The sequence below is a fragment of the Apostichopus japonicus genome, chromosome 5, assembly GCF_037975245.1.
Source record: "Apostichopus japonicus isolate 1M-3 chromosome 5, ASM3797524v1, whole genome shotgun sequence".
In the NCBI taxonomy this organism is placed as follows: domain Eukaryota; kingdom Metazoa; phylum Echinodermata; class Holothuroidea; order Aspidochirotida; family Stichopodidae; genus Apostichopus; species Apostichopus japonicus.
Genome location: NC_092565.1, coordinates 9005630 through 9121667, shown reverse-complemented (window position 1 = coordinate 9121667; position 116038 = coordinate 9005630). Strand labels below are relative to the sequence as shown.

Below are 116038 nucleotides of genomic sequence, written 5' to 3'. Positions count from 1 at the left end.
GCAACTATATATTCTGATAGTACTTGACATTTCCATTATACATGTGAAGGAACCATGTCAATGAAATGTTTCCCTTTGGAGCCTTCATCAGCAACACAAATAATGGTTTTAACTTATGTTTGATCTTTGATCTCTGACCTTTGGTTTTGAGGATCACAAGGGTTCACCCTTGGGTACCTTCCCACCGAGTTTGAGGAATATTGGCCCATCCGTTTAGGAGGAGTTTTTAACACAAAAATTGGACACATACACACCCACCTACACAAACACGTTTTAGCCCTTCCCTCAGTCATGGACTTCCGGTCACCCTGGGGTATCCCACCATGGGTGACCCCTAGAGTAACTTGGAAAAATAACCATTACCTTGGCAACTGTTGCTATTGCAACTGACATAGCTGTTTATGGCTCAACTGGCAAAGGAACTACAATATCTCAACCTCCCTATATCGGAGAGATGAGATAATAAACTCTGTTGTAACATTAAAATAACAATGACATTATAATTGTATGTTCAATGTGTGATTTGTGTATAGACACCAGGTCAAAGCAAACCCAGCTGTTATACACTTTCATATCACATCAGGTGTAATCAGGACTTAAGAATTAGAAGGCTGGTTTTGTAATCAACAACGGATCGCCAAGTATTTCACATTAATGTATGCATATATACATTCCACTGATGTAGCACTGTAAGGTGCCAACATGCAAGTAAAAACGTTGGCTGACATGTCAGTTCATCTTCTTAAGGTGAACCCCGTAGAGAAGAAAATAGGAAAGATGAGGCAAAGAGGGTGAGTAGATGGGTGAGGGGGGATAAGGGGGTAGAGATATTTCACACAATAGTCCATAGATATATGAACAGTCGATATCACTCATTGGGATAACCGATTAGAAATACATGAAATATGTAATTTACATTCGTATGATACTATCAATTTCAACTCATTTAATACTATTTCAAGCGAAGTATCTGATTGTATGGAATACATTCACAAAGAAAATGCAAGCAGTTGCCGGTGACAACTTGATGAAAAGCAAGGGCGGGGGGGGGGGGTATAGGAAGTGATTTCGTGTTTTGGATAGTCTGTATTTTTAAAATATTTCACTGTAAAAAAATCGATGTTATTTTGTGCATTTGGGCCTAAGGTCTTTCACCTCTCTGAATAAATATGACACAGTTTGTAAATTTTGCTTTTCATTTATAGTTTAAAGCAATCGCTGTATTCTTGTCTCTCGACTATACGTTACATTATGCCTTTTAAGTATTAACTACATGGTTAACTACAGTTTACTCACATATACTTTGCCAAATAAACCCACTTTTAAGATTCGGTAGATCGATAGATGATACTCAGTGAATGCCACAAGAATTATTCGACCGAGCAATGGAATATATTTGAAATAAAAGTATTCGAAAGCAGATCTCAACTTATGAATTACGTAACGAATATATCTTATCTGGTGTATAGACTCACAAAATTTATAATGGAAGTTGCTGCTATTTAAACTTGTATTGCCTCAATTAAAACAAAGCTTTCAATTCATTTCGTTCTTGTTGTATTTGATGGAGATTACTAAGCCAGATCAGGCGTTAATTTTTAAACTGAAATGCCAAACTTACTTTGTGTTGTCGGCCTGATTTGTGCAATGTGCGGCGGATCCTGACGGCTACAACTGCAAATTGCAACGGCAATATGACATGTGATGTATAAAGCCGGTGTGACAATGTAGACTCTCTCCCTGGGTATATAATCTGGAAATTGAGATTTATAAAATTATTCCATACAAAACAGTAATCGATTCCAATGTAATGAGCATATCTCAATTCCTGCCCCTCCACACGCCCCCTCCCCCCTTTCAAAAAAAAAAAATATGGCGAAAACCAAGGAAGCCGACAGTGGTTTTACTTGCTTGCCATGTTGTCTATGAGAGCAATTAAATGGAAGTGACCTTCCATAGATAACAAGTTCTGGTAGCTTACTCATTTAAGTAGATCCTATACACAGTAAACTATTCGACCCAAACTTACTTTTGAGTTATTATATGTTTATGAGATTTTTAGACCGTGATCACTGGTGAACTCAAATGACATTTGACCTGAATTTTCAGAGCAATTTCTATCTTGTACTTTGGGACCACGTATCTCCCGAACGGAAGCAGATATGGACCTGGGAGTTGCAGATTTGGGCTCCTGAGCATCGATTACTCCCTATTACGTCTTTTGGGCTAAATCGATTTTGGGTCAATTTTTGGCAATTTTTATTTGCGCCAAAAATAGGTTTTTTGTCTGAAAAGTTAAAAAAGTACTTCTTTTTGGTACCCAATTCCAAAATAAACTTCAGATTCGTAATCAGCGTGTCGCGAACTACCAGAAAAGATACACATTTATCGATTTTGCGACAACAAATTTTTGCACCTCAAACTTGAAAAAGTAAGACCGAAAAACTTTTACGACGAACAAAGGATTAAAATCTTTTGTTGCCCCTAAAAGTTTTTCCGTTTTCTATTGTTCCTCTGAAAAGTTGCAAACTGAGCGAAATAAAAGGGCGCTCGACGCATCTTGCCAGTGATACGTGATTTCAAAGCAGTCAAATCAAACATTTGTTTGTCATCTTGAGTTTTATCTGGACATTTATGAATAAACGGGTCAAATTTTGGCATAAATTTTGGAAAAAACTGCTTACGGTTTTTAAAGGTGACAAAAACTTTTTGTCGCAAAGGCGATCAATGTGTATCTTTTCTGGTAGTTCGCGACACGCTGATTACGATTCTGAAGTTTATTTTGTAATTGGGTGCTGTGTGTGGGCGTGCAGGGGGGCCAAAAAACCTGATTTATGAACAAAAATAGAAATCATATAGACAAAAGCCTTTCCCGGTCAGATAATTACACGAAATTGGTGTATAACAAAGACAAGGGTGTCTTCTACTCCACGTCTAATTTTAATGTCGATGGGTGTTTCAGAGAGGACAAGAGAGGAGGCTGAAAAGAAATGGTTTTCCAATTTGTACACTTATAAAGAACACGTATTTCTATCTTGTACTTTGGGACCACGTATCTCCCGAACGGAAGCAGATATGGACCTGGGAGTTGCAGATTTGGGCTCCTGAGCATCGATTACTCCCTATTACGTCTTTTGGGCTAAATCGATTTTGGGTCAATTTTTGGCAATTTTTATTTGCGCCAAAAATAGGTTTTTTGTCTGAAAAGTTAAAAAAGTACTTCTTTTTGGTACCCAATTCCAAAATAAACTTCAGATTCGTAATCAGCGTGTCGCGAACTACCAGAAAAGATACACATTTATCGATTTTGCGACAACAAATTTTTGCACCTCAAACTTGAAAAAGTAAGACCGAAAAACTTTTACGACGAACAAAGGATTAAAATCTTTTGTTGCCCCTAAAAGTTTTTCCGTTTTCTATTGTTCCTCTGAAAAGTTGCAAACTGAGCGAAATAAAAGGGCGCTCGACGCATCTTGCCAGTGATACGTGATTTCAAAGCAGTCAAATCAAACATTTGTTTGTCATCTTGAGTTTTATCTGGACATTTATGAATAAACGGGTCAAATTTTGGCATAAATTTTGGAAAAAACTGCTTACGGTTTTTAAAGGTGACAAAAACTTTTTGTCGCAAAGGCGATCAATGTGTATCTTTTCTGGTAGTTCGCGACACGCTGATTACGATTCTGAAGTTTATTTTGTAATTGGGTGCTGTGTGTGGGCGTGCAGGGGGGCCAAAAAACCTGATTTATGAACAAAAATAGAAATCATATAGACAAAAGCCTTTCCCGGTCAGATAATTACACGAAATTGGTGTATAACAAAGACAAGGGTGTCTTCTACTCCACGTCTAATTTTAATGTCGATGGGTGTTTCAGAGAGGACAAGAGAGGAGGCTGAAAAGAAATGGTTTTCCAATTTGTACACTTATAAAGAACACGTATTTCTATCTTGTACTTTGGGACCACGTATCTCCCGAACGGAAGCAGATATGGACCTGGGAGTTGCAGATTTGGGCTCCTGAGCATCGATTACTCCCTATTACGTCTTTTGGGCTAAATCGATTTTGGGTCAATTTTTGGCAATTTTTATTTGCGCCAAAAATAGGTTTTTTGTCTGAAAAGTTAAAAAAGTACTTCTTTTTGGTACCCAATTCCAAAATAAACTTCAGATTCGTAATCAGCGTGTCGCGAACTACCAGAAAAGATACACATTTATCGATTTTGCGACAACAAATTTTTGCACCTCAAACTTGAAAAAGTAAGACCGAAAAACTTTTACGACGAACAAAGGATTAAAATCTTTTGTTGCCCCTAAAAGTTTTTCCGTTTTCTATTGTTCCTCTGAAAAGTTGCAAACTGAGCGAAATAAAAGGGCGCTCGACGCATCTTGCCAGTGATACGTGATTTCAAAGCAGTCAAATCAAACATTTGTTTGTCATCTTGAGTTTTATCTGGACATTTATGAATAAACGGGTCAAATTTTGGCATAAATTTTGGAAAAAACTGCTTACGGTTTTTAAAGGTGACAAAAACTTTTTGTCGCAAAGGCGATCAATGTGTATCTTTTCTGGTAGTTCGCGACACGCTGATTACGATTCTGAAGTTTATTTTGGAATTGGGTGCTGTGTGTGGGCGTGCAGGGGGGCCAAAAAACCTGATTTATGAACAAAAATAGAAATCATATAGACAAAAGCCTTTCCCGGTCAGATAATTACACGAAATTGGTGTATAACAAAGACAAGGGTGTCTTCTACTCCACGTCTAATTTTAATGTCGATGGGTGTTTCAGAGAGGACAAGAGAGGAGGCTGAAAAGAAATGGTTTTCCAATTTGTACACTTATAAAGAACACGTATTTCTATCTTGTACTTTGGGACCACGTATCTCCCGAACGGAAGCAGATATGGACCTGGGAGTTGCAGATTTGGGCTCCTGAGCATCGATTACTCCCTATTACGTCTTTTGGGCTAAATCGATTTTGGGTCAATTTTTGGCAATTTTTATTTGCGCCAAAAATAGGTTTTTTGTCTGAAAAGTTAAAAAAGTACTTCTTTTTGGTACCCAATTCCAAAATAAACTTCAGATTCGTAATCAGCGTGTCGCGAACTACCAGAAAAGATACACATTTATCGATTTTGCGACAACAAATTTTTGCACCTCAAACTTGAAAAAGTAAGACCGAAAAACTTTTACGACGAACAAAGGATTAAAATCTTTTGTTGCCCCTAAAAGTTTTTCCGTTTTCTATTGTTCCTCTGAAAAGTTGCAAACTGAGCGAAATAAAAGGGCGCTCGACGCATCTTGCCAGTGATACGTGATTTCAAAGCAGTCAAATCAAACATTTGTTTGTCATCTTGAGTTTTATCTGGACATTTATGAATAAACGGGTCAAATTTTGGCATAAATTTTGGAAAAAACTGCTTACGGTTTTTAAAGGTGACAAAAACTTTTTGTCGCAAAGGCGATCAATGTGTATCTTTTCTGGTAGTTCGCGACACGCTGATTACGATTCTGAAGTTTATTTTGTAATTGGGTGCTGTGTGTGGGCGTGCAGGGGGGCCAAAAAACCTGATTTATGAACAAAAATAGAAATCATATAGACAAAAGCCTTTCCCGGTCAGATAATTACACGAAATTGGTGTATAACAAAGACAAGGGTGTCTTCTACTCCACGTCTAATTTTAATGTCGATGGGTGTTTCAGAGAGGACAAGAGAGGAGGCTGAAAAGAAATGGTTTTCCAATTTGTACACTTATAAAGAACACGTATTTCTATCTTGTACTTTGGGACCACGTATCTCCCGAACGGAAGCAGATATGGACCTGGGAGTTGCAGATTTGGGCTCCTGAGCATCGATTACTCCCTATTACGTCTTTTGGGCTAAATCGATTTTGGGTCAATTTTTGGCAATTTTTATTTGCGCCAAAAATAGGTTTTTTGTCTGAAAAGTTAAAAAAGTACTTCTTTTTGGTACCCAATTCCAAAATAAACTTCAGATTCGTAATCAGCGTGTCGCGAACTACCAGAAAAGATACACATTTATCGATTTTGCGACAACAAATTTTTGCACCTCAAACTTGAAAAAGTAAGACCGAAAAACTTTTACGACGAACAAAGGATTAAAATCTTTTGTTGCCCCTAAAAGTTTTTCCGTTTTCTATTGTTCCTCTGAAAAGTTGCAAACTGAGCGAAATAAAAGGGCGCTCGACGCATCTTGCCAGTGATACGTGATTTCAAAGCAGTCAAATCAAACATTTGTTTGTCATCTTGAGTTTTATCTGGACATTTATGAATAAACGGGTCAAATTTTGGCATAAATTTTGGAAAAAACTGCTTACGGTTTTTAAAGGTGACAAAAACTTTTTGTCGCAAAGGCGATCAATGTGTATCTTTTCTGGTAGTTCGCGACACGCTGATTACGATTCTGAAGTTTATTTTGGAATTGGGTGCTGTGTGTGGGCGTGCAGGGGGGCCAAAAAACCTGATTTATGAACAAAAATAGAAATCATATAGACAAAAGCCTTTCCCGGTCAGATAATTACACGAAATTGGTGTATAACAAAGACAAGGGTGTCTTCTACTCCACGTCTAATTTTAATGTCGATGGGTGTTTCAGAGAGGACAAGAGAGGAGGCTGAAAAGAAATGGTTTTCCAATTTGTACACTTATAAAGAACACGTATTTCTATCTTGTACTTTGGGACCACGTATCTCCCGAACGGAAGCAGATATGGACCTGGGAGTTGCAGATTTGGGCTCCTGAGCATCGATTACTCCCTATTACGTCTTTTGGGCTAAATCGATTTTGGGTCAATTTTTGGCAATTTTTATTTGCGCCAAAAATAGGTTTTTTGTCTGAAAAGTTAAAAAAGTACTTCTTTTTGGTACCCAATTCCAAAATAAACTTCAGATTCGTAATCAGCGTGTCGCGAACTACCAGAAAAGATACACATTTATCGATTTTGCGACAACAAATTTTTGCACCTCAAACTTGAAAAAGTAAGACCGAAAAACTTTTACGACGAACAAAGGATTAAAATCTTTTGTTGCCCCTAAAAGTTTTTCCGTTTTCTATTGTTCCTCTGAAAAGTTGCAAACTGAGCGAAATAAAAGGGCGCTCGACGCATCTTGCCAGTGATACGTGATTTCAAAGCAGTCAAATCAAACATTTGTTTGTCATCTTGAGTTTTATCTGGACATTTATGAATAAACGGGTCAAATTTTGGCATAAATTTTGGAAAAAACTGCTTACGGTTTTTAAAGGTGACAAAAACTTTTTGTCGCAAAGGCGATCAATGTGTATCTTTTCTGGTAGTTCGCGACACGCTGATTACGATTCTGAAGTTTATTTTGGAATTGGGTGCTGTGTGTGGGCGTGCAGGGGGGCCAAAAAACCTGATTTATGAACAAAAATAGAAATCATATAGACAAAAGCCTTTCCCGGTCAGATAATTACACGAAATTGGTGTATAACAAAGACAAGGGTGTCTTCTACTCCACGTCTAATTTTAATGTCGATGGGTGTTTCAGAGAGGACAAGAGAGGAGGCTGAAAAGAAATGGTTTTCCAATTTGTACACTTATAAAGAACACGTATTTCTATCTTGTACTTTGGGACCACGTATCTCCCGAACGGAAGCAGATATGGACCTGGGAGTTGCAGATTTGGGCTCCTGAGCATCGATTACTCCCTATTACGTCTTTTGGGCTAAATCGATTTTGGGTCAATTTTTGGCAATTTTTATTTGCGCCAAAAATAGGTTTTTTGTCTGAAAAGTTAAAAAAGTACTTCTTTTTGGTACCCAATTCCAAAATAAACTTCAGATTCGTAATCAGCGTGTCGCGAACTACCAGAAAAGATACACATTTATCGATTTTGCGACAACAAATTTTTGCACCTCAAACTTGAAAAAGTAAGACCGAAAAACTTTTACGACGAACAAAGGATTAAAATCTTTTGTTGCCCCTAAAAGTTTTTCCGTTTTCTATTGTTCCTCTGAAAAGTTGCAAACTGAGCGAAATAAAAGGGCGCTCGACGCATCTTGCCAGTGATACGTGATTTCAAAGCAGTCAAATCAAACATTTGTTTGTCATCTTGAGTTTTATCTGGACATTTATGAATAAACGGGTCAAATTTTGGCATAAATTTTGGAAAAAACTGCTTACGGTTTTTAAAGGTGACAAAAACTTTTTGTCGCAAAGGCGATCAATGTGTATCTTTTCTGGTAGTTCGCGACACGCTGATTACGATTCTGAAGTTTATTTTGTAATTGGGTGCTGTGTGTGGGCGTGCAGGGGGGCCAAAAAACCTGATTTATGAACAAAAATAGAAATCATATAGACAAAAGCCTTTCCCGGTCAGATAATTACACGAAATTGGTGTATAACAAAGACAAGGGTGTCTTCTACTCCACGTCTAATTTTAATGTCGATGGGTGTTTCAGAGAGGACAAGAGAGGAGGCTGAAAAGAAATGGTTTTCCAATTTGTACACTTATAAAGAACACGTATTTCTATCTTGTACTTTGGGACCACGTATCTCCCGAACGGAAGCAGATATGGACCTGGGAGTTGCAGATTTGGGCTCCTGAGCATCGATTACTCCCTATTACGTCTTTTGGGCTAAATCGATTTTGGGTCAATTTTTGGCAATTTTTATTTGCGCCAAAAATAGGTTTTTTGTCTGAAAAGTTAAAAAAGTACTTCTTTTTGGTACCCAATTCCAAAATAAACTTCAGATTCGTAATCAGCGTGTCGCGAACTACCAGAAAAGATACACATTTATCGATTTTGCGACAACAAATTTTTGCACCTCAAACTTGAAAAAGTAAGACCGAAAAACTTTTACGACGAACAAAGGATTAAAATCTTTTGTTGCCCCTAAAAGTTTTTCCGTTTTCTATTGTTCCTCTGAAAAGTTGCAAACTGAGCGAAATAAAAGGGCGCTCGACGCATCTTGCCAGTGATACGTGATTTCAAAGCAGTCAAATCAAACATTTGTTTGTCATCTTGAGTTTTATCTGGACATTTATGAATAAACGGGTCAAATTTTGGCATAAATTTTGGAAAAAACTGCTTACGGTTTTTAAAGGTGACAAAAACTTTTTGTCGCAAAGGCGATCAATGTGTATCTTTTCTGGTAGTTCGCGACACGCTGATTACGATTCTGAAGTTTATTTTGGAATTGGGTGCTGTGTGTGGGCGTGCAGGGGGGCCAAAAAACCTGATTTATGAACAAAAATAGAAATCATATAGACAAAAGCCTTTCCCGGTCAGATAATTACACGAAATTGGTGTATAACAAAGACAAGGGTGTCTTCTACTCCACGTCTAATTTTAATGTCGATGGGTGTTTCAGAGAGGACAAGAGAGGAGGCTGAAAAGAAATGGTTTTCCAATTTGTACACTTATAAAGAACACGTATTTCTATCTTGTACTTTGGGACCACGTATCTCCCGAACGGAAGCAGATATGGACCTGGGAGTTGCAGATTTGGGCTCCTGAGCATCGATTACTCCCTATTACGTCTTTTGGGCTAAATCGATTTTGGGTCAATTTTTGGCAATTTTTATTTGCGCCAAAAATAGGTTTTTTGTCTGAAAAGTTAAAAAAGTACTTCTTTTTGGTACCCAATTCCAAAATAAACTTCAGATTCGTAATCAGCGTGTCGCGAACTACCAGAAAAGATACACATTTATCGATTTTGCGACAACAAATTTTTGCACCTCAAACTTGAAAAAGTAAGACCGAAAAACTTTTACGACGAACAAAGGATTAAAATCTTTTGTTGCCCCTAAAAGTTTTTCCGTTTTCTATTGTTCCTCTGAAAAGTTGCAAACTGAGCGAAATAAAAGGGCGCTCGACGCATCTTGCCAGTGATACGTGATTTCAAAGCAGTCAAATCAAACATTTGTTTGTCATCTTGAGTTTTATCTGGACATTTATGAATAAACGGGTCAAATTTTGGCATAAATTTTGGAAAAAACTGCTTACGGTTTTTAAAGGTGACAAAAACTTTTTGTCGCAAAGGCGATCAATGTGTATCTTTTCTGGTAGTTCGCGACACGCTGATTACGATTCTGAAGTTTATTTTGTAATTGGGTGCTGTGTGTGGGCGTGCAGGGGGGCCAAAAAACCTGATTTATGAACAAAAATAGAAATCATATAGACAAAAGCCTTTCCCGGTCAGATAATTACACGAAATTGGTGTATAACAAAGACAAGGGTGTCTTCTACTCCACGTCTAATTTTAATGTCGATGGGTGTTTCAGAGAGGACAAGAGAGGAGGCTGAAAAGAAATGGTTTTCCAATTTGTACACTTATAAAGAACACGTATTTCTATCTTGTACTTTGGGACCACGTATCTCCCGAACGGAAGCAGATATGGACCTGGGAGTTGCAGATTTGGGCTCCTGAGCATCGATTACTCCCTATTACGTCTTTTGGGCTAAATCGATTTTGGGTCAATTTTTGGCAATTTTTATTTGCGCCAAAAATAGGTTTTTTGTCTGAAAAGTTAAAAAAGTACTTCTTTTTGGTACCCAATTCCAAAATAAACTTCAGATTCGTAATCAGCGTGTCGCGAACTACCAGAAAAGATACACATTTATCGATTTTGCGACAACAAATTTTTGCACCTCAAACTTGAAAAAGTAAGACCGAAAAACTTTTACGACGAACAAAGGATTAAAATCTTTTGTTGCCCCTAAAAGTTTTTCCGTTTTCTATTGTTCCTCTGAAAAGTTGCAAACTGAGCGAAATAAAAGGGCGCTCGACGCATCTTGCCAGTGATACGTGATTTCAAAGCAGTCAAATCAAACATTTGTTTGTCATCTTGAGTTTTATCTGGACATTTATGAATAAACGGGTCAAATTTTGGCATAAATTTTGGAAAAAACTGCTTACGGTTTTTAAAGGTGACAAAAACTTTTTGTCGCAAAGGCGATCAATGTGTATCTTTTCTGGTAGTTCGCGACACGCTGATTACGATTCTGAAGTTTATTTTGGAATTGGGTGCTGTGTGTGGGCGTGCAGGGGGGCCAAAAAACCTGATTTATGAACAAAAATAGAAATCATATAGACAAAAGCCTTTCCCGGTCAGATAATTACACGAAATTGGTGTATAACAAAGACAAGGGTGTCTTCTACTCCACGTCTAATTTTAATGTCGATGGGTGTTTCAGAGAGGACAAGAGAGGAGGCTGAAAAGAAATGGTTTTCCAATTTGTACACTTATAAAGAACACGTATTTCTATCTTGTACTTTGGGACCACGTATCTCCCGAACGGAAGCAGATATGGACCTGGGAGTTGCAGATTTGGGCTCCTGAGCATCGATTACTCCCTATTACGTCTTTTGGGCTAAATCGATTTTGGGTCAATTTTTGGCAATTTTTATTTGCGCCAAAAATAGGTTTTTTGTCTGAAAAGTTAAAAAAGTACTTCTTTTTGGTACCCAATTCCAAAATAAACTTCAGATTCGTAATCAGCGTGTCGCGAACTACCAGAAAAGATACACATTTATCGATTTTGCGACAACAAATTTTTGCACCTCAAACTTGAAAAAGTAAGACCGAAAAACTTTTACGACGAACAAAGGATTAAAATCTTTTGTTGCCCCTAAAAGTTTTTCCGTTTTCTATTGTTCCTCTGAAAAGTTGCAAACTGAGCGAAATAAAAGGGCGCTCGACGCATCTTGCCAGTGATACGTGATTTCAAAGCAGTCAAATCAAACATTTGTTTGTCATCTTGAGTTTTATCTGGACATTTATGAATAAACGGGTCAAATTTTGGCATAAATTTTGGAAAAAACTGCTTACGGTTTTTAAAGGTGACAAAAACTTTTTGTCGCAAAGGCGATCAATGTGTATCTTTTCTGGTAGTTCGCGACACGCTGATTACGATTCTGAAGTTTATTTTGTAATTGGGTGCTGTGTGTGGGCGTGCAGGGGGGCCAAAAAACCTGATTTATGAACAAAAATAGAAATCATATAGACAAAAGCCTTTCCCGGTCAGATAATTACACGAAATTGGTGTATAACAAAGACAAGGGTGTCTTCTACTCCACGTCTAATTTTAATGTCGATGGGTGTTTCAGAGAGGACAAGAGAGGAGGCTGAAAAGAAATGGTTTTCCAATTTGTACACTTATAAAGAACACGTATTTCTATCTTGTACTTTGGGACCACGTATCTCCCGAACGGAAGCAGATATGGACCTGGGAGTTGCAGATTTGGGCTCCTGAGCATCGATTACTCCCTATTACGTCTTTTGGGCTAAATCGATTTTGGGTCAATTTTTGGCAATTTTTATTTGCGCCAAAAATAGGTTTTTTGTCTGAAAAGTTAAAAAAGTACTTCTTTTTGGTACCCAATTCCAAAATAAACTTCAGATTCGTAATCAGCGTGTCGCGAACTACCAGAAAAGATACACATTTATCGATTTTGCGACAACAAATTTTTGCACCTCAAACTTGAAAAAGTAAGACCGAAAAACTTTTACGACGAACAAAGGATTAAAATCTTTTGTTGCCCCTAAAAGTTTTTCCGTTTTCTATTGTTCCTCTGAAAAGTTGCAAACTGAGCGAAATAAAAGGGCGCTCGACGCATCTTGCCAGTGATACGTGATTTCAAAGCAGTCAAATCAAACATTTGTTTGTCATCTTGAGTTTTATCTGGACATTTATGAATAAACGGGTCAAATTTTGGCATAAATTTTGGAAAAAACTGCTTACGGTTTTTAAAGGTGACAAAAACTTTTTGTCGCAAAGGCGATCAATGTGTATCTTTTCTGGTAGTTCGCGACACGCTGATTACGATTCTGAAGTTTATTTTGGAATTGGGTGCTGTGTGTGGGCGTGCAGGGGGGCCAAAAAACCTGATTTATGAACAAAAATAGAAATCATATAGACAAAAGCCTTTCCCGGTCAGATAATTACACGAAATTGGTGTATAACAAAGACAAGGGTGTCTTCTACTCCACGTCTAATTTTAATGTCGATGGGTGTTTCAGAGAGGACAAGAGAGGAGGCTGAAAAGAAATGGTTTTCCAATTTGTACACTTATAAAGAACACGTATTTCTATCTTGTACTTTGGGACCACGTATCTCCCGAACGGAAGCAGATATGGACCTGGGAGTTGCAGATTTGGGCTCCTGAGCATCGATTACTCCCTATTACGTCTTTTGGGCTAAATCGATTTTGGGTCAATTTTTATTTGCGCCAAAAATAGGTTTTTTGTCTGAAAAGTTAAAAAAGTACTTCTTTTTGGTACCCAATTCCAAAATAAACTTCAGATTCGTAATCAGCGTGTCGCGAACTACCAGAAAAGATACACATTTATCGATTTTGCGACAACAAATTTTTGCACCTCAAACTTGAAAAAGTAAGACCGAAAAACTTTTACGACGAACAAAGGATTAAAATCTTTTGTTGCCCCTAAAAGTTTTTCCGTTTTCTATTGTTCCTCTGAAAAGTTGCAAACTGAGCGAAATAAAAGGGCGCTCGACGCATCTTGCCAGTGATACGTGATTTCAAAGCAGTCAAATCAAACATTTGTTTGTCATCTTGAGTTTTATCTGGACATTTATGAATAAACGGGTCAAATTTTGGCATAAATTTTGGAAAAAACTGCTTACGGTTTTTAAAGGTGACAAAAACTTTTTGTCGCAAAGGCGATCAATGTGTATCTTTTCTGGTAGTTCGCGACACGCTGATTACGATTCTGAAGTTTATTTTGTAATTGGGTGCTGTGTGTGGGTGTGCAGGGGGGCCAAAAAACCTGATTTATGAACAAAAATAGAAATCATATAGACAAAAGCCTTTCCCGGTCAGATAATTACACGAAATTGGTGTATAACAAAGACAAGGGTGTCTTCTACTCCACGTCTAATTTTAATGTCGATGGGTGTTTCAGAGAGGACAAGAGAGGAGGCTGAAAAGAAATGGTTTTCCAATTTGTACACTTATAAAGAACACGTATTTCTATCTTGTACTTTGGGACCACGTATCTCCCGAACGGAAGCAGATATGGACCTGGGAGTTGCAGATTTGGGCTCCTGAGCATCGATTACTCCCTATTACGTCTTTTGGGCTAAATCGATTTTGGGTCAATTTTTGGCAATTTTTATTTGCGCCAAAAATAGGTTTTTTGTCTGAAAAGTTAAAAAAGTACTTCTTTTTGGTACCCAATTCCAAAATAAACTTCAGATTCGTAATCAGCGTGTCGCGAACTACCAGAAAAGATACACATTTATCGATTTTGCGACAACAAATTTTTGCACCTCAAACTTGAAAAAGTAAGACCGAAAAACTTTTACGACGAACAAAGGATTAAAATCTTTTGTTGCCCTAAAAGTTTTTCCGTTTTCTATTGTTCCTCTGAAAAGTTGCAAACTGAGCGAAATAAAAGGGCGCTCGACGCATCTTGCCAGTGATACGTGATTTCAAAGCAGTCAAATCAAACATTTGTTTGTCATCTTGAGTTTTATCTGGACATTTATGAATAAACGGGTCAAATTTTGGCATAAATTTTGGAAAAAACTGCTTACGGTTTTTAAAGGTGACAAAAACTTTTTGTCGCAAAGGCGATCAATGTGTATCTTTTCTGGTAGTTCGCGACACGCTGATTACGATTCTGAAGTTTATTTTGGAATTGGGTGCTGTGTGTGGGCGTGCAGGGGGGCCAAAAAACCTGATTTATGAACAAAAATAGAAATCATATAGACAAAAGCCTTTCCCGGTCAGATAATTACACGAAATTGGTGTATAACAAAGACAAGGGTGTCTTCTACTCCACGTCTAATTTTAATGTCGATGGGTGTTTCAGAGAGGACAAGAGAGGAGGCTGAAAAGAAATGGTTTTCCAATTTGTACACTTATAAAGAACACGTATTTCTATCTTGTACTTTGGGACCACGTATCTCCCGAACGGAAGCAGATATGGACCTGGGAGTTGCAGATTTGGGCTCCTGAGCATCGATTACTCCCTATTACGTCTTTTGGGCTAAATCGATTTTGGGTCAATTTTTGGCAATTTTTATTTGCGCCAAAAATAGGTTTTTTGTCTGAAAAGTTAAAAAAGTACTTCTTTTTGGTACCCAATTCCAAAATAAACTTCAGATTCGTAATCAGCGTGTCGCGAACTACCAGAAAAGATACACATTTATCGATTTTGCGACAACAAATTTTTGCACCTCAAACTTGAAAAAGTAAGACCGAAAAACTTTTACGACGAACAAAGGATTAAAATCTTTTGTTGCCCCTAAAAGTTTTTCCGTTTTCTATTGTTCCTCTGAAAAGTTGCAAACTGAGCGAAATAAAAGGGCGCTCGACGCATCTTGCCAGTGATACGTGATTTCAAAGCAGTCAAATCAAACATTTGTTTGTCATCTTGAGTTTTATCTGGACATTTATGAATAAACGGGTCAAATTTTGGCATAAATTTTGGAAAAAACTGCTTACGGTTTTTAAAGGTGACAAAAACTTTTTGTCGCAAAGGCGATCAATGTGTATCTTTTCTGGTAGTTCGCGACACGCTGATTACGATTCTGAAGTTTATTTTGTAATTGGGTGCTGTGTGTGGGCGTGCAGGGGGGCCAAAAAACCTGATTTATGAACAAAAATAGAAATCATATAGACAAAAGCCTTTCCCGGTCAGATAATTACACGAAATTGGTGTATAACAAAGACAAGGGTGTCTTCTACTCCACGTCTAATTTTAATGTCGATGGGTGTTTCAGAGAGGACAAGAGAGGAGGCTGAAAAGAAATGGTTTTCCAAATTGTACACTTATAAAGAACACGTATTTCTATCTTGTACTTTGGGACCACGTATCTCCCGAACGGAAGCAGATATGGACCTGGGAGTTGCAGATTTGGGCTCCTGAGCATCGATTACTCCCTATTACGTCTTTTGGGCTAAATCGATTTTGGGTCAATTTTTGGCAATTTTTATTTGCGCCAAAAATAGGTTTTTTGTCTGAAAAGTTAAAAAAGTACTTCTTTTTGGTACCCAATTCCAAAATAAACTTCAGATTCGTAATCAGCATGTCGCGAACTACCAGAAAAGATACACATTTATCGATTTTGCGACAACAAATTTTTGCACCTCAAACTTGAAAAAGTAAGACCGAAAAACTTTTACGACGAACAAAGGATTAAAATCTTTTGTTGCCTCTAAAAGTTTTTCCGTTTTCTATTGTTCCTCTGAAAAGTTGCAAACTGAGCGAAATAAAAGGGCGCTCGACGCATCTTGCCAGTGATACGTGATTTCAAAGCAGTCAAATCAAACATTTGTTTGTCATCTTGAGTTTTATCTGGACATTTATGAATAAACGGGTCAAATTTTGGCATAAATTTTGGAAAAAACTGCTTACGGTTTTTAAAGGTGACAAAAACTTTTTGTCGCAAAGGCGATCAATGTGTATCTTTTCTGGTAGTTCGCGACACGCTGATTACGATTCTGAAGTTTATTTTGTAATTGGGTGCTGTGTGTGGGCGTGCAGGGGGGCCAAAAAACCTGATTTATGAACAAAAATAGAAATCATATAGACAAAAGCCTTTCCCGGTCAGATAATTACACGAAATTGGTGTATAACAAAGACAAGGGTGTCTTCTACTCCACGTCTAATTTTAATGTCGATGGGTGTTTCAGAGAGGACAAGAGAGGAGGCTGAAAAGAAATGGTTTTCCAATTTGTACACTTATAAAGAACACGTATTTCTATCTTGTACTTTGGGACCACGTATCTCCCGAACGGAAGCAGATATGGACCTGGGAGTTGCAGATTTGGGCTCCTGAGCATCGATTACTCCCTATTACGTCTTTTGGGCTAAATCGATTTTGGGTCAATTTTTGGCAATTTTTATTTGCGCCAAAAATAGGTTTTTTGTCTGAAAAGTTAAAAAAGTACTTCTTTTTGGTACCCAATTCCAAAATAAACTTCAGATTCGTAATCAGCATGTCGCGAACTACCAGAAAAGATACACATTTATCGATTTTGCGACAACAAATTTTTGCACCTCAAACTTGAAAAAGTAAGACCGAAAAACTTTTACGACGAACAAAGGATTAAAATCTTTTGTTGCCCCTAAAAGTTTTTCCGTTTTCTATTGTTCCTCTGAAAAGTTGCAAACTGAGCGAAATAAAAGGGCGCTCGACGCATCTTGCCAGTGATACGTGATTTCAAAGCAGTCAAATCAAACATTTGTTTGTCATCTTGAGTTTTATCTGGACATTTATGAATAAACGGGTCAAATTTTGGCATAAATTTTGGAAAAAACTGCTTACGGTTTTTAAAGGTGACAAAAACTTTTTGTCGCAAAGGCGATCAATGTGTATCTTTTCTGGTAGTTCGCGACACGCTGATTACGATTCTGAAGTTTATTTTGGAATTGGGTGCTGTGTGTGGGCGTGCAGGGGGGCCAAAAAACCTGATTTATGAACAAAAATAGAAATCATATAGACAAAAGCCTTTCCCGGTCAGATAATTACACGAAATTGGTGTATAACAAAGACAAGGGTGTCTTCTACTCCACGTCTAATTTTAATGTCGATGGGTGTTTCAGAGAGGACAAGAGAGGAGGCTGAAAAGAAATGGTTTTCCAATTTGTACACTTATAAAGAACACGTATTTCTATCTTGTACTTTGGGACCACGTATCTCCCGAACGGAAGCAGATATGGACCTGGGAGTTGCAGATTTGGGCTCCTGAGCATCGATTACTCCCTATTACGTCTTTTGGGCTAAATCGATTTTGGGTCAATTTTTGGCAATTTTTATTTGCGCCAAAAATAGGTTTTTTGTCTGAAAAGTTAAAAAAGTACTTCTTTTTGGTACCCAATTCCAAAATAAACTTCAGATTCGTAATCAGCATGTCGCGAACTACCAGAAAAGATACACATTTATCGATTTTGCGACAACAAATTTTTGCACCTCAAACTTGAAAAAGTAAGACCGAAAAACTTTTACGACGAACAAAGGATTAAAATCTTTTGTTGCCTCTAAAAGTTTTTCCGTTTTCTATTGTTCCTCTGAAAAGTTGCAAACTGAGCGAAATAAAAGGGCGCTCGACGCATCTTGCCAGTGATACGTGATTTCAAAGCAGTCAAATCAAACATTTGTTTGTCATCTTGAGTTTTATCTGGACATTTATGAATAAACGGGTCAAATTTTGGCATAAATTTTGGAAAAAACTGCTTACGGTTTTTAAAGGTGACAAAAACTTTTTGTCGCAAAGGCGATCAATGTGTATCTTTTCTGGTAGTTCGCGACACGCTGATTACGATTCTGAAGTTTATTTTGTAATTGGGTGCTGTGTGTGGGCGTGCAGGGGGGCCAAAAAACCTGATTTATGAACAAAAATAGAAATCATATAGACAAAAGCCTTTCCCGGTCAGATAATTACACGAAATTGGTGTATAACAAAGACAAGGGTGTCTTCTACTCCACGTCTAATTTTAATGTCGATGGGTGTTTCAGAGAGGACAAGAGAGGAGGCTGAAAAGAAATGGTTTTCCAATTTGTACACTTATAAAGAACACGTATTTCTATCTTGTACTTTGGGACCACGTATCTCCCGAACGGAAGCAGATATGGACCTGGGAGTTGCAGATTTGGGCTCCTGAGCATCGATTACTCCCTATTACGTCTTTTGGGCTAAATCGATTTTGGGTCAATTTTTATTTGCGCCAAAAATAGGTTTTTTGTCTGAAAAGTTAAAAAAGTACTTCTTTTTGGTACCCAATTCCAAAATAAACTTCAGATTCGTAATCAGCGTGTCGCGAACTACCAGAAAAGATACACATTTATCGATTTTGCGACAACAAATTTTTGCACCTCAAACTTGAAAAAGTAAGACCGAAAAACTTTTACGACGAACAAAGGATTAAAATCTTTTGTTGCCCCTAAAAGTTTTTCCGTTTTCTATTGTTCCTCTGAAAAGTTGCAAACTGAGCGAAATAAAAGGGCGCTCGACGCATCTTGCCAGTGATACGTGATTTCAAAGCAGTCAAATCAAACATTTGTTTGTCATCTTGAGTTTTATCTGGACATTTATGAATAAACGGGTCAAATTTTGGCATAAATTTTGGAAAAAACTGCTTACGGTTTTTAAAGGTGACAAAAACTTTTTGTCGCAAAGGCGATCAATGTGTATCTTTTCTGGTAGTTCGCGACACGCTGATTACGATTCTGAAGTTTATTTTGGAATTGGGTGCTGTGTGTGGGCGTGCAGGGGGGCCAAAAAACCTGATTTATGAACAAAAATAGAAATCATATAGACAAAAGCCTTTCCCGGTCAGATAATTACACGAAATTGGTGTATAACAAAGACAAGGGTGTCTTCTACTCCACGTCTAATTTTAATGTCGATGGGTGTTTCAGAGAGGACAAGAGAGGAGGCTGAAAAGAAATGGTTTTCCAATTTGTACACTTATAAAGAACACGTATTTCTATCTTGTACTTTGGGACCACGTATCTCCCGAACGGAAGCAGATATGGACCTGGGAGTTGCAGATTTGGGCTCCTGAGCATCGATTACTCCCTATTACGTCTTTTGGGCTAAATCGATTTTGGGTCAATTTTTGGCAATTTTTATTTGCGCCAAAAATAGGTTTTTTGTCTGAAAAGTTAAAAAAGTACTTCTTTTTGGTACCCAATTCCAAAATAAACTTCAGATTCGTAATCAGCATGTCGCGAACTACCAGAAAAGATACACATTTATCGATTTTGCGACAACAAATTTTTGCACCTCAAACTTGAAAAAGTAAGACCGAAAAACTTTTACGACGAACAAAGGATTAAAATCTTTTGTTGCCCCTAAAAGTTTTTCCGTTTTCTATTGTTCCTCTGAAAAGTTGCAAACTGAGCGAAATAAAAGGGCGCTCGACGCATCTTGCCAGTGATACGTGATTTCAAAGCAGTCAAATCAAACATTTGTTTGTCATCTTGAGTTTTATCTGGACATTTATGAATAAACGGGTCAAATTTTGGCATAAATTTTGGAAAAAACTGCTTACGGTTTTTAAAGGTGACAAAAACTTTTTGTCGCAAAGGCGATCAATGTGTATCTTTTCTGGTAGTTCGCGACACGCTGATTACGATTCTGAAGTTTATTTTGGAATTGGGTGCTGTGTGTGGGCGTGCAGGGGGGCCAAAAAACCTGATTTATGAACAAAAATAGAAATCATATAGACAAAAGCCTTTCCCGGTCAGATAATTACACGAAATTGGTGTATAACAAAGACAAGGGTGTCTTCTACTCCACGTCTAATTTTAATGTCGATGGGTGTTTCAGAGAGGACAAGAGAGGAGGCTGAAAAGAAATGGTTTTCCAATTTGTACACTTATAAAGAACACGTATTTCTATCTTGTACTTTGGGACCACGTATCTCCCGAACGGAAGCAGATATGGACCTGGGAGTTGCAGATTTGGGCTCCTGAGCATCGATTACTCCCTATTACGTCTTTTGGGCTAAATCGATTTTGGGTCAATTTTTGGCAATTTTTATTTGCGCCAAAAATAGGTTTTTTGTCTGAAAAGTTAAAAAAGTACTTCTTTTTGGTACCCAATTCCAAAATAAACTTCAGATTCGTAATCAGCATGTCGCGAACTACCAGAAAAGATACACATTTATCGATTTTGCGACAACAAATTTTTGCACCTCAAACTTGAAAAAGTAAGACCGAAAAACTTTTACGACGAACAAAGGATTAAAATCTTTTGTTGCCTCTAAAAGTTTTTCCGTTTTCTATTGTTCCTCTGAAAAGTTGCAAACTGAGCGAAATAAAAGGGCGCTCGACGCATCTTGCCAGTGATACGTGATTTCAAAGCAGTCAAATCAAACATTTGTTTGTCATCTTGAGTTTTATCTGGACATTTATGAATAAACGGGTCAAATTTTGGCATAAATTTTGGAAAAAACTGCTTACGGTTTTTAAAGGTGACAAAAACTTTTTGTCGCAAAGGCGATCAATGTGTATCTTTTCTGGTAGTTCGCGACACGCTGATTACGATTCTGAAGTTTATTTTGTAATTGGGTGCTGTGTGTGGGCGTGCAGGGGGGCCAAAAAACCTGATTTATGAACAAAAATAGAAATCATATAGACAAAAGCCTTTCCCGGTCAGATAATTACACGAAATTGGTGTATAACAAAGACAAGGGTGTCTTCTACTCCACGTCTAATTTTAATGTCGATGGGTGTTTCAGAGAGGACAAGAGAGGAGGCTGAAAAGAAATGGTTTTCCAATTTGTACACTTATAAAGAACACGTATTTCTATCTTGTACTTTGGGACCACGTATCTCCCGAACGGAAGCAGATATGGACCTGGGAGTTGCAGATTTGGGCTCCTGAGCATCGATTACTCCCTATTACGTCTTTTGGGCTAAATCGATTTTGGGTCAATTTTTGGCAATTTTTATTTGCGCCAAAAATAGGTTTTTTGTCTGAAAAGTTAAAAAAGTACTTCTTTTTGGTACCCAATTCCAAAATAAACTTCAGATTCGTAATCAGCATGTCGCGAACTACCAGAAAAGATACACATTTATCGATTTTGCGACAACAAATTTTTGCACCTCAAACTTGAAAAAGTAAGACCGAAAAACTTTTACGACGAACAAAGGATTAAAATCTTTTGTTGCCCCTAAAAGTTTTTCCGTTTTCTATTGTTCCTCTGAAAAGTTGCAAACTGAGCGAAATAAAAGGGCGCTCGACGCATCTTGCCAGTGATACGTGATTTCAAAGCAGTCAAATCAAACATTTGTTTGTCATCTTGAGTTTTATCTGGACATTTATGAATAAACGGGTCAAATTTTGGCATAAATTTTGGAAAAAACTGCTTACGGTTTTTAAAGGTGACAAAAACTTTTTGTCGCAAAGGCGATCAATGTGTATCTTTTCTGGTAGTTCGCGACACGCTGATTACGATTCTGAAGTTTATTTTGGAATTGGGTGCTGTGTGTGGGCGTGCAGGGGGGCCAAAAAACCTGATTTATGAACAAAAATAGAAATCATATAGACAAAAGCCTTTCCCGGTCAGATAATTACACGAAATTGGTGTATAACAAAGACAAGGGTGTCTTCTACTCTACGTCTAATTTTAATGTCGATGGGTGTTTCAGAGAGGACAAGAGAGGAGGCTGAAAAGAAATGGTTTTCCAATTTGTACACTTATAAAGAACACGTATTTCTATCTTGTACTTTGGGACCACGTATCTCCAGAACGGAAGCAGATATGGACCTGGGAGTTGCAGATTTGGGCTCCTGAGCATCGATTACTCCCTATTACGTCTTTTGGGCTAAATCGATTTTGGGTCAATTTTTGGCAATTTTTATTTGCGCCAAAAATAGGTTTTTTGTCTGAAAAGTTAAAAAAGTACTTCTTTTTGGTACCCAATTCCAAAATAAACTTCAGATTCGTAATCAGCGTGTCGCGAACTACCAGAAAAGATACACATTTATCGATTTTGCGACAACAAATTTTTGCACCTCAAACTTGAAAAAGTAAGACCGAAAAACTTTTACGACGAACAAAGGATTAAAATCTTTTGTTGCCCCTAAAAGTTTTTCCGTTTTCTATTGTTCCTCTGAAAAGTTGCAAACTGAGCGAAATAAAAGGGCGCTCGACGCATCTTGCCAGTGATACGTGATTTCAAAGCAGTCAAATCAAACATTTGTTTGTCATCTTGAGTTTTATCTGGACATTTATGAATAAACGGGTCAAATTTTGGCATAAATTTTGGAAAAAACTGCTTACGGTTTTTAAAGGTGACAAAAACTTTTTGTCGCAAAGGCGATCAATGTGTATCTTTTCTGGTAGTTCGCGACACGCTGATTACGATTCTGAAGTTTATTTTGGAATTGGGTGCTGTGTGTGGGCGTGCAGGGGGGCCAAAAAACCTGATTTATGAACAAAAATAGAAATCATATAGACAAAAGCCTTTCCCGGTCAGATAATTACACGAAATTGGTGTATAACAAAGACAAGGGTGTCTTCTACTCCACGTCTAATTTTAATGTCGATGGGTGTTTCAGAGAGGACAAGAGAGGAGGCTGAAAAGAAATGGTTTTCCAATTTGTACACTTATAAAGAACACGTATTTCTATCTTGTACTTTGGGACCACGTATCTCCCGAACGGAAGCAGATATGGACCTGGGAGTTGCAGATTTGGGCTCCTGAGCATCGATTACTCCCTATTACGTCTTTTGGGCTAAATCGATTTTGGGTCAATTTTTGGCAATTTTTATTTGCGCCAAAAATAGGTTTTTTGTCTGAAAAGTTAAAAAAGTACTTCTTTTTGGTACCCAATTCCAAAATAAACTTCAGATTCGTAATCAGCGTGTCGCGAACTACCAGAAAAGATACACATTTATCGATTTTGCGACAACAAATTTTTGCACCTCAAACTTGAAAAAGTAAGACCGAAAAACTTTTACGACGAACAAAGGATTAAAATCTTTTGTTGCCCCTAAAAGTTTTTCCGTTTTCTATTGTTCCTCTGAAAAGTTGCAAACTGAGCGAAATAAAAGGGCGCTCGACGCATCTTGCCAGTGATACGTGATTTCAAAGCAGTCAAATCAAACATTTGTTTGTCATCTTGAGTTTTATCTGGACATTTATGAATAAACGGGTCAAATTTTGGCATAAATTTTGGAAAAAACTGCTTACGGTTTTTAAAGGTGACAAAAACTTTTTGTCGCAAAGGCGATCAATGTGTATCTTTTCTGGTAGTTCGCGACACGCTGATTACGATTCTGAAGTTTATTTTGGAATTGGGTGCTGTGTGTGGGCGTGCAGGGGGGCCAAAAAACCTGATTTATGAACAAAAATAGAAATCATATAGACAAAAGCCTTTCCCGGTCAGATAATTACACGAAATTGGTGTATAACAAAGACAAGGGTGTCTTCTACTCTACGTCTAATTTTAATGTCGATGGGTGTTTCAGAGAGGACAAGAGAGGAGGCTGAAAAGAAATGGTTTTCCAATTTGTACACTTATAAAGAACACGTATTTCTATCTTGTACTTTGGGACCACGTATCTCCAGAACGGAAGCAGATATGGACCTGGGAGTTGCAGATTTGGGCTCCTGAGCATCGATTACTCCCTATTACGTCTTTTGGGCTAAATCGATTTTGGGTCAATTTTTGGCAATTTTTATTTGCGCCAAAAATAGGTTTTTTGTCTGAAAAGTTAAAAAAGTACTTCTTTTTGGTACCCAATTCCAAAATAAACTTCAGATTCGTAATCAGCGTGTCGCGAACTACCAGAAAAGATACACATTTATCGATTTTGCGACAACAAATTTTTGCACCTCAAACTTGAAAAAGTAAGACCGAAAAACTTTTACGACGAACAAAGGATTAAAATCTTTTGTTGCCCCTAAAAGTTTTTCCGTTTTCTATTGTTCCTCTGAAAAGTTGCAAACTGAGCGAAATAAAAGGGCGCTCGACGCATCTTGCCAGTGATACGTGATTTCAAAGCAGTCAAATCAAACATTTGTTTGTCAACTTGAGTTTTATCTTGACATTTATGAATAAATGGGTCAAATTTTGGGAAAAATTTTGGCAAAAACTGCTTACGGTTTTACGGTTAAAGGTGACAAAAACTTTTTGTCGCAAAGGCGATCAATGTGTATCTTTTCTGGTAGGTCGCAACACGCTGATTACGAATCTGAAGTTTATTTTGGAATTGAGTGTTGTGTGTGGGCGTGCAGGGGGCCAAAAAAAACCTGATTTATGATTTAAAAAAAGTTGCAAACTGACAAAAGAAGTGTCGAGAGAGGGCGCTCGACGCATCTTGCCAGTGATAAGTGATTTCAAAGCAGTCAAATCATCACTTTGTTATTCATAAATGTTTTCCGGTTTTGTGTTGTTCCTTGGAAGTTGCATGCTAAGCGATAGAAGTGTTCAATGTTTTAATCGTAAGTTTTTCTTCAAAATGGAACGGAGGGTGATTTCCAAGGAGTGAATGGAAGGAGGAAAAGAGCAGAAAAATCAAAATGATATCTCTGGTGGAGATTGGAAGGAGGAAAGGCAGAATATTAAGATTTCACCCTCTGGGGTTTGAACCTTTGACAATGTGTTTACTATATCAGTTAAACAGTTCTTAACGTTTTGCCATATTAAATCTGGAGAGATACTTGACCCTAACATTGTGTATGTGAAGTGACCAGGGTTGCACCAGGGTGCTGATACGATAGCGTAGCAGCTCCATGGTTGCACCATACATGTACGTGCAAGCACTGCGCTTCATATTCCAGCAACAGGGAACCAACTTATTGTGCTAGAATTGCTCTCAATAAGTCATGAGTTTGTAATAAGTGGCTTAACAAAATCCTTCCTCAACCCCATCATGTAGGCCTACTGCCAGTATACCATCAAACTTGCTTTTGCTGAACCTGTGCAGAAGGCAAAAGGAATTTAGGATAGTCATGGTACGTGTTTAGTGTGACACTTTGGCCTGTAAACTCTTAAGCACTGAAAAATGATATATGGTAGTTGAATTCCATACTTGATATGTGGATGTATCTTAGTGAGTAAATAAGCCTATTGTCATCTACAAAGGTCATTTGACTGGTCACCGGAGCTCCAAAATCTACAAACTCTGTAAACTTCAACAGCAAATTTACAGCTTTGATGAACAGCAAACTCAGTGAAGAAACATAGTTTTTATAACATTCAAATCCTTCTTTGAGGTCATAAGTGTGAAGACTTTGTAGTGTTAAAATTAATCATTTCAAAAACAAAGCTTGTGTGAACTTCATACCTATTAAACTAAAATTTGCCCAGAATGAATTTCAAAAAGAAGTTGTAGGATATTGTGGAATCTTTTATACAAGTTTGCAGGTTCCTCCAAATAACTTGACCAACTCCTTAGAAAGGCTGAAACTCAAATTTGCCCAGAATGAATTTCACAGACAAAGAATTTATTACGTTGGAAGTACGGATTTAAAAGTATGTGAGTAAAATGGAAATTCCTACAAATAAATTATGAACAACTTTTTTTTCTGATTTGTTGTAATATCAACCGTGTCTATTTTGTTTCTTATTGCTCTGAAAATAATATCTTTTTGGTGCACCATGAAAGTAAACTGAAAAATCTTATATACAAAAGACACAGTAATATGTGAAAAGTAACCATAATTGAGCAATAGTTCACATCATCCAACACTTATTATGAAAGTAAGAAGTTTGATATTTTCCACTCTGGGGGTGACGTAAGACAGATGGGTAAGTACTCTCTCCCCCGACCCAACAGAGCAGACACTCCCAATCCCTTTAAGTACTCTCTCCCCCGCCCCCACAGAGCAGACACTCCCAATCCCTTTAAGTACTCTCTCCCCCGCCCCCACAGCGCAGACATTCCCAATCCCTTTAAGTACTCTCTCCCCCGCCCCCACAGAGCAGACACTCCCAATCCCTTTAAGTACTCTCTCCCCCCCCCTCCAACAGAGCAGACACTCCCAATCCCTTTAATTACTCTCTCCCCGCCCCCACAGAGCAGACACTCCCAATCCCTTTAAGTACTCTCCCCCCCCCCACAGAGCAGACACTCCCAATCCCTTTAAGTACTCTCTCCCCGCCCCACAGAGCAGACACTCCCAATCCCTTTAAGTACTCTCTCCCCGCCCCCACAGAGCAGACACTCCCAACCTCTCTCCCCGCCCCCAGAGAGCAGACACTCCCAATCCCTTTAAGTACTCTCTCCCCGCCCCCAGAGAGCAGACACTCCCAATCCCTTTAAGTACTCTCTCCCCCGCCCCCACAGAGCAGACACTCCCAATCCCTTTAAGTACTCTCTCCCCCGCCCCCACAGAGCAGACACTCCCAATCCCTTTAAGTACTCTCTCCCCGCCCCCACAGAGCAGACACTCCCAATTCCTTTTAAACAGGTACAATAAAAAGCAACAATAACGAGCAGTAAATGTTATTTCTTTTATTTCACAGTTTACTTTAAATTTCCGTAGAATAACGACCCACCACCACATTGAAATTGTCACCCAATCGTAAGCGATGAAGAAAATTTTTTGATTAATGCACTTATAATTTCATCTGGTGTAATTAAGTACTGGAAAACAAAAGGTGGAAAAATGATAATTGGCTGTGCATAGATGTAATCGTGAAGGAGTTTATCTAGAAGAAAATCACATGGGAAGGAATAACAAAGTGATTTACTCCGGGCAAGCAAACAACATGTAAAACAGTGGTAAACAAACCTTGACAACATGATAAGAAGCATATTTACATAGCTATATATACTCACAGCTACTGTAGGTTGGGCTACACCACAAAGAAGGTACAGAATGCAGTTAACACACACAAGCCACGTATGCTCCATGCTCTTAAATAATTTACTGTCACAAACACACTTCTAAAGGAAGAGGAAGGTCTTAAGACATGCTGTCGAGCGACTGTTAACTACGGCATTCTGTAGAATCTGACATCGACTAGGAGCCATATCACAAACATATAGATATCACATTATTAACACAGTATGAGGTGCGTGCTCTAGTTACCATGGATACACATAGCCACCAGAGTCAACCACTTCATGAATAACGGAGGGATAGTTCCAGGATGAATTAAAGGTACCTCAAGTAAGAGCACATAGGTCATTGCTTATTGAGGTACTGAAAGATTGGGATGTCATGACTGAAGGGACATTCCAGCTGGTCAAGGATAAATACCTAACATGTTCAGTGCATCAAACAAAATAAATACATATCTACCTGACAAAGCAATAACACTGCATTTTGGTAAGATATGCCTCATTAGCAAACACATATATATATATATTATACTCTTAATGAGGTTATCTAACACTGGGAAAGTGTATTAAGCATTTATAATATATTAATACACAATGGTGATTCCTAGTTCTGTTATGTTTAGACATATACATAACAGTGCCATGCCACACAAACACAAAACACTGGGCTATGATATAGCCTCAATCAGCCATGTTGGTTTGAGTGTGTATACCATGAATCAATGTTAAATGAACTGACAGTGTATGTACAGTCAACAACATGGCTGTCCTTCAAGTTATTTTATACGGTTGTTAACCTTATCCGACTGACAGGATCAGACAACCCCTCATAATAATCCTTACATAAACGTGTAATTATCCTTCAGAATTATACAAAGTGTCCATTTCACCTTTCGATAGATGCCTTATAGTAAAATGAGAAAATACTCATTTTTACTTCCCCAAATGTACATTGTGAAATACTTTTAACTAAATATTAAAAATATATGATTCATCCAAGCTGTCCAATGCTAGTGTTTATACCAGTATGCAAGCAAGGCACTGACAGTTTCACTTGGCAATGTAACTGAACAAAAAAATAATAATGTCCAATTATAAAAAAAACAACACAACATTCGAAACCTTAACAAAAATACGACATTTTATAGTATTTCTATACAACTTTTAAAATGAATAGTGACAGTTATGCAATTACAACAATGCTAGTACTTTACAGTGTAGGTACAGAATTACTAGTACCCACAGTGTAAGTACCACAGTAAAGGTACCCCATGCAGTGTAAGTACCACAGTAAAGGTACCCCATGTAGTGTAAGTACCACAATGCATGTAATGCAGTGTTAGTACCAGAGTAAAGGTACGACTGCAGGTGTAAGTACCACAGTGCAGGTCCTGCCATGTGTAGTACCACAATGTAAGTACCAAATTGCAAGTACCAAAGCGCAGGTCTCACAGTGTAAGTACCACAATGCAAGTACCACAGAGTTAGCAATACAGTACAGGTACTGCAGAGCTGGTACAACAGTGTAAGTACCCCAGACAAGCACCATAGACTTAGTATCACAGTGTAAGTACTTGTGCAGGCATCATGAAGCATGTGTTGAGTCCACTTGTTACTGTTTAAACAAATGTTATGATTAATACAAAATGACAGGGTGTCTGGTGATGCAATGTTTGATGAGCTTCTTAAATTGAATAACAACAGAAGTGTTTATATTCATTTTTATGCTTAGAAGAGAAAGGAGTGAGGAAGGGGGGGGGGGTTAGGCTGTCCTTTATACTATTGGAAGTGTCAGTAACTATACTACCAATGCATCCTCTCAAATTACATAGAATATAGAAGTATAGTTGAGAATTCTATATTTAATAATATTTATTATTTTAGTAAAAGAATTTGAATATAGAAATGCCCTTTGTGTCAACTTAATAGTAAGTACCACCCTACCTTCAAACTCTATTATACATTTTAGTTGTTTTATATTGCTCACTCTTCCTCAATCTTTACTAATACTTGTACATACATACTGGTAGGATGGCTGTAACCCTGTACATTACAAATAATACAACAACAAAAATGGTGTCCAGCACCAAAAAAAAAAGGAAAAAAGAAAATAAGCTAAAGAGAAGAACAAATGCTAAGAAAAGAGAAAAACCACACACAGAAAACTGAAATATGAAACAAAACTAGTTATGCTGTACATTTAATTAACTGACTATGTAACACACAGTAATACCTTGAAGACCAGATCTAAACTACTAAAACATGGAACAGTCATAAAAACTGGGAATTGGGAATAAATCTTGTTTGGACCTGTCTAATAATTACTTCCAGGGATGACAGATATTTCATGCATATGCAAACTTTTCTACGACTTCTTTTATGTGCTTCTCTTGGGTTATTAACATACCGCAAATGGATGTATGGGACATCGTTAGCCAGTAACCGCTGGATAATTGATTGAGTGCCATCCAGGCATCATCCAGTTACTCAGAAATCGTACATAATGTAGCATCAGTAAGCTCATAGGCTTTGAAACATTCATGGATGTGGTCTCTTCTCTCATCCTTTTTCTGGTACATGAAATGAGACGAGACTGTCCAAAGTAAGAATATTTTATCTGTTTCGTATCATACTTGCTCCGTTTTGAATTGATCAAATTTTGTCAGCTATTAGTACAAGCACAAAAAAATTGAAAAGAAAAATAAATTTGAGAAGAATGGGACAATATAAACAAGATTTACCATAAAGTACAAACAAATTTCTTCAAAAATGGACTAAATTTCAGCTTGCACATTTCACTGAAAGAAAGAGGTTTTTAATAAGCCTACAAATTTAGGAAGGAAACCAACTGGATACAGTGGATGTGAAAAATGAAATCATGCAATCTTCCCAATAACTTCACAGAAAAATGACATGTTGTAACTGGAAATTGGAGAGTAAGCAATAATAGAATTCTGTTAGAATAAATTCACCTCAACGTCAAGGGTGTAGTATTTAACAACCTTGCCAATAATCACACTCGAGCAGAACCACTTTATTATTATGGAAGGGGAGTAAGAGAAGCGGGTAAATATTTGTTTTTATCTAGACCGATTACAAGATTCGGAGAGGTCTGACTCCACCACTCATCACATAGATTTCTTTTACATTATGGAAGAAATTCAAACCTCTTTACTCCTTTCCTCTGAACAGAGATGATAATATTCAGTTTAAAAAAAAAAAAAAATTGAATTTGTCCATGATTTTTTTGCCTTGTTTTGTATATCACTTGAACACAATACAAAAACTTTGACAATGATTTCAGCCACAATAGCAAGTTAATGTTAAACCAGTAAACTAATTGTTAAAAGATTAATTTTTTTCATGTGGAAATATGAAAGGTATTTTAGTATTATTTTAATACTTTGTAATACAGAATATGAAATAGAAATGGTTCCTGTATCATTACATATTGAAGACCAGAGCCAAAAAGTGCAACAGAAGCCAAATTTCAATACATAACAGATAATGAAACTTATATATCTTGATCCTGTTTGGTTTGGATTTGTTTTTTATGTTTACTCAAATTTCAGCCAGAAATGGTTTTTTCTAATTTGGAGAAGACTATTCCTTTGTTTTATCTCTCATGAATTTAAGTCCCTCGTTGTTTTCTTTATAAGACAACGAGACAACTATAAAATATGTAAACACCACAAACATTAAGACAGATAGTCATACAATCTAATGACCATTACCATAACATGCGACTCAGTCTCACACCTAGACTCATAAACCCAACCTCTCGAAATAAAATAATTCCATTAATCTTTGGAAGAGAAAACAAAGAAGTGCATAGTATATTTATCAATAGTTAAGTGCTCTATTATATAAATTCCTTCTTTTTGCTCCCCAAATATTTACTGACATTTCTGTGATTTTTTTACTCATATAAATAGCCATTGTGTTTCATTTTTTTTTTTTATACAAAGTTTTACAATAAGTAACAGTAAATTTCAAATCTGTATGGTCTTGAGTTTAACAATAACTTTTGTGAATTTCAAAAAAAAAAAAATTAGGGCACTGTAGATCCTACCTCAGTTAAATCTTTTAGCAAAGTAGATGAAGAGTTTTGAAAATGATGAATAACTGGAGAATAGTTACCTAAATTAATTACCATCTATAAACATAAAAGCATCCAAACCATTCTATATTGACACAAGGAGTCTGTTGTTTCAAATGCATGCATATTATTTAAACAGAAAAGTGTTTTGTAATTTATTTATTAAAGTATCAACTTTTACAGATCCTTTATTTTAAGTGTCACTTTTTGTGATGCAATTATCCACCCACTATTATTGAAAACTATTCTTTATTGTTTTACCTTCTGTGGAGTTTACTTCACACAACGAATTGCTTCCATTTCACCCACTAAACCCAAGTGCTTCCATTTCACCTTTTATACAAATTCCTGTAGTTTTTCGTTTTTTTTTATTCAGGAAAGCGCTTAAAACTAAAAGTGCTGTTCGCATAAGATCTGCCTCATCAATATTGTACAAATTTTGAAGCTATTTATTTAAAACTGGAATGATCCATGTTTTTTTCACTCGACAGCAGTAAAAAACATTTTTTGGGCTTTGTAATATTACCAGCCTCCTTAACTCATTGCAAGTCAAAAGGTTCAAACCTACATACAAGATCAGGGCTGACATTTCAACTTTGATATTGAGTAAATTTTGGTGTCATTATCACCTATATCTCCATAGCAACTAGCAGTTCGTATGACTTACAATTAATAAGTCTTTAAACAGACTCCCTGACTCCCAAGAATCAGAACTTTTTGGAACAGTAATGAAGCACTTTCTCCCCTTTCTTTTGTTTAAGCTTTTGGCTATCCAGATCAATAGCGGATTTCCTTCAAATTTCAACACAAAGGATGCAGATAAAAATTGGAACAACCATATGAATGACTAATTAGGATTAATTATCAAGATAAAGAGAAGACAATGATTGGCTCATTATACCACACATTTTGACTATATTTATAAACGCTTTCCGAATTTAAAAACCCACAGATTAGCACATTAATTACATAATTTGCAAATCATTTCGTTGTGTTGGCCGATTCATTCTTTATACAATAACTGAAAATGCCAAAACAAACAGCTTTTTTATTTTATTTTTTTTTAATCCTTTTTTTCTATTTCTTTGTTTTCACTTAATAACCCTTTACTTTAGAAAACAAAAAAATGTGTTCGATGCTTTTTACAAATAATAACTCCTCTCCTCTTTCAGATTGCTTCTCGGCCCCAAACAACCGCCAATCTTCATGTTCTTCGGAGTTTGCAGGAAATGCTTTTGCTTCTTACTTAATGCAGCACCATCAGCTCCAAATGCAAATAGCTGTGTTATACCCATCGAAACACTTATATTTACCATAAATACCAGCACGTAATAATCATCGTCGTCATCACGTAATAATCATCGTCGTCCTCGCCCCGCCACAATCGACGAGATGGTCCCTCTACATCTCCTCGTTAATTGCGAATGACTTTTACCGATTAGGTGTATCAGACTATTGGATTTTCAGAGCTGGGTGGTCTGGGACCTTTGTCACGATGCCTGGCAGCTCGTTGCTCCATCTGTGAATACAATTTTGAAAAACAGTTCTAGTTTTACTTGGGAAGATGCAACAACACAGAACCTGGATTAGGTCGGGTTAATACTGACTGTTAAGCTCACAAGTTGCAGGGAAATGTGTCCAGTGCACAACTGCTTCAATGTCGAGTATATCATTATAAATTTGAATTGTAAAAATTGCAGAAATCTCAGCTGATACAGACTCAACCAGGTAAAGGTTGCAAACTTTTGGCAAGGAATAAAGTTTGCTGAATTTTCCATGATTTATGCAACAAGTAATTAGTTCACATATTCAACATTGTTGTTAAAAACTTCCCTTTTCTACTTTCCGTACACACAATTTTATTTGAAACTGAAAGTGAGCTGGACCCACACAATATTCGACCCCTACTAAACCCTCCAATGTACCATCATAAAGTAAAACTTTAGGCTTGCCATATTCCATAGATCTAACTTGATTGGGGCAGGCTACCACTAAAACAGGATTGGCGCACAGTATCCCCTCTTGTATGGTCTCATACTAATCTCAATAAAACCTTTGATCTTTTCAAACTTCTTTTAATCTAAACACAGTCCAGAGACATTTCACTTGAAATCTTTGATGACACTGATAAATACTCAGTGACATTTAAGGTGGCTTCGTGTGGACTCACCTCTTGCCTTCTTACACTTCGTCGTGTTGGAATATGTTCTGTCGAGGCAAACTTTGTTCTTGAGTAAGCCAGCTCTTCTGTCGATGGATGTTGTTGACCTAACCCGACCTGTGACCTCATGGAAGTGGTACGCCTTAGGCTATGGCGTTGCAGTTCCTCGTAGTTTTCCTCGCTGCCCTCGCTGTCCAACAGTTGGCGGTGCTCTGCGCTGATCAGCCTACGTCGTCGAGCCCGAGCAGAAGGTAGTGGATCCTGGTAAGACTCTACCATCGGCTGTGGAGGGGGTTCGTAGTTCTGATAATCCAGATATCTGTTGTCCATCTCGTACATGCTTTGAACCATTCGACCTCTGACCTCTGGAGCCATGGCCTGAACTCCCAGGTCAGCTGAGGGTTGTTGGTAATCATCGGTGTCCTCTGAAAAACCAAAACATTACATGGTAATACCAGAAAGCCAATGGTCTCAGTGATTCCTTGCCTCCTTTCATAAGCCAAATGCTGCTGCGCACATGATTTTCAAGCTATGACCATTGTTGATTTTAATACACTTTAACCACTGTTAGGAAGTGATCAAGAATAACACATCAACTACTAGCAATACTGGCAGCCTTGTATGAAGTCTTTGCTCATATTCTTGCATAATTACCTGTTATTGTATTCAGCCTCATGTAGTTGTATTCATACTTGTTACTTGTGCATTCTGAAAATCTACTCAGGAAACTAGTGCAAACCAAGTTCTCCTATGCAGATGTAGGATATTGTACTCACACCAAGGGGAATGGTACTCATACTCATACCAAAGGTAATTGTTCCTACTCATGCCAAGGGTAATGGTACTCATACCAAGGGCAATGGTACTTGTACTAATTCCAAGAGTAATGGTGCTCAAACTCGCACCAAGGATTACTTTACTCATACCAAGGTTACTGGTACTTGTACTCAAACCAAGGGTAATGGTACTCGTACTCACACCAAGGGTACTGGTACTCATACTCACATAAAGGGTAATGGTACTCATACCAAGGGCAATGGTACTTGTACTAATTCCAAGGGTAATGGTACTCATACTCACACCAAGGGTAACGTTACTCATACCAAGGTTACTGGTACTTGTACTCAAACCAGGGTATTACTACTCTTACCCATACCAAGGGTAATGGTACTCATACTCACACCAAGGGTACTGGTACTCATACTCACACCAAGGGTACTGGTACTTGTACTCAAAACAAGGGTATTACTACTCTTACTCATACCAAGGGTAATGGTACTCATACTCACACCAAGGGTACTGGTACTCATACTCACACCAAGGGTACTGGTACTTGTACTCAAACCAAGGGTATTACTACTCTTACTCATACCAAGGGTAATGGTACTCATACTCACACCAAGGGTACTGGTACTTGTACTCAAACCAAGGGTATTACTACTCTTACTCATACCAAGGGTAATGGTACTCATACTCACACCAAGGGTACTGGTACTTGTACTCAAACTAAGGGTATTACTACTCTTACTCATACCAAGGGTAATGGTACTCATACTCACACCAAGGGTACTGGTACTTGTACTCACACCAAGGGTGACGTTACTCATACTAATACCAAGGGTAACGTTACTCATACTCACACCAAGGGTAATGGTACTCGTACTCACAATACTTAAGTTATACCTTTTTATGCCGCTTCTGAAAGAAAGCATGACTCATCTTAATTCTTACTTTACCTAACAAAATTATATTACTGAGTAAGAAAATAAAATGTATGGATTCGAGAGGTTCATTCTTTCTTAAGGCAAATTCTGACACTTAAAAACCCCATAGATATTAGAGAATAGAAGATGAGGGCATTCACCTTCAGATGAATGGATGATATCTTGATTGTCCAACTGTTGGTAGGCATCAGAATATTGACTGTCCAGCCTCTGGTAGGCATCCCGGAACTGAACATTCTCTCCTGCGTCCGTTTCCTCTTCTTCTCTTGGTTCCGTTAGAGCTGGCGCTCCGCTCTTCTGGATAGCCGAGTAATTCTTAAGGTGATCAAGTAATGTGGTCTGCCCCTAAACAATAAATCATGAGTAATAATAACAAACAATTGTAATAAACAATAATCATAAACAATCATAGAAAACCATAATAGTTAATTAATAATAATAATAATCAATAATAATAAATAATGATATTAAGTCTCTGCTGTAGCAGGGTGACTACCATCAACATATGACCTCACCCCACCCTCACACAAAATGCTCTGAAAAAATGTTTGTAAAAATTTGCTATATTCCATAATTTAGCAGTATTATCAGGCACATTCCAGCCATTCTGTAGCACACTCACACATTACAGTAGAATCTCACCAAAAATATATTGACATATTATCATATTATTTCTATAATCATTCTCAATGTTTCAATTGTAGGTACACAAATGCTATAAAATATTCAAAGTGGCATATTTATAGACAAATTTGGTCAAAGATATTACTTTTCCTACATCTTAACAAGAGTTACAGAGAATGGCTGAGAGAGGCTTAAACTGACTAAGTGGGTATATTGAAGCTAGCAGAATGAATAAATATTATTTTACCATAAAGAATGTTAGATATAGATCTTACCGGAGAGCTTACAATTAAACCATAAGACTGCTGGTTGAGGTAATACAGCAATGGGGTTCCCCCATGGATGCTAGCAAACCTAGCAAGACTCTGTAACAACCATTAAACATTCTAGTATCTGCTGCGATTGATGACAGCAAACAAATTTATATCATGACTAAAATTATCTTTGGGTGAAAGCAACTACAACCCAAAAAGTAGTCATAGAAATAGTTTTGTTAACCACTCAATTCATGAACCTGTTTGGAAACTTGGCAAATTTGCTGTCTCCTGTAGTCACGTACCTTCATGGCAGAGTTGACCATTACATTAGCAGCTATGGTCAGTCCATCCGTTCCAACTTTCTTGAGCACTTCGTAGCCCTTTGTACTAGCATGGTTTAAGTATTCATCAATTTCCTGGAATGGCAAAGAGCAAAAAAAAAAAAATCAAATCATTTAAATAAGCATGGTTAAACAAAATATAGAAATAGTACAGTAAACCAATACTGAGCAACTATATCTGTGGGGGAGGGGGGCAAATCAACAGGGCCTTGTAAAAATGTTATTCACCTTAAAGTTAACAAACATTTCCATGAAATGTCTTTAAGCTAGCCACAAGAACAAACTTAATTTTCATCGTTATGAAGAAAGACGTTAACTACCAGCTTTAATTCATTCTTATAAATTTGATTTGAGGAGACACACGTGCATGGGGGAAGATCCACCCGGGAATTTAAATACAGAATTATGTAAACGTTCCTATCCTCACTTACACTAAATAATAAATCATGTTTGTCAATTCTTTCTGATAAATTTGATTGGGAGAGACACAAGTGGATAAAATGGGTTTACTTGTGATATGAATACAGATTGTGTCCTTTAGTATCCCTACATTTAAGACTCAAAAGATGTTTGTCAATTATTTCTGATTAATTTGATTGGGGAATGGGGAGGGGGCGGGAGATTGTTACTTGGGGAATGAATACATGAAATCAAGAATTTGTACCCATTCTTTCACTAAATATGACACGATGTTTGTCAATTTGTTTTCATTTCCTTGATTGGTGGAGACACAAAGGGGTGAGAGGGGGGGGGAGGGAGGTGTTTCTTGGGAACTGAATACACATCAACATCACATTAGTAACCATTCCTCACAGGCTCATACTAGTGTTTACTAACTACTGTTTGCAAAAGGAATGCAATTCAGGAAGTGATTCTTACAGTTTCTCTCTTGCTCAAGGTTGGATGGACAAATTTGCGATAGAGGTAAGTGGAACCCTTCGTCCAAGGTGAGATCAGCCACAAGATGAATACGATTTTGATTTCATAGTACAATGGTAATCTGTGATAGAGACAAAGAGATAATTATGAGTCAATACAGGGTTAATTTATGCAGGAAGCAATTAAGTTATCTCCAACAAAATTATTTTTGATCAGTGACATCCCATTAAAAGGTCAGTGAGACTGATAAACACTGTAAAGAATGTTTGATACTTTACTAAAGATGGTAGATATATACCTTGGATACACAAGAGGCCACAATAACACCATATTTTCACTTATTTTAGAATGTCAACATCACTTTCATTTAACAAAAAATTGTTTAAAATAAAAAAGAAATGTCAAACTGGTAGCTATTATTGCTAAAAGGCTAACTTTAATTGATTTGATTCTAGAGGGAGCAATTACCATGTCTGAAGTAAGCAAAACTGTGTGCAGTTAAATTAAATTCTACATCCAATCAACTTTTTCACATTCCATAAATACCACAATCAGTCCACTACTACATATAAACCAACTTCCATTCCCCTAACTCAGCAGCATGTATTAAACCAATTTCTCTTTACTACAATTGGCTAATAATACTACTGAATGTTACATTTAGCCATGTCGCACCATTGTTGTGGAACAAGTTACCATCAGAAGTACGAAGCCTTACCTCTATCAGTAATTACAAATCAGTGTTAATGACGTTTTATTTCAAACAAACCTATATGGTTAAGTATATTCAATTGTATTATTGTATTTTGTATGTTTTGTTAACTGCATTGAACCCTGGGATTCTGGGATATATAAGCACCGGTGTAAAAATAATCATAATAATTGTCTCAAATTTAACTATAGATGATGATGTCAATGTAGATATCGATTCTAGCTTTGAACATGTACATAATTGAATGAAAATATAAATATGCTCAGTCTGCCTGAGTTTCTTGTTGTATATCTAGGACCGAATGAGCACACTACACACATCACTGGCAATGAATTGCCTATGTACATGGTTCATAACAGTGTAAAACAAACAATGGACCATGGTTTCAGTTCTGTACAAAGGCAGCCTACACATAGGAATATTATAGATCATATACAATAGAGAGTATATACTTTATCCATGATAGGATCATGTAACAACTTGTGATACTGTAATATCAAATAACCGGATAATCAAATTGATAGGTTGAGCAACACACAGTTTCTATACATTACATTAAGGTAGAGGATATTGTAGCAATGTAATAAACAACCCATTTCGAAAGAGTATAAAATACAAACTGAAAGAGGAATATTTCTTCTTTGTCTTTGGTTCGTTTTGATGACACTTGTATGCATTAATTATGCTATAAGGAGAACTCAGATTTCAGGTTACGACTGGTTGATGGGGTTATGAGCTAGTTTTCATTTTAGTTTTTAGTTTCTCAGATTATTTAAATCTCGAAACTGAATGGTTCTGGTTATGTACAAGTGGTGGTACTTTCCTGTCTCCAAGCAATAGCACTCTCCCCATCTACCCTAACTAGAAAGTTTGGTAACATAATTAACACAGAACACCTTATCTAACACAGAACAGCTTATCTAACACAGAACACCTTATCTAATCAGATCACCTTATCTAACACAGAACACCTTATCTAACACAGAACACCTTATCTAACACAGAACACCTTATCTAACACAGAACACCCTATCTAACACAGAACACCTTATCTCTCACTTCTGAAGATGGACTTTAATGGAAGAGGAAGTGTTTGGCAACCCAGCAGTGGGTCACAGGGTCTGGGGGAGGGGGTAGTGCTAAAATGCTAAGTCTGGAGCTTCAGATGGGTAAAATGTATATTTATTGCAGAGAAATGGGCAAGAGAAGAGCTAAAAGTAAATCCTGTCTTTAATGAGAGGATTATGAAAGTAATTTCCAATATCAATTAGTATTGAGAATACAATCATATGCTGTAAGGCCGCACTAACACCTTCATCCAGCTACATAGTATCATGTCATCTTGTTAGCTAGCTTCAATTTAGTCACTAACTTGTCACAGCTCTTTCTAATCTCTTCACTTTCAAACTAAAATGATTACGGTAAATTGCAACATCTGTAAAGCCTTTTACAAATCTTCAACAGAAATCTTGAACTTTTGGATACTTACATGGAAGCAAAAATATCAGCAAATGTTTCAAAACAACTAAAAAGAGCAAAGACAATCCAATACATCATCCATTTGACCTGAAAAACAAAAATAAAAAGTGGAATATTACCAACCTTATTCTCACAGGTATGATAAAGTCTAAGATGTTAATAATGCATAACATCCCTGCCCCCCCCCCTCCCACCCGTTCCCATCCTAAGGCGCTGTAGAGCTTGCGAAAGTAAGGTACACATTGGTCCAACCCCCAGCTTGAGAGCTGGTTATGTTACCAAGATTTAAAGGTAGATTTGTTCATTTACTTTGCTAAGATCATTGCTTTACTACCTAAAAGTTAGCCTTTATTTTGCTTTACAACTGAAATGATAACCTTAGATAATAAGCCAACTGTGTGACAGGATGTTTTTGTCATATTCTAATAAAGTGTGATCTAGTGACTTCATCAAATGTTATTAAACAGTGTTTGCAACGTCCATTGATTAAAAGACAGATCATTCCAGTCATTTAATCTATCTTTAATGAGCTAAAGTACTTGCATTTATTAGTGTGTACAATCATGTGTCTGTACACTACAAGTCATTTACTACTGTACATGTTGGAGGGAGAACTATATGTTTACATGCAGCATGTAAGTATTCTTGTACTGTATGTTCCTCGTATGCTTATTAGTTGTCTGACTAATTTTGGCCTCCTGTTGAAAGAGTTTCCAGCATACAGTATGTGCGCTAAATAATTAAATGCAATTGATTTGTGTGATCAAGGCCATTGGAGTACTACCTACTGTACAGTAGTTACACATACCTGGATATATGCTGATGTATGCTCATGTTGATAATTTACTGATACTAGCTAAAAGTAACTAAAGGTGAGAAGATACATACAGATGTCATACAGGATGCTGAATGTGACAATCGACTACTTGCATGGAACTGACAAACCCATGACAAGTCCGCTTACGAATGCAAGTAAGTATGGATGACTGTAAACTAGCAGCTGCCATACGGTACTGTGTCACCATCTGAAGTAGATCTTATTTGAAGTGAATTTGTGAAATATGACACTGAAGCAGGAAAACATTTCTGTTGTCGATGCTGACAATTTCAGAGAATTGATTTCCCGATGGCTCGCAGGCGGTGTTCGCAAGAACTAATAAGGTGTGAGGTGGCATGGCGTTATTTGAAATACTCATGTACTGTATACATGTACGGTACTCCCGTTCATGTGTATACGTGTAATTCACAATCACAGACGAAATCCATTACATAGTGTCACATTGTCACAGATGGAGCCAAAGCCCAGATTAATTTCACATGTGGTATCACCCAGGTGAAATTAATACCCACTATTTTTCAAAAAAAATGCAAGTAAATAAAGAACTACTTGATCATATTGAAGAGGAATTGAAATATCTTTTGAATGACATTTGGTTCATCTACCTTAGCAGCTTGCAACTACAGGAAACAAACAGGAAGATATGCACTTGTAATTAACGAGCAAATGTGTCCGGTTTGATGGAACAGCATGCAATAACATGACATCTCAACACTTTGTATGTGGATGTTCCACATTGAATGCAATATTGCTTGCACGTTTGCTCATATCAAACTCATTTGAGGTCAACTGAGGTCAAAATGTGATAACTGTGTAAACACAATACTTCAAGAAGAGTAACGTTACTTATGGGAATGATACTCAGTTTAACTGTGTACAGTATGTTGCATACTGAGCAAATAATTCCTATTCTTTTTGATGGAGGTCAAAGGTCAGTGTGGTAAAGCAGAAATCTGACAGATGTAATTTAACCATTTATGCAATATAGAGCAACTTACCAGATTGTCTTACTTTTTTCTCAAAAGCAGTTGATGCATGTGCTAATGGTATTATCAATAAACCATTCACACTAATTTCTACTACAAAGAAACTGAAATTTACAACAAAATTGATTCCTTATATGCCAAGAAATATGTTGAACAACTCCTGTGACCCCAGCCAAAGTTTAAGCACCATTCTGTTCAGTTCAGAAATAACAGTACTGGTACAAGTTTATGGACAGTATTTATAAGTTGAACATAATTGTGAGTGAAACCCAGACTACTCAGCCAACCCTCAAATACACAAGTCTATACCGATAGTGTACTCCTAGGATCTGAGGAATATTAAGGACAGAATTGTACAAAGAATTGTGAGTGTGCAGAAAGCATTAAAGACAGATTTGAGGGCTTAAATGTCAGCATTTGTTATGGTTGACCTGGAATGTCTCTTAGACCTGGAAGTTTTCTTGACTAAAACTGACTGGTAGGTGGTTATCCATACAGTTTATAGCCTAGCCAAATTGCACTCCACCTTCTTCAATACCAACACTTTGCTGTTACAATAGACAGGGTTTCCATTGAGAGAATACGGTCAATGCTGTTTACTGTTTAGTTTTGATGACTCGAAGCAGTTGGTTGGTTTACAGAACCACTGGCTTATATCTCTTATTCACCAATTGATGTATCAAGTCAAACTAATAATTTTTGCACAGTGTGCACTATCTGTGATATATATATATGCAAACAGGGAGAAGACCTCACTCATCTGCTATGAATCTGTTGGAAGTCAAGATGATGTGGTAATATTCTGAATTTTTAATAGTTACAGACTGCTGTACCTGATTAATCAAATAAATGTACATCAAAGCACAGATGCAACAATGCACTTTGTCCAAGAATGTATTTTGTGTGATGAGAGATGAAATACTTCCTGAACATTGCTTTAAATTTCTAACCCATCACAGCACTTTCTGCAGCAACCTCTTAACATTTGTTAAGGGAAATGGTTATCCCACTAATGACTTACATATGATTTTAACGGATATGGTTATCCCACTAGTGACTAACATATAATATTAAGGGATGTGGTTATCCCACTAGTGACTTACATACAATTTAGGGATATGGTTATTCGACTAATGACTTACATATAATATTAAGAGATACTGTATGGTTATGCCACTAAAGACTTACATATAACATTAATGGATATATGCTGTTCCCACTTCTGACTTACTGTACATATAACATTAAGGGATACATGCTTGTCCCACTAGCAGCTTACATATAACATTATGGGATATACATGTTTGTCCCACAGTGACTTACATATTCTTTGGGGTCTCTCTTCTTCACAGCTTTATATGATTGGTATGCTGGATAAAGAGTGCCTAAGGTCAATCTGGAGAGGAATAAGAAATATTAATAAATTAAACAAAGAGATAACCAGAAGAGATCTCAATATGTCCTCAACACCAACCCCCGCTCCCCCCCCCCCCCTCACCCCATCTGAAGGGTTAAACCCAGCATTATAATGCTGGGGTTAACCCTTCAGTTACATCCTATGGAAACACATCTATTTAACTTTGTAACATAAAGTAGGTAAATTTCTTTTCTGATAAAAAATTAAACTTCCAAGCTGGATTCACTTAATTAGAGTTTCTTATGGATATATTGATGTAAACACCCACAGTGAATCAAGAATGATGATAGCTCATATCCTTTGCACTGTATTTGTTATTTCTTTCCTTATTTTACAGATAACTTTTTGCTGACTTTTGTCACAATAATTGACTGTACACAGGCTCTGTTAAAGGAATTGTCTGGTGGAAGATTTTGATACATTGTCCTTGTAGTTATTATTTTTCTCTTTCTAACCATGTAAAAATTGTCCCCATTCGACATTTTCTTCTTGTAGAAATCTGGTTTTCAAATTCACCAGTTTCTCACCAAAAGTACCGTTTGTTCGAACGCTTCAATATGGTGTTTGACGTAGTGCTTGCAGATAGGCAAAACAGGCGACTTGAAGTTAGCACTCCCAATTCCGCAGCAAATTAACTCACGTGTAAGCACATTGAATTGCCTCATATATATATAACGTACATACTCGCGAACGTATATACTACGATGCTCAGTTGGTGTACTTGTATAGCGTTACACATAGTACACTCACACTCAAACCACAGTTCATTAACTGTTCTTCGAACTCGCTGAAATAAAATTCACGGATCAAATTAACAGTAAAAGGAAACTTATAAAGTATTCGTTAAACCGAAAGATGAAACTTGGCGGGATCGATGTCATCGCAGAACTGTCCGATTGTAAACGTTATAGTAGCCTATACACGCGAACATTCTTCGCGCTGGTGCTGGATACCGCGATGTATAAACAACGAAGAGCCTGCTGTTAAAACTTATCTTGTGTTACACAAAGACCACGAAACCACCGATCTACTAAATATATTGCGGCTTAAGGAGTTTTTTAAATCATATCTAATTTATAAGAAATTTCACCGGAAATTATTGAAGAAATTGATCGAATCGTTGTCAGAGCAGAATATAGCGCTGAAAAGCTTAGGCTTCGCAGAACTGTCCGATTGTCAACGTTTGAGTACAGCCTACATGCGAACATTTTTCGCGTTGGAGCTGGATAGCGCGATGTATAGCCTGAACAACTCAGAGTCTGCTGTTAAAATTTACCTTGTGTTACACAAAGACCACGGAACCACCGCTCAAGTACATGGTGGCTTAAGGAGTTTTTGAAAACATATCTAATTTTTAAGAAATTTCACCGGAAATTAAGGAAGAAATTTATCTGTATACACACGCTGTTTTTGTTGTGATTACCGTATAGGTACTGTGCGGAGGGTGGGTTATGACGCAATCTGCTATGGCAGAGCTGACGTCACGTATTGTACTGTTCAAATCATATTTGAAATGTCTATCCATAACGATTAAAAAATCGTTTCACTGTCAAACGCAACATTAGCGTTCTCATACTTTGACAACATGTTTGGAAAATTATTTACTATTTTTTAAGGTAACTTCTTTGGGCCACCAGACAATCCTTTTAACAATTAGTTGATTTATCCTTTAATGGCTGCCATCAGTTCTCTGTAACAACTAATTAATACTTCACAAATCAGAAAATGTCTTTCTTTGAAGCAACAGGTCCAACAAACCTATATATAATACCAGGTCAAAACCTGATTCAAATGGAGGCACCGATCTGGTACAGTAGACTACTGAAGGTGACAACAAGCCTGTCCCATATCTGTGTACTGCTCTGGTATTTTGAGTTGTTTATATAAGGACATCTCTTTTGTGATTTAAACTACTGTCACAAGCTACCACAGACAATACAAGACAAGACACAATAAGGTTTTAGGGTAATACAAACCACCATTCCATTGTTGAAAGTTATTTTATTGTTGTCTGTAGGCTCATCACCATGGTTACAAGTATTATGTAGGTGATTTGACTTGAATGTGAGAGAATGCTGTGTAAGTGTCCTGTGCCAATTCAATCCAACACTTACAAGTTACCTTTTTAGTTTTCACTGTAGACACTGAAGCCATGCTATGTTATTACATAGAAGTATACAGTAGAAACACTGAAAATTATGTTATATACTGTACTAAGGTACATCTTACTGAAGAACCACTCTGTGTAAAATGGAAATCAACTTGAATGCAATGCTTCTTAGAAAGTTCTGTTATATGACAATATATAGATCAGGTGAAAAGGGTAACAGGATGATTTGCAGTGGGCAGTGGTGAGGGGGGGGGGGAGGGTTAACAACAACAACCCAAAACAAACTAGCATTACTTTATAAATAGTAAGAAAAATACTGGCTGTGTCGTCCTATCAATTTAGGTCTTCAAAACATTACAAACTACCAGATATCTGTTGGAAAAGATTGTAATTATTGGTTTGAAATAATTAAAACAGTGGAAAACTTTGAATTGAATTCCTAAACAAGCAACTGTAAAAGAGATTCAAGAATGATTAATGGAACACCATTCATGATCTTCACAAGTTATTGTCCAGTACAGTTGTAACATCCCAGGTTTATAATCTCCAAAACATTCAAGTTTGTAATCTCCAAAACATTTAATGTGAGCAGTTTAGAGTAGAATACATCACAAGTGAAATGCATCATACTATAAACTCATGTATGTATACAAACTTGTATGCATATGTACACACATATTTACATACATACATGCACAAATGATAGATTACACTATCTGCATTTATCTGTCCCACCGTACTGAACGACTAGCCACTAAACGATGCTAATCAGAACCACTGATGTACAGTATTGCCAACTGTACTGTTTACAACCTCTCCTGGCTTTTAAATTGCTCTTGGTTATGGCTTCCTGGTGTACAGCAGTGAATGTGCTATTTGTTTCAAAGTACTAGTCACAGCTGAATTGTCTTATCACTGTTGAGTCCTATCATCTGATGGAATAGTAAATTATCAAGTCATAAAAGAGGAAGATGTTTAAGAAGATTACAGCACTTTGTGATGCAGCATTTCAAAGATATCAGTCTCCATCATTACAAACTGCTATATGCTTTGATGAGGGCAATTATCGCCCTTAACGAGATGATAAATTAGTGAGCAACAGATTGTTATGACTTTAAGAATGTATACGTGCTATGCTAAGTACTGTGGGTTTTTAATAATGTTAACTTGCTACCTTAGGGTTATCATCAAGTACCTACATAATCATTACTTTCATGTTCTCTGCGAGGAAACTTTCAAAACTAAGTTTCACTGTAACTTCGCTTTGAAGTTAAAAGTTATCTAGCTGTACAGTATGCACAGCAGCTTGGAAATCTCACACAGAAGTTTATTGTATAAAAGCTAGCTGGAAGAAACTGGATTATCTCTGCACTAAATACTGGTCACAGAATATCTCTTACTGACCAGTATGGGAATAGTCTCTTCCTTAATCACATACATATTTCATAAGGAAAGACAATATACATTGTCTATGGTCACAGTGCAGTAATCATCACTGAATAGACCCATTCCGTATCACCTCTAACCGATGCTTTATTTAAACAACAACAAAAAACAAAACAAAACAATAAGAGGTCAACAGCTGAAAAACTTTGTGACAACCTTTGTGTGCAGCTGGTGGTCAATACTACACAAGCAGTACAATTAAACAAAAATCCATATCTTCAAAGCTAAATTAATACTGCTGTATGATGGTACCTTCCTTTGTCCAAATAAAAACTGCAAACGCTGCATCACTTCCACAGGAATAATGACAAACCTAAAATTTATCAAAAACAAAACTGATCGTTCGGTCTCTCAGCAACAGAAAGTACATGTCAATTCTTTTCTTAAGGTCCAAATGATAAGCCACCATGACTTTGCAACCTACAGGTTGTTGACAAGTTTCTTAATCAGCCTAAAAATATGAATTTTTACTATTAATACATATTAATATACAAACATGTTTGTTCATCATTTGCCTCAATAAATTCATCCATGATGACATTCATTGCCGATGTACTTTATAATTAATCAGCTACAAGAGCTCTCTAAGATGCATAAATCAGCATTACAGCACTGTAGACATAATTATACTTCTATCTGCAATATAAATGTGCACATGAAATCTAAGTAAGAGTACTGCTAAGGCAGTATTAGACAGGACCATTCACCCTAAGCTCAGTAGAATGATCTCCTACTGATGCATTACAAGATGACATTCAAAGTCACTGTATAAATGAGACTCATCCATTTGTATTAGTAATAAAGTAAACAAATATGAAATGGAAATGTGCAGCTATTCCTGCCTAAATGAGTATTCCACAAGAAATGTTATAATGCTATGAAGTATGTATGATGAACAGTAGAATAATTACTTCCTTAAAATGATAACTCAATATGTACTAATTTGCCAATCATTGAAATTTGAATGCTTACAAGTGAAAATGAAAGGAAGTTTATTCAACACAAGCATTACACCGTGTACCATTGTTGATTTGTATTGGGTCATGAAAAGTGTGAAAATTGGTGTTATTCCATAACATCTACACAAAACACGCTTACAGTGAATGTTTGGTCCTCTCGAATAAAGTGCTTTAAGTGTCCTTTATTTTAAGATTTAAATTGATTTGTCTACAGTAGGTCCTTTGTTTTAGGGTTGATTTGCCTGACTACTACGATTTGATGTTGCCTCTGACGACGACGGGTCCTCTAATAAATGAAGATGCTTTTGTTTGGGTCCTCGGACTTTGTTTCGTATGGATAGCCTACTGTACATTAATTGTACTGTTTCTTTATATCGATCCTCTTCATTTAAGTTTGCTTTTTGTCTGTGTCCTCTTAAGTTAGGATGTTTTGTCTGGGTCCCCTTAATGCTTGTTTTGTTTCAGTCCTCGTAAGTTAAGATCCTTTCTCTGGGTCCTCTTAGTACAATTTGGTTTTGTCAGGGTGCTATTATGATGCTTCACGTGGGTCCTCAAATAAATCAAGATTTATTTCATACTTTCTGAAAATACTAAATACACCTAAAACAACCCACAAAGAAAAACAACATCTGTCACATGGTCAAAAAAAATTTGGCTTGATGGTGCAGATCTGTTAATTAATAAAGCCTACAGAGTCGTCCAGACTATACACACTAAGGTCTACTTAAAGATTCATCCATCCCCTTTACACTGTAAAATTATAACAATTTGTTTCATCTTCATTTTGATTGGCTCATGAAATCAAACAATGGAAACTAAGGACAGACCTACATTTATATCCAGGATTCAAAATACTCTGACCTTGTTTTTAAATTCTCTCTGACCCTAATCATTACGAAAGGTCAACTGTACTCTTTGTTTAAGTAAATGACTAACTTGAACAAAACAGGAAAGTGATAATTTCCCAGTATTTAAACACCCTTTGTTGACATTTCCAGTTTTCAAACAAGCTTAAAAACGTTTCTAATTGAATCTGAATATTTTACCATGTCCTGTTCAATTTGTTTACAATGTAGCTATAATTAAAGTACCTTAATTGTTTACATTCCTAATTAAATCATCAAGAAAATCTGTTTACAATGTTGCGTTTGTTTGGAAATGCATCTGATTAGCAGTTTTGTAAACAATTTAGATATCTGGGCAACCAAAGAATTTAAAATGAATGAAAATCAACAACCCATTGTCAAGTAACGATCTTTGAAGGAAATAAAAATTCCAACCACATCTTAGTTTGATCAATAATCAACCATACTTAACCACACAATGATTGATTTAACAGTTAGTGCTTCAAGATGCTTTAATACTTATTAATTAAATATGAGCTGCTTCAATACTAACTAATCAATTAGTTTAAAAAGCACATATTGTGGTAGACTGCTAATACAAAGACCACACAATATTACACAGAAATGAGAAACCATATTTACTTTAGTTTGACTGCTGTATTAGTGTTATGATGCTTTGTGATACTCAAACATTCCATAATAAATTAATAATGTTGTTCATAATTCATTAGCTTCACTAAACACTAAAGTTAATGTCATCACAAATGATGGAAGGAAAGTAACACTTTTCCTTCACAAATTTACAGTTTAAATTAAACTTGCTTCTCATATGCGATGAGTACTGATATGAAATTTTAAATCTTTTTAAATCTTAAACAATCGGCTAAGATCAAATTTTCACTTGGAGTGTGCTTCTGTTTGATTAATGATAATCATAATTTCAAGTAATATTCGGTTGGTAATATCATATATTTATTAGATTAACAACAACTCCTAGATTATTTAGCCGATAGTATGACAATACTTATGGTTAACATGTCCAGTTGTGTGTTGTCTAATCTGTTCCGTTAATGATAAATGATGTTGAAGGGTCTGTTTGTTAGTTGGTTTGTCTGTTTGACTTGTAAACACAAGGAACAGGATAATCCCAGCAGTCTTGTTGACTGAATAAATATGCAAATATAAACTCAATGACATTTGGCCAGGACCAACGCCCACAGTCGAAATTGAATTTCTGGGGCCTTCATCGGGTTATTTTCCCCTTCATGGTGATCAAATATAAATAGAGAATCAAGCCTTGTGAACTCCAATGTGTGGGAATAAGTGCATAAGTAAACTTGTACTTTATGTACAGTCAAGCAGCTCTGCTTGTCACAAAACCAAATAGTATTCCGTCTTGGAGTGGTGTCAAGTTTGCTTTCAATTTTTCGCTTGGAGAAGTGTACTGCCAGTATAGTAGTGAACATTACCATGGTAACACACTTAAGTAAATGCTGAATAGCTGTTGGTAACTAAACTCCAAAATTTTGCAACATTATTCTCAATGGTCCTTTACTAAAGTTTAACACCACTCCTCAAATAACCTGGATCTCTGTAACATACCTCGATGCAGTGGGGGCATAGACTGTAGTGTACAGTCAGAGGAGGACAATGCTAAAAGGAGCATGCAATGTGTGAAAACTCTGAACATTGTATAGCCAGAGTGTGTTTGTTGTGAGGAGGCAGGTATGCAAGGAAGCACACTAAATAATGGCATGAGTACTGTTCGATAGTAATGTCCCCATTACTGTACTGCTACCTCACTATAATGACATACGTACAGTTTGGCAACTTAAGTCAGAATAAAGTTATCAAAATATTTTATTTGCAATGACATGTTTAAAAAAAATTGTTTGCCACCATTTTGATTCAACAAAATGACCAACTTTCATCAAGTTTTGTAATGAAAAAGTGTCCTTGATAGCATGATCAAAGGATTTTATAATGAATCAAGCACTGATGAGACTACACAATAGCTCTGCATTTTGCAACACACAATACGCACCCATGCTACAGTGTGTAAATATTAAATGTTTAGCTTTACTTGAGATGAGCAATGAAACTGTGAGCCTCAACAAAGACATGCCCACAGCAAGCATCACGATCATCAGATAAATACCATACCGAGACACTATAATAGCTCACAGGCATCAGAGGACATCCCTAGCAGCACCCTAATCCTAGTTATACCGATCAAGATGACGATAACATGCTAATTAGACACTGATGCATCTAAAACCTTTATGACATTGCCTCAATTAACTTGGTTGAAATGTGTTCTATACAGGTATAAAGGAAAGTGGAACTGATTGGTCACAAAGGGAAATCGGTGGTACTTTAAACGGAGGAAGGCAAACGAAAGGTCAAACAGCAGAGATTCCAGGACAAGAACTTTGTTATGCCTGATACCTTTGTTACTGTACCTTCTTTGTTTCTTTTGGACTGTATATTACGGACTGTTGACTCCTTTGTCTTATTGAACATCAGAGTATTGGCTAATAAATCTGGTATTGGCTTATCTGTGGTGTTGTGGTGGATCGCATAGCATTAAAATGCTGCTATAAACAACGCACAAACTTTTACACAAAGACAAAGATGTATAGAAGTTCTAACACATACTGTAGAAACACAGTGTTTATAGTGCTAAAACAAACTTCATGCAGCCCTAGAATTGCCTTGAACTATAATTATTCCCTTCATATTGAAGCAATATTGAAGCTGCCATGGAGCTACATTGAAGTTGCATTGAATCTGTATTGAAGCTACATTGAAGCTACTGTACACTACATTGAAACTACATAGAAACTACATAGAAGCTGCATTAAAACTACATAAAAGATATGGTTGCATTAGCTACACTGAAGAGCTGCATTGATAGTGAATACCTGTTCTTTTCAATCGGGTACATTTATGTCTTAGGAATCAGTAACAGACCAACCAAGTGACATTATTATTTGCAGCAGTATTTGCTGTTTTTCCATTCTGATGGGAATAAATGGAGTCCCTCCCCTTCCCCTCCCTCCCCCCGTCCCCATCCACATCCAAAGAACAAAGACCACTGCAACTACCAAGGTGTGACCAAGGCTGCATAATTAATGACCACAAGAGTGACAAGACAAGGAACTATCAACATCCTATACCATCCACAGCTGTCGTGTTAAAAACTGGATCAGCCTTTTGCAAAATGATTCTGTTCCTTGATATGATAATGTGGTCCCTGTAGTCATATAGCATGACAGGAATAACCTCAATTAATTGATGATCCAAACTGTCTCTTCTATGTCAAAGCTATCAGCCAAGATTCATCAAATCATACAGTCATGTATATACCATATATACTTTGGTTATGTATTGTACCAATGTGTACAGCTCTGGTAATATAACATTACCAACTTCAACTTGCCAATGGTTATGAGCCGTCTATGATACCCGATCTGTCACCACAAAGGAGACTTTTTTCACAATCCTTTCTGGCCTATTTAATCTCTGTGTTTGGAATGTCAAGAGCAGAAGAAAGTGAATCTAGGGGTCCTAGGATTCCTCCTCCCTGCATTAATGTCTCGTGTGTGTGTGTGTGTGTGTGCGTGAAGTGTTAATTAACCAGGCACAAAAGAAGATCCAGCTAGACATTACTGGACGGAAAGACAACCAGCTCGTCAAAGAACAGTTGAAACTCTGACAGTCAATTTACATCATCCAGGTGAAGCGACTGTCAAAGAGATGGATTAAACCCTTACCGCCTTTAGGAACGGTATTTAGTATGCATTGATTCATGATTAAGATGCGAATCGTAACGATCTGCGGGCATACTGTACTCTGTGACTCCACACATCTGATTGCATGTATACAGCTTCAACGCTAAATTGTAGTATAATGCAGGAAAAAAACACATCAAAATACAGTATTTCTCTTCTTTTATCATTATGACTTGAGACTGTTTGGGTTCTAGACTTTATTGTTATTTGCTGCTCCTTAATTTTCTGTACAAATGAAGCACATAATCACTCTATTGACAAAAAATAAATGTGCAAACACATTTCAGTTCAAACTGAGAGTATTCGTCAAGGTTGCAATCCTCAAAATTTTAACATAGAATGTTGTCAGAATATCCCAAATGTTGACAATTAGCAACTGTAATAGCCTATAAACAACTTTAAACTCACTGCATCCCAATTAAATGTTAATGTACAGTACATGAAGGAACAATAGAGGGCCAGTGTAAGGAATATTTATAGCAAGTACTTTCTGGCACAGCTTGGCTTATACTTAGTACAAGCCTGTTCAATCCATCACTTGAGTTGACCCGCATTACTTACAAGCCGCAGACATTCCCATGTATGAAGTTATGTTGTCCATATATATGCATGTCTCATTGCAGTGTAAAGTTATATAGCATTGGTGTGATGCTATGTAATACTCACAAATGCCTACCACTGCAGTGTTACGCTTTGCAGTACAGTAAATATAATTACATATGTCATATGGACCATACTTATCAGAATATCACCAGTAGCCCTGACATTTGAGTGAACAGTGCACCCATAACCATTCCCAACAGATTTATGTCTATTAATGAGAGGCTAGCCACTTCCACAGACTGCCCTGTATTTGATTTGATCGCAAAGAGCAGTATTATTTTAAACGGTCAAATTTTCAATATATACAAACATTCATACTTGGATTAAATCAAGGAACAGACCTTCTTGTAAGCAGAGTATAAGTACATGCCTACTTAACTACTATTAGTCAACTTATTAAAATTATGCACTAAATAAAAAACCTTGCTTGACATGTGTGAGGTTTATTATTATTATTTTTTTGGATGAGTTAGTTTCATTTTTTATTGACTCTCTTCTCAGAAGCAGTGAAATAAACTGAAGATGATCACTAATGTCAGCATGCATGCTGTGACTCCACAGAGCCTGTCTAATTAGAGAGGTTGAACTACTCTCAGTTATTAAATATGATTGAGTTTGCTAAAATGATGAGATGTGTCAGAACCAATGAAGTGCAACGTTAATTTAAGTGCACTTAAATGTATGTAATGAGATATTTTAATACGAAGACCCACAGAAGATTGCAAAACTTTTGCTCAGCAAGTTTCAAAAATATCTGAAACATTTGAAGAGATTTGACATCCATAACCTTAGTAATTTTACTATGTGAGATGAAGTCATGTATACACACATACTTTAATACTGGAATAAACTGATTTACATAAGTCTACAAACCTAAATGGAAGACTACAATTTCAGCATTGCAAATAATCAGGAATCAACAGCACAGATATAGTGATCATAGAACATTCTGTACGTACAGTACTGTAAGGGTACATAGGCCCGTACAGTATACGGTACTGTAGGGTTCCAGATAAGGTGCACAAGAGGAGGATTCAAATACTATGAAGCTATGATTTTAAGAATAGAAATCATGAACTGAGAGGCACTGAGAATTACGATACTTTTATTAGGCACTTCTTGACTGAACAGACTGGATTTATCAGTACTAGCCTATTACAAAGTTAACAGTGAAGGCAAAATGAAGTTAATTATATTCTGTACTTACTATTAATGTACAGAGTTGATGTGTAAGTGAAACCCATAAAAGGCATCAAGAAAATGTCCAATATAAAGATGATGCTCTTGAAAGAGAGCAACCATGTTAACTTTATCAAATCTTTTTAACTTTCTTTTATCATTTCCATACCATACAGTTGTAGAGTACCAGCAATACCTAAGTTCTGCTTCACTTTGGCAGACATCCAAGGAAAGCATTCACTCAGTTCCAGACGTATAGTGTCCTATTAGACTTTTGTACTACTGTATTAATGTAGGTTTACATTATCTCTGGGACAAGTGACCACATGTATGTGCCACGGTACTAAAAGCAGGGTATTCGTTGCTGTGCCTATATTTGGAAATTTGGTAAATACCCTTCAAAAAGTGGAATGAAAACATCAAAGCCCCTTCATAATATATGTTGTATATAGATTTAAATGATTTAGTATAATGAGTCACTTTTCACAGACTTGACCAAATCTTTCTTGGTGATTTCCTTTAACATTTTGAATTAAAGGTATGCAGAAGTTATTTGCGGTTTCATAACAATATTGCCAAAGAGCAAACAGATCTTTTCGGATGATTTGAGTGACCTACAGCCCGCTCCCAGCAATCTTCAAAGTTCAAACACAGAGCTTTGTCTGTACTTGATGACCAAAGCTCTGTGTAGCTTAAAAGTCATTGTCAATGACGTTACTTAAATTACTGTGTAGAAGTAGTCTATCATATCTTGTTTTACATACACAAAACCTTAACATTAGCACATGCTATCACTTTTTCATTACAATAACCCCATAATTGCATGAACCAAGTACAGTATGTGATTGCTTCTAGGGATTGGCACCTATACAGAAAGCTGATAATGCCATAACTTGAAATCTGTAATTGCTATCAGTTTGAACTATGTACATAAAATCAACAACCGAAAATTGACTGGGATATTATGAACAGTAAAAAGGAGCAAAGAAGTTTTTGGCTGCTGTTGAAGTCAAACCAATGAACAGACTTTTTCAACCAGTGAACTGAGTTCCCCCCCCCCCCCCAAGTGGTGACTGGTCTGAATCACATTCTGGCCAAAAATTTCTTTCCTCGTTTCCACAGTTTGAATTATGAGAGGAGATATCATATATACTGTTAGTATGACAATATTGGTCATCACACATGAGTCATTATGTCCTTTTTCCATTTAAGCCCTGCGGCCCAGATGATAGTCTTTCTTCATCTCCACTGGAAACTTACAAAATGTTAGCAATCATTCAAGTTCTCTTTGGGTATTTCAAGCAAAATTATAAAGATATATAAGCCTTCAAGTGCAATACTCAAATTGAGATAAAAATAATGAGGCAAAAGTAGGGAGAAAAATTACAGCCTAAATTGGCAACTATTTTGGCATCCCGGTGAAGCTTAGTGATGTAAGCACTTACTCCAACAAATATACACATTGAACAAATAGGCAGAAATCTGATCAGAATCACTATTCCAACACTTCTTGCTACTCATTAAAATAAATACTACTGTGCTTGCATGATGGTGCTCATGACCCCCATTTAACAAAAAGAAATTAAGCTTTTCATTGCAAGGAACTTCAATGAGTTATTCCCTGATTACTGAGCAAGCTGTGCTTTCACTGCATTCTAATTTGCATTACAATGCAGGTATGGATGGACAAGGCTATACACAGGTTCTATGTGAGAGACCCTTCAGGAAAGAACTGACCAAGAATTTTACTTTCACCTCTGGGGAATGGCAATGGTAAATAACCTTTAGATGTTGACCTATATCTTGTACTCGTGTAGTTTCAATAACCCTCCTACAGTGTGTACATATATATCAGACATCTTATCCTTGTATAATCAATTTCTTTGCTCTTCTTTCTGAGGAGTAGCCTTAGGAAGATATACAGACGGTCTGCAATGAAACCGCATAAACTAACAAGGAATTCCTTACCTTCATTCCGGTAATTGAACTAAATGGTACGTCTACCGTCTAGTGTACACTGCAATTTATTTTACACTTGGACAATTCGAATACGGTACAAAACTATTCAGTGTTGTCCGAGCTACATTTGGCATGATTCATGACTCTGTCAGTCTGTTTTACATAGAGTAAAGGCAAGATAATGGAACTGCAAGGGTTAATTTGATCCACCCAAATCACACCATGAAGCAGAAAAATTTTATAAAAGCTTCTAATTTCTGTTAGACCTATGTCCAATTAAGTCTGAATTTTATAAGTATGACATTTAGTTTACACTCAAAGCTACAGTACTGTACATGCAGATTTCGTCCACTATTAGATTCATTCTTTTAGACTTCTGAATGTCACTTTAACAGTAAGATAGACAGACGGAATAAACCAGTAGGCATGTAGCAATTTATTAAATCTGGTTCTTTGAAACTTTGAAATTCAATTTGAGGATAACATTGCCTGTACAATAGCAGAAACTTCTACCATACTGTGGATGCATAAAATAATGACTGAACCCATTTCAAAATGAGGTTCTAAAATTCTTGCCAATTACAGTTGGAATGCTGATAGAAGTTGTACAGTAACCTCTGACAGGCGATGCCTATACAGAAAGATGCAGACCGCATCCAGCACGGGCAGTCACCGGGTGGTCAGCGAAGTGTCTCTAGGGAGTCATCAAATACCCACCAGCCCTGCTTTATATTAGCATTTCACCAGTTTACGTACAAGTTACTAATGCATTATAGAGATATTGTCTAATGAATATGCATGAGCAATGGAAAGATTCACTTTGTAGGCCCAGAAGAGGTGCCAAGCAAAACATAATTAATTTATAGTTCATTGGAATAAGAGACCCAAGGCAAGGCATAGTGACCAAAGTGACTCGATCTCAACAATCCGTAACACACCGGCCGGATAAACGACCGACTACAATTAGAACGCAGTAATAGCTTGATGAAATATATGTAGCATGACTGTTTACTGTTCTCGTACAGGGTGCTGGATTTTATAGGGTTCTCCAATGACAGTGATAAAGTGGGGCAGCAGAGGTGTGCCTTACAGTCTGCTATATTCATACAATAATAATAATACAATATTTGATTTTTATATAGCGCTTTACACCAGCGATAGGTCTCAAAGCGCTTTACAGATGTTATATTACCCCTGGTCAATGATAACCTGTTCCAGAGACAATCCCTCCAGGCGGCTTCAGTTATATACTGCGCCCAATGACAAGTTACCTCACAGGTACCTATTTAACCCCTGGGTGGAGAGAGGCAAGTGAGATAAAGCATCTTGCCCAAGGACACAACGTAATGAACTAGGCATGAATCGAACCAGCAATCCCTGGATCACAAGTCCGACGCCTAGGTAGCCAATTTGCCACCACGCTCTTAATGACAAGGAAGCAGACTGCGAAACAACATACTACTGAAAGTACGTTAGTATGTACGTAAGTATGTTTATAACAAAGAATTACATAATATTACATATGATGGACACTAGAAAAAAACATAACAATACTGTATCAAAAATTGATACCTTTCCTAACCAGCAATCATTGACCGTCATAACTTTCAGTTACAGTTGGATCCATTAGAAGGGCAAAATTCTAGACACTTTAAACTTAAATAATGAACCAACTTAGCCAATGAAAACCAGCAGCCATCTCTAGACTTATCCTGGCTGCATCCCAGGCCATACTGTGTATAGTCCACTGACTGACTGATGATGGCATTATGACTCATATCAGCCCAGGACATTGATAAAAAAAAGCATGAACCATATCTTACACAATACAGGTCTGGATTGACTGATTTCCTTTCTTTATGTATAACCAAGGATGCAGATGTAAGAAGTTTGATGTGATGGCTGACAAACTTCTGAAAATGTTCTTTTACAGGGGAGAGGGAGAAGGGTGAAAGGGCATTGTTACATGCATGCTTACTGTAGGCCTCACATGTATTGTGTATTACTTTATGAGATGCAGGACACTACATCACAAATCCAACCATCTGATTTAAGTTAAGTGTTAAGACCCATTCATGATACTGATCATCATTGCACACTATGTCAAGTAGAGATAGGGTGGGCGGAGGGCTGGGATAAGGGCTTTACCTACTTTTGCAGAGGTCAAGTTCTGGAAAGTATTTGGGATGTTTTTTAATGTATGATTATCATGCATGTTTATTGTAGTGCTCCCATGTATTCAAGGACACCCAATCACAATTTCCATGTGGTTATCTTTTTGAAGCTTAGTGTTAAGACCCCATTCAGGATACTGACCAAATAAATTAAAGCATAGATTAGATATCATCACTGCACACTATGTCGAGTAGAGAAAGGGGGAGTGGTTGGGATATGGGCTTTGCCTTCTTTTGCTAACTTTTGATAAGTTCTGCGTAAGTATTTGGGTTTTGTTTTAACATATGATACTTCAATTTCAGCCTCAAATTACCTGAAATTATGGTTGTTTTTGTTAGATCTATATGGAATATATTGTATGGGTGTTTTTTAAATAAAACTGCAGACTGAAAGAAAATATTAAGAAAGAAAAGATCACATTGCTTTCTTTAAATAATGTGCTGCACATGAATGGTATTGAATTGAATGTATGTTTTCTAAATTTGGAAAACTGTTAATCCCGCAATAGATATAAAATACATGAAGCAGCACAACATACTGTACCTGCATTGCAAACCATACAATTGAAGATTTTTTACAAACAGTTTAAATAGTAAACTGCCAAAATTTACACAATACAGACAGACAATTTGGTACTAATTTAGAATCCGTACCATTCAACCCTATTCCTTGCCCCTAGCCCAACTTCCTAACCCATATTCCCATAACGCTATTCCCTGCCCCTGGCCCTAATTCCTAACTCTATTCCCTACTTCCTAACCCTTATTCCCTACTGACTGTTATTCTATTGATAAGCTTTCCCATTCATATGGTATGGATTCTAAAGTTAGGCCAAATAGCGGAAATTAACTCTTGAACAACACTAACATCTCCCATTCCACTTGGGGCCTAGGTATAGGCTACTAGTACTAGTACGAACTAATAATTGTTGCCTCAATTTAATCTACTACTGCTGGGCCTACGTAGTAATGAGAGACCAGATACTTACACAACAAGGCGGGATATTAACGAAGCTACCATCTTGGACGGACTAGCCTAGGTTGTCCACTGTCGTCGATAAGTTGTTACATTTATATTACAGAATCACACCAATTCTTGGTATCGACGTTGAGCCAAAAGGCTATTCCTACAGTACTGTACTTCAGTAGTGTAGGGTTAGCCAACAGGCTTATACTGTAATTTTACAAACACTGTTATGTGTAACGTTAGGCCAACGCAATACTTCGTCACTGATTAAAATTCAAATGCCAAGCCATTTTCGAAAATACGGGAGGCAAACCTTTCTACACGAGTTTGTGCGCATAAAAAGTACTCGTCTTTTTCTGGATACAGAGTCGATCACAATATTGCAGACATTCTCTATGTATGTCGTCGGTATGTGCAGCCTATAGGCTTACGCTTATCACTAACTGTCTGTGTAGAAGTTTTGAGTAAAAATTGATCGTCAAAATTGGAGAGGGGGTTATAGCGCTCACGAGGGTTAAATCTCTGCAAAATAAACTAAGTCCGAGATCTGTGCAGTGCGTTATAGTATCATTAAAAAATTCCCATTGACTTTGTGTTAGCTCCGTGAGGCGTTGCAAAAGTTCAAGGCCCCCAGTCCCAAGCCCCCCACGGTATGGTACTCATACTTCGTGAACGTCTAGTTGGTACATACGAAATTTGGGTCAGGACTTAGTTTGGGTCAAATCCTTCTTTTCCATGGCGCACGGGGCCCGAAACACATGTCAAATATGCCAATTTTGTTTTGGACTTAGTAAAAAAATGAAACAGCTCCCATTGACTTTGTGTTAGCTCCGTGAGGCGTTGCAAATGTTCATGGCCCCCAGTCCCAAGCCCCCCACGGTAAGGTACTCAAACTTCATGGACGTCTAGCTGGTACATACGAAATTTGGGTCAGGACTTAGTTTGGGTCAAATCCTTCTTTTCCATGGCGCACGGGGCCCGAAACACATGTCAAATATGCCAATTTTGTTTTGGACTTAGTAAAAAAATGAAACAGCTCCCATTGACTTTGTGTTAGCTCCGTGAGGCGTTGCAAAAGTTCAAGGCCCCCAGTCCCAAGCCCCCCACGGTATGGTACTCATACTTCGTGAACGTCTAGTTGGTACATACGAAATTTGGGTCAGGACTTAGTTTGGGTCAAATCCTTCTTTTCCATGGCGCACGGGGCCCGAAACACATGCCAAATATGCCAATTTTGTTTTGGACTTAGTAAAAAAATGAAACAGCTCCCATTGACTTTGTGTTAGCTCCGTGAGGCGTTGCAAATGTTCAAAGCCCCCAGTCCCAAGCCCCCCACGGTATGGTACTCAAACTTCATGGACGTCTAGCTGGTACATACGAAATTTGGGTCAGGACTTAGTTTGGGTCAAATCCTTCTTTTCCATGGCGCACGGGGCCCGAAACACATGCCAAATATGCCAATTTTGTTTTGGACTTAGAAAAAAAATGAAACAGCTCCCATTGACTTTGTGTTAGCTCCGTGAGGCGTTGCAAAAGTTCAAGGCCCCCAGTCCCAAGCCCCCCACGGTATGGTACTCATACTTCGTGAACGTCTAGTTGGTACATACGAAATTTGGGTCAGGACTTAGTTTGGGTCAAATCCTTCTTTTCCATGGCGCACGGGGCCCGAAACACATGTCAAATATGCCAATTTTGTTTTGGACTTAGAAAAAAAATGAAACAGCTCCCATTGACTTTGTGTTAGCTCCGTGAGGCGTTGCAAAAGTTCAAGGCCCCCAGTCCCAAGCCCCCCACGGTATGGTACTCATACTTCGTGAACGTCTAGTTGGTACATACGAAATTTGGGTCAGGACTTAGTTTGGGTCAAATCCTTCTTTTCCATGGCGCACGGGGCCCGAAACACATGTCAAATATGCCAATTTTGTTTTGGACTTAGTAAAAAAATGAAACAGCTCCCATTGACTTTGTGTTAGCTCCGTGAGGCGTTGCAAATGTTCATGGCCCCCAGTCCCAAGCCCCCCACGGTAAGGTACTCAAACTTCATGGACGTCTAGCTGGTACATACGAAATTTGGGTCAGGACTTAGTTTGGGTCAAATCCTTCTTTTCCATGGCGCACGGGGCCCGAAACACATGTCAAATATGCCAATTTTGTTTTGGACTTAGTAAAAAAATGAAGAGCTCCCATTGACTTTGTGTTAGCTCCGTGAGGCGTTGCAAATGTTCATGGCCCCCAGTCCCAAGCCCCCCACGGTAAGGTACTCAAACTTCATGGACGTCTAGCTGGTACATACGAAATTTGGGTCAGGACTTAGTTTGGGTCAAATCCTTCTTTTCCATGGCGCACGGGGCCCGAAACACATGCCAAATATGCCAATTTTGTTTTGGACTTAGAAAAAAAATGAAACAGCTCCCATTGACTTTGTGTTAGCTCCGTGAGGCGTTGCAAAAGTTCAAAGCCCCCAGTCCCAAGCCCCCCACGGTATGGTACTCAAACTTCATGAACGTCTAGCTGGTACCTACGAAATTTGGGTCAGGACTTAGTTTGGGTCAAATCCCTATTTTCCATGGCGCACGGGGCCCGAAACACATGCCAAATATGCCAATTTTGTTTTGGACTTAGAAAAAAAATGAAACAGCTCCCATTGACTTTGTGTTAGCTCCGTGAGGCGTTGCAAAAGTTCAAAGCCCCCAGTCCCAAGCCCCCCACGGTATGGTACTCATACTTCGTGAACGTCTAGTTGGTACATACGAAATTTGGGTCAGGACTTAGTTTGGGTCAAATCCTTCTTTTCCATGGCGCACGGGGCCCGAAACACATGCCAAATATGCCAATTTTGTTTTGGACTTAGTAAAAAAATGAAACAGCTCCCATTGACTTTGTGTTAGCTCCGTGAGGCGTTGCAAATGTTCAAAGCCCCCAGTCCCAAGCCCCCCACGGTATGGTACTCAAACTTCATGGACGTCTAGCTGGTACATACGAAATTTGGGTCAGGACTTAGTTTGGGTCAAATCCCTATTTTCCATGGCGCACGGGGCCCGAAACACATGCCAAATATGCCAATTTTGTTTTGGACTTAGAAAAAAAATGAAACAGCTCCCATTGACTTTGTGTTAGCTCCGTGAGGCGTTGCAAAAGTTCAAGGCCCCCAGTCCCAAGCCCCCCACGGTATGGTACTCATACTTCGTGAACGTCTAGTTGGTACATACGAAATTTGGGTCAGGACTTAGTTTGGGTCAAATCCTTCTTTTCCATGGCGCACGGGGCCCGAAACACATGTCAAATATGCCAATTTTGTTTTGGACTTAGTAAAAAAATGAAACAGCTCCCATTGACTTTGTGTTAGCTCCGTGAGGCGTTGCAAATGTTCAAGGCCCCCAGTCCCAAGCCCCCCACGGTAAGGTACTCAAACTTCATGGACGTCTAGCTGGTACATACGAAATTTGGGTCAGGACTTAGTTTGGGTCAAATCCCTATTTTCCATGGCGCACGGGGCCCGAAACACATGCCAAATATGCCAATTTTGTTTTGGACTTAGAAAAAAAATGAAACAGCTCCCATTGACTTTGTGTTAGCTCCGTGAGGCGTTGCAAAAGTTCAAGGCCCCCAGTCCCAAGCCCCCCACGGTATGGTACTCATACTTCATGGACGTCTAGTTGGTACATACGAAATTTGGGTCAGGACTTAGTTTGGGTCAAATCCCTATTTTCCATGGCGCACATGCCAAATATGCCAATTTTGTTTTGGACTGAACAACTTCTGAATCTTACGCTAACTTTATTATTTTTGTATCGTACGGAAGCGTAGAAAGGACATTGCATTGTTGTTCTGCACACACTTAATAAAATATGTCAATACGTTCTGAAAACTGCGTATTGCACACTTCGTTCGGCAACTTGTCAAAACTCAGAGGCTGGATGACAAAATTTACAAGGGAAAAATACAAGCACAGAGTACACACAGGTAAATGAGTAGGGAGAACACAAAAGAGTAAGATGAAAGAGGATTAGTAGACAAAGGAAGTGAGAGTACGAAGAAATTTACAGGGGGAGAGGAGAGGTACAGCAGATAAACTGTGGAGGGACAAAGGGAGGATTAAAAGAAGAGGGTATGGAATAAACTGAAGAAGGAAAAGACAGGGAGGTGTGGAGAAAAAAGGTGGAAGATAGTCAAGAGAGGGTTTGGGGAACATATATTGGGGGGGGGGGGGGGGTAGGGGAGTAACATGGGTGCTAACATGGTAGGAAAGATGGAGCAAAAGGCGGTGGTGAAATTGGATTCCACATTGTGGTGGCTACAGAAGGAATGAACGAAAACATTGAAAGAATTCGCACAAGTATTCTTTTTTTCATTCCTTTATTTCATAAAAGAAAATACTGACTAGGAAATTTACGTAATGATAAGATGGATAATAGACAGGATAACTAAATAAGAATAAATGCAAGTGGCTTTTTCCTATACGTTAATTCCAAATACAATCGTTAAGTCATTAATCGCTACACATCCCAAATATCTGTTTCATTGAACTTGCACGCTGAAATTATTGCGTGAAATCCCGTCTTGGCAAATTTTGACTTGCGGGATTTGAAATCAAATTGTGACTAGCTCGAATCCGGGGAGGTTAGGGGTTTGGTCATGTATTACGATGGGAAGGAATTATATAGCTTAGATGAGGGGGAAAATTGCAATTGCACGAAGATAGCCAAGTTGCCTTTGCCTTCGTTTTGTTTTTTACAAATTATTATTTAAATTATTATTTTTAAGAATTTTGCGTATTTGTGATTCTGCAACATGTTTAACGGCTTTGTTAATCACTTAGTTGTGGTGTAAATAAAAGTTAAATGTTATGCTGCACAGAAACGTAATTTCCAATGTGAGGTTACATAAGACATGTATCCACCTAGTTTGTTCACAGAAAGTATTGATGTTACAGTCATGGAAAGAAATCGGATGGTGATTGATTGTATACGTCTTTCAAACTTTTTCGTAATAACGAACAGCAGAACAGTGTTAATAAAGTGATATTGGTAATAACAATATGTAAAAGTTAAGGGGCTGACGTTTCGATCCTAACAGGATATTCTTCAAAGGCTGAAGGAAAAAATAAGGGACAAATACAAGCACAGAGTACAGACAGGTTAATGAGTAGGGAGAACACAAAAGAGTAAGGTGAAAGAGGATTTGTGAACAAAGGAAGGATTATAACGAATACATTTACACGGCCAGAGGAGAGGTACGGAGATAAATTGTGAATGGACAAAGGGAGGATTAAGGGAAGCGGGTATGGAATAAACCAGAAGCAGAAGGACAAAGACGGGGAGGTGTGGAGAAAAAAGGTGGAAGAGAGTCAAGAGAATGACGGTAACCAGGGGGAGAAGGGAAGGGGGAGGGGAGCATAAGCCACTGTGGATCTGTGACCATAGAATCGCTTTTTGGGGATGTTTTTTGTTTCACCAACATACTGGATGCCGAAACTCTTCAAGAGATCTTATCTGCCTTTTTTAATTTTAGTTATACATATTCTACATGAAGCAAACCAGAGACCGCCAAGAGGTGACTCTGTGTTATCCCAGTGCTTCACTTGGTGTAAGAGTTACGATTCTTTGAAATCATAGCCCATAATTTGACTCTGGATAGTAATATATAGATTCCAACTGTGGCGATTTCATATTTAAGTGAAAACTATGGAAACTCTTGTGATTACGTAACAGCGGTGGTAAAATGATGTTTGCCTACAAATTAAGACACATCATTCTTTTGTTATGTGGGTGTAAACAGGTAGTGTGCACGCCCAAGTGTAGACGCTTTCACTTCCTGTTGTAAGAATTTGTTCTTAATCCAAAAGTAGAGATAAACGTTGGTGATGAAAGAAGTGTTGTTCAGTTATTGATCAATATGTGGTCAGTGTGTAAAATAAAAGGGACATGATTTTTGTTAGCGTGCTAAATTTGTTGGCAAGACGCATTTCTGGTTACTACCGCGTGTGATGTCATTCACTCTGATTGGCTGATTGTTCCATCGTGCTAAAACATAAACTATACGACTTATTTTTCAGCAGCGTGGGCTACGACTAACTCACTCTGTATATATAGGAAGGTAAAACACGTCATCTTTCTCAGATTTCTTGAATCTTCATCTCGTACTGCCTCGCATGTGCTAAGCTTTTTCAACAGTTTCGCATTTGTTTCTTGACTTTAAAATGTTTCGACATGTGTTTAACATAGGAGCAACAACCGGGAGGTGCTCTAACAGGGCGTTGCCCGATTTCGGCCGGCATGGAACGGGAAAGAGAGGAAAGACCCGTAGGTATCCTTTCGGGATAAACGGAAAACAAAATCGCTCGATTGTGCTACGGGGAAGAGGAGACCAGGTAAACATTTCAATACATATCTTCTATTTTTTAAGTGATCATTTTTGACTTACCTAATGTCACACAAAAAATCTCACTCAGTTAAAAAATAAATTGCAGCCTGCATATCTAGAAAAGAAAACTTTACAGTATAGGCAGTGTTTCGATCCACGTATCGCTTAATAACAAAATTATTATCACACTTTACTGCGCTTTTTTTGTCATGTTTATGACTTTCGATAACTTTATCTTTAACATTAAAAACTATAATTCGACTTAACTTTTTCGACTTATATTTGATAGCCCGTCATATTCCGAATCGCAACCGTATGTTTCATACTGCCGGTTACATTTAGATTTTTTTCTTCATCCATTACTTGTACTCTGTGTGTAGCATCTCATACTTTCTTAGGGTTCTATAGCGTACCTTTTTCCCTTCAAATTTCGCGGAATCTAGCGTTTTCGTCCAAAGTTGTTATTTCCAAAAAATAATTACTTGTATTCTAAATTTTTCGAGACCAAACCATAAGCATTCCAATAAAATTGTTTATAGATTTTGCGGCTATTGCCTTAGACTATAATATTGCGTAAACTGTTACGAGGGACTTTACACTTGTGTTCTTTTTAGGCCTGAATAAGTATGTTTGTTTAATCAAATGTTAGTCTACTGGTTCATTTCCTGATAATGATAAACCGTCTTAACTCGTCATTAATCATGATCACTAGACTGCCTATCATATGAATCATTGCAAATAATAATGGAAAACTATAAATAAGTTTGAGAAATGTTATATCTAGCGTTTTATGTTGTTTTATTGTGGCAAATCTAGCGGTTTTTTTTTTGTCACATGTCTCTGGTAACACTTTATGCCGCTCTAAATTTAGACGCGTTGGGAAACCATGAAATATCGTGTGACAAATAACTTAGACGTAAGTGGGTTCATGTTATTGCGTTCTAGGCAACCTGTGTTGAAGCATGCAAGTACTTCCATGGTTGCAGGTAGGAAATGCAAATTGTTCGTTATTAAATTGGAATGACCTGAGCACATTAATATTCCGCCAAACAATATGTAGTAGGCTCAGCATTAACCTGTATAGGGAAAATTTGGATTGCACTGGATCTAAGAATTGTCGTATACTTTTCATTGTTGTTGTTGTGAAACAAATTATGCAATGTTCACCACACAGAGAAAGTTAATAAAGAATGTTTTACAGCGGGGGGGGGGGGGGGCATTACTGCAAATTAAAGAAAGGTAAAGACAATGGTAATGACAGATTATCTGTTAACGAGATGTTGTGTGTTGAACTGTACTACAGAACTGCAATACAGTATTTGTCGTTTCCGCGAATAATATATGTGGAAATTTTCCGAATTTGTGAAATTTCCCGTGTATCAACTTTCTGGTGGATCTGTTAATTCTACATTCACCCCCTACAGTAAAAGTTATTTCAAGTGATTTCATAACATAAATTTACACGTTGATCAAGTACTATGAGCTTGAATTTATCAATTATTCTGATTGTGAGAACCAATTGTTGAATTCTGTGATACATCTCTAAAACTTTTTGAAGAACACAATTGGAGTTCATTAATGGTACTTTTAGGTTACAACCCAAATGTTGTGGTCACATGACAGAGAGAGACCTTTCACCTGGCAGGTGGGTATAGTATATATAGGGGAGAAGCAGACCATTTGATAGAAACAGGGTTGGACATACAGTTTGTGATGGGAGTTTCTACATGGGCCCCTGCTTTGAGCAATTTCATGTTGATTGATCGTCTGCCAGGTTGTATCAAGCATAATCCTTCTTTCTTAAGAATATATTGAATGTGTTAAAAAAAATGTTATTGTGAAAGGTTTTCTAACTAGGTTGTATGATTTTCAACTAAGTTCTCAAATTTTGCATATAATCAAATTATGTTAAATCTTCCAACATTTTGCGAGAAAGTTAAATTTTAAGGCTTATATACGGTTGACTGTAGAGGGAAAATTTCCTTAGCAAGTAAATAGGGAAAGTATAGAAATCGTAATGATTAATACAATTTTTGGTTTTCAAGTGTAGAATTTTATGCTGATTAAAAACAAACAATGGTAGTTTAGTGATTTCAATGGCTTTTTAAATCTTTTCGATATCATAAATACAGACTTTCATTGATATAACTATAAGCAATAATGTTCTCGTTTGATTTCATTGGTAAAGTGTGGTACATTTGGCAGTGAAAAAAAAATATAGTTAGCCCTGGTATGAAATCTTATCTGACCTGCCAATTTAAACAAATTTATTCCACATTAAATATTTCACATTTTTGTTTCCATCCTGTGCTACTATACTAAGATATGTGACCAAGCCATGATGTGATTAAAGGTTGAGAACAATACAATATCCATCTCCAAATAATTGCTGGTTACAAATGCTTGTCTTACCTTTATATGTAGGAAATTATATATAGGCCTATATTAACAAATTCATGTATATAGGTAATGTGACTGAAAACAGCCACTTGTTTTGATATTCTTACTGTAATACAAGTTTAAATTTGTGCCCTGCCAATAGCGTTAATTGGCAAGTAATTAAGGACTCTTTCTAATAATGATTAAAAGTGTCTGTGGACAAATTCCTACAGTTCCTACAACCAACTAATTTGAATTTATCCAATCAGTACATAGCTAGCATGTTTGGTTATGAACCGTTGCTAAAAATAGACAATGTATACAAATATATCATGATGTTTTAATCCGTATTGTTCAATGACGTTCAGAGTTAAATCATATGGGCGGGTTTAATTGGGGAATATGTATTCGAGAAAAACAACCTTGAAATTTTTTCCACTATTATGCTACATTTTAAAGTGTTAGTAAAGGCTAGTAATGTTTGTCACTATGACAAATTTGATGAGTCAGTGAGGTTGAGAAACTCATATGAAAAGGACGCGTAAAGCTGCTTTGAGCCGGCAGCACAATATAATGAAACAAAAACGATACTTGATTATGGCTTTGTGGTATTGCTATGGGTTACACATGCTAATAGCGAACTTAATGTGTGTTTTATATACTATTCTATATAAGCTGACTCTCGACAAATTATGGAAATCAAAAAGATAATTTAAAGAAACAGTAAAAAAAATATGCTTTTATAGTAATAATAAAAAGACAAGGTTCAAACAGTCATAATTGCTGACAAGAGGGATATTTGCATGTAATTATGTCCATGGCTGATGTTCTTCAGTGTCTTTAGACAATAACACCTCTTTCCCTTTCATCGACAGGAGATACAGGTTTACTCAGGATGTAAACCAACGATGGTGTATTTGGTAGTTGGTACCAACAACCTTTCTAGCACCGTACCAAAAGTAGAGGCAGACAGAAAGGATTTTAAAAGGCTTGTCCACGCCGCTCAAGAAAAGTTCAGGGGCGCATCCGTAAGTTGAAAGAAACACACAACTATATGTAATATGTTGTGTTGTCATGTATGTATGCTTGATATGCTGGTCATTTTTTAAAAACATTTTGTGGTGCAAACTTCATAGGAGAAGGGGTGGCATAAAAGAGAAACAATGATGAAGAAATTTCTACATTGGTCAATTTGGGGGGGTAGGGGGGGGGTCCTGCAGTTTCAAATTGGATATGATAAATATTGGTCATAGAAAAATTGACCAATAGGCCTAGTCTATAAAGGCCTTCAATAATTTCGGAACGCAGGTCATCCGGGTTCTTCTGAGTCTTTGTATGAAAATACTGCACTTTTTTTTATTTTTTTTTTTATTTAAGATATCTCCCAAATATTACCAAGAAACCTTTAAAATGATTATTTAAATGATAATTGAGTTCATGTTAGTATCTTATGTGAAAAAAATGTTTAAAAAAGCCATGTATGGTATGAGCTCTATACTGCAACTTTGGTGCTCTAGTTTTTTGGTAGCAGCTCAGGCACCACATTTCTGTGGGGGCAGGGCATCCCGCCCATCACCTTCAATCGGCTTATGTTGCTGGTTAATATTAGTTATTGCTCTTCTGAAGTAAAGCAGGTCTTAGATGCAATTTAACCCATCTCTGAAAATTTGTACCAAACAATATATTTGGCTTGAAAACCTTATTATCATAAGCCTCTTACAGTTACCATGCACGATGATATTGCTTTCTTGTTCAAGAAGTTTCATTACCAGAATTGTACATGCTTTCATACTTACAGACACCAGAGGTAAGACAGAAGCTTGAGAAAACAGAGCAAACATCAAAATCAAGACCTGCTGAGATCCAGGATACAGAACGGTAAGACTATGGTTTTGTGATTTACAATGATAACTGACGTTTTCAGAGATGATAAGCTTGTAGGGACCAAACACCTAAGTGAGCGAAAGTCGTTGGGCAAAGGCAAAAATCGACCCCCACCCCCACCTCAGCAAAAAAATTAAAAGGAGAGCATCATTTAGGAGAAATTCAAAGGTGCTGAGCACACAAAACTTGTAACATGCTTTATGTAAAAATAACTTAAAACCTGTGAACTTTATGTGAGCATTCTGCAGAGACGTATCTATGGGGGATCAATGGGAGGGAACCCAACCCCCTCCTCCACCCCTTTGAGTACCCCGAAAAATAAAATTGAACTAAAAACAGAAACTATCGTTAAAACCCTCAGCTTGGAGGAAGCTAAGCGACCCTTCTCAATCTTTCTCTGAAAGTTTGTGTGATAAGTAATACAATACTTTTATTATGATTTTATTGTATGCAACGCAAGAGGAATTTTTGGGCCAAAATCTGCTTTTTACATCACAGTCATTTGAGTGTAATAATACTCTTAGTGCACCTTTTGAGTTCTGCTCCGTCCCCCCCCCCCCACACACACACCTGCAAATTTCTGGCCATATCGTGCATGGTGAATAAACACATAAATAAACCAGCATCTGAGATGTGTTCCATGTATTGTGTAATTGGATATTGCTTTTGTAAAATTGTAATTGTTATTTACAGGTACCATATTCTGAGTGGATCTGAGGGGAAATGGATGGACAATCACGGACCATGGACGAAGAAAGAACGAAGAGAGGGATGCCCATGTGACCTTTGCCCAGGCAAGTATTTTAATGCTGTATGGAAATTAAAACGTCATTTAAGTAACTATCATATTGAAAAAGGAATAAAAGTAGGGAATGTGTTAACGGTACCGTGTAAAAGAAACTGTATAACTGAAAATAAGACATGCGGGAAAGGAAACATACCAGAATGTCACTACCATTGTTACCTGTGTAAGGGTGTTCTGAAACGGAGAGTTGACTTCACTCACCATGCTAGTATTTGCCAAGGTAATGCCAACAGATACGATTCCTTACCTGGGTGCAAAAGGGATACTAAGTGTGATAATAGTAGCGATATTGACAATGGGGATAAGGCTGCCGGTAATAGTCAGAGTGTTGGTAAGTACGAAAATGTATGTAGCGAGGGTAGGAGTGGTGATAGTGTTGGTAATCAGGAAGAGGAACTCATTGAAGAGGAAGAAAGAGACAACCGCATTAGGTACAATAGTGACGAAGAATATAGAGGTGATGTTGACAGTGAACATTGTAGTGATGTTGCTGGTAGTGAGATAAGTGATGTTGGTGGTTACCAAAATGTAAGTAGCGAGGGTAGGAGTGGTGATAGTGATGGTAATCAGGAAGAGGAACTCATTGAAGAGGAAGAAAGAGACAACCGCATTGGGTACAATAGTGACGAAGAATATAGAGGTGATGTTGACAGTGAACATTGTAGTGATGTTGCTGGTAGTGAGATAAGTGATGTTGGTGGTTACCAAAATGTAAGTAGCGAGGGTAGGAGTGGTGATAGTGATGGTAATCAGGAAGAGGAACTCATTGAAGAGGAAGAAAGAGACAACCGCATTAGGTATAATAGTGACGAAGAATATAGAGGTGATGTTGACAGTGAACATTGTAGTGATGTTGCTGGTAGTGAGACAAGTGATGCTGGTGGTTACCAAAATGTAAGTAGCGAGGGTAGGAGTGGTGATAGTCATGATAATCGTGAAGAGGAATTCGTTGGAAGTGGCAATAAAAATAGCAAATGCAGTGGCATTACAAAAAATAGAACAAAGCGACGGAGTCATGTTCGAACGAATTGTTCTGAATGTGGCTTACAAATGTTGAAAATAAATCTTAATAGACACATGAGAACAAAACATGGTGTTAACATCCAGATTAGTGGTGTATGTGTGGATCAGTTAAATTCTATATTCTTAGTCCGTAAAACTATGAGGGGTGTTGACTACCCACTACATGTACAAAGGAAATTACATGACGTAAATCCAGTTATCGTTTGTGAACATAGAGAGTGTATGATTCAAATAAAATTGGCACGAAATAGCAACTTCAGGTCATACCAATGTGAACATTTACGGAAGGTAGATTCGTGTGACATTCACCCTGAGATAAGAACTCTTTCCGAGGCTGTATTGAAAGAGTTGTCACATGATGGCACTCATAAAATTCTCACGCAAACTACTATACAAAATATGAAATTGTTAATTAAAGATGCAAGTTTAAAAGGTGTTCCAGTGATTGTTCCATTCCCGCATATCTTAGAAAGCCGATACCAACACTTTTCTGTGTTTAACAACGCAACCGACTACTATGCCCGTCTTGGGAGATGCGTCGTTACCTTTGACAAAGATGGGACCGTTTTAAACTGTGCTTGTTGTAAGCAGAGTAGATCGTGTGTCCACAAAGGAATGTGTATATGGTACCTCAAAGAGTGTGATTTGCTCCCCACAATAGAATTGGAGGAAGACGAAAATCTAATTGGTGATTTAGTGTACCCTCCTGTAGAAAACGACATTTTAAAATCAATGTGCTCATATCTAAAACAGAATAAAAGTATTCCATGGCCACTTCCTCATGCATATATAAAAAGGAGCGGTAGTTATCCGTCTGAATTTATTCCCACAGAAACACACTGTTCATCGTGTGGACACCAACTATCAAAACCCATCAAAATAACGGACAAGGCAACTCTTTTGACCTCGCATGGCCTGGACAATGGTATTGTAACATACTGCAAGGTTTGTCCGGAATGTAATTTACCATTTAGGTATCAAGAATTTAATGAGGGCGTTCACAATTTTAACGATTTCTTTTTGGTTGCGTTAGAAATGCTAGATCGTTTGGAGAAAGGGCTTGAATGTTCGGTTGCTTTGGGACGTCATACAGAACTAATTAATAAGCAGCTGGATATTAACGTTCGACCACAGAATGTAATTAATAGCCTTTTACATTTTCAGGCCCTTTGCACGAGGTCATACCACTTTCACTGTGTTCTTTGTGGATATCACCCAGAAATAGTTATATTGGATATTGACAAGAAAGGTGCATTTCGTTGCGATGTGTCAAACTTAGAATTGCCAAGTGAATCAGAGGAGAACGACACCGTAGATTGTGAGCAATTTTGGGAGGATGTAGAGAAAAACGTATTAGCTTTAGGATTGCTGGGCCATTCTCAAACAAATCCATACGACATTTCACCATCGTACACATATTGGTCACCATACATAGGGAGTAACACAAGGAAGGGTAGAACAATTCTGAACACTGAACACAGAAAAATTCACAGAGGAAACGGTTTATTGGAAAACGATGCCCGTGAATTCACTCAAGAGCGGCTAATCGAAATTTTACATGGCAGTACCGTTGCATACATCAAGCAGGTGGGCAGAGATGTTGGAATTAGAGGAACATCCAAAATGTCAAAACTAGACATTATTAGGAAAATTCGGGATACATTGGTCAAGGATAATTCAAAATTTAACAAAGTGTTTGCAAAATTACAGGGTTCCACTGGTGGATGGGGGTCAATGGTTTGCCCGCATGGAGTTGTATATGCTGCAAAATTTTTATTGCGTGCTGAAAGTCCACGCGATGTTATTGATTTGATTAAATCTATGAAATATGTTCCCAATGTCGTCATTGTTGATATGGCACATATGGTTGTTGCGCATGGTAACAAGAGATTCCCTGGAATGTTCAGTCCGAATAACGGGATGCTCGCCGCACCGTCAGTAGCGACAAAAAGGCTGGTTGAGTCTGGCAATTTTGTAAAGAATATGCCCTGGCTTAATGAACATAAATCTGTTCCTGATTCTAATGGCCATGTCCATCCAGTGACTGGTTCTAACGAACATTATTGCCTCTTCGACAGGCTGCACGAAAAAAACACTAGCGGCGAATTTGAAATTCTACGTAGAATACAGTTTGTACCAGAGCTGTTCGGAAAAGTGAACACTCAGGCACAGGAGCAATTACATAGTGAAATCAACAAAAGTAACTATTTTATGAATCAAATGTCACCAGTCAAGTACATCTTTTTATTTCGGAACATTTTGGACCTCAGAAACAGGCAAATTAACAAGCTACAGTTACAAAATTTGCGAAAATATATGGGCAATCCTTTGACTTTCAGTTCCATCGGTAAAGTAGAAATTGATTTTGCCAAACCATTGAAAGATATGGAAGGGAACTTTTGTACAGATAAAGAACAGGATCGAAATGAGAACACTGGTAGTCATGCAGACTCACAAACACCAACACAACATGTAACAGACACAAATACATCCACTAGAAAGAGAAGAGCTGAGCCCGATACAGAAAACAAATGTAAACCAAGGAAAACAAAAAAAGCGAAGCCCACAATGTGGTTACCACATCTTGGGCTAAGTGACGCTGAACGTCTGATACTACTGGAAAGGAAGTGGTTGAACGATTTGGTCATTAATGCTGGGCAGAAGATATTAAAGGAAGCTTCCGGGGTTGGAGGTTTGCAAGATACATTACTTATGCAATGTTCTGGGTTCGTGGCAGAATCAGCTGAATTTGTCCAGGTAGTAAACTTGACAAATTCCCATTGGATAGTTCTCAGCAACATCGGCATGACAGGCCCAAATGTACGTATTTTTGATAGTAAGGTGCCTAAGAGACTATCGTACCCACTGGATATCGTGAAAGCTGCTGCCTGTCTCTTGCAGACAAAAGATGACCATATATTTCTCCATGTAATGAATGTTACACAACAGAAAAGCGGTTCTTCTTGTGGGGTTTTTGCCCTTGCTTTCGCTGCTTCACTTTGCTCAGGACAAGATCCCACTAAACTTCATTATGACGAGGACATCATCTGGCAGGGTCTTTTTGAAAACCTTTCCAATAGGCAAATGACACCTTTTGGTATAAAATCTACAACACGTACCGTTAAGAAAAAACGCTTACGGGTTGTGACGGAAAGGATATATTGCACTTGCAGAAGGCCAGATGATGGGGGGAAAATGGCACAATGTGTCGTGTGTGAAGATTGGTTCCACGAAACATGCATAGGACGAATTCCTAAAAGAGAATATCACTGTCATTACTGTCAGAGAAGGCTAAGCAAGCACAAAGTGAAAGCAAGCAAAAAGAGAATGGATAGCATCCATTCATCCCACGACCTCAGAGAGTTCAAGCTACGTTATGGTATTCACAAATGGCAGGCCCCTTCAGAACAGTTGTACAATTTTGTTAACCGTATAGCCCTTAATAACACATTACCCGAAGCAACAGAAAAGTTAGCAGTAGTAGAAAGATTGCCAGAACATATATCTATGAACATCAAGGGATTAACACAAGCAGTTTCAGGCATTAAAGACTTTGATTTGATTTTACTTAACGGTCGGGCACATAAATCTCCCATTTCGCTCTTTGACACACTAGTACACGAGATGGCTCATGCAAAAGTAGCAACAGACGGTCGACATAGTAAGACTCATGATATGAACTACAGAAAAGTTGGTAGACAGATGATAAAGCTGCTCAATAAAAATTCACATTTAGCACCAGTGAAAGAGGTAATTAACGTAAAGTTGAACTTTGACATTCTTAATGCCACGGCAAAAGGACACTTTAGGTGATAGTTTCAATTTGAATTTCCCTCTGCGGTAACTTTACAGTATGTCTCATTCCTTGTTCAAGGAACATATATATATATATATATATATATATATATATATATATATATATATATATATATATATATATATATATATATATATATATATATATATTAAATCTCAAACCATCCAATCATCACCAAGCAATGGGTTGTGGGTGTAATTTGTAACGGTTTGATGTAAACTTGATATAACTTAATTTCCGAAGTCGTATGATGTATAACTTAAATAATTTATATTCACGGATAAGGACACTTTAGGTGATAGTTTCAGTTTGAATTTCCTTCTGTTGTAACTTTACAATATGTCTCCTTCCTTGTTCAAGGAACATATATATATATACATATATATATATATATATATATATATATATATATATATATATATATATATATATATATATATATATATACCATCCACTAATCACCAAGCAATGGGTTTGGTGTGTAATTTGTAACGGTTTCATGTAAATTTGATATGAACTTAATTTCCATAGCCGTATGATGTATTACTTAAATAATTTATATTCCAATTAATATTTTAAATTTTACCATGATCGAACTCACATACATATTTCTGTCTTTAGAGTATGGCTAGCCATTACAACTTGCTTCACCAGCAGGCAACAATGAGTCGGGTGGCTCCGATGATACCCTCCAGTGTTTGGATAATACGTTCATCATGTGATGCAAACATCATCACGTGCTTTACGGGGGACCTGCAGCTAAGCAGTGTTAAAATTGTGTTAATGTCATTACGTATAATGTCATTTTACTTACAGATTTTTCATATCAATGTTGGTCAAAAATCTTTAATTCATGTAAAGATCTATTTCACATAAAATATAATGCAGCAGCAACAAAGATGTATTAATTGAGGTTAAGAGATGAAGTTGCATAATTGGTTTATTTATATCACTTTATCATTTTTTTTTTTGCATGGAAAGATGAATAGATTATTTGCATTACAGTTATGAGTATGACATTTTTCGTTTGATTGTACGTTTATTCTATAACAATAAAAATAATAAAAACATTCCCAATGTAGATTCAGAGCCGCAAGGTACCAATCCCAAACGCTTTCCGGAATTGGTTCTACTTAAACAGAACGATATTGCAGAAAGTAAAGCTTGGTTCGGTTAGAATCTATATCTTGAAATACATATTAACGAACTTCCATAGCGATATTGGAACGGGCCGCTTTATCATTTTCATGAACGTTTGGGTCACATCCTTTCTTTCGATTGCATTATAACATCTTGACAACTCCAGAATACGAAGTGTGTAGGCAAGTCAACAACGCAATGTCCTTTCTACGCTTCCGTACGATACAAAAATAATAAAGTTAGCGTAAGATTCAGAAGTTGTTCAGTCCAAAACAAAATTGGCATATTTGGCATGTGCGCCATGGAAAATAGGGATTTGACCCAAACTAAGTCCTGACCCAAATTTCGTATGTACCAACTAGACGTCCATGAAGTATGAGTACCATACCGTGGGGGGCTTGGGACTGGGGGCTTTGAACTTTTGCAACGCCTCACGGAGCTAACACAAAGTCAATGGGAGCTGTTTCATTTTTTTTCTAAGTCCAAAACAGAATTGGCATATTTGGCATGTGTTTCGGGCCCCGTGCGCCATGGAAAAGAAGGATTTGACCCAAACTAAGTCCTGACCCAAATTTCGTATGTACCAGCTAGACGTCCATGAAGTTTGAGTACCTTACCGTGGGGGGCTTGGGACTGGGGGCTTTGAACTTTTGCAACGCCTCACGGAGCTAACACAAAGTCAATGGGAGCTGTTTCATTTTTTTACTAAGTCCAAAACAAAATTGGCATATTTGGCATGTGTTTCGGGCCCCGTGCGCCATGGAAAATAGGGATTTGACCCAAACTAAGTCCTGACCCAAATTTCGTATGTACCAACTAGACGTCCATGAAGTATGAGTACCATACCGTGGGGGGCTTGGGACTGGGGGCCTTGAACTTTTGCAACGCCTCACGGAGCTAACACAAAGTCAATGGGAGCTGTTTCATTTTTTTTCTAAGTCCAAAACAAAATTGGCATATTTGGCATGTGTTTCGGGCCCCGTGCGCCATGGAAAATAGGGATTTGACCCAAACTATGTCCTGACCCAAATTTCGTATGTATCAACTAGACGTCCATGAAGTTTGAGTACCATACCGTGGGGGGCTTGGGACTGGGGGCTTTGAACTTTTGCAACGCCTCACGGAGCTAACACAAAGTCAATGGGAGCTGTTTCATTTTTTTTCTAAGTCCAAAACAAAATTGGCATATTTGGCATGTGTTTCGGGCCCCGTGCGCCATGGAAATGAAGGATTTGACCCAAACTAAGTCCTGACCCAAATTTCGTATGTACCAACTAGACGTCCATGAAGTATGAGTACCATACCATGGGGGGCTTGGGACTGGGGGCCTTGAACATTTGCAACGCCTCACGAACATGGTGTTGAATCAATATCACGAACTTCATTTTCTTTTGAGATCTCATTCCTGTGCAAAGTCAATGCGTACAGAGAACCTGAAAATATTTCTGTGTGTGTGCGCCGTGGTGCAACGTTGTGATTTTGGTCTCGTCAGGATTTAGCCACCTTGGTCAGAGATTTAACCTGTGTAAGCGCTATAACCTCTTCTGCAAAATTGTGCTTCTCAAACAATGCACCGTACCTTCACAATCGTACTTATTTATTGTGGTGACTTGTCTGTGTGGCGGTATTTGTTTAAGTATTCTGTGTACAGAAGATACTGGCGTTGTTGTTATTGCCACTCGCATTCAATTTCTATGACAGCACCAGTTAAGGCGAGTCAGGGGTACAGCAGGCCGGTATTGTCAAACAATGCACCTTACTTATAATACTTATTTTTTGCGGTGACTAACGGCATATAATAATTTCAATCATATTTTCATAAACTCTGCAGAATACTTTAACATAAAATTACTTCAAAACAAAGCACCGTTTTCATGTATGCACACTGAATCACTTCCCATAAAAAATGGAGTGTGGTGGGGGAGGGGAGAGTGGATCGAGGGGAGGGGATGGGAGGGGAGGGAGACTCCCCTTGGAGTCCTCCCCTTAGAACCCTTTTCCGGGACACAGTTCTGTAACAGATTATAAGGCCATCCCAATTGGGTCGTTTAAACGACCACCTTGGATCTTAAGTCCGATGACCCACAACCAAGTCCTTCCGGTCCCTGCCTTTATAGGGTGACTTTGAACAAGAAATTTTTATTTAAAAAACTGTCATTTCATCTGGGAATGTTAGACCAATGCTAATTGGTGGTGGAATTGCCGCCTGCAGCGCCTCCACGCTCGCTTGACATTGTCTTGCTATGGCGATTAGGTCGGGGTGTCCTTTCCCGACCAGTGTCGGGACAATATAGAACTGAATTTATAATAAAAATAATAACTCCACCAGATTTTAAAGGAAGAGTAGGCCTTATAGTTTATTGCTGATGCTTGTTGGAAAAGTAGGCTAGGACATTTTTATAGGCTAAAATATATCTGTTGCCCGCCCCCATCTTAAAACAACTCAACGATTAACTTTTTCATTTTCATTTTCTTACACACATATACTAAATAATTATGACGAAACATTCGTCAGTTTGACGTACAATTCTTTTAGCAGGTTTAGTTGCTTTAACTTAACCATACATAGATAAGTTATAGCTAGTATACGGCTCAGGGCTTAAACGATAAATAGCGCCATTATTTTTAAATACGAAGTATGGCGCTATTCATAAAAAAGATAATGTTTGCTTGCGATGTCTCCCTCCTACTCACATGTCCAAAATATACGAATATAATCCGATATGTATAGCTACACTATCTTTGACATGGACTGTCGGGTTAAGCAGTAGTAAGCTGCATCTATCGATAAAACCTGGATTATCCGACCCTCTTTAACTAGGAAGCAGAGTCACAAAGGCTTTTCCTCCTTGGTAACCCTGCATCCTAGTCAATAACAGTCAATCCTAGTCAATCTCAGCGAAGTAAACATGATTTCAAAGGTGGCAACGATGGTGGGTGAGGGAGGGGGAATAGGCCTACTTCATTCGCGACGCAAAGTAACAAAAGCTTGTATACAAGAGCCAAGATCGAAAGAACTGGAAGAATATGGTGAAATATATCGTCCAACAGCATCAAGTAGAGAAGTTACAGAAAATTCACTCTCCCTTCAGGTATAGTGCAGCTGGATAATTCTTAGACAAATAATGAAAATGGGCTGATCATCTCTCTACACAACATCTGCCTGTTGCACTACAAAGAGGTATGGATCTTTTCAATATGTATTTCGCTAATGAATTATTATTATTATTACACCAGTACTTATAGAGCGCAATATCCCGAAGCTCAATGCGCTGAACAAACAAGTATAAACTATACAACAATTAGCCATAGACTTCCTTGAAGTAATGCGTTTTCAACAAAGACTTAAAGGTAGAAACAGAACATGCATTCCGAATGTTTGACGGGAGTTTGTTCCACAGTTCAGGAGCAGTGTGACTGAAGGCATGGTTTCCAATTCTCTTGCTGGAAGGTTTCGACGCCAGAATGAACCGTACCAGTTCTCTCCCACTTCAGGGACATTAACAATCCTGAGCATTAACTAACGTGGTCTAAAAGATTCAGTGAACTTCTTACGAATTACCCATCACTTTGCCTGAGCAACACAGATTAGACGATAAATTTGGGTATAACTTTCTTTGGCGAAAAGTACGTGGAGGGTTACCTACCCCGAAATACCTAAACATACCAGTTAAAACAACTAAAAGCTCGGAGTACAAAGCTATTGGTAGCTCAATGAGTAATAGGTTGTGATGTCAGCGGAGTGTCTTCTTGTTAAAACAATAAGAAACGGTATTAGCTCATTATTATGTTATTTAGTTGTCTTCGCTGGTTATAATCTTTAGCAGTGATTATGTTTCTTAATTAACAAAGAAACTGGTGTAGCTCAAATGGTATGTTCCATTCTTTTTCTTTTATTATTGCCTCATTATTATCATATTTATTGCTCTTACCGGTTATAATATTTAACGATGATTGTGGTTACATCCACACAGAGTAACGGGTATTGGTCAAATGGTAGAGCGCTCGCTCGGGATCGATGTCCCGCACTTCCAAATATTCCATTCTTTTATTTCATAATTTCCTCATTATTATCATATTTATTTGTCTAGTCTGGTTATATCTTTAGCAGTGATTATGTTTGTTAAATCACCAAGAAACGGGGTCGTAGCTCAAATGGTAGAGCGTTCGCTTTGTATGCGAGAGGTACGGGGATCGATGCCCCGCACTTCCAAACATTCCAGTCTTTTATTTCATAATTTCCTCATTATTATCATATTTATTTGTCTAGGCAGGTTATATCTTTAGCAGTGATTATGTTTGTAAAATCATTAAGAAACGGGGTGTAGCTAAAATGGTAGAGCGCTCGCTTTGCATGCGAGAGTTACGGGGATCGATGCCCTGCACTTCCAAATATTCCATTCTTTTTTAATTTCCTCATTATTATCATATTTATTTGTCTAGTCTGGTTATATCTTTAGCAGTGATTATGTTTGTTAAATCACTAAGAAACGGGGGTGTAGCTCAAATGGTAGAGCGCTCGCTTAGCATGCGAGAGGTACTGGGATCGATGCCCCGCACTTCCAAATATTCCATTCTTTTATTTCATAATTTCCTCATTATTATCATATTTATTTGTCTAGGAACGTTATATCTTTAGCAGTGATTATGTTTGTTAAATCACCAAGAAACGGGGGTGTAGCTCAAATGGTAGAGCGCTCGCTTTGCATGCGAGAGGTACGGGGATCGATGCCCCGCACTTCCAAATATTCCATTCTATTATTTCATAATTTCCTCATTATTATCATATTTATTTGTCTAGTCTGGTTATATCTTTAGCAGTGATTATGTTTGTTAAATCACCAAGAAACGGGGGTGTAGCTCAAATGGTAGAGCGCTCGCTTTGCATGCGAGAGGTACGGGGATCGATGCCCCGCACTTCCAAATATTCCATTCTTTTATTTCATAATTTCCTCATTATTATCATATTTATTTGTCTAGGAACGTTATATCTTTAGCAGTGATTATGTTTGTTAAATCACCAAGAAACGGGGGTGTAGCTCAAATGGTAGAGCGCTCGCTTAGCATGCGAGAGGTACTGGGATCGATGCCCCGCACTTCCAAATATTCCATTCTTTTATTTCATAATTTCCTCATTATTATCATATTTATTTGTCTAGTCTGGTTATATCTTTAGCAGTGATTATGTTTGTTAAATCACTAAGAAACGGGGGTGTAGCTCAAATGGTAGAGCGCTCGCTTAGCATGCGAGAGTTACGGGGATCGATGCCCTGCACTTCCAAATATTCCATTCTTTTTATTTCATAATTTCCTCATTATTATCATATTTATTTGTCTAGTCTGGTTATATCTTTAGCAGTGATTATGTTTGTTAAATCACTAAGAAACGGGGGTGTAGCTCAAATGGTAGAGCGCTCGCTTAGCATGCGAGAGGTACTGGGATCGATGCCCCGCACTTCCAAATATTCCATTCTTTTATTTCATAATTTCCTCATTATTATCATATTTATTTGTCTAGTCTGGTTATATCTTTAGCAGTGATTATGTTTGTTAAATCACTAAGAAACGGGGGTGTAGCTCAAATGGTAGAGCGCTCGCTTTGCATGCGAGAGGTACGGGGATCGATGCCCCGCACTTCCAAATATTCCATTCTTTTATTTCATAATTTCCTCATTATTATCATATTTATTTGTCTAGTGTGGTTATATCTTTAGCAGTGATTATGTTTGTTAAATCACCAAGAAACGGGGGTGTAGCTCAAATGGTAGAGCGCTCGCTTAGCATGCGAGAGGTACGGGGATCGATGCCCTGCACTTCCAAATATTCCATTCTTTTATTTCATAATTTCCTCATTATTATCATATTTATTTGTCTAGGCAGGTTATATCTTTAGCAGTGATTATGTTTGTTAAATCACCAAGAAACGGGGGTGTAGCTCAAATGGTAGAGCGCTCGCTTAGCATGCGAGAGGTACGGGGATCGATGCCCCGCACTTCCAAATCTTACATTCTTTTATTTCATAATTTCCTCATTATTATCATATTTATTTGTCTAGTCTGGTTATATCTTTAGCAGTGATTATGTTTGTTAAATCACCAAGAAACGGGGGTGTAGCTCAAATGGTAGAGCGCTCGCTTAGCATGCGAGAGGTACGGGGATCGATGCCCTGCACTTCCAAATATTCCATTCTTTTTATTTGGTAATTTCCACTTTATTATCATATTTATTGATCTAGTCAGGTTATATCTTTAGCAGTGATGATGTTTGATAAATCACTAAGAAACGGGGGTGTAGCTCAAATGGTAGAGCGCTCGCTTAGCATGCGAGAGGTACGGGGATCGATGCCCTGCACTTCCAAATATTCCATTCTTTTATTTCATAATTTCCTCATTATTATCATATTTATTTGTCTAGTCTGGTTATATCTTTAGCAGTGATTATGTTTGTTAAATCACTAAGAAACGGGGGTGTAGCTCAAATGGTAGAGCGCTCGCTTAGCATGCGAGAGGTACGGGGATCGATGCCCTGCACTTCCAAATATTCCATTCTTTTATTTCATAATTTCCTCATTATTATCATATTTATTTGTCTAGGCAGGTTATATCTTTAGCAGTGATTATGTTTGTTAAATCACCAAGAAACGGGGGTGTAGCTCAAATGGTAGAGCGCTCGCTTAGCATGCGAGAGGTACGGGGATCGATGCCCCGCACTTCCAAATCTTACATTCTTTTAATTAATAATTTCCTCATTATTATCATATTTATTTGTCTAGGCAGTTTATATCTTTAGCAGTGATTATGTTTGTTAAATCACCAAGAAACGGGGGTGTAGCTCAAATGATAGAGCGCTCGCTTAGCATGCGAGAGATACGGGGATCGATGCCCCGCACTTCCAAATATTACATTCTTTTAATTGATAATTTCCTCATTATTATCATATTTATTTGTCTAGGCAAGTTATATCTTTAGCAGTGATTATGTTTGTTAAATCACCAAGAAACGGGAGTGTAGCTCAAATGGTAGAGCGCTCGCTTCGCATGCGAGAGGTACGGGGATCGATGCCCTGCACTTCCAAATATTACATTCTTTTATTTGATAATTTCCTCATTATTATCATATTTATTTGTCTAGGCAGGTTATATCTTTAGCAGTGATTATGTTTGTTAAATCACTAAGAAACGGGGGTGTAGCTCAAATGGTAGAGCGCTCGCTTTGCATGCGAGAGGTACGGGGATCGATGCCCCGCACTTCCAAATATTCCATTCTTTTATTTCATAATTTCCTCATTATTATCATATTTATTTGTCTAGTCTGGTTATATCTTTAGCAGTGATTATGTTTGTTAAATCACTAAGAAACGGGGGTGTAGCTCAAATGGTAGAGCGCTCGCTTAGCATGCGAGAGGTACGGGGATCGATGCCCTGCACTTCCAAATATTCCATTCTTTTATTTCATAATTTCCTCATTATTATCATATTTATTTGTCTAGGCAGGTTATATCTTTAGCAGTGATTATGTTTGTTAAATCACTAAGAAACGGGGGTGTAGCTCAAATGGTAGAGCGCTCGCTTTGCATGCGAGAGGTACGGGGATCGATGCCCCGCACTTCCAAATATTCCATTCTTTTATTTCATAATTTCCTCATTATTATCATATTTATTTGTCTAGTCTGGTTATATCTTTAGCAGTGATTATGTTTGTTAAATCACTAAGAAACGGGGGTGTAGCTCAAATGGTAGAGCGCTCGCTTAGCATGCGAGAGGTACGGGGATCGATGCCCTGCACTTCCAAATATTCCATTCTTTTATTTCATAATTTCCTCATTATTATCATATTTATTTGTCTAGGCAGGTTATATCTTTAGCAGTGATTATGTTTGTTAAATCACCAAGAAACGGGGGTGTAGCTCAAATGGTAGAGCGCTCGCTTAGCATGCGAGAGGTACGGGGATCGATGCCCCGCACTTCCAAATCTTACATTCTTTTAATTGATAATTTCCTCATTATTATCATATTTATTTGTCTAGGCAGTTTATATCTTTAGCAGTGATTATGTTTGTTAAATCACCAAGAAACGGGGGTGTAGCTCAAATGATAGAGCGCTCGCTTAGCATGCGAGAGATACGGGGATCGATGCCCCGCACTTCCAAATATTACATTCTTTTAATTGATAATTTCCTCATTATTATCATATTTATTTGTCTAGGCAAGTTATATCTTTAGCAGTGATTATGTTTGTTAAATCACCAAGAAACGGGAGTGTAGCTCAAATGGTAGAGCGCTCGCTTAGCATGCGAGAGGTACGGGGATCGATGCCCTGCACTTCCAAATATTCCATTCTTTTATTTGATAATTTCCTCATTATTATCATATTTATTTGTCTAGGCAGGTTATATCTTTAGCAGTGATTATGTTTGTTAAATCACTAAGAAACGGGGGTGTAGCTCAAATGGTAGAGCGCTCGCTTTGCATGCGAGAGGTACGGGGATCGATGCCCCGCACTTCCAAATATTCCATTCTTTTATTTCATAATTTCCTCATTATTATCATATTTATTTGTCTAGTCTGGTTATATCTTTAGCAGTGATTATGTTTGTTAAATCACTAAGAAACGGGGGTGTAGGAAAAGTGCATAGATCCCGGAGAACATCTAACGGCGGTTCAGGAACTCCCCGGTAGACTATGGGACGTGACTTTCAAAACAGTAGATTTGAAGAAGAAGTTTTGGCCTGCTCTATCGAGTGCAGATTGCTGCACTGCAACAACATATACCGGTTGCACGACGCTAGTTACGGTTTTGCATGTACCGTATGAATTGGGGGACAACGTGGTGAGGTATATTCTAGGCCGTTACGGTAAAGTTGTGAGTGGTCGTTTCCTTACACTTTCCGACTACCCACAGGTGTTTAATGGGATTCGGCAGTATCAGGTTGAAATCACCAAAGACATCCCTTCATCCTTAAGACTTGGTGGAAGAAACTGTTGGGTGCGATATAGAGGCCAGCCCAGAACTTGCCTGAAATGTGGAGCAAACGGACATGAAGCAAAACACTGTGACCAGATAAAGTGCTACAACTGTCACGAAATTGGACATACAGCAAAGCAATGTGTGACTGAAGTTAAGTGCACCGTATGCGAAAAGTTGGGGCACACCTCTCGTAGCTGCCCAATTTCCTTTGCGAACAAAATCAGCCCTACCGCCAGAGCCTGGGTCAAGGGTCCTGCTGTCGTGCAACAAGAGGCAACAATGTCGGAAGAAACTGACGAGCCAACGGCAAAAGTAACTGACGGGGGTGTAGCTCAAATGGTAGAGCGCTCGCTTAGCATGCGAGAGGTACGGGGATCGATGCCCCGCACTTCCAAATCTTACATTCTTTTATTTCATAATTTCCTCATTATTATCATATTTATTTGTCTAGTCTGGTTATATCTTTAGCAGTGATTATGTTTGTTAAATCACCAAGAAACGGGGGTGTAGCTCAAATGGTAGAGCGCTCGCTTAGCATGCGAGAGGTACGGGGATCGATGCCCCGCACTTCCAAATATTCCATTCTTTTATTTCATAATTTCCTCATTATTATCATATTTATTTGTCTAGGCAGGTTATATCTTTAGCAGTGATTATGTTTGTAAAATCATTAAGAAACGGGGTGTAGCTCAAATGGTAGAGCGCTCGCTTAGCATGCGAGAGGTACGGGGATCGATGTCCCGCACTTCCAAATATTCCATTCTTTTATTTGATAATTTCCTCATTATTATCATATTTATTTGTCTAGGCAGGTTATATCTTTAGCAGTGATTATGTTTGTTAAATCACTAAGAAACGGGGTGTAGCTCAAATGGTAGAGCGCTCGCTTTGCATGCGAGAGGTACGGGGACAGATGCCCTGCACTTCTAAATATTCCATTCTTTTATTTCATAATTTCCTTATTATTATCATATTTATTTGTCTAATCTGGTTATATCTTTAGCAGTGATTATGTTTGTTAAATCACCAAGAAACGGGGGTGTAGCTCAAATGGTAGAGCGCTCGCTTAGCATGCGAGAGGTACGGGGATCGATGCCCTGCACTTCCAAATATTCCATTCTTTTATTTCATAATTTCCTCATTATTATCATATTTATTTGTCTAGTCTGGTTATATCTTTAGCAGTGATTATGTTTGTAAAATCACCAAGAAACGGGGGTGTAGCTCAAATGGTAGAGCGCTCGCTTTGCATGCGAGAGGTACGGGGATCGATGCCCCGCACTTCCAAATATTCCATTCTTTTATTTCATAATTTCCTCATTATTATCATATTTATTTGTCTAGGCAGGTTATATCTTTAGCAGTGATTATGTTTGTTAAATCACTAAGAAACGGGGGTGTAGCTCAAATGGTAGAGCGCTCGCTTCGCATGCGAGAGGTACGGGGATCGATGCCCCGCACTTCCAAATATTCCATTCTTTTATTTCATATTTTCCTCATTATTATCATTATTATTTGTCTAATCTGGTTATATCTTTAGCAGTGGTTATGTTTGTTAAATCACTAAGAAACGGGGTGTAGCTCAAATGGTAGAGCGCTCGCTTAGCATGCGAGAGGTACGGGGATCGATGCCCCGCACTTCCAAATATTCCATTCTTTTAATTGATAATTTCCTCATTATTATCATATTCATTTGTCTAATCTGGTTATATCTTTAGCAGTGGTTATGTTTGTTAAATCACTAAGAAACGGGGTGTAGCTCAAATGGTAGAGCGCTCGCTTTGCATGCGAGAGGTACGGGGATCGATGCCCCGCACTTCCAAATCTTACATTCTTTTATTTCATAATTTCCTCATTATTATCATATTTATTTTTCTAGTCTGGTTATATCTTTAGCAGTGATTATGTTGGTTAAATCACCAAGAAACGGGGGTGTAGCTCAAATGGTAGAGCGCTCGCTTAGCATGCGAGAGGTACGGGGATCGATGCCCTGCACTTCCAAATATTCCATTCTTTTATTTCATAATTTCCTCATTATTATCATATTTATTTGTCTAGGCAGTTTATATCTTTAGCAGTGATTATGTTTGTTAAATCACCAAGAAACGGGGGTGTAGCTCAAATGATAGAGCGCTCGCTTAGCATGCGAGAGATACGGGGATCGATGCCCCGCACTTCCAAATATTACATTCTTTTAATTGATAATTTCCTCATTATTATCATATTTATTTGTCTAGGCAAGTTATATCTTTAGCAGTGATTATGTTTGTTAAATCACCAAGAAACGGGAGTGTAGCTCAAATGGTAGAGCGCTCGCTTAGCATGCGAGAGGTACGGGGATCGATGCCCTGCACTTCCAAATATTACATTCTTTTATTTGATAATTTCCTCATTATTATCATATTTATTTGTCTAGGCAGGTTATATCTTTAGCAGTGATTATGTTTGTTAAATCACTAAGAAACGGGGGTGTAGCTCAAATGGTAGAGCGCTCGCTTTGCATGCGAGAGGTACGGGGATCGATGCCCCGCACTTCCAAATATTCCATTTTTTTATTTCATAATTTCCTCATTATTATCATATTTATTTGTCTAGTCTGGTTATATCTTTAGCAGTGATTATGTTTGTTAAATCACTAAGAAACGGGGGTGTAGCTCAAATGGTAGAGCGCTCGCTTAGCATGCGAGAGGTACGGGGATCGATGCCCTGCACTTCCAAATATTCCATTCTTTTATTTCATAATTTCCTCATTATTATCATATTTATTTGTCTAGGCAGTTTATATCTTTAGCAGTGATTATGTTTGTTAAATCACCAAGAAACGGGGGTGTAGCTCAAATGATAGAGCGCTCGCTTAGCATGCGAGAGATACGGGGATCGATGCCCCGCACTTCCAAATATTACATTCTTTTAATTGATAATTTCCTCATTATTATCATATTTATTTGTCTAGGCAAGTTATATCTTTAGCAGTGATTATGTTTGTTAAATCACCAAGAAACGGGAGTGTAGCTCAAATGGTAGAGCGCTCGCTTAGCATGCGAGAGGTACGGGGATCGATGCCCTGCACTTCCAAATATTACATTCTTTTATTTGATAATTTCCTCATTATTATCATATTTATTTGTCTAGTCTGGTTATATCTTTAGCAGTGATTATGTTTGTTAAATCACTAAGAAACGGGGGTGTAGCTCAAATGGTAGAGCGCTCGCTTTGCATGCGAGAGGTACGGGGATCGATGCCCCGCACTTCCAAATATTCCATTCTTTTATTTCATAATTTCCTCATTATTATCATATTTATTTGTCTAGTCTGGTTATATCTTTAGCAGTGATTATGTTTGTTAAATCACTAAGAAACGGGGGTGTAGCTCAAATGGTAGAGCGCTCGCTTAGCATGCGAGAGGTACGGGGATCGATGCCCTGCACTTCCAAATATTCCATTCTTTTATTTCATAATTTCCTCATTATTATCATATTTATTTGTCTAGGCAGGTTATATCTTTAGCAGTGATTATGTTTGTTAAATCACCAAGAAACGGGGGTGTAGCTCAAATGGTAGAGCGCTCGCTTAGCATGCGAGAGGTACGGGGATCGATGCCCCGCACTTCCAAATCTTACATTCTTTTAATTGATAATTTCCTCATTATTATCATATTTATTTGTCTAGGCAGTTTATATCTTTAGCAGTGATTATGTTTGTTAAATCACCAAGAAACGGGGGTGTAGCTCAAATGATAGAGCGCTCGCTTAGCATGCGAGAGATACGGGGATCGATGCCCCGCACTTCCAAATATTACATTCTTTTAATTGATAATTTCCTCATTATTATCATATTTATTTGTCTAGGCAAGTTATATCTTTAGCAGTGATTATGTTTGTTAAATCACCAAGAAACGGGAGTGTAGCTCAAATGGTAGAGCGCTCGCTTAGCATGCGAGAGGTACGGGGATCGATGCCCTGCACTTCCAAATATTCCATTCTTTTATTTGATAATTTCCTCATTATTATCATATTTATTTGTCTAGGCAGGTTATATCTTTAGCAGTGATTATGTTTGTTAAATCACTAAGAAACGGGGGTGTAGCTCAAATGGTAGAGCGCTCGCTTTGCATGCGAGAGGTACGGGGATCGATGCCCCGCACTTCCAAATATTCCATTCTTTTATTTCATAATTTCCTCATTATTATCATATTTATTTGTCTAGTCTGGTTATATCTTTAGCAGTGATTATGTTTGTTAAATCACTAAGAAACGGGGGTGTAGGAAAAGTGCATAGATCCCGGAGAACATCTAACGGCGGTTCAGGAACTCCCCGGTAGACTATGGGACGTGACTTTCAAAACAGTAGATTTGAAGAAGAAGTTTTGGCCTGCTCTATCGAGTGCAGATTGCTGCACTGCAACAACATATACCGGTTGCACGACGCTAGTTACGGTTTTGCATGTACCGTATGAATTGGGGGACAACGTGGTGAGGTATATTCTAGGCCGTTACGGTAAAGTTGTGAGTGGTCGTTTCCTTACACTTTCCGACTACCCACAGGTGTTTAATGGGATTCGGCAGTATCAGGTTGAAATCACCAAAGACATCCCTTCATCCTTAAGACTTGGTGGAAGAAACTGTTGGGTGCGATATAGAGGCCAGCCCAGAACTTGCCTGAAATGTGGAGCAAACGGACATGAAGCAAAACACTGTGACCAGATAAAGTGCTACAACTGTCACGAAATTGGACATACAGCAAAGCAATGTGTGACTGAAGTTAAGTGCACCGTATGCGAAAAGTTGGGGCACACCTCTCGTAGCTGCCCAATTTCCTTTGCGAACAAAATCAGCCCTACCGCCAGAGCCTGGGTCAAGGGTCCTGCTGTCGTGCAACAAGAGGCAACAATGTCGGAAGAAACTGACGAGCCAACGGCAAAAGTAACTGACGGGGGTGTAGCTCAAATGGTAGAGCGCTCGCTTAGCATGCGAGAGGTACGGGGATCGATGCCCCGCACTTCCAAATCTTACATTCTTTTATTTCATAATTTCCTCATTATTATCATATTTATTTGTCTAGTCTGGTTATATCTTTAGCAGTGATTATGTTTGTTAAATCACCAAGAAACGGGGGTGTAGCTCAAATGGTAGAGCGCTCGCTTAGCATGCGAGAGGTACGGGGATCGATGCCCCGCACTTCCAAATATTCCATTCTTTTATTTCATAATTTCCTCATTATTATCATATTTATTTGTCTAGGCAGGTTATATCTTTAGCAGTGATTATGTTTGTAAAATCATTAAGAAACGGGGTGTAGCTCAAATGGTAGAGCGCTCGCTTAGCATGCGAGAGGTACGGGGATCGATGTCCCGCACTTCCAAATATTCCATTCTTTTATTTGATAATTTCCTCATTATTATCATATTTATTTGTCTAGGCAGGTTATATCTTTAGCAGTGATTATGTTTGTAAAATCATTAAGAAACGGGGTGTAGCTCAAATGGTAGAGCGCTCGCTTTGCATGCGAGAGTTACGGGGATCGATGCCCTGCACTTCCAAATATTCCATTCTTTTTATTTCATAATTTCCTCATTATTATCATATTTATTTGTCTAGTCTGGTTATATCTTTAGCAGTGATTATGTTTGTTAAATCACTAAGAAACGGGGGTGTAGCTCAAATGGTAAAGCGCTCGCTTAGCATGCGAGAGGTACTGGGATCGATGCCCCGCACTTCCAAATATTCCATTCTTTTATTTCATAATTTCCTCATTATTATCATATTTATTTGTCTAGTCTGGTTATATCTTTAGCAGTGATTATGTTTGCTAAATCACTAAGAAACGGGGGTGTAGCTCAAATGGTAGAGCGCTCGCTTTGCATGCGAGAGGTACGGGGATCGATGCCCTGCACTTCTAAATATTCCATTCTTTTATTTCATAATTTCCTCATTATTATCATATTTATTTGTCTAGGCAAGTTATATCTTTAGCAGTGATTATGTTTGTTAAATCACCAAGAAACGGGAGTGTAGCTCAAATGGTAGAGCGCTCGCTTAGCATGCGAGAGGTACGGGGATCGATGCCCTGCACTTCCAAATATTCCATTCTTTTATTTGATAATTTCCTCATTATTATCATATTTATTTGTCTAGGCAGGTTATATCTTTAGCAGTGATTATGTTTGTTAAATCACTAAGAAACGGGGGTGTAGCTCAAATGGTAGAGCGCTCGCTTTGCATGCAAGAGGTACGGGGATCGATGCCCCGCACTTCCAAATATTCCATTCTTTTATTTCATAATTTCCTCATTATTATCATATTTATTTGTCTAGTCTGGTTATATCTTTAGCAGTGATTATGTTTGTTAAATCACTAAGAAACGGGGGTGTAGCTCAAATGGTAGAGCGCTCGCTTAGCATGCGAGAGGTACGGGGAGCGATGCCCTGCACTTCCAAATATTCCATTCTTTTATTTCATAATTTCCTCATTATTATCATATTTATTTGTCTAGTCAGGTTATATCTTTAGCAGTGATTATGTTTGTTAAATCACTAAGAAACGGGGGTGTAGCTCAAATGGTAGAGCGCTCGCTTTGCATGCGAGAGGTACGGGGATCGATGCCCCGCACTTCCAAATATTCCATTCTTTTATTTCATAATTTCCTCATTATTATCATATTTATTTGTATAGGCAGGTTATATCTTTAGCAGTGATTATGTTTGTAAAACCACCAAGAAACGGGGTGTAGCTCAAATGGTAGAGCGCTCGCTTAGCATGCGAGAGTTACGGGGATCGATGCCCTGCACTTCCAAATATTCCATTCTTTTTATTTCATAATTTCCTCATTATTATCATATTTATTTGTCTAGTCTGGTTATATCTTTAGCAGTGATTATGTTTGTTAAATCACTAAGAAACGGGGGTGTAGATCAAATGGTAGAGCGCTCGCTTAGCATGCGAGAGGTACTGGGATCGATGCCCCGCACTTCCAAATATTCCATTCTTTTATTTCATAATTTCCTCATTATTATCATATTTATTTGTCTAGTCTGGTTATATCTTTAGCAGTGATTATGTTTGTTAAATCACTAAGAAACGGGGGTGTAGCTCAAATGGTAGAGCGCTCGCTTTGCATGCGAGAGGTACGGGGATCGATGCCCTGCACTTCCAAATATTCCATTCTTTTATTTCATAATTTCCTCATTATTATCATATTTATTTGTCTAGGCAGGTTATATCTTTAGCAGTGATTATGTTTGTAAAATCACTAAGAAACGGGGGTGTAGCTCAAATGGTAGAGCGCTCGCTTAGCATGCGAGAGGTACGGGGATCGATGCCCCGCACTTCCAAATCTTACATTCTTTTAATTGATAATTTCCTCATTATTATCATATTCATTTGTCTAGGCAATTTATATCTTTAGCAGTGATTATGTTTGTTAAATCACCCAGAAACGGGGGTGTAGCTCAAATGGTAGAGCGCTCGCTTAGCATGCGAGAGGTACGGGGATCGATGCCCCGCACTTCCAAATATTCCATTCTTTTATTTCATATTTTCCTCATTATTATCATATTTATTTGTCTAGGCAGGTTATATCTTTAGCAGTGATTATGTTTGTTAAATCACTAAGAAACGGGGTGTAGCTCAAATGGTAGAGCGCTCGCTTTGCATGCGAGAGGTACGGGGACAGATGCCCTGCACTTCCAAATATTCCATTCTTTTATTTCATAATTTCCTTATTATTATCATATTTATTTGTCTAATCTGGTTATATCTTTAGCAGTGATTATGTTTGTTAAATCACCAAGAAACGGGGGTGTAGCTCAAATGGTAGAGCGCTCGCTTAGCATGCGAGAGGTACGGGGATCGATGCCCTGCACTTCCAAATATTCCATTCTTTTATTTCATAATTTCCTCATTATTATCATATTTATTTGTCTAGTCTGGTTATATCTTTAGCAGTGATTATGTTTGTTAAATCACCAAGAAACGGGGGTGTAGCTCAAATGGTAGAGCGCTCGCTTTGCATGCGAGAGGTACGGGGATCGATGCCCCGCACTTCCAAATATTCCATTCTTTTATTTCATAATTTCCTCATTATTATCATATTTATTTGTCTAGGCAGGTTATATCTTTAGCAGTGATTATGTTTGTTAAATCACTAAGAAACGGGGGTGTAGCTCAAATGGTAGAGCGCTCGCTTCGCATGCGAGAGGTACGGGGATCGATGCCCCGCACTTCCAAATATTCCATTCTTTTATTTCATATTTTCCTCATTATTATCATATTTATTTGTCTAATCTGGTTATATCTTTAGCAGTGATTATGTTTGTTAAGTCACCAAGAAACGGGGGTGTAGCTCAAATGGTAGAGCGCTCGCTTAGCATGCGAGAGGTACCGGGATCGATGCCCTGCACTTCCAAATATTCCATTCTTTTAATTGATAATTTCCTCATTATTATCATATTTATTTGTCTAATCTGGTTATATCTTTAGCAGTGGTTATGTTTGTTAAATCACTAAGAAACGGGGTGTAGCTCAAATGGTAGAGCGCTCGCTTAGCATGCGAGAGGTACGGGGATCGATGCCCCGCACTTCCAAATATTCCATTCTTTTAATTGATAATTTCCTCATTATTATCATATTCATTTGTCTAATCTGGTTATATCTTTAGCAGTGGTTATGTTTGTTAAATCACTAAGAAACGGGGTGTAGCTCAAATGGTAGAGCGCTCGCTTTGCATGCGAGAGGTACGGGGATCGATGCCCCGCACTTCCAAATCTTACATTCTTTTATTTCATAATTTCCTCATTATTATCATATTCATTTGTCTAATCTGGTTATATCTTTAGCAGTGATTATGTTGGTTAAATCACCAAGAAACGGGGGTGTAGCTCAAATGGTAGAGCGCTCGCTTAGCATGCGAGAGGTACGGGGATCGATGCCCTGCACTTCCAAATATTCCATTCTTTTATTTCATAATTTCCTCATTATTATCATATTTATTTGTCTAGGCAGGTTATATCTTTAGCAGTGATTATGTTTGTTAAATCACCAAGAAACGGGGGTGTAGCTCAAATGGTAGAGCGCTCGCTTTGCATGCGAGAGGTACGGGGATCGATGCCCTGCACTTCCAAATATTCCATTCTTTTATTTCATAATTTCCTCATTATTATCATATTTATTTGTCTAGGCAGGTTATATTTTTAGCAGTGATTATGTTTGTTAAATCACCAAGAAACGGGGGTGTAGCTCAAATGATAGAGCGCTCGCTTAGCATGCGAGAGATACGGGGATCGATGCCCCGCACTTCCAAATATTACATTCTTTTAATTGATAATTTCCTCATTATTATCATATTTATTTGTCTAGGCAGGTTATATCTTTAGCAGTGATTATGTTTGTTAAATCACCAAGAAACGGGGGTGTTGCTCAAATGGTAGAGCGCTCGCTTAGCATGCGAGAGGTACGGGGATCGATGCCCTGCACTTCCAAATATTCCATTCTTTTATTTCATAATTTCCTCATTATTATCATATTTATTTGTCTAGGCAGGTTATATCTTTAGCAGTGATTATGTTTGTTAAATCACTAAGAAACGGGGGTGTAGCTCAAATGGTAGAGCGCTCGCTTTGCATGCGAGAGGTACGGGGATCGATGCCCTGCACTTCCAAATATTCCATTCTTTTATTTCATAATTTCCTCATTATTATCATATTTATTTGTCTAGTCAGGTTATATCTTTAGCAGTGATTATGTTTGTAAAATCACTAAGAAACGGGGGTGTAGCTCAAATGGTAGAGCGCTCGCTTAGCATGCGAGAGGTACGGGGATCGATGCCCCGCACCTTCAAATCTTACATTCTTTTAATTGATAATTTCCTCATTATTATCATATTTATTTGTCTAGGCAGTTTATATCTTTAGCAGTGATTATGTTTGTTAAATCACCAAGAAACGGGGGTGTAGCTCAAATGGTAGAGCGCTCGCTTAGCATGCGAGAGGTACGGGGATCGATGCCCCGCACTTCCAAATATTACATTCTTTTAATTGATAATTTCCTCATTATTATCATATTTATTTGTCTAGTCAGGTTATATCTTTAGCAGTGATTATGTTTGTTAAATCACCAAGAAACGGGGTGTAGTTCAAATGGTAGAGCGCTCGCTTTGCATGCGAGAGGTACGGGGACAGATGCCCCGCACTTCCAAATATTACATTCTTTTATTTCATAATTTCCTCATTATTATCATATTTATTTGTCTAGGCAAGTTATATCTTTAGCAGTGATTATGTTTGTTAAATCACCAAGAAACGGGGGTGTAGCTCAAATGGTAGAGCGCTCGCTTAGCATGCGAGAGGTACCGGGATCGATGCCCTGCACTTCCAAATATTCCATTCTTTTAATTAATAATTTCCTCATTATTATCATATTTATTTGTCTAATCTGGTTATATCTTTAGCAGTGGTTATGTTTGTTAAATCACTAAGAAACGGGGGTGTAGCTCAAATGGTAGAGCGCTCGCTTTGCATGCGAGAGGTACGGGGATCGATGCCCTGCACTTCCAAATCTTACATTCTTTTATTTCATAATTTCCTCATTATTATCATATTTATTTGTCTAGGCAGGTTATATCTTTAGCAGTGATTATGTTTGTAAAATCACTAAGAAACGGGGGTGTAGCTCAAATGGTAGAGCGCTCGCTTAGCATGCGAGAGGTACGGGGATCGATGCCCCGCACTTCCAAATCTTACATTCTTTTAATTGATAATTTCCTCATTATTATCATATTTATTTGTCTAGGCAGTTTATATCTTTAGCAGTGATTATGTTTGTTAAATCACCAAGAAACGGGGGTGTAGCTCAAATGGTAGAGCGCTCGCTTAGCATGCGAGAGGTACGGGGATCGATGCCCCGCACTTCCAAATCTTACATTCTTTTAATTGATAATTTCCTCATTATTATCATATTTATTTGTCTAGTCTAGTTATATCTTTAGCAGTGATTATGTTTGTTAAATCACTAAGAAACGGGGGTGTAGCTCAAATGGTAGAGCGCTCGCTTCGCATGCGAGAGGTACGGGGATCGATGCCCTGCACTTCCAAATCTTCCATTCTTTTATTTCATATTTTCCTCATTATTATCATATTTATTTGTCTAGGCAGGTTATATCTTTAGCAGTGATTATGTTTGTTAAATCACCAAGAAACGGGGGTGTAGCTCAAATGGTAGAGCGCTCGCTTCGCATGCGAGAGGTACGGGGATCGATGCCCCGCACTTCCAAATATTACATTTTTTTATTTCATAATTTCCTCATTATTATCATATTTATTTGTCTAGGCAGGTTATATCTTTAGCAGTGATTATGTTTGTTAAGTCACCAAGAAACGGGGGTGTAGCTCAAATGGTAGATCGCTCGCTTAGCATGCGAGAGGTACGGGGATCGATGCCCTGCACTTCCAAATATTCCATTCTTTTATTTCATAATTTCCTCATTGTTATCATATTCATTTGTCTAGGCAGGTTATATCTTTAGCAGTGATTATGTTTGTAAAATCACCAAGAAACGGGGTGTAGCTCAAATGGTAGAGCGCTCGCTTCGCATGCGAGAGGTACGGGGATCGATGCCCCGCACTTCCAAATATTCCATTCTTTTATTTCATAATTTCCTCATTATTATCATATTTATTTGTCTAGGCAGGTTATATCTTTAGCAGTGATTATGTTTGTTAAATCACCAAGAAACGGGGGTGTAGCTCAAATGGTAGATCGCTCGCTTAGCATGCGAGAGGTACGGGGATCGATGCCCTGCACTTCCAAATATTCCATTCTTTTATTTGATAATTTCCTCATTATTATCATATTCATTTGTCTAGGCAGGTTATATCTTTAGCAGTGATTATGTTTGTTAAATCACCAAGAAACGGGGTGTAGCTCAAATGGTAGAGCGCTCGCTTCGCATGCGACAGGTACGGGGATCGATGCCCTGCACTTCCAAATATTCCATTCTTTTATTTCATAATTTCCTCATTATTATCATATTTATTTGTCTAGTGTGATTATATCTTTAGCAGTGATTATGTTGGTTAAATCACCAAGAAACGGGGGTGTAGCTCAAATGGTAGAGCGCTCGCTTAGCATGCGAGAGGTACGGGGATCGATGCCCCGCACTTCCAAATATTCCATTCTTTTATTTCATAATTTCCTCATTATTATCATATTTATTTGTCTAGGCAGGTTATATCTTTAGCAGTGATTATGTTTGTTAAATAACTAAGAAACGGGGGTGTAGCTCAAATGGTAGAGCGCTCGCTTCGCATGCGAGAGGTACGGGGATCGATGCCCAGCACTTCCAAATATTCCATTCTTTTATTTCATATTTTCCTCATTATTATCATATTTATTTGTCTAATCTGGTTATATCTTTAGCAGTGATTATGTTTGTTAAGTCACCAAGAAACGGGGGTGTAGCTCAAATGGTAGAGCGCTCGCTTCGCATGCGAGAGGTACGGGGATCGATGCCCCGCACTTCCAAATATTCCATTCTTTTATTTCATATTTTCCTCATTATTATCATATTTATTTGATCGATGCCCTGCATTTCCAAATATGATATTCTTTTATTGATAATTTCCTCATTATTTTCTTATTTATTTGTCTAGTCTGATTAAATCTTTAGCAGTGGATGTAATCATTAAATCACTTAGAAATGGGGGTACTGAATGATGATGATGTCCCTCCGGCACTGTACTCAACTTCATTTCGCACCATAGAATATTAATATAGAGTTATACAAACTTGCTATCATTTTCATGCAAGAACTCTTAATAAACTTAATTATTTGACCCATTGGATAAACATGCTTTTCAGTCATTCGATATCTTATAAGCAGGGGCGGCGATCTGTTTCAAATATTGGGGGGGACATTTGCTTGGGTGCAGGCGAATTACTATCTAAGCGGAGCGCCACCATTGGTTGGCGCGGAGCGTACAAGAAAAATTTTGGTTTGATAGCCCCCCAGATCACCGGAAATGGCACTTATCAGGCTTGAAAATGACCAACCAAATGTACACTTTTGCCTGAGAACCAAGTTTTTCCTAATAGTTTTTTTTTTTTCATTCATAACCTTTTTTCAAGATTGTCACCAGTCACACATTATGTTCGACCTCATTGCATCTCCTGTGGATCATTGCATTTGTAGGTAATTCTACGTAACGCCCGACAATACCCGTCAGCCCCACTTTTCAAGGTTTTAAGCCCATTATTTGTTCAAAATTTGAATAATAAATTCACTTCAAAACATACCCATAATGTTGCAAAAAAATTCATCTATGGACAACCAATATAGAAAAAAAAAAACTCAACCCCTAACAGACAGTTCAAAATTGAACGAGTAGAGGGAAGTATGATGAAGAATGTTGGTCAAGTAATTTTCGAAAATTTAGACAGGCGCCATGCGAGGAATTTGCCAAGGGAGGGGCATAGCTTGTGCCCAGACTTTCTAAGCGTAGCGCCACCATAAGTTGGCGCGAAGCGCAAAAGAAAATTTTGGCCGAAAATGCCTACCAGATCGATGGAAATGGCACTTCCCAGGCCTTGTAAATGCATCTAAGCATTTTCTATTTTGAAATTACTAGCGATATCATAAAAAAATACAAAACATTTGCTTAATAAAAAAGTATGCCACCAAATATTGGGGGGATATTAGATACTATATCCCCCCACCTAAAATATTGGGGGGGACATGTCCCCCCGTCCCCCCCATGATCGCCGCCCATGCTTATAAGTAAAGTTGTTAAAAATTTAACAACTTGTATGTCAAGTACGATTGAACACGTATTTTGTCAATTTTGTTAATGTCTCTTAAACACTTCCTTAGCTACAGGAGGAGAAAACAAACAGAAGGAAAACATTGGTCATCGTATACAATTTCTTCAATGCCAGACCATTAAGGCATGAAAGAGGTGAAACGTAAAACTGTAGAGCATAGTGATTTGCTGTAGGCTTTTGACAACAGAAATTCCTTAAAATAACCCCAAAGAAAAGCAGCATGGACAGTTACATTCTAAACTAATAGTTTGGTAACGTAAGTAACGTGTGGACCAGTTCTGCTACAAATACTAGGCCTTTACCTTTTCTCTGACATTAACAAATCAAGCTTCGAAGGTCTAATTACCGTTAAATTTAATGTTCCAAACATTTTTAATTTTGGGAAATGATACAACTTACATTGGTAGGCATATCAAATCTAGTAATACTTACAGTAGGGCCCTATAAACACTTTGGATCCATCTCATTATCAAGTTTATTTCTGTGCACAAGTAAATTCATATTATTAATTTATATATTTGTTTTATCGCCAATTGTGTACAGTGGGAAAGGAGGTCTCCTATAAAGTCTTTAAAAGACTTAACAAGGTAGGAGACTCCCTGGGTGAAAAGAAAAGAAAAATGTACAAATATATATAATACAGAATATACATAAGGATTAAACATAGTAATAATATCCTAATGATGCTGAGATAGATACGTGAATAGATTATATAATACTAGTACGAGTTAATAAATTCCTTTTTCAAATGTCTGGTGAATGTGGGTTTTGAAGTTATAGACTTCAAATTTTTTGATAGATCATTCCAAATTTGTATTGCTCTATTACGAAGACCGAATTTCCCTATGTTGCTATGGTAAAAATTGCAATGAGCGTTGTCGGCTTGTCTTGTGTGATGGTTATGTAAGACTCTGTTACTACATATAAAGTCATTAAAAGTGACTGGCAGTAATCCATTCCATGCTTTGTAAGCAAAGGTAGCAACCTTGACTGTTTACTGAATTATGAGTCAGGTGCTATCCTACCGTAGTTCCTTGATATATTTTCTTTATGTTAAATGTTCCTCATGATTTAATGCACAGGCACCACCAAATTTGTAATGGGCCTTGAGCTAACACTATTGGGTAGCTCCCATTGTTAGCTCCTTTAGAACTGAAGTTCGCAACATAACAAGCAGACTTATCAACTTGTCTAATATGTAGTAAATTTATTATCATTTTTACAGTCTGTAGGTAAGAATTACACTGAATGGCCAAAGCTAAATTCCTGAATGGCCTCTTTGCAGCTCACAAACCAGCTGGTGTCTCATCAGCATCAATTACCAACCATATAAAAGAAGTAATTATTCAAGGCTTGAAGCAACAAGGTGAAGTGAAAGTATCAGGGGGTAATAACCCAACTACGACAATCAAAGTTGGACATGGTGGCACTTTGGACTTGAATGCCAGTGGTGTATTGGTCTTAGGTATAGGGAGAGGAACAAAGGCATTAGGTCCTTACTTGAAAGGACAAAAGGTAAAGTCAAAGGACCAACTGGTCTTTATGTGATATCTTTTCAAGACTTGACCTTGACAATGTGTTCATATTATTGTCTGTTGAACTAGTTTTGCGCATGTGTACTGTGTTTGCAGTCGAGTACAGCTAAGACAGTTCAGGGTAGGAGGTTGTTCATTAGCAATGGTACCTTTCCTTACTACTGGCACACTTTCAATCATATGATTTTTTTTTAACATGAGCAGCAGTAATTTTTTGTTTCTGCATGAGTCATATTTATTAGCAAAGATTTAAGAGGTAGGCATTTAAAGTGATACATACATAAAACCTTCCTTAAAAGATATAATATAGTTGTTTCAGAAGACAGCAAAACTAGGTTTAAGCAAGATATGTGTAACATCCTAGCTTCACTTCCATAAAAGAATTTAAGAAATATTAGGATGTGAGGTATGTTGTAACTTTCTCTAATTCTGGTGAATTTTCAATTTCAACTCTTCAAGATGTCAAACATTTTCTATTTGTTGCAAAATCCGACAAAGTTCTTTTCAATTTGTTTTCATTATTTTTGGTAGAAATACAAAGCTGTTGGATTACTCGGGAAGGCTACCGACACCCACAGTGAAGATGGTAACTTGACAGTCGAATTACCCTATGGTAGGAAGTGTTTTCTATAATAGTTTTGATGTCATCATTTTAATTTATTTTTCCCTCATCGACCGTTGGAATCTGTAAAAAAATTGGTTGTTCCAGAATTCTTATTCTGAAAAAGGAAATAATGGGGTTTGTTTGTAGTCCTTTAGGAACGATTGTTTCCTAGTTTTTAACTCTCTTTTGAACAAAGCTTACCAGACAAGAAAGCTATTTAGCAGTGTCAAATTAAGAAGTAATGAATTTCATGTAAGTAGTTTGTAAATATCATGCAGTCAAATATAGGAGTAATTCTTCTTCTGTCCTTATTTCAGATCATGTGACAAAAGATAAAATGCTAGATGTTCTGATGAATTTCAGGGGAATTGTGAAGCAAGTTCCTCCAATGTGGGTATACATTATAAATTATTTTTAGTTAGAGAATTACAGTATGTAAGTAATACTCTGTTAATGCTGTTGTAGAATAGTACTAGCCTATACTATATATGCTATATGTATATCACATCTCCCTTATGCAACTTTACCCACGCCTCGTCGTCAATCAGAAAGTTAAACTGAGTTTAAAGTTTGAGCGTCAGTAAAAATATAACCAATCAATGGAATGTATTAGTCATATACAGGTCTGTGATTCTTTGGACTTTTAGCACTTGTAAAAAGCATCCAGTTGGGACAATTCTTACATACTGTACTTTCATGACATGCTTCAAAGCACTTGTACTGACAGTAAGAGCAAAATGAATATTCATGAAGGTTAGAAACTGTTCATACTGTCAGTACAATTGCTTTCCAAACATGATCTAAGAGTGCAGTATACAGTGGCCCTAGCATTAGAAAAGTATCTCAACTGACTGATATCAGGCCCTATTCTAAATTGCCTGGTCGAAAGTGGTGATTGCCATCTAGTGATTATGGTACTTTTGACCTGATCATACCATTTGGCATCATTTTTGGGTGAAATGAAACACTTCCAACCACCTAATAATTTATTGTGAACAATGTAGACTTGTAATTGATTGAATGAAGGATGAGTGGTTGGCTACGTTAGGCCGTGTTCTGACATTCTGTCTATCGTTAATATTGAAATGCATCCCGATGATTTGATATCACTTCGTATTCTCTTTCTTTTTACACTAGATACTCTTCCCTCAAGTTCAAAGGTCATACCATGGCATCACTAGCAGCTGCAGGTTTTCCTGTGGAGGCTAAGCCAGCTAGAATGGTCTCTGTCTATAACATTCATTGCACTTCATTCAAACCACCAACTTTTTCCTTTGGTAAGCAGTAATATTATCAATAACCTTAAAAGTTGTGATTATATTTGATATATATATATATATATATATATATCAAATACTGTATATATATTTGATATATATCAGATATATATATCATATATATATAACAGATATATAAAATCAAATATATATATACCAAATATATATATATATCAAATATATATACATGAAATATATATATCAAATATATATCAAATATATATATCAAGTATATATCTATCAAATATATATACATGAAATATATATATCAAATATAGGGGTTTGGGAGTACTACCTACATCATTAGTAATTGTAAGATGTGTTATTAAAGTAAAATCAAAACAAGATAATCTGTACTACTCTAATAATAGGTCTCTGGTGAGATATCTTCCTTAGTTTTGACAGATAACTTAGCGACAAGTTACCTTACAATTCGAGTTTGCCTCTGACCACTTCCACAAGGTTTGCCTGAATAGTTTGCCAGTACAAAATATTTTTGTCCAAAAGAGAATCCTAATCTATTTTTGTTCTTTTTCAGAAATTGCCTGCAGCGGGGGTTTTTATGTCAGGAAACTGATTCACGACATCGGAAAAGGTGAATATATCAACAAAAACATGTACTGTTTTACTTGGCTATCAATGAATTAAAACCTATCCCATTCCTCGTCCTCTGCCCCATTCTTGCCCCTCCCCTCTTCCCCTTGTCCCCTCTCCCCATCCAAAGAATTCTCCAACATTTTGTCCTTACAATGTTATCAAATTATGAGAGAAGTGTCAGTATAGCCATTCTAGCTAAGAATTCAATATGATACTGCTAGGGTATTCTGTACAGATTAGGTTAGGTCATTGTTGCTTATGCCAGCTATGAACATGTTGTATTTTTAAAAAGAAGAAATATTTATCTTTGTTTAGCAAGAAGAGAGAACCATCTGATGTGTCATACAAATAATGAATAACTTATATTCAAGTGTAGCGGTACAAGTTATGTTGCAAGCTGCTTTAATAACAAGGTTTGTTTTGTATATAAAATATTTCATATTTATTTTTACAGAGCTCGGTACTTGTGCCTGTATGAAGTCACTGGAGCGAACTCAACAAGGACCGTTCCACCTCCGTAAAAATGTACTCGAAGAACGGGACTGGACATTTCCCAAAATATTGGAAGCCTTGAAAGATAATAAAGAATTAAACTTAAAAGACAATAGAAAAGAAGAAGTAAGGTTATGAATAAGAAAGAAAAAAGTATCAATAAATAAAGAGGAATGTCTGAACCTTGTGTATGTTTCTTGTATTCAGCATTCAAGAGATGAACAGGCTTGTACAGTCATTGAAGAAAAGTGTGGTACAGCCTTGGGTTGTGATGGGGTTCTGCAGACATTGTTCAGGGCTTGTGCAACTATTGCAAAGACATTGCTCAGAGTGTACATGTATTCTAAAGGGTTTGTAGAGACATTTTTCCAGGGATTTTGCAAGTATTGTAAAGGGGTTGTACAGACATTGTAGAGGGGTTCTGCAACTATTGCATAGACATTGCACAGCATGTACATACATTCTAAAGGGTTTGTACAAACACTTTTCCAGGGACATTGGAAGCATTGTAAAGGGGTTGTACAGACATTGTAGACGGGTTTTGCAACTCTTGCCAAGGGGTTGCACAGAGAGTGTACATGCATTCTAAAGGGTTTGTACATGACATTGAACATTGGGTTATGCAAGGATTGTAAAGGGGTTGTACACAGGGGGTAGAAGCCGGGGGGCACTGGGGGTGCGTGCTCCCCCCACTTTTTTCCAAAATAGCAAATGTACCCTACTGGCAAATAAAACGTGCCCCTTTGATGAAGAACTGTCTTTTGGATATCTTAAGCATTTGTTAATTTGAATATTTTATTTTAATTATTTATTTTTAGTCTGTACATGCTATTTTTAAAATGGCATCCCATATCTTTTTGTAGCATGGTTAACAAACAATCTCAATAAAGAGTATTGATAGCATACTAACATATCATATATATTTAAGTGATATGGCCATTATGTATCGGTTTATAGCATAAGGAGTGGTGGTTGTGGAATGAGAAAGTGCCCCACTGATGTTTCCCCCCCCCCCACTTTTTGGAAGCTTCCTACCCAACTAGTTGAACAGACACTGTAGAGAGGTGAAACTATTGCCAAAGGGTTGCACAGAGAGTGTACATGCATTCTAAAGGATTTGTAGAGACATTGTATGGGGGGTTATGTGAGCATTGTAAAGGGGTTGTACAGATATTGTAGAGGTCTGTGCAACTATTGCCAAGGGGTTGCACAGAGAGTGCACATACATTCTAAAGGGTTTGTACAGACATTTTTGCCAGGGATTTTGCAAGCATTGTAAAGGGGTTGTACAGATATTGTAGAGGGGCCTAAATTTTTGTTCAAAATTTATACAGGCATATATTGGAGAACATTGTGGATATTTCAGTCATGGCGAGTCTGCGGTCTTGATTTTCAGTTTCATGAAAATTACAACAGTTATACGATGACTTAATCTCTGATCTTTCACAAACTTTGACATACAAATAAATTTTACCTTGGACGGAGCTTTGAAAGTAGCAAAATCGTCAACAAATAAATATGAAAAGATGACCTAATGGCAAGTGTGTTATAGACTAAGTAGTCCAGCTGCTTAAATTGATTAACTTCAGTTGTTTAAAGGGTCGTTTCTCGAAAAAAACCCTGCATTGACTGATAGCAGTGTTTTTGAATGGGCATCAAAATATCACGATTAACTTTGTTCCTTATGCCCTGAGTCCTCTCTGATTTGAGAATATCACTAATATACACTGCTGAGATGGGGGTATTGAGAATAGGGTTGCAGAATCATGATATCACAAAGAGGAGAACATTAGTAAGGTAAACGTGCTTGAAGAGAAAAGCAAACATGGTAACTTTGATACCCTGCTTATTATTTCTATATCATAAACTGTAGGGGTGGAGAAGGGTTGCATTATCCTATCACTCATGAAGTATGTTTAAATTCGGTATCTATTTTGTTATTTTTAAATGGCTCTGTAGTGTAACGCTATATTAGGTCATGATGACTTTTAGGCCTACTTTTTACTTTATAATATACCGTATATTCCGTGCTAAAGTTGGCTTCTGTCGTCCTTGGCAATGCAAAGGTCGTTTATTAATATGGACGCCTGCTGAGACAAATCTGCCCGCGCAACCGGTTTAGACTGGATGTTATTGACTAACAGAATAAAACGATCCAATATATAACCCTAAAACGTTGAACTCGACCGAAGTAGCACGGAACGTCTTGTAGCGATTTATTATTCTAATTACGTTTTCTTACTCGACGTGAAGACTGGGAAGCGGTTCAAGGGTGAAGTACGATTCTCAACGACAAACAAAGGTTCAATTGATAAATTCATGGTTAGGGCCTCCTATATCCCCCCCCCCCCCCCCCCACAACCAATTTGGTCCTGGAAGTTGCTATACCAATACTGATTTAATTCCATTCGAAATATTACCTTAAAATGTTTCTATGAAAATAGAAAAAAAAACGAAAGTGCAGCTTCTTTGAAGCCAAGTTTGGGTAAATTATTATTATAACATGTGAACTACCGTTTAACAACGTATCTAAGCTTATACCTAGAGATTCAGAACAGACAAATCCGCAGCTGTTGAATGTTTTTCGACATATAGTTATTGGCCCACACGGAACTCATAAAATAGCTGGTCGCTCTTTGTTGCCAAGGTGACCCAACGCTTGTGTTCTTTCCGTCAGGTTCCCTCGTAAACCAAGAACCAGGATTTGGTTCAGATTTGGGAATATCACTCTAAAACTCGAACACCAAACATGGTCATATAAAACGGTAACATATACTCTATTTTAATGAATTTTATAAAGATATGTGACAAAATTGCTGAATGTTCCCTACAGACATTACAGTATGTGCTACTAAATTGCTTCAAGAAAGTTAAAACAAAATCGGGTATATCTTGGAGATTTCTAAAGTTAACCTTAATTTAACCTTATTTAACCCGAAAGTAGAAAACCGTTCGTGCGAACGTTATGCAACAGATCCACACGCCAACTGTTGTGCGATCAGTTTACGAATGACAAACCCTGGCAACAAAAAGGGGTGCTTGCATCCAACGTTTTGAGACAAAAACCAGTCTAAAAAGCGCCCCTTGTCATTAGTTAGAAGCACCCTTCTCGGTCAATGTATACAATATATTTCTTCCGGTTTTGCAACTAAAATGTGTTATGTTGTTGCCATCTCTGTAAGTGGATAGTTTTGTTATTTAAAATATGCCCATTTGTTGAAAACAAGAATGGTGGAATTTGTGCTACGAAATTCACAGAAGATCTATGTTGTCAACACTTTTTGGAGGTAACCTGATGGTTTACACTCTCAAATCAAGGGCACATATCCCAATTCGTCGGTGTGTCCTTTTCATAAGTAATAAGAAGTGCCACTTCGCTTTCAATGAAAACTATCCGGTCTTCAATTTATAAAACTAAAAATTGATATGTTGATGCGTTTCTGTGATTGGTGGTTCTGACTGTCGCCGAGACCGATCGTTTAGGCTATATAAGGCTATTACATTATTTACATGAAAGTCAAACGAAACTCGTCTTCGAAAACATTTCTTGGATACCTCACCTGTCGTGTTCAAGGTATGTCCGTACCCTGATGTACCCAATGATTAATGGATGCTAATTAGTAGCGAGTAGCCAGTAAAGGGACATTTCTATTTTTTTTTTTAGAAACTGTACTTTCATGTCCTGCTGCAAAGCACTCGAAGTGACAATATGAGCACTGTATGAATATTTTTCCTGTATCAAACTGTCAGTACAAGTACTGCGAAGCATGGTATGAGAGTACAGTATAGAGTGGTACTAGCACCTGGGAAATGGTCCCAACGGGCTGTAAACAGGGGATTGTTTGTAGCATTGACCCAGACGAGAATATCAACATGATAACATGCGCATGGGCACATTGAGAAGACTATAGTCCAAAAGGAAGCGTTTATCATGGGTTTGGATAGGAATCATAGACTATAATAGCCAATAGATGATAGGCATATAGTAACGATTAAAACATGGTTCGGTGGTGAAGTTACACATCGTGCTTGAAACTGGATTAAACCGGTTTCCTGTGTGTCTTGCCAAGAGTTGACGAACTTGCCAGCTGCAAATTATACCGACTGGCTGTTTTCTCGACGTGCGAGGGTTACTGCAAAAGATTACTCAATATAAATACATTTTCAGAAAGGGGAAATATCAGTTGGATCAAACTGTTCAAAATTGTTTTCAGAGTTAGTTTATAGGTTATTTTTGTTACAAGCAGCTGGTTATTCTCTAGCTGCATGGTAACTACATAGTTGTGGCGTTTTTCCTGTTAATGGTAGGCAGTATACAGGAGCTACCTGGACTATAGTCAAGGAGCTGCTGTAACTTGTTCTTTTCAAATACAACTTAAATGATACAAATATAATTGTCAGTTCAATAGATTGAAGGAATTTTAGTCGTATAATATTAAGAGATCGAATTGAATATACGTCTTCGGAGACTCATAATGACCACCACATTGTATCTAATGAAGGTACGATGGTCATGGATAGTGAGCATTGCGGCATTTCTTATCAGTGGTGGAGTACTGTCACCAATGAATTGCTATACATGGCTGTTTACAAGTTTACAATCAGAAATCAACGCCACTGCAGTGCAATCAGGTAAGATATAATAAATTAAATAAATATTCAAATATCTATAAATAAAAAAACTTAACTCAGCGCTCCAAACTTCGAAATGACCGTTATAAGTATAGTACTATATCAGCCCACCATATAGGGTACGCGGTAAACGGGCATGGTGTCTACTTAGTGTTCCAACGAAGAGTGACAAAAACTGCAACAGCTGAACATCTTGTTAAATACCATATATGTCAACAGGCATGTGTGATTGGTAGTATTAGGCTTATGTGGTGCAAAAACTGGGGCAATTGAAGTTGTTTAAACTATTTTAAGATTTGAAAGAGCAGCGTACGTAGGCCTATATGCGACTATACTTTACACATAGAGTAATGCTATAGGACAACTTAGTTTGTAAACTATACATAAAACCTGCTAATGTTCCTTTCACGTGGATATATTCATTACATTCATTTCACTGAGTTGAATCAACATAATCCCGTCGTGTCGAGATCTCATGGGAGGAATTGCCGACGCTGCCCATCCCTCGCGTGACATTTACGGTACTATAGACTAATGAAAACAGGCACGGAGCCAGTGGTGGGGTGTGGGTGGGGTGATGGTGTACAGTACAGCTATCAGCACAACCTGCCATGTGGACCTAATTATAGACCTAATATATAGCCTGCCTCAGAATGCACCTTTTCAATTCACAATTTGATTTTTTTTTAATTCCGGGAGATTTCCGTGTACAGACTATGTGGTATGTGGATACCACCTCCCCCCCCCCCCAGAAAAAAATGTGATTTCAAATTTTTCATCGGGAGTTATATATAGACCAGGGTTGTCCAACCTACGGCCCGCGGGCCACAGTCCGGCCCGCCACAGGGTTGCGTCCGGCCCGCCAGAGATGCTCTACGGTGCGAAATTTTAGTGAGCAGATTTTTTGATAACAATTTGAAGCTATATAATCAATCATTCGAACCTTCTGGGTCCAAAAAACTGCATACAGGTCAGTTTGTGTGACACTCTCAGCGGAGGGGGGGGGAGGGGGCGGCTGGACTTTAGGCCTATGCATCTGTTTTATCAGGAGGGAAAATAAATAAGTGCGCTCCGCGCGCAGTGCTCACATTTTGTTGCCTTGTGCTTCGGGCAAAAATCGAAAAATCGAGCGTAGGGTTCATGCGGCCCCCTCCTTCATCATTATCATTCCATGTGGCCCTCCTCTGCAAAAGGTTGGACAACCCTGATATAGACTATAAATTAAGTCTTTAATTATATAGGTGTTTTGCGCAAGGCTGTGCAAATATCTATACTAATGAATATGTATGTAAGGTTGACAGCGGTATAGATCCGCGTTTAGATATCTTCTGATATCTTTTCACAATTTGACGATAAACTTTAATATATTCTACGATTACATGCTGTAAATAGCATAGTTTTTCCTGAGAAAGATCAATAGGATTTTATTTTCATTTTCATTTTCTTCGACAGGTTGGATCGGTTCAACAGTTTTGTCAACAAACTTCCTCGCAGGACCATTGGCTGTTATCGTCGAAAGCTATTTAGGTTATCGACTAACAACAATACTTGGGTCCATCCTAGCTTCCTCTTTCATGTTGTTGGCTTCGTATATGAACAGTTACGGCGGTCTTCTATTGTTTTACGGCGTCGGTTACGGGATCACATCTTGTTTTGTTATGCACGCTACTCTTTGTGTTCTCATGAAACACTTTTCAAAATCGAATCGTTCAAAAGCTTCTGCTGTCGTTTACGTGGGAGCTTCAGTGGGTACGTATTATTAACCTGTATATAACTAGAGCCCTTACGGGCTTCAACGCATGTATTATATTGCATGCGAAAGTATATCTTTTAAACGTTGCTACTGCCAGTCCGGCAGCGAAATGATCCTCCACATATAAAAGTCATTGTTTTATGAGTAATACCGTCTCTTATATCAAAACCTGTGAATCGGTGAGATCAGTCCTTGTTTTATAGATCTGTTAAGATTAATTAAAATATTCTTTATGATATTTTGTGTGTGTGTGGAGTGAGGAAGTCGGTGTGTGGGTGGAGGGAGGGAGTGGGGAGGGAGGGTTGTGGCATATATGAAAATATTCACGTCGTCACGATAAGAACGACAACTATTGGTTTGGTAATTAAGGACGACAAAAACGTTTAAAGGCTTAAAGCACATATAGTTTACCGTAAATGTAACTATATAATAGTAACTTGGTGTTCTATATCATGTAAAAATACTTATAGAATCTATAGGTCAACTTTTCATGTCTAAGACTGGTTCAAGCAGCTGTATTTTGCAAAGTTATTTTGGTTATTTAGTGAATGTTCATTTCCCCTCCCTCATTCCAACCCACCCATAACCCCCCCCCCCCTTGGAATACACAACAGCAAAGATCTATAACTATAATGTGGGTGACATATAAATCAGTGAATAATAGTTTTACTTTTCTTATTTTCATTCAACTGCAGGAACTTCGCTGCTGGCAATGTTGTACGAGAAACTTATTCCTTTAGGTGGATGGAGATTAACGTTGCGGGTGTCGTCGGTTATTGTTTTCTTACTAGCTGTTCCAAATTCTTGTGTTATGTACTCCAAAGAAGAAATTGAAAGAAAACAAAGCGTTTCTCTAAAAGTGGACGAAACACTTCATATGGAGATGAAAAACAGAGACAGAATTGAAAAGAGTGTCGTTTCATCAATCAGCGACAAGATAGATACAAAACATGGTGACAGTGCCCTACACGCGTGTGAAGATGAGACTCGGGGCACGAACACATGGCTGCGTCTTTTTACCAGTTTGAATCCTTTGCTGCTTTTGATTGCTCTCTTCTTACTAGGTATAGCATGGACAGCGTATTGGGTAAACATAGTGAGTATTCGAATACGTTGAGGTTGGGACGGAAGGTGTGGGGGGGGGGCAGGGGGAGAAGGGAGCGGATATTGCAGTGGTAATCGGATGGTGTGGGGACGGATGGATGGATGGAGTGAGGGTGGGAACAAACAGCAGAAAGACGAGCAGAAGAAAGATGTATACCTTATATAATAGTGATACTTGTATTTATCACAATTCACTATACGTAAAAATGATATAAAGGGTTGTCAAAGTTGCTAGGTATCACGTCCTCCCCAGGGTGTTGTCGGTGTCATTGTGATATCATTGGTTGAGGGTCATGATGCCTTCAGGAGGTGAAAGCCGTTAAGGAATATTACTTCATGACTAAACATTAGTATATAGCTGCAAATATATTCCCTCATAATTCACATGGGATAACTTGTATAGACGGGGGTCTTTATCTCGATGTGTTGATTTGAGGCAGAGATTACTTTTATTGTCCAAAAAAAAAAAACCTTTTTGAAGTTCAAATTGTCCTTTTATGTGCATGAATGAACACTGATTACTGATAATCAACATGTTTCCAAATCCAAAATGACCGTTTGCTTCGCTGAGAGAAGAGATATAGGGTGGGTATATAAGAGGGATGCAGTTATCTTGGAAGGAATGGGAGGGGGGGGGGGGTTGGGGGAGAGGAGGGACAGGAGGGATAGGAATGTTAATGGGGATCTCTATGGAACACAATGTTTGTTGTCTATATACTATAACATATTATGCTATTCCGTCCGTGCAATGTATATATATTTGTTTGCTTTCAGATCAGCTACTTTGAGAGTTTACTGATGAATGAGAGTGCAATCTTATTGAATGCTACAGTTGCAAACGTCAGTGAAGTGTTGGGAAGAATGTTCCTCTTGCTCTTTGTCGGCAAACTGCCTCTCCGGGAGGTGAATCTTCTCATTTTGATGAGTCTGTTCTCTACCGTGGTGACACTGGCATTTGTCTTAACACCAACAGAGCCAGTCATTTTGTGTTGCTGTGTTTGTGAGTGCATAGTATTTAATTATTAAACGTAATCTCCAGCTGCTTCACCAGCATGGCTTGACTGGGGGGGGGGGCAGGGACAGGGGGAGTGGGAAGATGATACTTTTGAACTTTTGTGAGAGGTTGAAAAGGGTAGATATATCCCTCTCCATCCCCTGGCTCCGCGCCTGCTCTTAATCGGCATCACAAGTGTTAATTACTTACAAGGAACAATCAGGATCAATGGTAAGATCGACTGTTAAACATATAGTGTTGATTATTTATACATATCGTGTAGGACGCCTTCTAATCGGTGCCAGGATTATTTGTGTGGAGGGGTGGATGGGGGTGGGTGGGGGGTCTTAAAAATCATATACTGTGCTTTGTCGAGTATGCTTAATATTCAAGATTTGGTAGTAACAGGACTTATCATCTAACCTGTTGACAAAGATTCCAAATCCGATGATTAATGACCGTAGTTAGTTGTCAATGCCACTGGGTCAACTCTCACAGTTTTACAGACACTTGTAGCTGGCGCAAGGTTAACTTATTCCTGTATTCACCAAAATCGAATGCGTGTCTGTAGGGATCTGAGATGGCAAAGTACTGCTATACATTTGGTCAGAATTGTAAAGGGCGTTTGCTGGTCAAGTTGTGCCAGAACAAATTTGGTCGGTTGAACCGGCTGAGTTGAATTTGTCGTATGTAACTTTACATATCTGCCAAAACTGACCAGGTCAGTCTATTTTTGAACGAATGGTCAAAATCTAAAAGCTTTGACTTATACTATTTTTTACTTGGTCAGAATTGTATAGTTTTTGACAGAGAAGTTGTCGATGGTGAAATAACTATCTGTAATTTTGTTGTCCGCTCGGTTCAAATTTGTGGTTTAACCCCGTAGTTTAGTAATCGTAAGGATTTGTCTATGTTTTTCTTTATTTGGACAAACGTTGCACCCAGTCTGATAAATTAAAAATTTGCATGAAGAGAGCATTTCCTATATTTAGGGATGTTTCATGTGTAGAGGGATGGGAGAGTTGTTCTTTAGTCTCAGTAAGAGTTAGAGTTTGAATTGACTTGAAGCTAGAGTCGCAGTTCAGGGCTAATTATTTATCATACCTAGAACGTGAGATGGAGTCCGGAAAGACTATTTTACTATAACAGTCGTTCTCCATGTAGTCGTGAACCTTTCATTATTCAGGCATCGTAGCTATCAGTTATTAGTATGTCCTTTTAACTGAAACCGCTCGTCTTTCATTCTCCGTTCCGTGTTTAAATTGGGAACCCAATAATATCTCTTCGCATGCGCGGATCCAGTGGGTGTGGGGTATAAAAGTTGTCATTAGTACATCCATGCATGTAAAGACCTAACTTATAGTCCAAAATATGCTTCAGCATGCACCAATGCACGTCTATAATTCCAATGTTTTCTGGGGGACCAACAATCCCCTGCTCATGCAGGGGCCGGCTACAACGAGCCCAGGTTCACATCCTTCCATTGTAAAATCTAGATCGTTTGTAAGATGCATGATCTGTCGCGTCAACTGCAGTAGGCCTATAGCATATGTCTTTCGTTGTCCATATATCAGTATACAATACACATCATGTAAATATTTTGGCATCGTCAAGACTTCCAGTAAGAAGTGGAAGATTACATATATATAAATCTTGCTATTCCTGCAACGTAAACAAAATTATTATAGCATTACATAATTTTACGTAATTAATAATCATCTACGTAAATCGAGCTACATTGTTTTCTAGCCTTTTGTATAATAATCCTTTGTTACTTTTTCTTGTGTTTACAGTTATCGGTATCGGTAGAGGATGGAGTATTATTCTACCGTACGCTGCCGCTACTGACCTGTTAAAGGGGCACACTATGGACCAAGCAGTAACACTAGTCATGATTGCACATGGCCTTGGATTCCTTTTTGGTACTCTTCCGCCAGGTTAGTTTTGGCAGGATTCTCAAATTGCCATCGGGAAGGAAAATATTAAACATTTCTAGTGACAATTCTTGTGTCATGCGCGATTTCGAATAAGAGGGGGCTATACCACTTCTTTTTTTACAATTTTTCTCTAGGGTAATTTTGTTGCGTGCTTTCTGGAAGTTAACAATGTTTAGAGTTCCCTGTGTGCATTTTGCCATGCACGTAGTACCTTTTTTGTTGTTGTTGATAATACACATATTGATATACAGAGATAATTACCTTGTGTTACCTTATTATCGGTAAGATAATCACTTTTCTATGAATACACTTTTCTTAATCTCTTTGCTCCTTTTAAATTCATAGGTCTTATTTACGACGCAACAAACTCGTATGCGTACGCTTTTATAATCAACTCCATCCTCTACATGATTGGAGCAGCTCTGCTTGTATTGCTTCAAGTTCGGAGACGCTGTAGTAAAGTCAAGAATATTCAGAGGAGGAGGAGGAGGAGGAGGCAAAGTGAAACTGAGAACAAGATCAGAAAGACAGGCAGTGACTGGAGTGGATCCATAAACCACGGATATGACAATAGATGAAACAATATAGATGAATTACTTAATGATGACGTATAAATAGATTTAAGTTGTGGATTGACGCAACCATCCACGAAAAAACGAAGAAGAGCGTTATACGGTATAATGGATCTAAAAATAGAAAACTTCACAGCCTGAGGTATACTATATATACGTGCCGACTCACCCGTGAAGTGGAACCACGCTCGGATGAAGTTACATATTCCCCAAGTTAAAGATAGCTCCCACCTCCCACCCTTCCCAGAATACATATACACATACTTACCACATATACACCAGCCAATCCAGTAAGTGCGTGGGAAGGGTTTACGAAAGATTTGACTTTTCTTCTTCTTATAGTTTTGAAGCCTGGCAGTTTGTTTGTGAGTTTTCAGTCTAAACGAGTGATAAACGCTTGAAGACAGACTTGCCTGATCTAAAAGTTGGACAGAGAGGACACATATTGAAGAATTCTAACTTTGAAAGTTTAGGTACATCTGTCTAATTGCTCTACAAAGAGCAATTCTAGTCTCAACCGGGACTTATACGCAGACCCCCCCCCCCCCCCGTTTTTCTCCACTTCTCCACCTCTCTCTCTCTCTCCCTCTCTCGGGTCTCCCATTTGATGGTTGGGGGCCTCCGGTTTACCAGTCTCAGTATATATAGTATTTATCATAATACTATTTTACTATTTTATTATCATAAAAATAATTTAAATACTATTCTTTTGTGTATGGTATCATGTTCTTTGTGTGGGTGTTCGTGTGTGGGTGCCGGGTAGGTATGATTGTGTGTTTGTCTGCGGAAAGGAGAATGCGGCTCTATTGATAGAATATGCAGGTCATGGTTTCCCTTTATAGATAATAAAATATGTTGCTAATTCCGTGAACATATGGCATAAATTATAGTTTTTATAACATTTGTGAATACATTTTTTTTAATGAATTATCAGAATCAATGTTAATTGTCTTCCACATTATTGGTTCTTTTGTCTTTTATTATAATTTTTATTCTGTTGATACATCCGAAAATGTTTGAGAGACGATAGGTGCTCAGTGTCCGCTAGAAAATGTTTGTCTCCGTACTCTCCACCGCTTGAATGCAGTTAATATATATTCTATCTGGGTTTAGTGTCCCGGCCCCCAGACGCGGATCCAAGGTGTACTCTACCGTTTCCACCCCTCAAAAAAAATTAATAATTGGAGTCCTAATTTATCTATAGCCTAAATGTGCCTCAGCATGCACCATTTCAAGTTGTGTTTTGTGGGAGTTTCCCAGGACCCCCAACATGGGGGTCGGCTTCAACAACCCAAAAGCTACAGTCCCTTTTCAAAGTCTTCTTTCACCCCTGCCGGCCACTCACTTCCCAACCACCTCCCCCCATTGCTTTGAATCTTCGGAATAGTCCCCTCACTAAATGTAAATAAATAAAGAGGACCGTGTTAAAAAAGATCAGTTTAAGTTTCAGCAGAATCCTTTTCGCAGATTATGAAGGTTCGTAAGAATTGGATATTAGTAACGAATAGCATTCACAAACTTTAAGCCAATTAGAAG

At 37.9% G+C, this 116038-nt stretch overlaps 4 protein-coding genes and 31 non-coding genes across 36 annotated transcripts; 34 read left to right on the top strand and 1 right to left on the bottom strand.

Moving 5' to 3' along the window:
- Positions 1–26918: 26918 nt before the first annotated feature.
- On the bottom strand, positions 26919–59298 carry LOC139967559 (uncharacterized). Its single transcript, XM_071971475.1, has 8 exons — positions 58840–59298; positions 42688–42760; positions 39551–39627; positions 37350–37470; positions 36432–36545; positions 35389–35593; positions 33534–33949; positions 26919–32882 (listed from the first exon to the last, which is right to left on the bottom strand). Exons 1-8 carry the CDS (start codon positions 58869–58871, stop codon positions 32811–32813), a joined length of 1110 nt encoding a protein of 369 aa, XP_071827576.1. The 5' UTR covers positions 58872–59298; the 3' UTR covers positions 26919–32810.
- Positions 59299–69288: 9990 nt separating this feature from the next.
- Positions 69289–75846, top strand: LOC139967558 (uncharacterized). The gene is made up of 3 exons (XM_071971474.1): positions 69289–69437; positions 70137–71159; positions 71208–75846. The coding sequence occupies exons 1-3, from the start codon at positions 69340–69342 to the stop codon at positions 75082–75084; spliced, it is 4998 nt and encodes a 1665-aa protein (XP_071827575.1). The 5' UTR covers positions 69289–69339; the 3' UTR covers positions 75085–75846.
- A 5053-nt stretch (positions 75847–80899) lies between these two features.
- On the top strand, positions 80900–80972 carry Trnaa-ugc (transfer RNA alanine (anticodon UGC)). Its single transcript has one exon. It is a non-coding gene; the product is annotated as a tRNA-Ala (tRNA).
- A 106-nt stretch (positions 80973–81078) lies between these two features.
- Positions 81079–81151, top strand: Trnaa-ugc (transfer RNA alanine (anticodon UGC)). The gene has a single exon. It is a non-coding gene; the product is annotated as a tRNA-Ala (tRNA).
- Positions 81152–81795: 644 nt separating this feature from the next.
- On the top strand, positions 81796–81868 carry Trnaa-ugc (transfer RNA alanine (anticodon UGC)). Its single transcript has one exon. It is a non-coding gene; the product is annotated as a tRNA-Ala (tRNA).
- Positions 81869–82153: 285 nt separating this feature from the next.
- Positions 82154–82226, top strand: Trnaa-agc (transfer RNA alanine (anticodon AGC)). Its single transcript has one exon. It is a non-coding gene; the product is annotated as a tRNA-Ala (tRNA).
- Positions 82227–82870: 644 nt separating this feature from the next.
- On the top strand, positions 82871–82943 carry Trnaa-agc (transfer RNA alanine (anticodon AGC)). Its single transcript has one exon. It is a non-coding gene; the product is annotated as a tRNA-Ala (tRNA).
- A 464-nt stretch (positions 82944–83407) lies between these two features.
- Trnaa-ugc (transfer RNA alanine (anticodon UGC)) lies at positions 83408–83480 on the top strand. Its single transcript has one exon. It is a non-coding gene; the product is annotated as a tRNA-Ala (tRNA).
- Positions 83481–83765: 285 nt separating this feature from the next.
- Positions 83766–83838, top strand: Trnaa-ugc (transfer RNA alanine (anticodon UGC)). The gene has a single exon. It is a non-coding gene; the product is annotated as a tRNA-Ala (tRNA).
- A 285-nt stretch (positions 83839–84123) lies between these two features.
- Trnaa-agc (transfer RNA alanine (anticodon AGC)) lies at positions 84124–84196 on the top strand. The gene has a single exon. It is a non-coding gene; the product is annotated as a tRNA-Ala (tRNA).
- Positions 84197–84660: 464 nt separating this feature from the next.
- On the top strand, positions 84661–84733 carry Trnaa-ugc (transfer RNA alanine (anticodon UGC)). Its single transcript has one exon. It is a non-coding gene; the product is annotated as a tRNA-Ala (tRNA).
- A 782-nt stretch (positions 84734–85515) lies between these two features.
- Positions 85516–85588, top strand: Trnaa-agc (transfer RNA alanine (anticodon AGC)). The gene has a single exon. It is a non-coding gene; the product is annotated as a tRNA-Ala (tRNA).
- Positions 85589–85694: 106 nt separating this feature from the next.
- Trnaa-agc (transfer RNA alanine (anticodon AGC)) lies at positions 85695–85767 on the top strand. Its single transcript has one exon. It is a non-coding gene; the product is annotated as a tRNA-Ala (tRNA).
- A 641-nt stretch (positions 85768–86408) lies between these two features.
- On the top strand, positions 86409–86481 carry Trnaa-ugc (transfer RNA alanine (anticodon UGC)). The gene has a single exon. It is a non-coding gene; the product is annotated as a tRNA-Ala (tRNA).
- A 106-nt stretch (positions 86482–86587) lies between these two features.
- Trnaa-cgc (transfer RNA alanine (anticodon CGC)) lies at positions 86588–86660 on the top strand. Its single transcript has one exon. It is a non-coding gene; the product is annotated as a tRNA-Ala (tRNA).
- Positions 86661–87659: 999 nt separating this feature from the next.
- Trnaa-ugc (transfer RNA alanine (anticodon UGC)) lies at positions 87660–87732 on the top strand. Its single transcript has one exon. It is a non-coding gene; the product is annotated as a tRNA-Ala (tRNA).
- A 643-nt stretch (positions 87733–88375) lies between these two features.
- Positions 88376–88448, top strand: Trnaa-ugc (transfer RNA alanine (anticodon UGC)). Its single transcript has one exon. It is a non-coding gene; the product is annotated as a tRNA-Ala (tRNA).
- Positions 88449–88733: 285 nt separating this feature from the next.
- Positions 88734–88806, top strand: Trnaa-agc (transfer RNA alanine (anticodon AGC)). Its single transcript has one exon. It is a non-coding gene; the product is annotated as a tRNA-Ala (tRNA).
- A 464-nt stretch (positions 88807–89270) lies between these two features.
- Trnaa-ugc (transfer RNA alanine (anticodon UGC)) lies at positions 89271–89343 on the top strand. The gene has a single exon. It is a non-coding gene; the product is annotated as a tRNA-Ala (tRNA).
- A 782-nt stretch (positions 89344–90125) lies between these two features.
- Trnaa-agc (transfer RNA alanine (anticodon AGC)) lies at positions 90126–90198 on the top strand. Its single transcript has one exon. It is a non-coding gene; the product is annotated as a tRNA-Ala (tRNA).
- Positions 90199–90304: 106 nt separating this feature from the next.
- Positions 90305–90377, top strand: Trnaa-agc (transfer RNA alanine (anticodon AGC)). Its single transcript has one exon. It is a non-coding gene; the product is annotated as a tRNA-Ala (tRNA).
- Positions 90378–91735: 1358 nt separating this feature from the next.
- Trnaa-ugc (transfer RNA alanine (anticodon UGC)) lies at positions 91736–91808 on the top strand. Its single transcript has one exon. It is a non-coding gene; the product is annotated as a tRNA-Ala (tRNA).
- A 643-nt stretch (positions 91809–92451) lies between these two features.
- Trnaa-agc (transfer RNA alanine (anticodon AGC)) lies at positions 92452–92524 on the top strand. The gene has a single exon. It is a non-coding gene; the product is annotated as a tRNA-Ala (tRNA).
- Positions 92525–92630: 106 nt separating this feature from the next.
- On the top strand, positions 92631–92703 carry Trnaa-agc (transfer RNA alanine (anticodon AGC)). Its single transcript has one exon. It is a non-coding gene; the product is annotated as a tRNA-Ala (tRNA).
- A 463-nt stretch (positions 92704–93166) lies between these two features.
- On the top strand, positions 93167–93239 carry Trnaa-ugc (transfer RNA alanine (anticodon UGC)). The gene has a single exon. It is a non-coding gene; the product is annotated as a tRNA-Ala (tRNA).
- Positions 93240–93345: 106 nt separating this feature from the next.
- Trnaa-cgc (transfer RNA alanine (anticodon CGC)) lies at positions 93346–93418 on the top strand. Its single transcript has one exon. It is a non-coding gene; the product is annotated as a tRNA-Ala (tRNA).
- Positions 93419–94954: 1536 nt separating this feature from the next.
- Positions 94955–95027, top strand: Trnaa-agc (transfer RNA alanine (anticodon AGC)). Its single transcript has one exon. It is a non-coding gene; the product is annotated as a tRNA-Ala (tRNA).
- A 106-nt stretch (positions 95028–95133) lies between these two features.
- Trnaa-agc (transfer RNA alanine (anticodon AGC)) lies at positions 95134–95206 on the top strand. The gene has a single exon. It is a non-coding gene; the product is annotated as a tRNA-Ala (tRNA).
- A 642-nt stretch (positions 95207–95848) lies between these two features.
- Trnaa-agc (transfer RNA alanine (anticodon AGC)) lies at positions 95849–95921 on the top strand. The gene has a single exon. It is a non-coding gene; the product is annotated as a tRNA-Ala (tRNA).
- Positions 95922–96027: 106 nt separating this feature from the next.
- Trnaa-agc (transfer RNA alanine (anticodon AGC)) lies at positions 96028–96100 on the top strand. The gene has a single exon. It is a non-coding gene; the product is annotated as a tRNA-Ala (tRNA).
- A 285-nt stretch (positions 96101–96385) lies between these two features.
- Positions 96386–96458, top strand: Trnaa-cgc (transfer RNA alanine (anticodon CGC)). The gene has a single exon. It is a non-coding gene; the product is annotated as a tRNA-Ala (tRNA).
- An 820-nt stretch (positions 96459–97278) lies between these two features.
- Positions 97279–97351, top strand: Trnaa-agc (transfer RNA alanine (anticodon AGC)). The gene has a single exon. It is a non-coding gene; the product is annotated as a tRNA-Ala (tRNA).
- A 285-nt stretch (positions 97352–97636) lies between these two features.
- Trnaa-cgc (transfer RNA alanine (anticodon CGC)) lies at positions 97637–97709 on the top strand. Its single transcript has one exon. It is a non-coding gene; the product is annotated as a tRNA-Ala (tRNA).
- Positions 97710–99004: 1295 nt separating this feature from the next.
- Positions 99005–103692, top strand: LOC139967556 (pseudouridylate synthase TRUB1-like). Of its 2 annotated transcripts, none has more exons than XM_071971473.1 (7): positions 99005–99139; positions 100231–100520; positions 101072–101153; positions 101462–101534; positions 102282–102421; positions 102960–103016; positions 103473–103692. In XM_071971473.1, the coding sequence occupies exons 2-7, from the start codon at positions 100254–100256 to the stop codon at positions 103646–103648; spliced, it is 795 nt and encodes a 264-aa protein (XP_071827574.1). In that variant the 5' UTR covers positions 99005–99139; positions 100231–100253; the 3' UTR covers positions 103649–103692. The 2 variants fall into 2 exon arrangements, with proteins under 2 accessions (XP_071827574.1, XP_071827573.1); XM_071971472.1 differs by having other exon boundaries at positions 99031–99261.
- A 3897-nt stretch (positions 103693–107589) lies between these two features.
- On the top strand, positions 107590–115443 carry LOC139967555 (monocarboxylate transporter 12-like). The gene is made up of 6 exons (XM_071971471.1): positions 107590–108142; positions 109595–109891; positions 110591–110991; positions 111774–111999; positions 113787–113930; positions 114276–115443. The coding sequence occupies exons 1-6, from the start codon at positions 107986–107988 to the stop codon at positions 114506–114508; spliced, it is 1458 nt and encodes a 485-aa protein (XP_071827572.1). The 5' UTR covers positions 107590–107985; the 3' UTR covers positions 114509–115443.
- The last annotated feature ends 595 nt before the right edge of the window (positions 115444–116038 follow it).

Excerpts from the sequence above, each read along its gene's own strand:
- LOC139967559 (XM_071971475.1), bottom strand. The coding sequence starts at position 58,871 with ATGGTAGCTTCGTTAATATCCCGCCTTGTTGT. Across the intron at positions 36,546-37,349 it reads CCTTGAGCAAGAGAGAAACT|GAAATTGATGAATACTTAAA; the intron begins GTAAGAATCACT and ends TTGCCATTCCAG. Across the intron at positions 33,950-35,388 it reads TATCATCCATTCATCTGAAG|AGGACACCGATGATTACCAA; the intron begins GTGAATGCCCTC and ends TTGGTTTTTCAG.
- LOC139967558 (XM_071971474.1), top strand. The coding sequence starts at position 69,340 with ATGCTTTCATACTTACAGACACCAGAGGTAAGACAGAAGCTTGAGAAA. Across the intron at positions 69,438-70,136 it reads GAGATCCAGGATACAGAACG|GTACCATATTCTGAGTGGAT; the intron begins GTAAGACTATGG and ends TGTTATTTACAG. Across the intron at positions 71,160-71,207 it reads AATGTAAGTAGCGAGGGTAG|CAATAAAAATAGCAAATGCA; the intron begins GAGTGGTGATAG and ends CGTTGGAAGTGG.
- LOC139967556 (XM_071971473.1), top strand. The coding sequence starts at position 100,254 with ATGGCCAAAGCTAAATTCCTGAATGGCCTCTTTGCAGCTCACAAACCA. Across the intron at positions 100,521-101,071 it reads CTTACTTGAAAGGACAAAAG|AAATACAAAGCTGTTGGATT; the intron begins GTAAAGTCAAAG and ends TATTTTTGGTAG. Across the intron at positions 101,154-101,461 it reads GACAGTCGAATTACCCTATG|ATCATGTGACAAAAGATAAA; the intron begins GTAGGAAGTGTT and ends TCCTTATTTCAG.
- LOC139967555 (XM_071971471.1), top strand. The coding sequence starts at position 107,986 with ATGACCACCACATTGTATCTAATGAAGGTACGATGGTCATGGATAGTG. Across the intron at positions 110,992-111,773 it reads CAGCGTATTGGGTAAACATA|ATCAGCTACTTTGAGAGTTT; the intron begins GTGAGTATTCGA and ends GTTTGCTTTCAG. Across the intron at positions 113,931-114,275 it reads TTTTGGTACTCTTCCGCCAG|GTCTTATTTACGACGCAACA; the intron begins GTTAGTTTTGGC and ends TTAAATTCATAG.